The sequence below is a fragment of the Zingiber officinale genome, chromosome 8B (genome assembly GCF_018446385.1).
Source record: "Zingiber officinale cultivar Zhangliang chromosome 8B, Zo_v1.1, whole genome shotgun sequence".
Taxonomy (NCBI): domain Eukaryota; kingdom Viridiplantae; phylum Streptophyta; class Magnoliopsida; order Zingiberales; family Zingiberaceae; genus Zingiber; species Zingiber officinale.
Genome location: NC_056001.1, coordinates 22,561,028 through 22,705,206, shown reverse-complemented (window position 1 = coordinate 22,705,206; position 144,179 = coordinate 22,561,028). Strand labels below are relative to the sequence as shown.

Below are 144,179 nucleotides of genomic sequence, written 5' to 3'. Positions count from 1 at the left end.
TTTTATATTATGCGTCCTGTAGTGCAATCCAAATCAAAAGTGAAAGTTATAACTTGTAGTTGTAACAACTACAATTTCGTAGCTGCTACAACGTATTGTTGATCTTCGAAAGACAAGCAACAATGTTATTGCTGACTTAATTTTTGATTGAGATTGAATTATGAGAAGTATAATATATCAAATTGAAGATCTCTAAACAAGATTCGATTTGATATATTGTCAGTCTCATGGTATAATCTCAATCAAAAGTTATGATCTTTTGAAGATCAACAGTAAAGACAACAATACAAAATCAGCAACACAATGTTGTGTTGTTGATTTCGAAAAATCAGCAACACAATGTATTGTGTTGCTGATTTTTCAGCAGCATAAAATCAGCAACACAAAACATTGTGTTGTTGATTTTAAAAAATTAGCAACACATACATTGCATTGCTGATTTGGAACACAATGTTGTGTTGCTGATTTGCAACACAATGTTGTGTTGCTGATTTTACTGCTAATCTTCATAATACTATAACTTTTGATTGAGATTAAATCACAGGATGCACCATATATCAAATCAAAGCTCATTTAGATGTTTTCAATTTGATATATTGTACTTCTTATGATTCAATTTCAATCAAAAGTTAAGTCAGAAACAACATTGTTGTTGGTCTTTCAAAAATCAGTAACATGTTGTAGCAGTTATAAAATTGTAGCTGCCACAACTACAAGTTATAACATTGAGATGCTATAACTTTTAATTTGGATTGAACTATAGGATGTATAATATATCAAATTGAAGCTCATTCAAAAATCTTCGATTTGATATATTGTGTATCTCATGTTTCAATATGGTTCATTAAAAAAAATCTTTGAACGAGTTCAATTTGATATATTATGCATCTCGTAGCTCAATTTGAATTAAATGTTATGGTCTCTCAAAATTATAACTTATGATTGTAGCAGCTATGATTTCATAGCTGTTACAACATATTGTTGATCTTCAGAACACTAGCAACAAGATGTTGTTGGTCTTCTGAAGACCAGTAACATAGTCTTCTATAGACCAGCAATTATCAGCCAGTTTCGTTTCAAAAGTGGTTGATAGATCTAGAGATGTCTAATTTATTCCAAACAATATCCTATATGCTCGGCTTAATCTCTTTCTTACACCTATGCCATCAAACATCATCGTGATACACTATATTGAGAGGAGCGAAATTTTCAACTTGATTCAAGTATGATAAATTTTTTTGACACGAAGACCAGCAACAACGTTGTTACTGATTTAAATTTTAAGAGATCGTAACTTTTTATTGAGTTTGAACCATGAGATGTACAATATATCAAATCGAAGCTCGTTCAAAGATCTTCGATTTGATATATTATTCGTCCTATGATTCAATCAGAGCCAAAAGTTATAACCTTTCAAATTTTATCCAACATACACATAACAATTACAAAATCGTAGATATTACAATTACAAGTTAAACTTTAAGTGATCAAAGCTTTTGACTCGAGTTGATCCATAAAACGAACAATATATCAAATCAAAGATTTCTAAACAAGCTTTGATTGATATATTATGTGTTTCATGATTCAAATGAATCAAAAGTTATGACCTTTCAAAATTTACAATGTGAGTATTGCTAATTTTAGAAGATCAACAACAACGTAGGCCTGATATGATTCCAATCAAGTCCAACGTGGTCATGATATGATTTCATATTAGGCCCAACATGAGCCTGATATAGAACGGGCCTAATATGATTCATATCAGGCTCATACTTAGATTTAATGTATATTCTTCCAATGACATTTTAACACCTCCAAAGAAACTGAAATAAACAATAAATAACATCGTTAAACTCCATGTAGCCTTAGAAATCTGCATCACCTAAAATGGTTCCAATCGGACATGTCTAGGTTCATCAGTGGATTTCGGTCAAAATCCACTAATGTACCTAGATATGTCCTATTGGACCCATTTTAGGTCTTATGGATTTTTGAGGATGCAAAGAGTCTAACAATACCTTCCATTGCTTATTTTGGCTTCTTCAGAGATGTTAAAATATTATTGGAATAATTAGCTAAAAAATCTCAATATGTGCTTGATATGAATCATACAACCCCAAGTTGGGCCTGATATGAATCATATTAGGTCCATATTAAGCCTGATATAATTCCATGTCAGGCCTATGTTGGGTCTGATATGGAATTATATCAAGCTCAAGGTTATTGATCTTCTAAAATCAGCAACACGCAAGCTGTAAACTTTGAAAGGTCATAACTTTGATTCAGGTTGAATCATGAAACATACAATATATCAAATTGAAGCTCGTTCAAACATCTTCAATTTTATATATTGTACATCTCATGAATCAATCCGAGTCAAAAGTTATATTCTCTCAAAATTTTCCAGCATATACGTAGCAGCTACAAAATCATAGCTGTTACAACTACAAGTTCAATTTTAAGAGACCATAACTTTTGACTCGGATAGATCAACAAGACGTACAATATATCAAATGGAAGATCTTTGAACGAGCTTCGATTTTATATATTGTGCATTTCATGATTCATATTGAATTAAAAGTTATGGCCTTTTAAAATTTACAATGTGCGTGTTGCTGATTGAAACTCACTAATTGACCTAGACAAGTTCAATTGAGTCCATTTTATGTCTTATGGATTTTTGAGATTGCAAGGAGGCTAATAATGCCCTTCATTACTTATTTTGGCTTCTTTGGAGGTGTTAATATGTTATTAGAACAATTGACTAAATGTGTTGCTGATCAAAACCGCTAATTTAATTAGACAAGTCGATTGGGTTCATTTTAGGTCTTGTAGATTTCTGAAGTTAACAAGGAGTCCGAATGCTTTCCATTACTTATTTTGGCTTCTCCGGAAAGTGTTAAAATGCTATTAGAACTACCGACTAAAATACTAATGTGAACCTGATATGAATTATATCAAGTCCACTTTAGACTTGATATGATTGCCCAACGTTGATGTTATTCTAAAATCAACAACTCGCACATTATAAAATTTAAACGGTCATAACTTTTGATTCAGGTTGAATCATGAAACACACAATATATCAAATCGAAGCTCATTTAGATTTCTTTGATTTGATATATTGTGTGTCTCATGGATCAACCCGAGTTAAAAGTTTTAGTCTTTCAAAATTTACCCAACATACACGTTGTAATAGCTATGAAACCGTCTACTATAACTATAAGCTCAACTTTAAGAGAATAAAACTTTTGACTCAAGTTAATAACAGGACCTCAAATGGGTATAATCAGCCTTGTCTAGGTACATCAGTAGGTTTTGATCAAAATCCACTTATAGATCTAAACAAGTACGATTTGACCCATTTAAGTCCTATAGATTTTTGAGGTTGCAAGTAGTTCAACGATGTCCTCCATTGCTTATTTCAACTTCTCTGGTGGTATTAAAATGTTATTGGAATAATCGGCTAAAAAATTTCAACTTGAGCCTGATATGAATCATATTAGGCCCATGTTGGACCTAATATAATTTATTACCAGACTCAACTTATAGTTGTAGCAGCTACGATTTCATAGCTGCTACAATGTGTTGATATTTGAAAGACCAACATAATATTGTTGCTGACTTAAATTTTGAGAGACCATAACTTTTAACTAAGATTGAATCACAAGACTTACAATATATCAAATTGAAGAACTCTGAATGAACTTCGATTTGATATATTTTGCGTCATGTGGTTTAATGTCAGTCAAAAGTTATGATCTTTTGAAAATCAATAGTAAAATTAGCAATACAACATTGTGCTACTTATTTTTCAGCGGCATAAAATCAACAACACAATACATTATGTTGCTTATATTTCAAAATTAACAACACAACATTATGTTGCTAAAAAATTAGCAGCACAATGTTGTGTTGTTGATTTCAGAAAATGAGCTATATTGTGTTGTTGATTTTTCAGTAGCGTAAAATCAACAACATAATATATTATGTTATTGATTTTTGAAAATCAGTAATACAGTAAAAAAGAAGTGGTTTAGAATTTTTTTTTCGAATGAAGAGTAAAAATGAAAAGAGATACGTAAAAAGGAAGAGAGATACTACATTGTTTGGACATTTCCAAAAATCGGAGAAAATACATAATCACCTACGTTGTTTGGTAAATTACCAACTATCATACCATAAAATTTCAACAACAAAAGCAACAATAGTTTTATTGAATTTTACAACAACACATATTACAATAATAGTATCATGTAGTATCATAATATGATAGCAATTGTAATTCGAGCATCCTTCAAAAGGCCAACCAAGACAATTAGTATTATATAGTACCAGAACTTGAGGCTGCAAATTGACAAAAAAAAAAAAATAGCAAGGCAATTGAGGGATATGTAGCAATGAATTCGCTTGATACCGAGTTGTAGTTTCAAATTGATCGATTCATCTTTCATTATATATGTTAATTACCAAAGCATTATGGAGGATCCAATGGAGAGCCACTTGAAGGAGCCCATCTCGATGAAGGCTAGCACTATAAAAAAAAATAGGACATTAGGATCGAAAAATTAGCAGCGGTTAATAAAACGGTTGTAAAAACATATCCAATAGAATCGGAGAAGTGTAACCATTCTTAAAACCACTCCAATTGATCTTTTTTGAAACAGTTGGTAAACCGTTGCTATTGAACAGATATAGAATTGATTGGTAAATCACTCCTGTAAGCGCTGCCCAACTGAAGTCGTTCCATGCGCTGGGGCAGTTCCCCATAGCAATGCACACGAATTGGCCTCCCACCGTGATCCACCAGGCCAAGTTGAGCGACACCACCGCACTAGGGAGGTTGAGATTAAAGTGGCCAACGAGGAGCTACGTGAGGGCGACGTGGAAGACTAGGACGACGACGACGGTGCCAGCCATGACCGAGACCTTGCTCTACGCCTGTAGGAATTTGGAGATGGGGAAGTTGAGGGCGTAGATGAATAACTGCATGATCAAATAGAGGATGAAAATGCCGGTGTGAATCATGATGTCATTATCCTGCTTGAACAACTGGAGGAGAGGAGTGGCGAAGATCAACCGCTATTGGTGCTTCGACGACAGAGTAAACATAGATAAAAAAAAAAAAAGAGGGTTGGGAGGTTAAGTTTTATTTTTTTGAAAAAAATAAAATAAAAAGAAAAAGGGGTATTATGGGAAAGAAAATAAGAAAAGCTACATGATTGGTTCCATTCTAAAATGGGTACGTTTTTAGATAATAAGTAAAACGTGTTTCGTAAATTGCTCGTAGATAAATTTACGGTAATCTTTTTTATATATTTTTTTAAATAGAATATTTTATTATTTTTTTATATTTAGCATTAACTTTTAAAAAATTCAGCATGAAAATAAAATTTTAATAGATTTTAAATTTCAATAGGATAGATTTAAAAAGGTTATATTATATTTTAAAAATATGGTTGATTATATTAATGTATATTTGGCTTTATAAAACTAGTGATATATATATATATATATATATATATATATATATATATATATATAATTTGTTATTTTATTAATCAGCGTCAAGTGTTAATTTTTTTTAAAATTTTACTTTTGTTAATCTAAATTAATACTCTAGCCTAAATTTTATGTCCTAAAAAAATTAAGAAGGTGCAAGGTAATACCGTGAGTTTTTTTAAAAAAAAAATTTAATCTAAATATTAAATCCTAAATTTTAAGTTTAAAAAAATAATTACATATGGATGGATCTACAACATATCACTCCTCATATAATGAAATATTATCTTGCACATCTATCCGTGAGCATTTAGTTTATTTTTTTCTAATTTAAAATTTAGAATTTAGGATTTCAGAGTTTATGTTCTCCATCTCAAGTATGCATCCCCTACATGCACACGGAGATAGTCCACGTGACAAGGTTGACTGCCACGTGAACTGCACACATGGGGTGGACAGTGTAATAAGCCTCTATATATTAAAGGTGGTGACCATGTCATCCGATCAAAAACTGCAACCTTCAATCGAGATGCCACAACTGAAATGAAACCTCCACGGAGGAAAGGTATTTGTTTGCTTGAGAAGTCTAAAAGAAGACAAATAGAAGAAAAAAAAAAGGGCGTAAACTAGTTATAGAGTCTTCACGAGGGAAAAATAACAATCAAAAAAGGTTTGGTATTTTACTTTATTGTTTTCCACAATTGTAAGTAATTATTCAAACGGTTCATTATTAAATGCATCTTGCCCTGGGATAGGATTGAATTGGATAGTACTTGACAGAGTTACCTCCTCACATACCATTATTAAATGCATTTTTTTTTTTCTTTTGAATTGTAAATGTGAAGTAACGATGTCTCCCTTACTAATCTTTTCTTCCCACAACCGCACAACGGATCTTCTGAACTGCTGCTTCAGCGATAGATCAAGGAGAGAACTCTACGATTAAGTCCATATGAATGGATTAGATCTAATTAAATTCATATAGATAAACTTAATCTTTATAAAGTTGGGCTCATACTTGATTAACACACACAACTAATTGTCATTAAAATGACTAAACATGATTAAGTGATCTAATGTTTCATTGCATATAAGGAGTGTTTGGATTAAATAGATATAGATTCAATGTGTAGATCCAAAACTCAGTTCAGTAATATTAATGGTCTGTTAATGATGTATTGTTTTAAGGAGGATAGTCTCTATAGGATGAGCTTGGTATATAAAGGATGACACTCATGAATTAGGACAGATTCTAGAGTCTCTTCAACCTCTTCTCTTCCTCATCAAGAGAAAACTAAGGATTGTCATCGCCCACTCCTGTAGAAGACTTTTCCGCAATAGCAGGAACTCCGGCGACAAGTAAGAAACATTAGCCTTTGCATTGGATTCAGGTTAGCCATTCATGTGATATTGTTTCGATTTGTATTGAGCTTTAGAGATTGATAGAAGTTAAATCATGTTATAAATATATCCTTTAGTTCATATATAATGTATTGTAAGGTTTGGCTTATTATCAATTTTTAAGGCGTAAGGATAATTTTTCAATGTTTTGGCACAAATATATCAATTTTTGCATTCGATTCTATATGGATGAGCGAAATTGATGTATATTCGTTGAATGTAATATGGATAGATTAGGATTTAACCTTCAAATTGAGTTTTTCGCATTATCTGCGAAGAACGAGATTGGCGACACCATTTTAGGGTAGAAAATCATATTTCAGAAATGAGCGTTTTCTGATATCAATTGATTGGGAAGGTTCCCAATCGATTGAGAGTCATGGATTCACGAACAGAATCATCTTAAATCGATCCGTTGATCGATTGGTGTTTACCAATCGATTGGCGTAAGGTTTGATTGATTGGGATGCTCAAGTTCGCGAACAGAAGAGGGTGGAATTGATCAGCTAATCGATTGGTGTTTACCAATCGATCGGCATGAGGAATTAATCGATTAAGACTGTCGATCGTAATAAGAATTCAAAGGAAAGCTTCTGGATTGATCGGATGATCGATTGGGGTCACCAATCGATCAGTCAATCGATTGAAGATTGTAAGATCAAACAGAAAGCTCCTGAATCGATCAACCGATCGATTGGGGTTACCAATCGATTGGTCAATTGATTGAAGTTCGTAAGAATCCAACAGAAAGCTGCTGGATCGATCGACTAATCGATTGGGATTCACTGATCATTCAGCCAATCGATCAGATTTCACTGGGTTGTCTACAGAAGGATTCCAGATCGATCGGCTGATTGATTGGGGTGGATGAACCAGCGAACAGAAACTTTCTAGATCGATCAGTGGATCGATTCATGTGTGTTCAATCGATCGATCAATCGATTGACACGCATGTGAATCGATTCACATTCTTTTTGATCGATTAAAAGGGGTGTCAATCGATTGATATCACATACCAATCGATTGATAACTAAATTTAGCTAAATTCTCAGCAATTTCTTCCTGGATTCTTTTTTGCTCTTGCTACCTAGTCAAACCTATATTATTGCCAAAGCGAGAACTATTGAGGAGGCTAGGAGTACTAGTGTAGAGGGATGTATATCCATGCTAAGGATGATTGGCCTAAAGGAAAATTATTTTTTATGTCGGATATATGTTTAAGGAAGCTCCCAAATTAAGCTAAACTTCTTAATCATGCACATAGTATGTCGGCCCAAAGGAAGGGGCACTATGTGGCCAGTTAGAGGCATTGTGAGTGATGCTAGAAAATATAAGCTAACTAAAGAAGCTCATGAATAAAGTATCATGCACATAATGCGTCGGTCCAAAGGAAGACGAGTTATGTGGCAGATGAAGGTGATCATGAGTTACTTGGAGAGTACCAATAGCAAGTTACAATTTAGTCCAAAGACTTAATGTAATGTTGCACTAGATATCTCTATGTATGCCCATAAAGTTGCATGTTTTTTATTTGTTGCATTTTGTTATTGCACAAGATACATGTTGTGGCCGTTGGTGGCCAGCTGTCGGAGGGGTTGAATAGCCCTACATAAATAAAAATAATATCCTTCTCAGACTTTTAAAATAACACTTGCATAAATAATTAAAGACTGAACTTAAAAGAAAAGAGACACCAGAGTTTACTTGGTTACAACTATGTAGGTTGTTAATCTAAGAAAGATGATCGTACTAAATTCTCTTTCAGGCGGAGAAGCCTCTTTTACAGCAGTGTAAGCACAGAAAGAAGGAAGCTAAACAAAACAGGAAAGCGCACAAGTGTTGTTACAAGTGCTTGTTGAATTGAAAAGCTTCTGGACCAAGGCCGAATTTATAGCCTTGGTCGGGGCGTCTGGAGGGTTCCAGGCACCTGGAAGGGGATTAAACTTTATCTCCTTCGTAACGGATCACAGTCAAACATGATCTGGTCAAAAGTCAGGTTCCGGGCGCCCGGACTGGTCCAAGCGCCCGGATTGGGTCCGAGCACCCAGACCACTAAAGTCAACACAATTGACTTTTTCCGGTCCAGGCCCTCTGCTCCGGTGCTACTCACCTCGGTCCGGGTCTTCCACTCTAGCTCCGCTCGCTTGGGTGATTTCGGCCAACCGACACTACAACAAAAATATTAAAAGACAACGGTTAAAAACCGTTGTCGTAGGCTCTTTAAACCGTTGTAATTGGCAGTGTTGTTAAATGTGCAGTAAAAGACAACGGTTTAAAATCGTTATCTTTAACCACATTAGACAACAGTCATGCAACGGATTTAAAGAGTTGTCCTTTTAATACCAAAGACAACAGTTCTGCAACATATAAAATCGTTGTAATTGCCAGTTTTGCAATAATTTGGATCGCATGCAGATATGCTTTTGGCAACAAATACAGTACTGTTGTCTTTCTTCCAAATTAAGTTTAAAAACCATTGATCCTTTGCATACTTTTCACAACGGTTAAAAAATTGTTGTCTATATACATTCACAAAACCGTATATACATTCACAAAAAATGTTGCCAACATAATATTTTTACACACAAACCTGTACAACATATATATATACATTAGCAAAAACCGTTGTCAACATATATACATTAAGTTGTCTTTTATACATCTTGTCTCAACCAAAAACTGGTACAACATATATGTACATTCACTTAAGTTTATAAACTTCTACAATTACTACAAGTTATCCCAACATTACCACAAGTTCATGACCATCACAAAAGATGAGACCACAAAATTAAGTTTATCAGACAACAACCATGCAAATTAACTTGTCCTTTTCTGAATAGATCAAGTGATCAGGATGTGCAACAATCTTCACGTACTGGTCCTTTTTCTGCATACAGAATTTTATAGACTTAGCTTGCAAACCTAGCTTTATCCCTTTTCTGAAAATAAAATATAGTTAAAGCCATAGAAAAAAGTAGAAACATGCATGTATAAACTGATAAACATTGCAAACTGATAATTGAAATAGATAATCTAATAAACCACTACAAACTAAAGTGATAATTGAAACAAACAAGCCCCAAAAGTAGAAAACTTATCAACATGTATAAACAATTATAAACTTGCAATTTTGCATCTTGAACCATGTACAGTCAAGCAAGTGAGCATGGAAAAAGTTGATGAATATTATATAAACTTGACATTATATCTTGAACCATGTATTATGTGAAAGCAGCTAGAATAGCTAACAGCAGCAACAGAAAGATGAAATCATAGAGGATCGAAGTCATGTACCTTATGTCTCAACTTTACAGCAGCAACACTCTAGTAAGATCTCAAAGCTTGAGGATGTGCAGTTTGCATAAAAACCACAAAAAATCTCAAAGCAGTATACGAAACTAGTTTCAACATTATTTCTATAAAAAAAACCAGAACAAACTAATCCATTAAACCATCTAAACTGTTAATCACTTTATGCAATCCAGAATATGATTTTCTAAACTGATAATCACTACCACCTAAACTGAAACTCTTCACTGAGACAAGACTTGAAATGAGGGTGCAATTATACAAGTAGAATTTCATCCTTAAGAAATCAACTTGACTATATCTGCAGTTGGAGAAGGGAAGAGATGAAATCAGATTTGAAGATTGGTAATGGTACATAGCTTCACCAATGCAATAAGTGGCATATCTTGAGTTAGATCTCATCATCATGTTAATTCTAGACAGAATGGATCTTATTCCTCCATCAAACTCGATGCAAATCTATATCTTTGATAATATTAACAATGAACACCAATAAGGAGAATCAAACAGTTTGGGTTGGATCAAGCTAAGCTTAGACACACTATTCAGAGAACAGAAGCTTGACATAAATTGAACAAACTGTTAAAAGGTAGGCATAAAGATTGTATGCTAAGCTAATGTAAAAATTAGTAGATTACAGGTATTCTTTCAGCGTACATGTTCATAGATCAATTTAAAGATATACCTATGAGGCTCTAAATTATCTTTACTTGTAGATAGTCAGACACTAGCTTAATGTTTTAATTTGCTTTTATGCTAGAATAGACCAAATCAGTAGCAAACGACCCAACTGATTTACTAGTAAAATGATACAAATCAACTTAGTAATTAAGAAATCATGAAGCAAAAGATGAATAACTACAACAGCAAAAAAAACCATATGTTTTAACTATTTGGTGTCAATTACTTGGAATATATCTGCTATAGAGAAAAGGTGAAGAACTACTCTCACAATATATCAACCATAAGACAAATTTTGTTTAAGGTATTCAAAGGCGGTTCCATGTGCTAGGCAATCACACATACCAAAAAAACATATCATTTTTTTTATAATAGGCGTGCAGATCAGTAAAATATCAGAAAATTTAAAATATAATGGTTAAAAATATATTGTTTTATTATATTAAGCTAATTTTGTTTCTCCTCTACTTAAGGTCTGATTGTCCAATCGCAAGTTATTCTGACTTTAAATAAATCCAAGAGAAATGATATTTAACATGTTCATTAAAAAAAATAATAAGATATAAAAAAAATCAAAAATCTGTTATATTTTTATTTCTTTATATCAGAATGATTTGTTTCTGAAAAAATTATTAAGCAAGAACAAGATTTGAGCTTATTAATCTTCTGAAACTCTTTACTGAGGAGTTCATATAGAGCAAAAGAAACTGTATATTTTGTAGATTGTTTGGGATTTCATGGACTCTAAAAACATTGTGATTTTTTTCCAGTTTGAAAAGAAGAAATATATAAAGAGAGAGAGAGAAGAAATACTGAAATGAGAATGAGTTTGCCTTGTATGCATTATAACTTTACATACCTAGTCATAAATATAGTCTTGTATGCATTCTGCCCACTCGGAATGCACTTCATCAATTTCTTTTCTAGAGTACTGCGTTTTGATGAACTGTGAACAAAGACATAGATTAGATTAATAAAAAATAATCAAAAGATGATAAGTGCAAAATGATAAACACACAAATATTTGAGAAGATCTAGAATTGAATGCCAAATATTACTATTGATCGAAGTCAATCCCTCTCGATAGTTTCCACTTCTTCAATAATATCTCTCATATATCTCATCACATAAAAGCCACACTGTTTCGAATCTGGTTGGCGAGGACCCTATGTTAAAAACAAATTGTAAATGTCTAATACATGTTTAATTGTTTATAATTTAATCATAAGTAGACATGCATACCTTTATTATTTCCCATGTAACTTGTTTTTTCCCTTTTTTTTCCTTGGTTGAATTAAACAATCTTATGCTCCTTTATACATCAATAAGAATGGGCATATCAGAGTTTTACTGAATAAAAAATGCTTAATAAAATTAAAATATGTACTCACATATCCACTACGTATTTCCAGTCCTTGTCACGAATGCGATGACTATAAGCGAATCCAACAAATAAACTATCTCCTTATATGAATCAATGACAGTGAGAATCCAATGATAACTATGCACAAATCACATAATTATTGCATGCATATTTCTCGAAAGAATAAATTAAAACTGATATTATAAGTCTGACTTACCCAACATTATGTGGCACCAAAACTAGTTGATTTCTTGATGCTTGACTCAGCTTATCTGGCAAAACACTAGCTCTTTCATTCAAGTGCTCGATTTTGCTGTTTTTGTCCAGTCGAGTGACACATGCCACATATGGGATAATGTGTGGATTCACAAATCTGATTTTATGGACATTGTTATATATTTTCAGCTTTTTATAAAGATGTCTACCATTTCAAAATGAAGAATGTTACAATGCTAAATTAATAAAGTTTATACAATTTATATGGTAAACAAATAGAATAAGAAGACTTACCACATGTAAATTACTATACAATTTGCAGTTATGGGATCCAAATGATAAAAAGGAATGATATCTTCAAGGTGCACAAGGATTTCATAATCATCGTCAAATAAACCATGCTCGCAAATCATTGATATATTTGTTTCATCATTTAGAGCATGCTTACAATACCAATACAGTAGATGCAATGACCTTGGCACACTTGATGAAATAATTGGGTTATTTCTTTGGGCAACACTTCTTTTCCTTTGAGGATTCTAAAAAAAATTTACAAATGCACACATGTTAGGGGCAACACTAATCTTTGTTGGACAATTTAACTATAAATATAATATGACATTTACCTCAACTTGCATAACTACCAAGTTAGCCGGCCATCCCACATGTGTTCGTATAGCATCACCAATTGTATCACATTGATTTGGAATTGGCAATGGCAAATGTGCTAATTCATCCACAGCTTTATCAATGGAGACACGCATACAATTAATGGGTAATGGAACACCATGAAGTAATTTACCAACCGCATTGACATGAACAATTGTACCATAGGCAACAATATTGCTCTTAAAACCCAATGTCAATGCAACCGGTTTACCCTAGAAGATAAGTAATCATGTTATAAATTGATGCAATTCATAGTTTCAATAATACTAAGTAATATAACGACAACTAAATATATACCTGGAAGAAATCATCATTGTTCAAAATTTGCATATCATCATCATCCAAAGTTTCAATATTTGGGGCACACTTTTCAATTTTAATATTTTCGTCACTCATGGGATGCAACTTTACTGAGCAACTACCTTTTTCATCAGTATCTAAGTCGCATGCACCCTTTCTGAACATTGCTTCAAGTTTCTGTATGGGTTCATCTTGATTTGATATGCGTGAATTTTGTTCCAAGATGCGTGCATTTTGTTCTGAGATTAATATCTTTGCCTCCATCAACTCCTTTTGCTGAACGATAAACTGCTCATCGACAAGATGTTTCTTCACTATGCTGCCAACATTAAAATAGAATGTTTGAGTGACATGGCCTCCAACACCCCTCACACGCCCAGAATGCTCCTCAGATGAAAGTGCTTCTGAAAGGATATCTGTGTTTGCCTCTGCTAATTGCAACTTACCCTCTCGTTTTTGTTGCACATAATCATCCTGCCATGCAAAAGAAAACAAAATAATTACTGGTACAGAATAAATTACTGGTACATAACATCATTTTTGATGAAGAAACGAATTTGATGCAGATGCATATTTTGATGCAGAAGCAGATGCAGATTTTGATGAAACGATTTTGATGTAGATGCAGATGCAGATTTTGATGAAACGATTTTGATGTAGATGCAGATTTTGATGCAGAAGCAGATGCAGATTATGATGCTATTCTGGGTGTGAAACGATTCTGTAATAAAAAGAATATTGTATCCAAACTATTGCTGAAAATAAGCAGATGCAGATTCATGTTTAAAGATCCCAATTTTATTATACAACAATTGTTTTTTTTCTGCAATGATGTAGCGTAAATAAATGTAACAATAAATTATTGTTGCGACAAGAAAGCACAGAGGCATAATAAAAACCATAAAGGCATAATAGATTTAGTAGGAAAGACGCATAATGAGCTTGCTTACAATCTTTTCTATTGCCATTTTCAAATCATCGCCTTCAAATTGACCCTTCTTATTCATTCGTCCTTTCTTCCAAATAATCGCTCGATTAATCTCTTCATCATCACATAATTCATCTCCCTACAATCAAAATGTATAATATAAACAACTTTATAAATCACATTAATAGATTTAGTAGAAATAAAATATAGGCAGATTATAGATCATATTTACCGAATTAAGTAGAAATACTTACTATTTCTGTAGCAAAACGTGCATAACCTTTACGGGCAAGCCGATGTGGGTATACATTCTGCTTTCTTCTCTTCTTTTGCTCATCACTTACTTTCTAGTTAATTGAACATTCCTCATATACCAGCTTTAAAACTAAAACAGTGGCTTGTGATCAACTTAATTGAAAATAGGAAATTAAAATTCTTACCTTGAAGTCGTCAGACATGCGACTGATTACAAATGCACTCCAATCATCTCGTGTAATACCATAACCACTTGGTGGTTCTTTCAACTCCTTCGGTTTAGCAAGCTTGCTAACAATAAAATTATGAGTGAGGAGAGCTTTATATTGCCGCCACTTATTATTTACCGAATTCAAACACCCCTTTTTCCAGCTAGGGTCAACATTGTAACTCAACTATAAAAAATATTAACCCCTCACATTAAATAGATCATAAACATACAAAAGGTAATTAAAATTATCAAAACAAATTTAACTTACATTAACTGATTCCCATATTAAATCCTTAACACCACTTGGAACTTGCTTCCATGATTTGTAACTTATCCTAACCTTTTCCCGAGCGAGAATGTCAATATAACTTTGCATTTCACTAGCAAAGTCTCCTATTGGTTGTCCAAATTTATTGAATTTTATATCCTTTCTAATTCCGTGGACCCTTTGCCTAACCAGCTTATCCAAACGAGTGCGACCTCTTGAAGTTCTTGTTGTTTCGGTCTCTTGAGATTCCATTACTGTACCAGAATTTCTAAAATTTGTAGAATTGGCCATATTAACTTCTTTGGTCCTTATAGTATTTCCTTGTACCTGAATTCCATTTCTTGTACTCTTTTTTCCACGAGATGCCATAGTTTCTACAAAGTAATGAGATGATACAATTCCAGAATCTTGTAAAGTTCTCCAATGATGCAGTTCCTGCATTATGCATTGACAACTTGTTAGCCATTCATAAAATTACACTATGCAATGCATTGGTAAATAAAGTACAGTAGTCTTCCATTTGCATCATACATCAATGTCATTCAAAATGCTACTTATACAAGAATCATAATACAAATAAACAAATGAACTTCATTTACAACTAATGAACAATAGTCAAAAGACTGAAAACCTGCTAGTTGATGTCATGTAGGATTGCACTTATTTATTATCAACCCAAGTCCCATCACAATCTTCACGACTACATGGTGGTTCTTTCTCATCTATTTCATCAACATCCATTGATAGAAACCCTCTTGTAAAACATTGGTAGTGGATTACATCATTTTCCAACTCATCATCATTTATATATTCAATGTTCTCCCTGTTAGGTGTTGCAAGTACAACATGCCATGTAGGATCTTGAGGATCTTCAATGTAAAATACTTGCTTTGCTTGACTGGCCAATATAAAAGGGTCAGATTTGAATCCAATTCTCTTGAGATTTATCAGCGTGAAATCAAGATCATCAAATTTAATACCATTATTATTCTCAACCCAGTTACATTTAAACATTGGGACTTGAAACTTTTGGTAATCAAGTTCCCATATTTCTTGAATGACTCCATAAAAAATCATGTCTGACACAATCGGATTTTTGTCCTTTGAACTAGCAACTTGCATTGTCTTTGCGACTAAGCTTACTCCGGAGTTTTGAACAACATCGTATATCATCACGCTCTTTTGTATGATAAGTAACCCCATCAATCAAATAACTAGAGTACTTTAACACTTGATTGCTAGGTCCGCGCGCTATCCACTTCAATCTTTCTGATATTTGACTAGTGGAATGACCAACTGCACTTGCAACCTATATTTCACAATATCATAAAATATGAACTTAGCTTTGAAAAAACCTATATTTCAAACCTTATGAAACTTACACGATCACGTAACCAGTTAATAAATGTTCGGTTATGCTCATCTTGTAGCCACCTTTTAGACTTAGCCTTATGAGAAAATTTTGCGTTCAAAAATGTCATGTGCTCCCTGATGAAATGATTAGGGATAAGTTAACCAATTGAATATAAGAAAAGTGCAAGAAAGTATTAATAAGTTAGAGAAATTACTCGATATAAGGATCAACATCATCATCATTTTCTAATACATAATGATGTGCTTGATGCAACTCATCATGACTAGTGGAGTGAATTACTGAACCAGATAGAGGCTTTATGAGTTGTACTCTTCGATGCCTTGATGGGATCCCAATTGTATGCACACTAGACAAGTAGTCTGAGCAAAATTCCACAGCCTCTTCCGCAATATAACTTTCGGCTATACACCCTTCAGGTCGATTACGATTTCGCACATAGCCTTTCAAGATCTTCATGAATCTTTCAAATGGGTACATATGCCTATACCATACCGGTCCACACAATTTCACCTCCCGCACAAGATGAACAGTTAAATGAATCATTATATCAAAAAAAGATGGGGAAAAATATTTTTCAAGTAAACACAATAGCATCACAATCTCTCTTTGCAAATCATCCAACTTTGAGACATCTATCACTTTATTATATAGTACATTGAAAAAGCCACACAACCGAATGATAGTATCTCTAACATGTTTAGGCAAGACACCACGGATAGCCACTGGAAGCAATTGTTGCATCAAAGTGTGATAGTCATGTGACTTAAGGCCAACAAGTTTCAAGTCCTTCATCGACGTACATAAGGTTTTTAACATTGGATGAGTAACCTGTTGGGACCTTTATTCCTAACAAAGAATTGCAAAATTTTCTTTTCTCAGCCTTACTTAGTGTAAAACACGCTGCTGGCAAATATGTTTTATTCTCCCCCATCTTTGGTGTCAAATCAGTTCTCACATTCATCTCCATAAGGTCTAGTCTTGCTGCTACTCCATCCTTTGTTTTTCCTGGAATGTCAAGTAACGTACCAATGAGACTTTCACAAATATTTTTTTCAATGTGCATCACATCAAGAACATGTCGAACATGTAGATGTTTCAAATACTCAAGTTCAAAAAATATAGATTTCTTTTTCCAACATGATTTTTCATCAACATCCTTTAACTGAAGCTTCCCACTCAATTTTCCCAAACGATAATTAATACTTTCAACTCTTTTTAATACTTCATGGCCAGTTAATGGTTTTGGTGCGAGGTTAAACTCTTGATTCCCATTAAATGCTTTCTTTTGCCTTCGATAAGGATGACTTCTAGGAAGAAACCTTCTATGGCCAGTATATGACATTTTTCTACTATGCTTTAACCTTGTTGAATATGTTTCTTCACCGCATATTGGACATGCATGATATCCTTTCACAACACAACCTGACATGTTCCCATATGCAGGAAAATCATTGATTGTTCATAGTAAAACAGCTCTAAGCAAGAAATTTTCCTCTCGATATGCATCATATGTATCAACACCTATATCCCATAAGCATTTTAGGTCATCAATTAGAGGTGCTAAATAGACATCAATATCATTCCCCGGTTGTTTGGGACCAGAAATCATCAAAGTGAGCATCATAAATTTTCTCTTCATACATAACCTTGGAGGAAGGTTGTAAGTGATCATAACAATTGGCCAACAACTATATGTAGAGCTCATTGAACTATGGGGATTAATCCCGTCTGCTGATATGGCCAATCTTAGATTTCTTGGCTTAGAAGCATAATCAGGCCAGTTGTGATCCACCAATTTCCAAGAGGGTGAATCAGCCGGATGACGCAAGTATCCATCACGAATTCTTTTATCAGCATGCCAAGTTAACTCCTTAGATATCTCCTTGTTCTTAAACCATCTTTGAAATCTTGGAATAGGTGGGAAGTACCAAAGGACTTTTGCTGGAACTCCTTCATTTATTGTATTTTTTTTACCCAACTTCCACCTTGACATCCCGCAAATAGGGCAATTGGAAAAATCCTCATACTCCTTCCGGTATAAGATACAATCATTAGGGCAAACATGAATTTTCACATAATTCATCCCTAATACAGATAAGCTTTTCTTTGCATCATACAAAGATAAAGGTAATTCATTGTTATCTGGAAGCATTTCCCCGATCAAACTAAGTATGTCAGTGAAACTTTTATTACTTCAACTATATTTTGCCTTCAAGTTATATAATTTGACAAGTGAAGATAACTTTGTAAATTTAGTACATCCTGGATATAAAGGTTTCTCAGCATCTTCAATTAGCTTATGGAATTGGTTTGGATTCTCAGCATAACTATCATATGCAGCATGTGCCATATCAATTGGTTTGTGTTCATCTTGGCCTACTTGATCATTCATTGAGTTCCTGATCTTAGATCTTTCGCCATGCCAAATCCATGTATGATATGTTAAATCCATACCATTACAACACAAATGTGCTCATATAGTGTCAACATCTTTCGTCTTTAGATTACCACATCTTGCACATGGGCAAGATATTGCATTCGGATCTATAGCGTTTTGCGTTGCAAAGTGCAAGAAAGACTCTACCCCAACCTCATAATCATGTGATAACCTATTCTTTGACATCCAATCTTTGTCCATTACTCGTACAACTAAGCAGCTAATAATGAGTCAAATCCTTCAAAACAATTGTAAGAATAACATTAAATTAGTAATGCTACGAACAACACAAAATTAATATAGTGAATTATGCTGGATTATATCTATTAAATTTCATTTAATTATTAAGGTAAATACAGCTAAATTAATAATAATTGTGACAACTATGAATCAGTTATTTTAAACATTAAGCATGTAGTAGAGATAAGAGAAGTATACTTTGAAGAGAGACAAGCTAGATGAATTGTAAAAGAAGAGACCAGGATAACATTAATTAGCAAAAAAAACTTCCAGTTGCAGATCATGCTTGTATGGATTGACAAGTTAATAAAAAAATACAATGAAAGCAAACTTTTGGTAGAGTACATTTGTTGTTTATACCTGTATAAAAATGTTAACACTTCTTAGCACACAAACACAAACAATATAAACCCTTATAAGAAGATGAAAAAAATACTATAAACCCTTCTAAGAAGATGAAAGAGTTTTTCCAGTCATACCTGAGTTATATAAGTGTAACTGTGGATTCACCCCTTTGAAAAGGGAACGAAGGCGGCTTGTTCAGATGTTCAGCGGGAGAGGATTAGTCTGAGAGGATTTCGAAGGAGAGGTTCAAGGAGAGGGGTTCGCCGGAGATGTTCAGCGAGAAAGGTTTAGGCAGAGAGGAGTTTTGAGGAGAGGGGTTCGTGCAAAGGGGTGGAAGGCAAAAACGTGTGAGGAGTGGAGGAGATTGTGTGAGGAGATCGGGAAGAGGAGATTTTGTGAGGAGAGGGAACGTGAAGAGATCGCGTGATGAGGAGAGGAGAAAGACACCGTAGGCTAGGGTTCCCGAAGACTAAGGGGAGGGAAAACACGCGCCAAGAAATTTCACCGTGTCTGGTATCCTCTAAAAAATGCGCTAAACAACAACGGTTTTAAAAAACCGTTGTAAAATGCGTTGTTGATTAGAAAATAATTCGCTCAACGACAACGATTTTTACAAAACTGTTGTCTTTTGTTTTTTTTTTAAAGCTCAAAGACAACGATTTTTGACAAAACCGTTGTCTTTTATCAAATTAACAACAGTTCCTTCGAAAACCGTTGTCTTTATAGTGTTGTCTTTTAACATATTTGTTGTAGTGCGAAATAAGGCTCACCCGAACCCAATTTCGACCTTCTCGAGCAACCTTCCACTCCGACTTCTCGTCCCTCGAAAACGCCGCGCGCTTTCTTCTTGTTCGCCTGCGCACTCTTCCGCAGCACCTCGTCCCTCGGACGCACTGAGCCCGTCGACTCTCTCCTGTGCCGTCCTTCTCGCTAGCTACATTTTTTGCTCGACTTCTTGTGTTCCTAAGCTCCTGCACGCTTAAACACAAGATTAAAACACCACAGAACCTAACTTAACTTGGTTGATCACATCAAAACAACCTTGGGGTTCCAACAATACATGTCTTATTTGCTAAATTGAGCTATATTCTTTGCTTTTGTTTATGTAGTACTCTTAATGTCTGCTAATTTGAACAACATCCTCGTGATTAGTTGGCACAAATTTTGGACAATGGAAAGAGTATATTACAATACTATTGGGATGCATGGATCTGAACTATGCCTTTAGGCATGATCACCCTGCACTTTTAACTGATGATTCGACTGCAGATCAAAAGGTGAACTTTGACAAGTGGGAGCGATCTAATTGCATGAGTCTGATGATCATGAGAATGTCAATACCAGAATCATTAAGGGGTTCGATAACTAAGAAGGAGGATGCTAAAACCTTCCTTAAGGAATTAGAGGACTGATTTGCCTCAAACGAAAAGGTCGAGATTACTACACTTCTCACGAAGTTAGTGTCCATGCAGTACACAGGGAAGGGGGTAACATTAGGGAGTACATCATGGAGATGTCTAACCTAGTTACAAGGCTTAAGACATTAAAGTTAGACATGTCTGAAAATGTCCTTGTGAGCCTCATCTTGATTTCTCTAGCTACACAGTTCACTCCTTTTAAGATTAGTTATAATACTCAAAATAAGAAATGAACACTAATGAGCTTATAGCTCAGTGTGTATAGGAAGAAGAGAGATTAAGAGGTGACACATCTCAAAGTGCTCACTATACATCCTCATCTCAATATTCGAATAAGAAAAAGAAGGATAATGGTAAAAGTAAGGGTAAATAACTTACAGTGACTGGGGCTTCAAGGCATAAAGTGCAAAAGCAACAAGATTCAGACACAACTTGTTTCTTTTGTAAAAAGAAAGACCATCTGAAGAAGGATTGCCTTAGATACGTCAACTGGCGTGCTAAGAAAGGTATACTTCACAATTTTGTTAGTTTAGAAGTCAACCTAGCTACTGTACCTAATAACACTTGATGGATAGATACTAGTGCAACTACTCACATAAGTGTAAATATGCAGGGTTGCCTCACCAGCCAAATGCTAATTGATGCTGAAAGATTCATCTATACCAGAATGGATAAGAAGGCAAAAGTAAAGGCAATAGGTATCTTTAGAGTTTGTTTGGGGAACAATGTACTTTTGAATTTGGAAAATACTTTTGTAGTGTCATTTTTTAAATGGAACTTAATTTCTATTTCATGTTTGGACAAATCCGGATACACTTGTTCATTTGGAAATGAAAATTTTAGTATTTTTCAAAATTCTATCTTGTTCGGTACTAGCTCCTTGATTGACAAGCTATATAGATTAGACACTGAAACTCATATGGATAATTTTGTAATGCATAGTATAGGTGTGAAGCATGGTATGACAAATGAGAATTCATCCATGTTGTGACATAGGCGTTTAGGGTATATCTCTAAACAACACCTAGAAAGGTTAATGTCACTAGGAATTCTCAATTCTCTTGATATGTCATATTTTGGAATCTGCATTGAGTGTATCAAGGGAAAAACAACTAACAAAAGTAATAAGGGTTCAAAGCGGAGTAATGGAGTCTTAGAGCTTATACATACGGATATATGTGGATCATTCCCTAAGGCTTCTTGGAATGGTCAATCATACTTTATAAGCTTTATAGATGATTATTCCCGATATGAATAATTGTACCTTATTTATGAGAAATCGCAATCCCTAGACATGTTCAAAACCTTCAAAGCCAAAGTTGAAAATTAACTTGGTAAGAAGATTAAGGTTGTAAGATTAGACCGTGATGGTGAATACTATGGTAGATCTGACAGATCGGGCGAACAACGTTCTGGGCTATTTACAGATTACCTTACTGAGGGCGGTATCATGGTGTAATACACCATGCCTAGGACACCTCAGTAAAATAGTATAACAGAGTGACAAAACTGAACCCTCAAGGACATGGTGAGAAGTATGATTATATTTTCTTCCCTACCAGAGTCTTTGTGGGGTGAAGCACTTAAGACTGCAGTTTACCTACTCAACAGAGTTCCTAGTAAGGCAGTAACAAAAACCTTATACAAGTTGTGGACAGGTAGAATGTCTAGTCTTAGGCATCTACATGTCTGGGATTGTCCAACTGAAGCTAGGCCCTATAGGCCTAACGAAAGGAAATTGGAGTCAAGAACCGTTAGTTATCATTTTGTAGGATACTCTGAAAACTCAAAAGGTTTTAAGTTCTATAACCCCTTGAGTATATCCTTTTTCGAGACAGGTAATGTCAAATTTATTGAGAACGGTGGGAATGATAAAGCTAGGGAAATATCATTTGAGGAGAATATTAATGATCCTAATATGGTAACTATTGATGCAGCTAATAATGAAATGGTTGTCGTTCCATATATAGTTGAAGATGCGCAGTCAGAAGGGGTAGTTGACCATGATATTTTCATGTAAGTGCCACTAAGAAGATCTATTACAGAGAGGAGATCCACGATGTCTCGTGATTATGTTTATCTCCAAGAGCATGAGTTTGACATTGGGTTGGAAGATGATCTCACATCTTTCCAAGAAGTCAAACAATGTCCTCATCCAGAAAAATGGATCAATGCCATGAAGGAGGAGATGAAGTCTATGGCAGACAACGACATTTGGGAACTTGTAGAATTGCCTGAAGGTGTGAAATCCGTTAGTTGTAAATGAATATTTAAAATCAAACTGGATTCACATGGAAATGTCGAAAAGTATAAGGCATGCCTAGTCGCCAAGGGATTCACTCAAAAGGAGGACATTGATTACAAGGAGACTTTTCGCCAGTTTTGACGAAAGACTCCTTTAGGGTAATTATGACATTTGTAGCTCATTATGACCTAGAGCTATACCAAATGGATGTTAAGATTGTGTTTCTTAATGAAAACATTCAAGAAACTATATATATGGTGTAACCGAAGAACTTTGAGTCAGATGACTCAAAGCACCTAATATGTAAATTAAGAAAGCCCATTTATAGTTTAAAGCAGACGTCTCGTCAATGGTACCGGAAGTTTGATCATGTGGTTTCTTCATATGGTTTCAAGGAGAATTCAGTTAATCAATATTTGTACATTAAGTTCAGTGGGAGCAAATTCATTATATTTTTTCTTTATGTGGATAATATATTGCTTGCAAGCAATGATATGAGTCTGCTGCTAGAAACAAAGTCATTTCTATCCGATGAATTTGAAATGAAGGATCTTGGTAAAGCATCTTTTGTCTTAGGCATACAGATTGTTCATGATTGTTTGAGGTACACTCTTGGACTATCACAAAAGGCTTATATAGAAAAGGTGTTCATTCGGTATGGCATGTAGAATTGTGCTCCCGGCGACACTCCAGTGGCAAAGGGTGATAAACTTAGCTTGCAACAATATCCATATCATGAGCTTGAGATCAAGGAAATGCAACAATTCCCCTATACATCAGCAGTAGAGAGTTTGATGTATGCTCAGGTATGTACACGTCCGGATCTTGCGTACATTGTGGGGATGTTGGGCAGATATTTGAGTAATCATATACCAGCGCATTAGAAAGTCGTAAAGAGGGTTATGTTGTATTTGTAAAGAACGAAGGATTACATGCTCACTTATCGGAGATCGAGTCATTTGGAGATCATTGGATATTCAGATTCTGATTTTGTTGGATGTTTGGATAGCAGGAGGTCCACCTCAAGTTATATCTTCATGTTGGCGGAAGGAGCAATATCATGGAAAAGCCTTAAACGGATGCTAATAGTCACTTCTACTATGGAGGCAAAGTTCATAGCCTGCTATGTGTTGGGGTTGCAAGGTTGCAAACATAGTCCCATATTGGAAACACATGGGAAAGATCATGAGTTTATAAGTGAAAAGATATCTCCATTGGCAATGAGGCCTTTTGGGGAGAGCCCAAGAGCAAAGTCATGAGGGCCTAGGCCCAAAGTGGACAATATCATGCTATTGTGGAGATATCTAAATTCTTTTCGATCCTACAATTGGTATCAGAGCCCGGACTGCTAGAAGGTTTAATCGCCGACTGTGCACAAGAGCTATGGTCTGATTGAGTCATGTGGGTACAATATTGACCTCGAACAAAGAAAGTGGGGGCTCCTATGTTCGGATCAAGAGGACCAGACACCAGGCAGGAAGTCCTAGTTGCGACTAGGCAAGGAAGTCCTAGTAGGTCGGGTGGACCGAGGGGCAGGAAGACCTGGTGGGTTGAGGATCGGACGTGGGAAGCCTATGGTCCTTTGTTTGAGGGGGGGATTGTTGGGGTTGCAAGGTTGCAAACATAGTCTCATATTGGAAACACATGGGAAAGATCATGGGTTTATAAGAGAAAAGATATCTCCATTGGCAATGAGGCCTTTTGGGGAGAGCCCAAGAGCAAAGTCATGAGGGCCTAGGCCCAAAGTGGACAATATCATGCTATTGTGGAGATATCTAAATTCTTTTCGATCCTACACTATGAAGCTTCCAACCATGGAATATGGATGCAGAATCTTATCACAGGGTTACAAATGATTGAGGCATTAACAGGTCATTGAGGATCAACTATGATAACAAAGTTGCAGAATTATATTCCAAGAACAATCATAGTTCATCGAAATCTAAACACATCGACATAAAGTTTTTGGTGGTTAAAGAAAGAGTTCAGAATGGTCAAATAATGATAGAGCATATAAAGATAGATTCCATGTTAGTGGATCCACTTACCAAGGGTTTGTCACCCAAGGTATTTCATCAGCATGTGCTAAATATGGGGGTTCTTCTTTTTGATGAAGTACCCATTATGTAGGAATCTATATTTTGTGTGATGCTCTATGTTCATGAACATATATTCTTTAGCTCATTGTATATACTGCAGTTTTTCTATATGTGTGCATGTTTTTTTTACTTTTCTTTGATATATGGATATCATATTTACTATTACGATTTTACATTTGGTTGTTGTGAATATGATATAAACTCTATTTGGAGTCATAAAGTCAAGTCATAATTTACCACTGCAGTTTAGCATAAAGTTTTGGTAAATATGATTTGGACCCTGGTTTGGCCATAAAGAGGACTTATGGAGAATGAGCACTTATAGATCACATTTCGTGTCATTCTTATACTACACATCCACATTTGATCTATGTCGTTAATGATATTAGTACTGTGATTACTGTTGAGCCTTGTTACATTTATAGTAGTTATGACTTCTTTAGTCTTGTACTAATTAATTTAATAGATGAGATTGTTTAAAGGGGTATTTAACCCATAAAGTTTTGCATGTTGAGCTCAACTTAGGAGTTATGTGATGTATCAAGAATCAAGTATAGCCCAAATGGGAAATTGTAGGATTAAGTCCACATGGGTGGACCGTGGACTAGATCCAATTGAGTCCACATGGGTGAACTTAATCTCCATAAGGTTGAGCTTAATCTCCATAAGGTTGAGCTCACATTTGAGTAACACACACAACTAATTGCCATTAAAATGACTAAATCCAATTAAGTGATATAATGCTTTATTGCATATAAGGAGGGCTTGGATTAAATGGATGTGGATTCAATGTGTAGATCCAAAACTCGATTCATTAATATTGATGGGTTGTTAATGATGGATGAGCTTTAAGAAGGATAGTCCCTATAGGATGGATTTAGTATATAAAAGATGAGACTCATGAATTAGGACAGGTTCTAGAGTTTCTTCAATATCTTCTCTTACTCATTAAGAGAAAGCAAAGGATTGTCATCGCCCAGCCCAGATCTTCTGGACCGCAAAAAGCGGTCCAGGGGATGGTCCCTTGATCTGGATTGGTGGGGATGAATGGTCCCCATCTATTTTGCAATAGTAGAAACTCCAACGATAAGTAAGAAATATTGACCTTTGCAATGGATTTAGGACATTCATTCATATACTTTTGTTTGAATTTGTATTGAGCTTTAGAGATGGGTAGAAATTAAATCTTGTTATAAATACATCTTTTAGTTGCCACCATACCGGCCGGCCTTACCGGCCTCTGCCACCATCAACCTCAGCAGAGAGTACATGCACGCCGTTGGCACCGACTCCTACAAGGAGATATGGTACGTGATCCGACGCCGCCATTCGAGGGAGGAGGGAGGCGATTCGGAGGAGGCGGATGCGAATCAGTCCGCGGGAACGCCGTCGTCGGACGGCTTGATTGCGCGCGTCCTTCAGCCGAACCGGACATCCATCGAGGAAGCCTTTCGCGGCGCGCCACCCAATCGCCTCTCCCGCTTCGTTTCGGATTACTTCGACAGCAGCGAGAACACCTCCTTCTTCTGCCTGTCGCTCTGCTGCCTTCTCGATCGCGCTCGCTCCATTTATGCGCCAATTGGAGAGCTGATCGATATCCTCCCCTCCGCCGATGGCCATCGCGCCTGCCTGAGTGACGCCCAGTGCGATTGGGCCTTTGGTAAACTCTTTAGTTTCGTCCAGCATGATAATCCCTTCCCGATCCTTTTTTCTGGCGATGCTCAAAGAGCAGCTGGACCGCTGCCATTACAAGGCCCGTCGGAAGCGCCGGCTGGCGCACCGCCTCACCCGAGGAATTGGCGCGTGCTTGATCTTCTCTACGGTTGGCCTCGCCATCTCTGAGTTGGTTTTATCCACTACGGCGATAGCCGTGATCATGGCTGGTCCGTTCGTCCTTATCAACGGCTGCCTTCCTACGAGGGATCTGCAGGGAGGATCGAGGCGGCAGCTACGGGATTACATGGCCCAGCTCGACGCTGCCTCTCGTGGGACGTACGTGCTCAACAATGATCTAGAGACGATCGAACGCCTAGTTGCGAGATTGCACGCGAACGTGGAGAGTGATCGGGTGCTGGTGCGGCTGGGTTTGGATATCGGAGAGGACCAGCAGTATTCAGCCGAAGAGGTTGTGCGCCAGTTTCGAAGAAATCATCCCAGTTTCCACCACCAGCTCGAGGACATGGACATCCGTGATTTACCTCCTTCATATTTGACCTAGAAGAATTGATGGGGGAGCTGGGGCTAGCGAATCACCTGTTTTTTGCCACATAGAAGGAACATATTTGCTGCTTCTTAGCCTCTGCTAACAGTACCAGGTTACTTCTTCTCAGGCAAATTGAACGACAGGCACTAACCTCTTAAAATACACTTCTGGAATTCTTCATTCTTAAATTATGCGCAACATTCTTTTGCTCTGTCAGCTTGCCGGACGTCAGGTGAGGTCATTATTGCTTCCTTTCTATCAATCTTCTATTATAGTTCTGTTCAACCCTCTTCGGAATGGAGGCTTATGTACAATTGGGGAGGGTATTAAATTGCATCGTCCTGAAATATTAGTGTTATAACTAATGTTATATTTTTACTAATAGGTGAATGAATTTGCCTGCTGGTTGTATTCATTCTTTGTTGCTTCTTTCCAATCATCTCGAGTTTATTGCAGTAAGTTCAATTAGAAAACATTCTTGCTGCTGATTCAGTCATACCATCTTCACTGAGAGGGCTTGAAAAACAATTTTATATTTACTTTACTTATTTGGAAATGTTTCTAATGTCCACTTCTATTTACCAAGAGGCTTCTGAGTCGAGATTTATTGGGGAATTAGGATGGAGGAAATGTCGGTTGTTTTCTTGTTCGGAGATGAAATGTTTATGTTGTAGGAGTTTCCCTCTTGTTTTCCTTTTCTTTTAACAAAAGGAAAAGGTTTTTCCAATTAAACTTTTCTACACTTTCTCATATGCATTGATATGAGGATTGGTGAAGGTTTAATTCCACAAACTATAATTCTTTCAATTTGAACCCACCCTATTTGAATTATTCATGATACTCATCTATAAACTATGTTAACTGCACTCAAAAAGACAACCTTTCTTGAGATGAAATGTACCTCATACCCAAATTAACATCTGCAGTATCTTATTGCCATCCCTAGGCTTGCTATCGGTGCAGAAGTAGCTAAGCTTGCAAAGAGGCAAGATATTGGTGCTTGTTCAAGCCCCTGTTTAGGTGATAGTTGCAAAGGGGGGAGGTACCCTTTTTGGCTGTGGACACGTGTGTTATGAACATTGATTTTTCTTTTATTCACTTATAAGACTGTGTATAATAATAGATCAGTCTTTAAAATTCCGTATTAACGGGAGTACTGGACGAATTTGAATAAGTGCACCTTGATTTATAGACTACTGCAATGTTATTGGAAGATTTTAAGTCAAAATGCCAAATTTCATGTGCCGTTTGTCTTGGATAATGAATCCATGTTATGAGCTGAGTCTGAGTTTGTTCACTAAACTATCAATGAGCTCTAATGGCTTTCCTAATCAAAGTGACATGTAAACTAGGGTTAAAGTTTGTTTACTAGAAGGGAAGGACTCTTTTTAAGTTTTATGAGTCAATAAATCCATGATTTAAATTTTGAACAGTTTGACTAATGTTACAGTGGAAACTTGGATATCACTATAATTATTGTATATGAAATATGAATATAACTCATGTATTTACACTCCAAAACAAATAATTAATTAATTTTGGAAATTAGAGGCTTCGAATAAGTGTTAGTCAATGTTTAACATATTGATAAACTATTAAATTGTTTGTACCGCTAACCACTGCATTCCCATTCATCCTTAAAAGGGCAAAGAATTAAAAGGACAACCTAGATTTATCAATTCTGAGAATACCCTTATTTTCAGTGTTGTTATATGAGCTACGACTAATAGCTGTTAAATGTAAAAAATTAATTGTTTTATTTTAGTCAAAATTACTATACACAATGAACTATTATATCAAAAATGTTCTTTCAAAATTATTTAAATTTTATCAAAATCGTTTTAAATAATTATAAAAGCTATTAAATTACTAAAGTCATACGTCGAGAGACAAGAACAAGATTCATCGAGCACATGGCTGAAGCACAAACAAACCTGCAATTTATGGGCTATAAAAGTGCAAAATACAGAAGGTAATCCCTCTGAGGGTTTAACATACGAGTACACAAGTTTCTTTGGGATAGCTACAAATGATGATGAAGGTGTAATTAAATAAAATACATACTATAAATCTTTTCTCTTTATATCGTTCTGTATCTCCATAAATAAATAATTCCCCCAAAAAAGAGGTAATAAAATCAACCAACAGAATGTTTGATGAACCTCCACCACGACGGAATCAGGGAAGGCATGCCTTATTGTGAAGAATTGATGTACAGATTAACTGAAATGAAGCTTGAAGAAGATGGCCCTTCTCTTGCCATTCGTCAGAGCTGAACTTGCAATTGCATGCTGTTCTTACACAAACAAACAGCTTCACCGATTCTGTGATACGAGTTTGTAGCTAGAGTAGAGAACAAAACGAGGAAAAAAGGAGCACACTGTCTTCCTATCGATGAACGACTGAAGAAACTGTTGTGTATCAGTGTGGATGTCCTGTAATATGATGCCAACGAGTGAACCGTAATCTAGGAACATTCTGATAGGGGGTCTCTCATGCTCAGTTGCAGTCTAGTCCACACTCCTCCAGAAGAGGGCCATCTGATTTTGGCAAGAATGGATCAATTCGTACCCAGAGCAACGAGAAAATTGATGCAAGGAGGATGGACCAGACGATGACGATTGTTGGTGTCCGGTTCTGGCGCCCAACGAGACCTTTGAGGAAAGGATATAGATGGACGATCACCCAGAAGGAGAAGAAGAGCTTCCCAAATAATGGCCCCCATGATTCATACCCATTGTTTATTGCATTAGAGACACCCGCTACGACGCCAATGAAGTTCACAATAAGCAAAGTTGTGGGAGGGATGAGCAGTGTGGTCCACTTGAACGTGTACAACTCGGAGAACTCTTCGTCATCACCGGCCTTTGATGTCACAGTGAAATTGGTGTCTATACCGGCAAGAACCTTTAGAAGCCCCTGAAACACAGCAAAGAGATGCGAGGAAACACCTCCAATAACCCAAAACTGTTCATTTCTCCACCAGTCATCAATGCCAACACCACTCCATCTCATTTCAAGGATACCCGTCGCGAAGATACAAATGAAAAGTGACAAGAACCAAAGACTCGCTACATTAGAGAGCTGCAATTTAGAACATACATTTGTAAGCCTCGGTAAAAAATTCAAATGTAAACAACAAAAAAAAGGGAAACAATAAGGGCAAACCTACTTCTGGAGTGATAAATTTTCCGGTGAGCAAGCAAACAGCAGGCAAGGTACAGTATGCCAACAGAGGAATCGAGGTCCAGGGATAGATAGTAGCATTGATATACGACATCCTTTCCAGCCATTTGAGCCCGCTTCCATATCCATACCATAGAGGGCAGTGCTTGCTCAAGAAAATTTCAACAGAACCAAGAGCCCACCTAAGAACCTGGTGAAGACGATCTGAAAGATTAAGAGGAGCAGAACCTTTGAATGCGGGTCTTGACGGTACACAATAGATAGACCTCCAACCATGGCAATGCATCTTGAAACCAGTCAATATATCTTCTGTCACTGAACCATAGATCCATCCAATCTGCAGCAAGGAAAAAAAAAAGTAGAGAAAACTAAGAAAGATGTCTTGACTTTAAACTATAAAAATATTCAAGACGAGATGAAGCACCTCTTTTCCCCAATCTGTCTTGTCTTCGTAACCACAGCCAATAACATGGATAGCTTCCTTCAACAAAGAAGCTGGAGTAGCACCTTTCGGTGTTCCACCGTTCTCTAGGAGAGTGGATGCAACAAACACAGGAGACTGCCCAAATTTCTTTTCTAACTTCTGCTCAGCTGTCATATTGTGTTTTTCAATCCCATTGCCTGTTAATAGATGAAATATTAGCATATGGATGTTCATAAAAAGAATATAGATATAACAACAACAATCAAGCTTTTAGTCCAAGAAGTGGCTATATGATTTCTCCTACAAGATTAGGCTCGATATAACAATAACAATCAAGCTTTTCGCCCACATTTACATGAATTTTGTCCTATTTTATTGTTATTAACCAAATCTTCTTTGGTCTCCTTCCTCTACTAATGTGGGTATTTGTCATGTTCTCACATTGCCTAAGTGCCAATACGCTGGGAATCACTCTTGAAAAGATGCAATTGAAGAAATGTCTGAGTTCTTTAAGAACTACATTCTCTCCTATTGCATGCCTCTCAATCATGTCTATGACCACTTGGTTACCAGAACTAGGAGATACTATAATATGTACCCGAAGATTGCTAAATGTAAAATTATGATATAATGTACTTAAAGGTCACGGGTTCGAATCTTGGAAACAGACTCTTGCAAAAAGCAGGGTAAAGCTGTGTATAATGGATCCTTCTTCAGGACCCCGCATAACGGGAGCTTCGTGCACTGGGATGTCCTTTTGTATTTAAAGAAATCGATTGCATAGACATCATACCTTTAGCACCTTCTTCGACACCTTCAAGAGCATATGCTGGTCCTCCAGCAATCTCAGCACTTTTCGAACCAGACCTTTTCTTTTCCTGCTTACTTTTTGCGGCCTTCTTCTTCCTGCTGCCAGTGCAACAGCAGCACCATTTAGGCAAACAGTTGCAAGTCCTATTTGGAGGCTTCTTTTTCTTTGGAGCATCAGTTCCATATAGTGATTGTCTTCTAAAAGCGCATCCTGTGCCAACATAAATAGGTCCTTGAATCCCATCCAAACCTTTCATATTGATCTGCAGCATCATGTCTTTGTTTTAGTTCTCAAAGCATGTGAATACATAAACTTTTAGTTACAGATGTATGATGAATACTCAAAGGGAACTGCAGATGCCAACACTTACATCAAAAAACACAATGTTCCGATTAGCATATCGATCGTGTCGATCAATGCCATCGAACCTCTGGGGGAACTGCACATAGCACACTCTTTTTCCCACAAGTGGATCCATCATAAAACACATTGCTTCTCGTACTGCCTTGCAATTGTTGAAGTAATGATCACAATCGACATTCAGCAGATAAGGTGCATTTGTAAGTACAGCAGAGACTCGGACCTGCCAAATGCATTACAGGAAATGAGCAAACCTGCAGCGATTTCGATATTCAAGTAGGCACTCGAAAGAACAACTGGTTGCTTACCAAAGCATTCATGGCTCCAGCCTTTTTATGGTGATTGAAACCAGGTCTTTTTTCTCTTGAGACATAAACCAAGCGTGGAAGTTCATTCCCATCGACATCATGCCCACCACTTTGACCCAAGAAGACCTTAAAGATATACGATTGTCAGCAAAAAATGGAATTTGAATTTGCAAAACAGAGAAGCCTATTACCAACAACAACAAAAAGAAATAAGAAATGATAGAAGAAAGCACAAGATTTACCTGAATCATGCCTGGATGGTCACGGACATTGTTTCCAGGCCATGGTGTTCCATCCTGCATTGTCCACCCTTCTTCAGGTGCCTTTTGTGCTTTTGCAACCAGGGCATTTATTCGTACCTTAAATTCCTCATATTCTCTCTGAAAACAGAAGTAATTTCAGTAACACAAATTTTATACACACATTGCCAGTGATATTCATAGCTATTTTTGTACCTTCATTGCTCTTCTCTCCTTTACGAATGAAGGATGGACCTTATCCTTCAGATAATCGATCTTTTGTTGAAAATACCACTCAGGTGCACGAGGCTCTATATTGAATTTCTTACAAAATGGAACCCATTTCTTTGCAAACTCAGATGTTTCTGACAATGCTTCAAATGTCAGCATAGCGGCACCATCATCTGAGACATAGCAGGATACTTTTTCCACTGGGTAGTCCACAGCGAGGATCGAGAGAACAGTGTTTGCAGTGATTAAAGGGGGTTCCTTCATAGGATCGACTGTACTCACAAATACATCGATTGGAGCTAATTGAGAAGGTTGCCCTTCTTTTTCATACCTAAAAATATGAATGAACAATTAGGCACAAATTGACTATGCTAACAATGAGATTTCATGGTGACAGCATGAATCACCTTAACGATAATCTATCAAGATAAGTTTCCCTTTCTATTGGAAGCCACTTGGGAAACTGATCGAGAATCCAAGAAAGGGCAAACCAGATTTCACAGATGACTGATATGAGCCACAATGGATATGCATCTTTTGCAGGGTTTGTAACCCGGTAATGGAAGAAAAACCCAGCAACTACAAGTCGAATTAAGATGATCATTCTGTATGGATTTATTTTACTAGAAGGGATCGGTAGCTTTCGTGACAATGGTTGCCTAGCTTCATCCATTCTACAAAGATAAAATGAAGCAAACAATTTTAGGAAGTTTTTAGAATGTGATTCTCAAAGATTTTAGGAGTTTAGCAGGCATTGGAGCTTACAATGGTAAATCAGACTCATCATCATGATTATCCCATCCTTTATTGCCGCCATTGCTCCTCGTCATATGCAATTTCTCTTGCTTTTGCTTCCAACTCTCCATCCGCTCCTTCCATGCCACACTCCCATATCCATAAGCCGCAAGATCCTTCGAAGGGTCCATCGATCTAGGGTGCACTGTGATGAAATTGCTTTGTTAACAATTTAATTTGTACAAGAAGATCCGATGAGCTAGATATCATGCTAGAATATCCTAGAGGTAGTGCAAATACCTGGAAGATTGTGATCTGGAAAGGGCAGAGGATGAATCCTTTTCCCTCCACCACCCATGAAAGAAGGAACAAGGGCATGCTGCTCAGGAGGAATGTCATCGACCTGTATAACAAATATTGGAATTCATTCAACAGAACTGAAGTGTATAACCAGAGCAATGTCTGATTCGATGATACCATCTCTCCATTGGTGAGAAGTGGGACTTGGGGCATAGGATGAACCATATAAGGGTTGTTTATGTCACCATGTCGACCATAGCTCATGTGGCCATGCAACATGGCCTCCGCCATGTACTGTGAGTCATGGTCATCACCCCATTCAAATTCATGTTCAAGATCATCGACATCATCCTCTTCTTCATCTCCAGGCACACGAGGGCACCCTGAAAGTACAAGCGCACTGAATACAACAATCTGATGCAAGTAGGATTCAGATGGAGAGATATACGACTACAAGGGAATTAAAGGATGAAACCATAGTGGAATTCAATACAACAATGATCATCAACACTAGGGCTTAGTATTAGGACTTGGGGCCAGAGGCAGATATCTAGTGACAGGGAACTTTTCATGCGTTTGATATAATGTCAAATTAAAAGAGAAAAGTTCAGGTAGATCTGGAAAAAAAAAAGTAGCAGGGAGGAGAATTAGGGTTTTCTTTCTTTATTTACCTTTGAGCCGCTTGAACCTTGTTTTGCATTGAGGGCAGACTTGGTTTCCCTCCCGGCGTTCGTACTCATAGCAAATCCTGCAAATGGGGAACGCGCACTCATTGCAAGCGACGAAGAGATCGCCGTCGACGGTGAGGCCGACGTCGTCGCCACAGATCTGGCAGACCTGCCCGCTCAACTGTTGCAGCGGCCTCGGCTGCAAGCCAAAAATAAAAATAAATCGAACAAAAGTCAGATCTTTATGAAAGAAACCGATAAGTCAATTAAAAAGCAGCAGAAGCAGAAATTACCCCCGATTCCCCATCACGGCGGATGACAACGAGCTCGTTCCGGTTGTGCGACCCGGCGACCAGCCCGGCGCTCGCCTCCATGCGCCGGCAAGAGATATTACTTCAAATCACGGGATAGAAGCAAAAAAAAAGACGGCAACTTTATTCAAATCAAGGCTACTGCGGCGTCATTAGAGCACCATGGTCGCATCCCTATGCTTTTTTTCTCCAGGAAGACTCGGCACTCTCAGAGCCCGCAGCAGAGGAGGCGAAGCTGCTCTTTATCTCCTCTCTCTCCTTCTCGGATTCACACACTCAATCTCTGTCTTTCGCTAAAGCAATGTGATGCCAGCGAGACGCCTTCCAACCCAACCCTCTCCCCTTCTCTCAATCCCACCACTACTTATTATTCTTTGCTTCTTACTTGCACTGCACCAACCGGATCAGTAAAAACCATAAAGGAACAGGCGAACGGGGGGCAAAAAAGAAGATGACTTTGAAGTTGAAGAGGAAGAAACAAAGTAAAATAAAATAAAAAAACGGATCGATCAACGGCAATAAATAAATGGCGAGCGGAAGAACGACCGACACGGTGGCGAAGGCGACATCTGAGCTGTCTTGTGATCCAACACTGGAAGCCAACCAGGAAAGGCAGCTCGATCAATCGGCGACACCCAACACTGCAAACCAATGGATCGCTCCGATGTGGCAGCTTCCCTGATCGCCCGCCGAGTGCCCGATGTCGGTGTGGCCCGTGTATAACGCCGCCGTTCTTGCCAGGAAGCATCTGTTAACAGTGAAATGCAACGTTTAATAAATGCATAAAAATAACTTTTTTACGAAATAAAAAGGGGAAATTGGCGCGGACATTAAACGAATAATTGTAATGAAGCTGTTTCGAGGTGTCCGCCGACACAGCTGAGCTGGAAGCACGGAGCAAAGAACATGGCGCTGTCTTACAGGCGTTACAGCTAATGCATCGAAGTGTTGGTGGACTCAGGAAAGAGAGAAGAATGCGCCAGGGGACAAATAACTCTGGAAGGCATTTATCTTCAGGCTTGAATTTACTTTTTTTTTAAAAAAAAAATCCTTTTTTATCAATGTTTTATCGATATTTATGAAGATGAATAGCATCTTGATCTAATTCACAGGTGTAAATAATTGTTTTAAAAAAAATAGTATTTTTTTGTTAAACAAAAATACACTAGTTTGGTTCTATTGTACATTTTTCTAGTGCATGAACGTCAATTGTCATTCTCGGTCTTTACCAATTAATAATTAATTTTATTAAAAAAAAATACACTAATACAGTACGTTGTAAGTAGATTTATAGGTGGCGTGACGGTTAAAATCAAAATGAGATAATAAGTCAAACTTAAGATGAAGTGGTAGTCAGAATCAGAGAAACATGTCATTCTTACTAAGGCTTAGCCCTTCACTCACAGCACTAAAGTCTTCAATATGAATTCGGTCGACCAAAGAATTGATCGGATCCGAAGGACCTAGTGCTCTACTTATAGTGAGACATAACAGGTCAGCCCAAAGGCCAACTGGGCTTATCTAAATTTAGAGGACAACTCGGTATTTGTTAAGTCACACACCATATAATCAGTCGGCCCCTAACCTAGTCAGACTTAAAAAAACTTATCGCTACGCTCAATGTCAAGGCACAAGTTAAACCCGAACAATCGTAACGTCGATCAAGCATATGAGGTATGGGCATATAAGGTAATGTTCCCCACTGCTATAGTATAACTCAATATATAATTGTTCGACCCAATAGTCGGTCGGACCTATGGATCTTAGTTCATTTCTTATGTGTCAGTCTGCCTATATATAGATTTCCACTACTAATGAACTCAAAAATTCATCAGCTACCAATGAATCCTACTCAAGTTAATATAACCTAGCCTTAGATGCCAAAGATATTAATGGTTCATTTCCGAAGGTTGCTTTCTCTTAAAATTAGAAGATGTGTTACTAATTTTCATTTGTTGTATCGTGAGAGTTATTGGATTTATAAATTGTCAACCAACGTACCAGAACAGATAACTTCCCTCTTTTTCTTAATAACAACTTTGTTATTAAAAGAGGCAGAATATCAAGTTCTTTGAATAGTTTAGAAACTGGAAACTAGTTCTTTCTAAACTTGGTGCGTAAAGACAATTACTCAAAAATCCATGTTTTATTCTTATCAAAAGATAAACATCTCCCACTGCAACAACTACCATTTTTACAGTAGTGCCCATGTGGACGGTGTTTTAATTTCATTTAGTTGCCGGGTTTCCTGGAACCCTGCAATGAATTGCGGACATGATTGATGGCATCTGTATCTACACTCCAGGTTCTGGTAGATAACACCACTAAACATGTTTCAACTAATGAATTAAATATACCTATATTGTTCTTAGTTCTAAGAAGACAGTCTACCTTAATGTCCAAGTACTATTTCCAATCATTACAATTGGGACTACTAAGTCTTTTCTATAGTATGACTATTAGGGATTGACAAACATTTTAAATCCTAAGAATTACAAAAATATTTGGTCAAGATCAACTCCTTAAAATTTCCATGAATTTTGTGTATACAAAATCGAAGAGGAGATTTTATTCATTAATTTTATTATCTCGTCAACTTTACTTTATGACGAATAAAATTAATAGTTGATCTGTCTTTGATCAAATATTTGGTCAAAAACTTTTGAATTTAAAAAATATTGATTCCTCAAACAATATTATTTAAATTCACCAACACCTCAAACACCGTGAATTTTGCATGTCACGTTAGTGTGGACGTATACAAATTCAACATTTGTAAAAGGAGGGTTTTAACCCATTAATTTTATTATCTTGTCAACCTAACTTTTTGACAAATAAAATTAATAGTTGGTATCATTTGGTCACACAAATAATAGCAGTGACTCCGATGGGGAGGATACTATTAGATGTGTCTAAGTGTATACCATTACTTGACACTAAGTCCATTAATAAGATTATGCGCCTTCCGTTGGGGAAGATCACACGCTCTTAATTAACTTCCTATAGTCATCCAAAAATGGAAGTCTTTCTAGTGATCCACAAACAAGCTCATCCGATATGGAGGAAGGCACTCGAGCCAGCAAGCTTGTTTGCATCACTTACAAACCAGTAATGGAGACCATGGGATTTACTTAAAAATCCCTCTCCCACTTAGTTATTTATAAATGAGGAATTTTAACTATGCTAGCCTACTAAATATGTAAACTAACATGCACACACAACACAATATAAAAGCAATAAATAGAAAATCTAATTTTCAACTATTATGGCTTTTATCTCTTGTTGTCCTCCGTGTGTTGTCATCCCAAGCTGCTGCCATATTTGGCCACTGCCACCGGGTCTAGCTGTCGCATCCATCTTGCTCCTAGTTCCGCTGCGCCTCTGGTCCTTAGAAGGTTCCACGCTTTGCAAGATTCGATCCGCGACATAAATAAAATTTTACATTTTGATCCTATATTCCTCGAAGGAATGTACATGTAAACTAGATCGAACATAAAATAAAATTTACATCCATCGATCCTATATTCCATAAAAGGAATGTACATGTAACTAGATCAAAAAATAAAATCCTAATAAAACTAAATACAGCTCCTGCTGTATTTTATAATACAATCATGCACACACAATAAAATGCCCTTGACATGTCCAAGGGTCCAATCACACATAATAACTATAAGCCATAATAGTTGGATCCTCGTCCACAAAGTTAGCACATCCTACTATTAACCCGCCTAAATTATGTATGACATGCATAATTAAACTAATACCAAATACACGAGGCAAAACCCTAGCTCTGATACCAATTGTTGGTTGCTACTCGGAAAACCTAGAGGTTCCACTGTGCAAAAATTTTGTACAAAGGTCTGAACCTTTTCCTAGCTACCATGTGTTCTTTTAAATTAAATTTTGGATCGCCTGCGGAACTTAACACGTTTGATCCAAAACTTAATCTATTCGTTCTTTTAGGTTTTGGCTTGGGTCTCCTGCGGAACTTAACACGTTCGACCCAAATCACCTTAAGTTATTAATTCCATTAAATATTAATTTCCATAATTGGTTCCCAGTACTGACGTGGCGAGGCACATGGCCTTCTTGGATATGGGAGCAACCACCACCGACTAGACAAAACCTTTTATGGAAAGCTAATATTTAATTTCCTAAAATAACTTTAGGTTAACCGAAAAGAACAATCAAATCACAAGGGAAAGAAAAACAAAAGAACACTATATCGAAAACAAATTCGAAACTCTAGAATCGTATGCCTCTTGTATTTAGTATTATTTCCAAAAATAACTAGTATGATGCGGAAACAAAAATTACTAGTTATACCTTTTAGAAAGACCTCTTGATCTTCTACCGTATTCCTCTTCTAACCTCGGACATTGTGTGAGCAACGATCTTCCGAGATGAGAACCACCAAGCACCTTCTTCTTCCTTACAAGTTTCGGCCATCAAAACTTCTCCTAGGATCAAGAGGTTCGGCCACCACCACCATGCTCCAAGGGATGCTAGAAAAGAGGCTTCTCCTTCTTCTCCTTCTTAGATCCGGCCACCAAAGCTATCTCCACCATGAGAAGGTTTCGGCCACACAAAGGAGAGGAGAGGAAAGAAAGGGCCGGCCACACCCAAGGAGAAAAGAGAGGAAAAATAGAATAGAGTCGTTAGCCTTGAAGCCTCCTCTACCCCCTCTTTTATAATCCTTGGTCTTGGCAAATAAGGAAAATTTAATAAAAACTTCCTTAATTCTTTTTCCATTGAAAAGGAAAATTTATTTAATTAAAATAATTTTCTCTTTTCAAATTATAATGGCCATGTTAGAGTGTATACTAAAAGCCTAGCTTTTGGTATAAACATTTATCTAGAAATAAGAATCACATTGGTCAAATATCTACATTTATGATAAATGTAGTTGTTCAATTAATTTATATTGTAGATAACATGGTGTGTGGTGTCACACATAGAGGATCATGTTATCAGTACCTTATAAATTATAAACAGTAGCTCACGACCATAAATGGAAAGGAACAAACCATTGGAAGGTCGTAGTGTAATTAGGTATTAGTTTATCTTAACTATATAATTACACTAATACACTTAGAGTGTATTGAGTAGGACCATTAGAGGTCGTTTCTTTTATACTGACTTTATAAAGAAACAAAGACCTCAGTTATTATGGAAGTGTGTGCTCTTAATCCTAATATAATAACGAGCACATATATTTGATATTTATTTCTTTAATTTATCAATGGGTGAGATTTAGTTCGATGAATCAATAAGCCCGATAAGTTGGGAAATGATATCACTTATAGTGTGTGTTGTTGATTATAGAAAGAAACTGTGTCCTAGTGATCTAGGTTGAGAATGTCCCCAAGAGGAGCTCATAAGGATTGTCATGTTAAACCCTGCAGGTGGACTTAGTCCGACATGACGATGAAGTTGAGTGGTACTACTCTTGGAGCTAGATATTAATTAAGTGAGTTGTCAATAACTTACTTAATTAGTGGACATTTGTTATCTTAAACACAGGGAGACTAACACACTCATAATAAGAAGGAGCCCAAAATGTAATTTGGGATTGGTGCGGTAGTTCAATAATAGTTCTTTAGTGGAATGAATTATTATTGATGAAATTAAGTTGTGTGTTCGGGGCGAACACGGGATGCTTAATTTCATCGGGAGACCAAAACTAATTCCTCCTCTCGGTCCCTATCGTAGCCTCTAGTATATAGAGATTTATACCCACCGCATACCCACCTTCTTACCCATCCAATGGGGCCGGCCAAGCTAGCTTGGAACCCAAGCTAGGGCCGGCCAAGATCAAGTGGATGAGTCATGTAGGTGGCCGGCCAAAGCTTGGGTCCCAAGCTTAGGTGGCCGGCCACTAGAATATTAAAAAGGATTTTTATTAAAATTATTTCTTATGTGGATATCATGATTTTAAAAGAGAGTTTAAAAATTAAAAATTTCCTTTTATAGTTTTCTACAAAAGATTAAGAGAAGAGATTAATCTCTTTCCTTATTTGTAGTTTAAAAGGATGGTTTTAATTTTTGGTAAAAACTTTCCTTATTTGTAAATCATCTACATGTTTAAAAGAGAGTTTAAAATTTGAAATCTTTCCTTATTTGTTGATTAAAGGAGGATTTTAAATTTTAAGAAAACTTTCCCTTTTAACCATGTTCATGATTTAAAAGAAAAGTTTAAAAATTAATAATTCTCTTTTATTAGTTTCTACAAAAGATTGAGAAAAGATTTGATATCTTTCCTTATTTGTAGATTAAAAGAGATTTTAATTTTTAGAGATAACTTTCTTTTTATCCACATGTTTAAAAGAAAGATTTTAATTTATTAAATTTCCTTTTTATAAACCAATCATGAAGGGATTAAATTATTGGAGAAATTTTATAAATTTCTGGAGACAAATTAGGAAGTTTTAATTAATTAAAACTCTCCTTGTTTGTAGCTTTGGTGTGGCCGGCCATGTAAATTGAGAAAAGGAAAATTGTTTTTAATTAAATAAAATTTTCCTTTTCATGACAAAAGAATTAAGGAAGTTTTTAATTAAATTTCCTTATTTGCCAAGACCAAGGATTATAAAAGAGGGGGTAGAGAAGGCTTCATGGTGAACAACCTCTATTATTTTCTCCCTCTTTTCTTCCTTGGTGTGGCCGGCCTCCTTCCTTTCTCTTCTCTCCATCTTGTGGCCGGACCTCTCTTCCTCATTGAAGATCAAGTGGTGGCCGGATTTTAGCTTGGAGAAGAAGGAGAGAAAGCTTACATCCCTTGGAGCTTGATTGGTGGAAAAAGATCTTCATCTCTTGGAAGCATAGTGCTTGGCCGAAACTTGAAGAAAGGAGAAGAAGGTGCTTTGGTGGTTTCTCATTTCGGAAGATCGTTGCCCACACAACGTCCGAGGTTAGAAGAGGAATACGGTAGAAGATCAAGAGGTCTTTCTAAAAGGTATAACTAGTAATTTTTCTTTCCGCATCATACTAGTTATTTTTGGAAATAATACCAAATACAAGAGGCATGCGATTCTAGTATTTCGAATATGTTTTTCGATGTTGTGTTCTTTTGTTTTCTTTTTCCTTGTGATTTGATTGTTCTTTTCGGTTAACCTAAAGTTATTTTAGGAAATTAAATATTAGCTTTCCATAAGAGGTTTTGTCTAGTCGGTGGTGGTTGCTCCCATATCCAAGAAGGTCATGTGCCTCGCCACGTCAATACTGGGAACCAATTATGGAAATTAATATTTAATGGAATTAATAACTTAAGGTGATTTGGGTTGAACGTGTTAAGTTCCGCAGGAGACCCAAGTCAAAACCTAAAAGAACGAATAGATTAAGTTTTGGATCAAACGTGTTAAGTTCATAGCGCAATTGAATTTAATATCACAAGGTAGCTCGAGGAAGGTTCAGACCTTTGTACAAAATTTTTGTACAGTGGAACCTCTAGGTTTTCCGAGTAGCAACCAACAATTGGTATCAGAGCTAGGGTTTTGCCTCTGTGTATTTGGTATTAGTTTAATTATGCACATGTCATACATAATTTAGGCAGGTTAATAGTAGGATGTGCTAACTTTGTGGATGCAGGATCCAACTATTATGGCTTATAGTTATTATGTGTGTGATTGGACCCTTGGACATGTCAAGGGCATTTTATTGTGTGTGCATGATTGTATTATAAAATACAGCAGGAGCTGTATTTAGTTTTATTAGGATTTTATTTTTGATCTAGATACATGTACATTCCTTTTATGGAATATAGGATCAAAATGTAAAATTCTATTTATGTCACGGATCTAATCTTGCAAAGCGTGGAACCTTCTAAGGACCAGAGGCGCAATGGATGCGACAGCTAGACCCGGTAGCGGTGGCCAAATATGGCAGCAGCTTGGGATGACAACACACGGAGGACAACTAGAGATAAAAGTCATAATAGTTGAAAATTAGATTTTCTATTTATTGCTTTTATATTGTGCTGTGTGTGCATGTTGGTTTACATATTTAGTAGGCTAGCATAGTTAAAATTCCTCATTTATAAATAACTAAGTGGGAGAGAGATTTTTAAGTAAATCCCATGGTCTCCATTACTGGTTTGTAAGTGATGCAAACAAGCTTGCGCGTTGGCTCTGAGTGCCTTCCTCCATAATGGATGAGCTTGTTTGTGGATCACTAGAACAGACTTCCATTTTTGGATGACTATAGGAAGTTAATTAAGAGCGTGTGATCTTCCCCAACGGAAGGGGCATAATCTTATTAATGGACTTAGTGTCAAGTAATGGTATACACTTAGACACATCTAATAGTATCCTCCCCATCGGAGTCACTGTTATTATTTGTGTGACCAAATGAAACCAACTATTAATTTGTCATAAAACTAGGTTGACAAGATAATAAAATTAAAGGGTTAAAACCCCTCTTACAAATGATTGATTTTGTATACGTCCACACTAACGTGGCATACAAAATTAACGGTGTTTGAGATAATTTTATTTGTCATAAAGATACGTTGACAAGATAGTTAATGGGTAAAACCCTCCTTTTACAAATGTTGAATTTGTATCGTCCACACTAACGTGGCATGCAAAATTCACGGTGTTTGAGGTGTTGGTAAATTTAAATAATATTGTTTGAGGAATCAATGTTATTTTAAATTCAAAGAGTTTTGACCAAATATTTGATCAAAGACAGATCAACTATTAATTTTATTTGTCATAAAGTAAAGTTGACGAGATAATAAAATTAATGAATAAAATCTCCTCTTCGATTTTGTATACAAAATTCATGGAGATTTTAAGGAGTTGATCTTGACCAAATGTTTTTGTGATTCTTAGGATGTTTGTCAATCCCTAGTAGTCATACTATAGAAAAAGACTTAGTAGTCCCAATTGTAATGATTGGAAATAGGACTTGGACATTAAGGTAGACTGTCTTCTTAGAACTAAGAACAATTTAGGTGTATTTAATTCATTAGTTGAAACATGTCTAGTGGTGTTATCTACCAGAACCTGGAGTGTAGATACAAGATACCATTAATCATGTCTGCAATTCATTGCAGGGTTCCAGGAAACCCGACAACTAAATGAAAGGTAAATCACCGTCCACATGGGCACTACTGTAATAGTGGTAACTGTTGCAGTGGAAGATGTTTATCCTTTGATAAGAATAAAATATGGATTTTTAGTAATTGTCTTTACGTACCAAGTTTAGAAAGAACCTGATTTCAGTTTCTAAACTATTATAGATATTACGTCTATTTTGATAACAAAGGAGCCTTTGTCCCTCTTAGGTTCTTACTTTAACGTTCCCTTTGTCCTATCTTTGGTGTGTAGAGAAGAAGGAGCCTTTTTTTCTCCAGTTCGAAGTCTTCTCCCAGTCAACAGCAAAGTCACCTACCCAACGTGTCATCTTCATCACTTTCAAACAGGATCAAATTTGGCACCGTCTGTGAGAACTTTCGCATAAATCTGAAACGAAGAGATGGAAAAAAGCTAGACGACTCGTAACTGTCAATCTATCACAAGAAGATCTGGAGTTACTCATAGCTACATGAGTCCAGAAATGGCGCAACAACAACAAGTAGCAATGGAGCATCCTTTGCCTAGCGATCCGGCCCTATCGGTGATATGGCCACATGTTGAGCAAAGGACACAGGTGGAGGGGCCAACTAGGTTTCATCGAGCTCCTACTCCCCTAATTGGTTTCATACAAGCACCCACGCGGCCAGTTAACTTGTCGCCTGTGCTACCTTTATCAATTGCTTATCACTGGGCATTATTCTGCACACCATTTAACGAGGCGGGCTCACCAGAGAGGCCCTAAGTTTCATCCTTTAGAGATGCACCCACGCAGAATTTGCGTAAGGGGAAGCCCTAATGGCCAACGGCTCCCCTAAGCAGGTAAGCATGTCATTCTCTCATAAAATATTAGAGGACAAGTTGTCAAACCATTTATAACCCTGGACGGTCAGAGAATATGGAGGGGCAACAAACCTAGAAGATCACCTCTTCAAGTTCGAAAATGTCGCCACCCTCTATTAGTATACGGATGACGTAAAATACCAAATGTTCCTCACTACACTCTCAAGCTCAGCACAAAGATAGTTCAATTGACTCCCATGTTGGTGCAACATCCCTCAGGTCAAGGTTGACCTGGTTGACCAAGCTGAGTCTTGGTTTGAGTTTAGATGTTTGACAATAAGAAATTGATTGAAGAAAAGTCAAGTAGGTCAAGGTTGACCGGATACTTGACTGGGAAGTCCTAACTGGGATGTTAGGTAGAATGGAAGTCCTAGTGAGTGAAGCCAGGCAGAAGGAAAGTCCTAGTGAGTGAAGCTAGGCAGATTGAAAACCCTAGTGAGTGAAGCTAGGTGAAAGTCCTGGTGAGTGAAGTCAGGCAAGGGAAAATCCAGATGGATCAAGGATGATCGGACATCTGGTGTTGGGAAGTCCAAGTAGGTCAAAGGATTGACTGGATACTTGGCACGAGGAAATACAGATAGGTCAAAGGGATTGACCAGACATCTGATGGAAGTCCAAGTAGGTCAAGGGAGTGACCAGATACTTGGCATGAATAGAAAAGTCCAAGTGGGTCAAAGGGATTGACCAGACACTTGGTGGGAAGTCCTAGCAGGTCAAAGGAGTGACCAGATGCTAGGCATGATGTACCAATAGGTCAAGGTTGACCGGATGTTGGTTTGAGAGGCTTGAGACTTGGTTTTGGGCAAAACCAAGTGTTGGATCGATCAGTGGATCAATCCAGGAGCTGGATCGATCAGTGGATCGATCCAGGCCTTTTCTAGCGAACAGAGAGCCTCTGGATCGATCCGTGGATCGATCCAGATGTCCCAATCGATCAGTGGATCGATTGGGACGCTGCTGCTTCGCGCGATAAGCGCTGGATCGATCCGTGGATCGATCCAAGCATTTTTCCAGAGCACAGAGGCGCTCTGGATCGATCCGTGGATCGATCCAAAGCCTCCCCGATCGATTGGGAACATTCGAATCGATCGGGATCCGACCGTTGGCGTCGATAAAGGCCGCAGGCGCACGATTCCTTCGGCATCTCTTCATCGATTCACTCCAGATCTCTCGCCAGCTCCTCCACAGCACTCACAAAGCTCAGATCGCCAGTTCTTGAAGGATCTTGGAAGTTCTCCAAGTCAAGAGGCAGATCAAAGCCAAGAAGAGAAGCTAGGGTTAGGGTTTATACTCATTGTAAGCTTGTAAGCTTGTATTTTTTGTATCCTTTCCCTCTCTTCTTGTATTGAGTCTTGTAGGGCTTCTCCGCCCTTGGTAGTTACCATAAAGGAGAGTTTTATTAGTGGAGGGTGTGTGTGTTGGTGTGGATCCTTGGATTAGTCACCTCTTGTGAGGTGGATACCAAGTAAACCAATCGTGTTAGCGTTGTGTGATTGTTTGTGTATTTTCCGCTGCCATATCTTTGAAGAAACAAGCAACGCCGAGCACCGAGCGAACGCGACGAGTTATTCACCCCCCCCCCCCTCTAGCTACTTTTGGTCCTAACAAGTGGTATCAGAGCAAGGCCGCTCTTCACCGGAATCATCGCCGGAAGGGTCAAGCATAACAAGAAAAGCTAGAGGGTGAAGAAGTTGAAGCAAATTCAATAAAAGTCAAAGATTTCAAGAAGCTCAACTTCAAGATGCAATTCCAAGATGGACTTGGATTTGACACAAGGGTGGCTCCACCGTACACTTCCACGAGCTTCAAACTTTCTTATGATGGAAATAGAGCAATGGTTTGCTCTAATGGAAGGATTTGAAGCTCCAACAAACTCCAAGGGCAAGCTTCTCAAGAAAAGTAAATGGAGCTCAGAGCAAATTCAAAGGTGCAAGGCAAATGACAAAGTGACCAAGCTTTTGGTCAATTTATTGCCAAGCACCATCCTTTGCAAAATTGGAGAATTTGAAGATGCAAAGGAATTATGGAGCAAATTGGCCAAGCTTCATGAAGAGATCCCCTCCACTGTACAAGAGCAAGAAGTATCCAGAGAGGGTGACTCTTTGGAGCAAGACCAAGAGGAGGACTCCGAGGTTGAGAGATGCTCAACCTCCAAAGAAGAGGAAATCCAAGAAGCTTCATCCTCAAGGGAATGCAACGAAGGGAACAAGGAGGGAGCATACTCCTTGTTTCATATTCAAGATGATGAAGCCTCCACCTCTAGGATTGAGGGGGAGCAATCCTTGGTGACGCCGGATCAAGAAGAAGGAGAAGCTTCTACATCCGGGTCAAGAGACGAAGAGGAGGAAGAAGATTCTACCTCCACAAGTCAAGAAAAATCAAATGGAGGAGAATCAAGGTCCGATCAAGAGGAAGCTTCTACCTCCGGATCCAAAGGAAAAGATGTCACCCCTACAAGCAAAGGTATAAATATTTCAATTAATAATAAAAATCATATTATATGCTTTGAGTGTAGGGAACATGGGCACTACAAGAGCAAGTGCCCTAAATTGGCCAAGAAGAAGGTCCAAGTGGCACAAAAGGGCAAGGTGAAGCCCAAGGAGACCACCCCCGGGACAAAGAAGAGCAAAGAGCACATTGTGTGCTTCTTGTGTCAACAAAAAGGGCATTATCGAAGTCAATGCCTCACGGGGAAGAAGATGGTCAAGGCTCAAGGAGGCATTAGTAAAGGGGGAGCCTCCAAGGTAAAGAAGAAGGTAACATTCATTGAGTCTACTCCTTTACATTATGGTAAAAAGCATGATAGTTTTAATTTTTATCATTTTAATGCGATTTACCATAAGAATAGGAAGCATGAGGGCTTTAAGGAAAAGCATGTGGCCCTACATGCCAAAACTACCCAACCTAAGGTTAGGAAGGTAGATGGACACTTGGGAAAGAACACTAAGGATAATAGATACAAGCCCAAAAACAAAAATGCTCATGGGTGTAATGAAAAATCAAAATCTAAGGATTTAATGATAGAAAATCAAGTCTTGAGATCAAGACTTGATAAAATGGAAAAGACCCTAAAAAGGATGGAAAATATCCTAAAAGGTCAAAATGAGCATAACCTAGGTTTAGGGGTACAAAAGCCATCAAATGGCCATAGAGGTTTGGGATACAAACCCAAAGCAAAAAAGGATGTGCCTAGTTATCATAGGGTTCCATATAGCTATGGAACAAACCCTAAGTCTAGAGGTCAAGTCAAAGATACAAGGGAAGATATCCCTAGAAGTATCTTTGCAACCAAAGTGACTAAGACTTCTAAGAAGTCTAAGAAAGTCACTAACAAAGTCACAAGGGAGGCTATCCCTAGAGTTGACCTAGAAAATGTGACCAAGGCTTCTAAGAAGCCCAACAAGGTCACTAGGAAGGTATCTAGGGAAGTTATTCCTAGTGAGTACCTAGAGCATCCAAGGAGCACCAATAGGTGTTGGGTTCCTAGGAGCATTTTCTCTACCTCATAAATGGGTTAGAGAGTGTCAACTCTGATTAGAAGGGTAGTTAACCCAACTTTGAGGAAATTGACACTCAAGGAGCATTTTCAAGGTTTTGTTAACCTTTGAAAATGAAATGGAATTATTATTTACTCCTTGAAAGAGTAAAATGTGCCTAATGGTGGAAGAATTGATTTTAATCTTAAATGGCACATATTGGGAAATTCATAAGAACTACCAAGTTGGGATTTTGGTATGTTCTTAGGAAATTTAAGGCGATCCGGGCCTTAATTTAAAGGTGCTACTCTTGTGGAAAAATGTAATATGCCAACATTTGAGGAATGCTTATTTTCAATTGGCATGCATTAATTAAGGGAATTAGAAATGCCAATTTAGGCTTTGGCATTTTCATGAAGCACTTTAGGGCAATCTAGGTTTAAGTTGTAAGTTTAGCTAAGATTTTAAGGATACTTAGATAGTTAATCTAGGTATATTTTATTTATGCTAAATCTTGCCATGATTGTTTGCCCATCATATGCCATGACATCATGTCTATTTTTGCATTCATGTTTTATTATGCAAAATCCAAAAATACCATGTCATGACATTCATACATCATGTAGTTATAGGAATCTTTCTTTTGAAAGTTATTTTATTTTGATGTATGCCATAACATTATCATGCATTAGTTTAATTCCTTGTAATTAAGGACAAATGACATTTAACAACACTTATTAACAAGTGACATCCTATGTGGATGTCTAATATCTTTAAAATGCCTAGATAGATATGCATAATCCCTAGATTAGGGCAAAAACCAAAATCTACATCTCACAAAGACTATAAGGTGACTTGTATGTGCTTTAGTGCACATTAGATACAAGTGAGATGTTAGGATGATGAACAAAGCTCAAGATGTTGATTGAGTGCATTCTTTTGAGTTTTAGGTTCATCAAAACACATAGTTATGTGTTTTCCCATCATTGGGAAAGCTAATGTACAAGTCATGTGCATTATGCCCAAGGAACATGATGGGATATTAGTTTTGAAAATGTTTTTAAAATGCTTTTGGAAAACCATGGCGAAGGCTATCTTTTGATAGTAATCACCATTGAATAGTTAGACACAAACTTGAAGAAAACGCTAAAGTTTTAGCAAGTTTTCAAGCTTGTGTCAATCTTTGAAAATATGATGTATTTTCATAGAAAATTATTTTTCCATGATTAAGTATGCCCTAAATAATGTCTACACGAAATTTTATGATTTTTGGATTTTTGTAGAATTTTCTAGGGGTTTCTGAAGTTGACTGAAATGGAATTTCAGCAACTATCAGAGCTTCGATCGATCCATGGATCGATTGGAGTGCCTGAATCGATCCGTGGATCGATTCAGAAGGCAAGTCTCCCGCGAGCAGAAGCTCGCTGGATCGATCAGCCGATCGATCCAGATAGTCTGAATCGATCAGTTGATCGATTCAGAAAGGTTCAATCGATTGGAACCCAACTCCAATCGATCCAAGTTGCTGATTTTGGCTGGGAAGGCATGATTTCAGCATCTTTGAACCTCTTTGAGTCTAGGTAACCATTCCAAACCCCTAAAATACATTTGTATACATACAAAGGGTGTTTTCATGTGAAAACAAGGATGGATTGGTTAAGGAAGGCTTCATTGAAGTTTAGGTTGAGGTTTGTTTCAAATTTTGAGTATTTGAACCTCAAAACTTCTAAATTTGGGTTTCCTAAAGATTTAGGGATTCCAAGTCATTGTTGGTGCAATGACAGAAGTTACCACCATGTCTTTAAGGGGAGAGACTCTTTAAAGACATGAAAAATTTATTTTTCATGAACCTTGGAAGGTGGTTAACTTTCTTTAAAAAAAATGCTCATGTATGAGTTTTTGAACTTGAAATGGGGAGTGGATATCCTCATTATTTCAAGTGAGAACTCAAGTGGTTAGAAAATACTCAAGGTTGGGTATTTGTCTACATTGAGGGAGAAGTTAAGGATAAATGAAGGGTATAGGACCTTCATTATCGTGTTGATCACAACGAGTGATGTTGTGAACAACGAGGAGCAACTCTTCAGGGGGAGAGTCGTCAACAAATGGATTTGTTGATGTGTACCCAAAATTGGGGCAAGGGTTGATGTGTGCCCAAAGATGGGTTGATGTGTGCCAATAGGGGGAGAATGAAAGGACCTGTGAATGGGTGTAAGTTAGGCTTTCATTACCTAGAGGGAGTGTGCCCTCTTAGGGGGAGAATGAAGAGCTTAATTTATGTGTTCATTACCTAGTGGCATGAAGATTGAGGCTATAGGATTAGCCTAACTTACATGTGGTATTGTAAGTGTTATCGTGGTATTGTCAAACATCAAAAAGGGGGAGATTGTTGGTGCAACATCCCTCAGGTCAAGGTTGACCTGGTTGACCAAGCTGAGTCTTGGTTTGAGTTTAGATGTTTGACAATAAGAAATTGATTGAAGAAGAGTCAAGTAGGTCAAGGTTGACCGGATACTTGACTGGGAAGTCCTAACTGGGATGTTAGGTAGAATGGAAGTCCTGGTGAGTGAAGCCAGGCAGAAGGAAAGTCCTAGTGAGTGAAGCTAGGCAGATTGAAAACCCTAGTGAGTGAAGCTAGGTGAAAGTCCTGGTGAGTGAAGCCAGGCAAGGAAAAATCCAGATGGATCAAGGATGATCGGACATCTGGTGTTGGGAAGTCCAAGTAGGTCAAAGGATTGACTGGATACTTGGCACGAGGAAATACAGATAGGTCAAAGGGATTGACCAGACATCTGATGGAAGTCCAAGTAGGTCAAGGGAGTGACCAGATACTTGGCATGAATAGAAAAGTCCAAGTGGGTCAAAGGGATTGACCAGACACTTGGTGGGAAGTCCTAGCAGGTCAAAGGAGTGACCAGATGCTAGGCATGATGTACCAATAGGTCAAGGTTGACCGGATGTTGGTTTGAGAGGCTTGGGACTTGGTTTTGGGCAAAAACTAAGTGTTGGATCGATCAGTGGATCAATCCAGGAGCTGGATCGATCAGTGGATCGATCCAGGCCTTTTCTAGCGAACAGAGAGCCTCTGGATCGATCCGTGGATCGATCCAGATGTCCCAATCGATCAGTGGATCGATTGGACATCACTGCGATAAGCGCCGGATCGATCCGTGGATCGATCCGCATTTTTCAGACAGAAACTCGGATCGATCCGTGGATCGATCCAAAGCCTCCCCGATCGATTGGGAACATTCGAATCGATCGGGATCCGACCGTTGGCGTGGATAAAGGCCGCAGGCGCACGATTCCTTCGGCATCTCTTCATCGATTCACTCCAGATCTCTCGCCAGCTCCTCCACAGCACTCACAAATCTCAGATCGCCAGTTCTTGAAGGATCTTGGAAGTTCTCCAAGTCAAGAGGCGGATCAAAGCCAAGAAGAGAAGCTAGGGTTAGGGTTTATACTCATTGTAAGCTTGTAAGCTTGTATTTCTTGTATCCTTTCCCTCTCTTCTTGTATTGAGTCTTGTAGGGCTTCTCCGCCCTTGGTAGTTACCATAAAGGAGAGTTTTATTAGTGGAGGGTGTGTGTGTTGGTGTGGATTCTTGGATTAGTCACCTCTTGTGAGGTGGATACCAAGTAAACCAATCGTGTTAGCGTTGTGTGATTGTTTGTGTATTTTCCGCTGCCATATCTTTGAAGAAACAAGCAACGCCGAGCATCGAGCGAACGCGACGAGCTATTCACCCCCCCTCTAGCTACTTTTGGTCCTAACATCCCAGTCAAATCCATATACTGCTTCAAGGATTTCTGCAAGATTTTCCTTCATCACTTTGCCAATAGTTGCTAGTACCATAAAACTATGTTGAGCTTATTCTCGCTCAAATAGGAGCCCAGGAGACAATGAGGGTCTATATCAAAAAATTTAACCAGGTGGCTATAGATGTTCCCTCGGCCGCCCCAGAGATTCTGGTAAGCACTTTTTCTCAAGGATTCGCAGATAGTGAGTTCTTTTGCTCATTCATAATGAAGCCCCCAAGGGACTAAAACCATTTACTTGGACGGGCTACTAAGTATGTTAATGTTGAAGAAGCTCAATCCGCGCGGAAGAATGAGATCACCACACCCACACCAACAGTCGCTCCTGAGCGCTGGGCTCCTCCTCCTCTCTTGCCACAGAAAGGGCCTCGGGTGGGTCCTCCATCGCCTGTCCATGAGCCACGACCTCACACTGTACAACACATAGGGGCTAGCCGAACGCAATTTCCCAAGCCCCTAGGTGGGCTCCAAAGTTCTTCACTTATCATCGGTCAGAGATCCACAATACTCAAGATTGTTATCATTACAATTAAGAGAAGCGTCAGATGGCCAATCAAGGATCCGTCGACGCTCACTGTCTCCCAACCGTCAGCATTATCAGCAGTCAAATGAACCGCCCTAAAGGAACTACCAAGGCACCATGTAGAGTTAAAGAACTTCCCAGCAGCAAGATAAACGGGCTCATCCCCCCACCTAGGTCTTACAAGAGCATCCCCCAACGCGACAAGAAGAAAACCATCACAATTTCACTCAGGGGGATATTGGCATGATCCCAAGAGACCCGACCAATGGAGATTCCAATCGGACGAGAAAGAAGCATGCCCGCCGATTGGAGATCCACGTAGTCGACTGTAGCCAGGAACTAACACAAGGGCCTGGGATTAATTCGGATCCAAGGATTTAAAGGGGTTGGAAGTACCCCACAATAATGCTTTGATTATTAAGACTGTTATAGTCAATTATAACATACATCATACTTTGGTTGACATAGGCAGCTCGATCAACATTATCTTCAAGAATGCATTTGATTAGCTGTAGATTGATAATAGCGAGCCCCAACCCATGATAACGCCCTTGTATAGATTCACGGGCAATGAGGTTTAGCAGCTCAGTTAGATTAAGTTGATCATATTCTTAGGGGAGGAGCTCCTAATGAGGATGCGTCGGTCGACCTTCATAGTGGTGGATGTGACCTCAGCATATAACATGATATTGGGTCGACCGACCTTAAATGAGTTATGGATGGTTGTCTCAACTTTCTGTCAGAAGATTAAGTTCCCCGTGGAGGATCAGGTTGGGGAAGTTAGAGAAAATCAACTTGTAGCGAGTAAATGTTACGTTGATATCATCAAGATTGAGGCTAGTGCTGCTTTAAAGAGCTAAAGAATGGAGGTTAACACCATCCGGGAAGCACCCCCCCACTAGTTTATGAGGAAAATGAGGAGGTGTAAATTCGGCCAACCAGCCAGAGGCTACTACCTAGATAGTTGCTGACCTAGATCTAGAGCTTAAAGTCGAGCTTGTCGCGTGCTTAATGCGTAATAATGATATCTTCACTTGGAAGCCCAAAGAGATCACCGAGATATCTCTCGCGGTCATAGAACATGTGCTTCACATCCGCCTGGACGCCCGACCTATCAAACAGTGGAAGCATAATTTTGGACCAAACAAAATACAATCATCTGGATGGAGGTGGATAAATTGTTGGAGGTCGACTTTACTGACATGTCCCTTCATAGAAAGTTTGGGATAGCGTGCCTGCTTTGAGAAGCGTGCGTATATGCTACAGGAGCTCTATATAAAGGGGGGTCCAGGCATCGGCGGAAGTATGCTTTTCTCGCAATCTCTATGGTTACGTTACAGTTCCCTTTACTTCTTGCTTCGCCGGAGACTAACTTGAGCGCCGGAGGGCCATAGCCAAGGACCTCTTCCCTAGCTCGGCACTGACGCTGCTTGTGTTGCAGGCAGGAGCGAAGTCCCTTGGAGGTCAACAAGAGTGTCACGTCTACAGCATCCACCTCCTCGACTTTCGGATAGGATCAATAATAATAATATTGAAATAAGAAAATTTTGTTTTTCTCCAAACTCATGTGTTTTGATTAAAGTTTCCCAAATTCAGATTAAACCCATTGTTGCCGACCCATGAATACTCATCAATCCATCCTAAATTAATACAGTTGGTATCTAGGTATTTGATACAATAAGGAATGTGAAAATACCTCACTAAAGGTGTGATCTCTCTTATGTATAGGGCCATTACACTAAAATAAATATCATTGATGATTTACTCTTGTATGAGGCCAGTAAGTGATGATCTCACTTTTTGATCTCCATCCATCCAATCAATGTGAGTACTCTATTGTTAGTCTAATCATGTTGGTAAAAAGTGACTCTACTCATCCTCAGTATCCCTGTTAATTCGTCTTAGAGTTAACACGAAAAAGATAAATTATGGGTGACTACTAACTCCTTAGTACCATCGTCAATCCGTCACAAGGTCAACACAAAAGACATAAATCACAGGTGACTACTAATAGCCTCGGTCCTAACATTCAGGAGGTCCGGGGCAAAACCATAAAAATAGGCCCCTAAATTTTTTTTTTAATAAAGTAAAAATCACAAAGACGTCTTCTAACTTTTCTAGATGCAAAATCATCTATAATATTATTAATTTCAAGATTTTCTAAAATCTTTTTTCAATAGATAAAATTGTTAATCCATTCAATTTCTCTTGTGACATCGTTGATCTCATGTATATTTTCAACAATTTTAATTTTGAGAAACTTCTTTCAGCCGATCCTACGGTAACAGGCATAGTCAACAATATTCTATAAGCAATTACAATATTTGGATAACAATCTATATTTTTTACAAAATTAAAAATATCAACTGCCGACATTATCTCATTTGGTAAAGTCAATTGTAATATTTTTAATTCTGTAAACAAATCATCTAACTCAACATCTAATGAATTATCATACGTAAAAGTAGATGTTAGATTTACACAATATTTTCTCAACTCATCATTATCCAATGATTTTAATGTTTTTGAATCAAACAAAAAATCAAATATATTTTCAAATGTTTTCATTTCATCAAATCTACATTTAAAAGAAGAAATTGTCATGTCTACAACAATCACAAAATAATCAATTCTAAAAGATTCTCCAGGTGATACTAAAATTTCATCATTTTCTTTCTCATCAAATTATTTTTTTCTAAAAATACAACGTTTCATTGAAAATGTTGGCTCTATATTCATATCAGATGCAAGACTTTTAGCAATAGACAAACTTGTTGCAAAACCATCGTTCCTATACTTTTCAAAATATGATATTACATCATCTAATTGTTTCATAGCAGAATCAATGCACATAGATTTTGATTGTAACTTCTTACTTATCATGTTTATAGTAAATAAAATTTCATACCAAATAACCATACCAAGTAAAAATTCATAACTATCAATTGAGTTAACTATATTTTCAGCTTCACTCTTAGACTTTGCATCATCACAAATGTTATATTGTTAGGACTCTTGGCAGTCGGCTAGAGGGGGGGTGAATAGCCCCTACACAAATTAAGCAAACAAACCTTTCTCGACTTATAACTTAATTAAAATAACACTTACATAAGAATAATAAAAGAGACTAAAAAGGAAAGAGACACAGCAGGTTTACTTGGTTACAACAAGGGAGGTTGTTAATCCAAGGCAGATGAAGTCGCACTAATTTCTCCTTCAGGCGGAGAAGGCTCTTTATAGCAATGAACGCATAAAAACAGAAGCTAAATGGAAAACTAAACAAGTACAAGTGTTGTTTATCTTTTTCTTATTGTTTTTAGATTTTGGGAGCAGGGTTGCTTATATAGCCCTGCTCGAGACACTTGGAAGGGTTCCAGACACTTGGAATGAGATAATATTTTATCTTCGACGCAATGGTACATGTCACATTGAATGTTACTAAGTTTCAAGTTACGGGCGCTCGGAGTTCGGCCGCCCGAAGTTCGGGTGCCCCGAGCCCCAGAAGTCAGCCTTTTGTTGACTTTTGGTCTCGACCTCCTACTTTGGTTCCACTCGTAATGGTCCGGGTCTTCCGCTCCAGCTCCTCTCGCTTGGGTGACTTCGGCCATCTAGAATAGGGCTCACCCGAACCTAACTTCCGGCCTTCTCGAGCAAGCTTCCGCTCCGGCTTCTTGTCCCTCGAAAACACTGTGCACCTCCTTCTTGTCGACCCGCGTACTCTTCCACAGCACCTCGTCCCTCAGACACACCAAGCCCATTGGCTCTCTCCCGTGTCGTCCTTCTCGTTAGCTGCGTCTTTTGCTCGACGCCCTGTGCTCCTAAATTCATGTACACTTAGACACAGGGTTAAACACAATAGGACCTAACTTAACTTGTTTGATCACATCAAAACTATCTTGGGGTACCAAAATATATAACTCTAATAAAGCCTTCGCACTTCACGAGCCTGAAATCTAATAGCTTGAACACTTTTAATATGGCTTCCCCAATGTGTGTTTGAAAAAGATTTAACAGCTAATCCTTTCACATTATCAAGTAAAACTTTCCATCTTTTAGAAGAACTTGAAAACAATGTATATATGCGTTGAACTACTCCAAAAAAAAAAGAAACGACTTTAACACAAGAATATATCATATCACTAAGAGTCAAATTAAAAATATGATAAGCACATGGCATGTATAACGCTCTTGGGTTTATTTCAAGCAACCTCTTTTGAACTCCTTAGTGTTTTCCTTTTATATTAGAACCATTATTATAACCTTGACCTCTCAAAAAAATTTTATACTAAGATCAAGTGATTTTAATACATTTTTTAATTCATTCAAAAGTTCAAAACCAGATGTATCATTAACTTTTAGAAACTCTAAAAAATACTCTTCTATTTTCACATTGCTAGATGTCATATTTGTTGGGACTGAAATGTAGCTAGAGGGGGAAGGGGGGTGAATAGCTCGTCGCGTGCTCGTGGTCGGCGTTGCTTGTTTCTTCAAAGATGTGCAGCGGAAATATACAAGAAACAACACACACAACGCTAACAAGTAGATTTACTTGGTATCCACCTCCAAAGGAGGTGATTAGTCCAAGGATCCACACACTCACACACACCTCCACTAATAAACACTCCTTTACGGTAACTACAGAGAAGCCCTACAAGACTCTCAATACAAGAAGAAAGAAAAGGGCAATAAAGAACAAGCAAAATCTTACAAGAAGTGCAATAAAAGTCTTAACCCTAACTTCTCTTCTTCGCCTCTTGACTTGGACAAAACTTCCAAGAATCTTCAAGATCTGGCGTGGAGAGCTCTGTGGAGAAACTGTGGAGTCGCCTGTGAAGATCGGAGATGAATCGTGTTGGTTCTACCGAAGGAATCGAACGCTTGCAGCTAAATACGACGCCAACGGTCGGATCCCGAACGATTGGATTGCTCCCAATCAATTGGATTGCTCCCAATCGATCAGGAAGGCTTTGGATCGATCGGCTGATCGATCCAAAGTGCCTCTGTGCTATCTGGAATAGCCTAGATCGATCAGCTGATCGATCCAGAGGCGTTCTGTGTGCTCTGCGACTTGCCCACTCGAGGCTTGTCGCGAGGGCCTTCCCAATCGATTGGCTGATCGACCCAGACATTGGTTTTTGTCCAAAACCAAGTCCCAAGCCCCCAAACCAACATCCGGTCAATCCATGACCTGTTGGTTCATCATGCCTAGCATCTGGTCACCCTTAACCTGCTAGCACTCGCTCACCAAGTGTCCGGTCAATCCCTTTGACCCACTTGGACTTTTCTCCTCGTGCCAAGTATCCGGTCAATCCCTTTGACCTACTTGGACTTTCCTCCTCGTGCCAAGTATCCGATCAATCCCTTTGACCTACTTGGACTTTCCAACACCAGATGTCCGATCAGCCTTGATCCATCTAGATTTCCTTGTGCCTGGCTTCACTCACCAGGACTTCCTTCTGCCTAGCTTTACTCACTAGGACTTTCATCTACCTGGCTTCACTCACCAGGACTTTCTTCTGCCTAGTTTCACTCACTAGGACTTTCATCTGCCTAGCTTCACTCACCAGAACTTTCTTCTGCCTAGCTTCACTCACTAAGACTTTCATCTGCCTGGCTTCACTCACCAGGACTTTCCATCTACCTAGCTTCACTCACTAGGTCTTTCCATCTGCCTGGCTTCACTCACCAGGATTTTTACCTAGCTTCACTCACTAGGACTTCCTCACTGCCTAGCTTCACTTACTAGGTCTTTCACCTGGCTTCACTCACCAGGATTTTCCTTCTGCCTGGCTTCACTCATCAAGACTTCCCTTGCCTAACCTCCAAGTTAGGACTTTCACCTGACTTCACTCACCAGGACTTCCAGTCAAGTATCCGGTCAACCTTGACCTACTTGACTCTCCATCACAATCTTCACACATGAACAATTGCACCTGCAATCTCCATGTGTTGTCTACATGTATTGTCAAACATGTATTGTCAATCTGTATTGTCAAACCATCAAAACATAAACATTGAGACTCGAGCTTGACCCACTTCAAGCTCAGTCAAACTAGGTCAATCTTGACCTGGGGAATGTTGCACCAACAATCTCCCAACAATATTAACACATCGTACTATGAAAGTCATTTGTTCTTGATGACTTATATTTGGAGTACAATTAAGAATTACTGAAAAATATTTTGCCTCCTTAATTTTCTTAATGATAATACTTCTAACATTATCAACTAAAAGAGAAATCAACTCATTCTGAATTTTATGACCAAGATAATGATGATGAATTTCATGATTTTGGATGTGTCTAATATGATCTTGCATCACAACATCAAATTCAACAATCATTTCAATCAACCCTAAAAAGTTTCCATTACTTTCTTGATATAGTTTCTCATTAGATCCTCGAAAAGCCAAACAACGTTTAGAAAGGAATTTTACAATTGCTAATATTCTTGTAAGAACTTGTCTCTAACGCTCTCTTTTTTCAGAGATTTCTCGTCGTAGATCTTTATCAATTGCTTCATTTTTATCTAATCTCATTTTTAATTCCTTCCAAGAGTTCATATTAGTTATATGTTCAATAGATTTTTTTATGTTCTTTAAGTCGTTCACTGATATATTTCCAATCTCTAAACCCATCATTTGCTAAAGAACTTCTATTTTTTTCAGATTTAAATAACTTACAACAAAAGCAATAAACTTTATCTACATGTTTACTGTATATCAACCACTTTCGATCTCTTACCTCTCTATTACTTAACTTTTTAAGATAATGAGTACTTGAAAAATATCTAGAGTAGTGATCAAAAGGAAATGTGAGATTCATTTCTCTTATAAGCCCCTTTTCAACTAAAATATCACGTGCATTGTTATCAAGATTATCTTAATTCCTTGGATCATATATATCAAGTGGAGGAATAAATTGTTTATCAATATTAATAATCTCATTATCTACTACATTTGTAACATTTTCATGCTCTCTTAAATTATCTCTATACTCATTAACATCATGAATTTCATTAGACTCATGAATTTCATTAGACTCATCATTAACATCATAAATTTCATTAGACTCCTCGTTAACATCATGTATTTATTTAGAATCATCTATATTATCCCTGTGTAAAATTTCTATATTTTCATTAGAACTTTACTTTTAACAAAGAATTTATTAAGAGCATCTTTTTGTGATTCAGTTAATTGTTCTAGTCTTTTTTTTTTTCCACATCCAGAAATATATTTTTTAGGCAACATATTATAATTCACAAAATCACAATAATTGCAAAACTATAATTTAAATCAACTCAGTCTTAGTATAAAAGGAAATAAGGAATAATAACACTTGGACTGAAATTATTAGGAGGCTTAGCAGCTTAAGCACCTCGGGTTTAGTAGACTATAGTACAGTAGTTGGTAGTCACTGAGTCACTGACTCAAGACACAACTAACGACTCAAAAGACTTAACACCTGTTTGTTAATTTAACAATTAAGTCAACATTAAATTCCAAATTTACAATTAACTAATTAACAAAAAATCATATTCTATAAATAGATGTGAACAGATGAACAATCAAGTTAATAACCTTGTCGAGTTGTCCTTGAATTATTAAGAGATGAACAAAGCCAGCCAAAGCCTCAGCCACTAATGATAGAGAATGAAGGTGTAGACCGTGCAGAGTAGTTGATTCGTTGTTACTCGCAAGTTGCAACACAAGCCGCAAAGGTTCAAAACCTTCAGGTGCGGCGTGCAGGAGGAGCAACCGTGTAGAGCAGAGGCAAAGGACCAAAGGAGCACTGGCAAAAAACGCGGCAACCTCGCGGAGCGGCGGAGACACGGAGTTACAGGCAGAGCAGACAATTGAAAAAATGATTAATTAAACTTGTTGGGATTCTTGGGAAAGAGAAGACTCAGGAGAAAGAACAGAGAAGCCAAGAGAGAATCAGAGAAGAGAATAAAGGAGACGAGGGCAAAAATTGACAGAGGAGCGATAGCCGACAGATGAAATTTGATAGAGAAATTACAAGTTTTAAAATGGTAAAACTTAACCTAATATATATATATATATAATTTTACCTTTAACATTAAGGAGTTAAGTCATAATATTAAGAATAAAAAAAATTCAAATCAAAATATTTTTTGGATGTACACATGGTATACGATATAAGATCCTTATGATAACAATATATATATATATATATATCAAAATATTAAAAAAATGAACCGTAATCGTGGATGAGTCCTAACATTTTTACTATATATACATTTACCTATATAAAAAATTTGGACCCCTAAAACTTTGGGCCCTGGGCAGTCGCCCAGGACCGCCCAACCTCTAGGTCGGGTCTGCTTAACAACTGTTTGTTAATTTAACAATTAAGTCAACATTAAATTCTAAATTTACAATTAACTAATTAACAAAAAAAACTCCTATTCTATGAACAGATGTGAACAGATGAACAATCAAGTTAATAACCTTGTCCAATTGTCCTTGAATTGATTAAGAGATGAACAAAGCCAGCCAAAGACTCAGCCACTAATGATAGAGAAGTAAGGTGCAGACCGTGCAAAGTCATTGACTCGCTGTTACTCGCAAGTCGCAACGCAAGCCGCAAAGGTTCAAAACCTTCAAGTGCAGCGTGTAGGAGGAGCAGCCATGTAGAGCAGAGGCAAAGGACTGAAGGAGCACTAGCACAGCCGTCGCGTAACGCTGCAACCTCACGAAGCGACGGAGACATGGAGTCATCGGCAGAGCATACAATTGAAAAAATAATTAATTAAATTTGTTGGGATTCTTGCAAAAGAGAAGACTCAGAAGAAAGAACAGAGAAGCCAGGAGAGAATCAGAGAAGAAAATGAAGGAGACGAGAGCGAAAATCGACAGAGGAGCGGTAGCCGACCGATGAAAATTCAATGGAGAAATTACAAGTTGTAAAATGATAAAACTTAACTTAATTCATATATATATATATATATATATATATATATATATATATATATATATATATATATATATATATATATATATATATATATATACACACACACACATTAGTCGCGGATTACAGACTCGCCCGCATGCTAACATTCATTTTCTTTTTGTATTTTTTGATATTTTTTGGTTTTTTTTTTTTTGAACAATCGATTATGCCAATGAAATTTTACCTTTAACATTTAGGGGTTAAGTTATAGTATTAAGAATAAAAAAATTCAAATCAAAATTTTTTTTTTAGGTGTACACGTGGTATACGGTATAAGACCCTTTTGATAACAAATATATATAACAAAAAAAATAAAAAATGAACCTTAATCGTGGACGAGTCCTACCCGTTTTTATTATATATACATTTACCTATATAAAAAATTTGGGCCCCTAAAACTTTGGGCCCTGGGCAGTCGCCCAGGACCGCTCAGCCTCTGGGTCGGGCCTGCTTAGCACCTGTTTGTTAATTTAACAATTAAGTCAACATTAAATTCCAAATTTACAATTAACTAATTAACAAAAAAATCCTATTTTATGAACAAATGAACAATCAAGTTAATAACCTTGTTCAGTTGTCCTTGAATAGATTAAGAGATGAACAAAGCTAGCCAAAGCCTCAACCACTAATGATAGAGAAGTAAGGTGTAGACCATGCAGAGTCGTTGACTCGCTGTTACTCGCAAGTCGTAACGCAAGCCGCAAAAGTTCAAAACCTTCAGGTGCAGCGTGCAGGAGGAGGAGCTAGCCGTGTAGAGCAGAGGCAAAGGACTGAAGGAGCACTGGCACAGCCGCGACGCAACACCACAACGTCACGGAGCGACGAAGACACGAAGTCACAAGTAGAGCAGACAATTGAAAAAATGATTAATTAAATTTGTTGGGATTCTTGGGAAAGAGAAGACTCAGAAGAAAGAACATAGAAGCCAGGAGAGAATCAGAGAAGAGAATGAAGGAGACGAGGGCGAAAATCAACAGAGGAGCGACAGCTGACAGATGAAAATTTAATGGAGAAATTACAAACTATAAAATGGTAAAACTTACCCTAATCCCTAAATATATATATGCCAAGGTTCATAACCTTCAGGTGCGACGTGCAAGAGGAGCAGCCGTGTAGAGCAGAGGCAAAGGACTGAAGGAGCACTAGCACAGCCACGGCGCAAAGCCGTAACCTCACGAAGCAACGAAGACGCGGAGTCACAGGCAGAGTAGACAATTGAAAAAATGATTAATTAAATTTGTTGGGATTCTTGGGAAAGAGAAGACTCAGAAGAAAGAACAGAGAAGCCAAGAGAGAATCAGAGAAGAGAATGAAGGAGACGAGAGCGAAAATCGATAGAGGAGCGGCAACCGGAGATGAAAATTTGATGGAGAAATTACAAGCTGTAAAATGATAAAACTTAACATAATCCCTTTATATATATATATATATATATAAACGTTAGTCGAGGATTACGGACTCGTCTGGAGGCTAACGTTCATTTTCTTTTTATATTTTTTTAAACAATCGATTATACCAGTTAGATTTTACCTTTAACATTTAGAGCACAGATCTCCTGGACCACTTTTTTGTGGTCCAGGGGATGTACCACTCGTATTTACGGTCGGATCGTGGTCGCGATCCGGCCGTAAATTGTTGTGATCCCTTCCTGGGTTCACCGTCCCCACCAAGTTATAGTTTTTGTTCGAAGCGGGAGGGCAGAAGCCGCCCAGAGGCCTCCGGTGGTGGATAAGTGGTAAAGTTACTGGGCGCCGAGCGAGGGTATCCTCCGGGCAAGCTCCGACCGCCCACTCGTAAACAAAAACTATAACTTGATGGGGACGGTGAACCTAGGAAGGAATCGCAACCATTTGTGGTCAGATCGCGGCCACGATCCGACCGCAAATACGAGTGGCACATCCCCTGGACCACAAAAAGTGGTCCAGGAGATCCTGCCTGTAACATTTAGGGGTTAAGTTATAGTTTTAAGAATAAAAAAATTCAAATCAAAATTTTTTTTCGGTGTACACGTGGTATACGGTATAAGATCCTTATGATAAATAAGACAAAAAATAAAAAAAATGAATACATTTACTTATATAAAAAATTTGGGCCCCTAAAACTTTGGGCTCTGGGCAGTGCCCAGGACCGCCAAGCCTCTGGGCCGAGCCTACTTAGCACTTGCTTGTTAATTTAATAATTAAGTCAACATTAAATTTCAAATTTACAGTTAACTAATTAACAAAAAAAATCTATTCTATGAACAGATGTGAACAGATGAACAATCAAGTTAATAACCTTGTCCAGTTGCCCTTGAATTGATTAAGAGATGAACAAAGCCAGCCAAAGCCTCAGCCACTAATGATAGAGAATGAAGGTGCAGACCGTGTAGAGTCGTTGACTCGCTGTTACTCGCAAGTCACAACACAAGCTGTAAGGAAATAGGTTGCTAAACACGCAAACACGCAGCGGAAAAACATATTTCCTCCAGAAGATCCATGCGAAGGGAGAAGAAAAATATACTAAGTTTACATAGGAACATGATAGAGTATTATACCTTTGTAGCGTGCTCACGAACTCCCGACAACTCGGATCACAACACGATCTCACGTTCACGCCTCTACGGTATTCACACGAATAAGCGTTCGTATGTCTCACAAACTCACAAGATATGGAGAAAAGGTTGTGCTAGCAACCTATGGAGTGGATTTCGGCCAAGAGGAGAGGAGCAATGAGAATGAAGAGAATTAAGCCAAAATGAAGAGAAAAACACTTAAGTATTTTCATCCCATGGAAACACTTAATTAGCATTAATAGCCTTAATGAGCATTTACACCCCATTAAGGACCACACACTTGTAACTCCTCATTTCAAATAACTCCTCATTTCAATTTTGAAGATTGCATCAAATGTATCATTGAATTTCGAAATTCAATGAATGTCTCATTAATCCTCACTTGAGTCTAACTCAAGTCTCCTCACTTGAGTCTAACTCAAGTCTAATTCACTTAAGTCTAACTCAAGTCTAATTCAATCGAGTCTTACTCAATTAATCTCATACAATTCAAATTCAATGAATCACATTTCATTCATTTGAATTGACTCCTTGAGTCTAGTTTGAATTGGACTTAATCTAACAATTAGATCCAATTGAGTCTAACTCAATAAGTCTAATTCGGATAAGACTTAATGAAATGATTCATCATATGAACTCATCTCTAAATTTACTTGTTCTTTGTGTGTGACCCAATAGGTTCTCGTAACGTTGGCAATGTATCTAAATCAACATTTAGATACATAAACAATGAGTGACATTTAGCAAGGCATCATTGCTACCCAAGTGACGAGAATGTTAAGATCCGACCTAACCTGTCCGTGGCTATTATCTTGTATGACTTGGTCCCTCTATCCTTGATATCTAGATTGATCAATGAGGCATAGACCGTGTCATCCTCTTATCAACCTTTGTGTTTCTTGATCTCTAAGTAGACACACTCAATCAAATAAGCTCAATATCTCATATTGACTCATTTGAGCATGGACATGCTTTCTTTGTGTCCTACTAATCAAGGGGCCCACAGATATCGCTTCCGTCATATGAAAGGGATAGATCCCATCTACATCACTCACATCCCTCCGCATAATTCATTGTATACCCAGTGATCGACTTTATTGTCTGCCTTGTTACAGGTGACATTTGCCGATACCAAAGTACACAACTTCTTATATAGGGAACTGTAGTGACTTCAAGTTTAAGGACTATTCATACCAATAGTCACATGAGAATGTTTATGACACTCATATAACGATCCATGAAACATTCTCATGGCAGGTCATTCAGTATATATTCTCTAATATATACCCATGTGTCAACCTGATATCTCATATCCATGGCTTGTGAGATCAAGTCATCCGTTGGCCTACATGTTAGTCTCAACGCATTAATATTGCCCTTGTATATTAATGCTCGACTAGGAATAGTTAAGAGTAGTGTTCTCTACAATATCTCACTATCAATTCAACCAATTGATATACTATCAATAAAAACCTACTACCTAAGGACATTATTATACTTATTTAATTGACACTGAACTGAAATAAATATAATAACCAACTTTGCCTTTTATGATATATGATACAAAATGAGCCCTTTACAATAATCTCATAATTAATACTAGGACTAATACTAATACAAGCCGCAAAGGTTCAAAGCTTTTAAGTGCGGCGTGCAGGAGGAGCAGCCGTGTAGAGCAAAGGCAAAGGACCAAAGGAGCACTGGCAAAATAGTGGTGCAACACCGCAACCTTGTGGAGCAACGGAGACACGGAGTCACCGACAGAGCAGACAATTGAAAAAACAATTAATTAAATTTGTTTGGATTCTTGGGACAAAGAAGACTCAAAAGAAAGAAGAGAAGTCATGACAGAATCAGAGAAGAGAATGAAGGAGACGAGGTGAAAATCGACATAGGAGTGGCAGCCAAAAATCGACATAGGAGCGGCAGCCAACAGATGAAAATTTGATGGAGAAATTATAAGCGGTAAAATGGTAAAACTTAATCAAATCCCTAAATATATATTATATACTTACGAACTCGTCGGTCGGCTAGCGTTCATTTTCTTTTTTTCTTTTTTTTTATTTATTTTTAAACAATTGTTTATGTCAATAAGATTTTACTTTTAATATTTAACGGTTAAATTATAATATTAAGAATAAAAAAAATTATATATATATATATAACCTTATACATTAATCACTAGACCGTTCAATAACACTAATCACCTTATGCGAGTGACTCTATTGCTAGTCGTTAGTAAATAATAAATATACTCGTAACCCCACGTGAATTGCTATATATTTCATATTCGCCACCATACGACGAACATTTCGTTTCCATATAAAATGTAAATTTCAGCTGATGTCTTATCGTGGAAGACAAAATAACGATGATAAAATTATATTCCAAATTAGAGACCTCAAATGGTTAACGAAATTTAAATATTCCAACACTAAGAGAAATCCAATTTTTTATATAAAAAATAAATTAATTAATAAACCATTTGGTGTCACTGTAATTAGTTGCTTAGTCATGTCAGATTAGGTTCAACAATAGAAGATTAATAATTGCTTAACTTGGTTGATTAAGACTATCCAACGCATCAGTAATTGTTTGGAAGATATTACACATACATCAAAGGGAATCGTTGATGGCAGCTGTTGTATTAGTTAAATCACACTTAATATAATTATTTCTATTTAAAATTGGAAGCCGCCTCTTATTACTTTTTATTGAAAGCACATTTTTTTAAAAAAATATTAATAAATTAGCCTTCAATATATTTTTTTATTTTGAAAATGTCTTTAGTTAAATATTATTATAACGGTAAAGACGACTACGCTCGCCACAGCACCTCTGTCAATCCGTCTCAAGATCAACACGAAATAGATAAATACGAGTGACTAATAATCTTTGAAATAATGATTGACGTATGAGGAAGTAACATGATGTGCGCACCAAATAGAGCTATTAGTTATAATAAAGACAATTGATGCTAGAGTTTTTAGTAAGTCAAGATCTATCCATATCATATACTTATAGTCATTAAAAAAAATATAGATCAATCCCAATAGGATTTTAAGAGTGCAATAGATGCAATTTAATTCGGTCGCTCTATATATTTTGTATGATATCACCGTGATGTAGTGCGATTTCAATGATGTTTATGTGCTTTGAATTTGTTATCTTACAGGTAATTGAACTTGAGAGGATGCTGATGCTATGAAGGGTCCTATTAAACTATGGTTTTAAGGCTAGGCCTCGTATTGAGTCGAGATTTGTATACTGTTATTGAAACCATGTCCAATTCTTTTTTATATGGTGTTCTTGAATGAAGGATCTACGCCCCTGGTTTGGTATAACAGCAAAGCGTTCAACCTACTATTTGAGTATTTATGATTTGAATCTAAGTTATGATGTAGTATTTTATTTTAGTGGAATGAAAAATCTAAAACATTGATGGCTAGATAAGAAGTTGTTTGTATTTTTGAATTTATCCTATTGATGAACTAAGAGAAAAATCGTCCGCCTTCAAGATTAGTTGTGTCAAAGCTGAGATACCCGGATAATAAAAAAATTAACTCAAGTATCTATTAAAAAACTTATTTTAGTAAGAGATTTTTGATATATTACTCACCTTATGCGTCTCATACTGATCATATGTGCAGTATATCATTCCTAAGATAAGGTGAAATTTATATTTATATTTATATAGGATTTTTTTTTTAAAAATTAGTATTATAAATTTATAATTTCAATTTTTTTTTCTTTTTCAGACATCTCTTTTAATTCTTTTAGATGCATTGATGACTCAGAATACAGAGTTAGAGCTAAGAGCATCCTTCGAGCTCCCACTGTGACGTGGACTTGGCGAAAAACCTCCCTCCCATAGTGGAGGGAGGTTTTTTGATTAAAACGAAGAAGCAGCTTCGTCGCTGCGGAGCCGCTTCTTCGTCTTTTCATTTTTTTTAATAATTAAAAAAAATGTGAAGGAGAAATTTAAATTTTATTTTTTTTAATAATTTCGTCTTTTCATTTTTTTCATGTTAGCAAGTGTAAATTTAAATTTTATAAAAATTTAATAGTGTATAATATAAAATATGAAGAAGAAATGAGAATTATATATAATGAAAAGTGTGGGACCCATGAAAGAGTTGTTAAGAGGTTTTTTTGATAGTGGAAAGAGGTGTGAGGTTTTTAACTTTTGATGTGGCACAGACGTGACAATGAAGGAACTCACAGTGGGTTTTAACCACTATGGATGCTCTAATATTCGGGATCTCAAGTCAAGTTGAGTTACACCCATTGGAGGAGCCGGTTTGGGTCGTCATTTACTCGGGCTACGAGCCATGTGTGTGGACATCAGCCGGTGTTGGCGTCGGCGTCAGCGTCACCTGAGCTAGCTTCCTATTTTTCCCTTTTCTCCTCAAGAAAATCATCTTTCTATCATCGTTGGACCTCAATCTATAGCCCAGGTAGTTATCAACATGGCTCCGCCCTTGTTTGCACCAAGTATTCAAGAGCTCAAATCAAGTTTGAAATTAAATTAGAATGTATTATGTATCGTTATTCCAATATCATAAATTGAAATTTAAAAAATAATTTTTTAATGTATAGACACTTGATTGCATATGTGTTAAACAATATCAAATAGTATAGTGCAAATCAAAAGACAGTCAATTCAAGCCTCCGAAATTTGGAAGAAACTACATTATGCTGCACCAAGATTCAAAACTCAAACCGAAATTAAAAAATAATAATTATTATTAATATGTATTGTTTCTGTCCGAAAATGTAAAGTTAGAAAACTGAGTATGTGATGACTATTTTAAACCTTGCTCTTCTCTATAAAATAAAATCAAATGGGAAATAAAATCAAATGTGTCTGAAGTTGATTCTCTGACGTTCAAATTAGAAACAAAAAAATAAATAAAGAGAAAGTAAAAATACTAGGAACATATTAATCTTATCTTTCTTTATACATATCATATTCTTTTATACTTGTCTTAGTAACCCTTCATCTTTCTCTATTTAACTATATTAATTGTAAACAGAAGACATTTTTATCTTCATTTCTCCACATTCAATGATAGATGGAGTATTCTCTTTTGTTTTCTCTTCCCCTCATTAAATATCCGTTTTTTCTTCTTTTATTATATCAGTTCATTATTCACTATCAATGACGTACCTTGAGTCGGACGGACGGTCCGCTCGGTCCACTCTACTACCGATCGTGCTAATCAGACGTTGTTTCCTCCAGACGGTCGACCGGACAACGATTCCTCCAATCGGTCTATGTATCCCCTTATCGCTCAGGCGACGCGATTGAGCCACGTTGATCGTCTTAACTTTAACTTACACCGTGATTGTTGACCCGTACCAAATGGGTTTCTTTTTTCTACCGCATCATGTCTATGTAGGGACAGAGTTAAAAATTTCATACCTAAGGAATGAAATATATATTTATATTAAAAGAAGTTATCGTTCCTCCCAATTTTTTTCTTTCATTCCTTATTTTTATATCTTCTATCCTTCTTATATCTAAAAATTAAAAGGAGAGGGAGCGGCTGTCGCTATTGCCCGGCCCCCGATAGTTCCGTCCCTGTGTATAAACACTTACTTGCATATATGATATATCTTGAGCAATGTCAAATAGTAGTACAAATCAAAAGACAGCCAATTACAAGCCTCCGAAATTTCGAAGAAGTTTCATTTAAGCTTAAAATTAAATAAAAAATTTATTAGTTTCGTGTCCATTAGCTAACTTAATTACAGAGGATCAAGAAATCCAAACGATAATAATCAGATTTAATTAAACAAATAGAATATCTTCAACAGCTTTTATTAATAGAGATTTTCCTTTTGGACGTTTTCCCGTCAGGTCTTTGGCACCTTGCGTCATTCTGTACGCCAAAAATAGATTACCCAGCCCCACCGACTGCTGTGATTGCGTTTTTTAAATTTTACACTTTATCCCGTTTATACCGATAAATGAAAACAAATTATTCGGCTTACAATGAAAGGAAAAAAGTGAAATCAGTCCTCCAACATTTCGACACTAATCTATGATTGTGCAATTATCTATCAGAAAATAAATCAAAAAAATATAATTAGTCCGTATGAAGAGAATTTTTTTCTGGACTTTATTAAAATTCGAATTCTTATCCTAGATAACAATTCTAGCACCAACACAAATACACAACCATTATCAGGAAGTAATTAATCAGTCTACAACGGATTAATTACTGATTAATCTAAAAAAACTGCGAAAAATCATCTTCCCGCCATTAACAAACGGTACAACACTTTCGTATCAAAACAACTCCTGTTTTTGGCTGGACGATTACATTTGGACAGCTAATAAATACTGATGCCGTGATAAAAAATGTCCACTAAGTATGGATGAGGAAGATAATAGATCATATGAAGATTAAAGTTAAGGAGGTCAATGTCAGCCATGGATCCAAAAGGAGTCCTACATCATAGGTCGACCAGGCATAAGTTGCTCGACTGACCAAGGGGTGGGCCAAGCAAAGCATTCGTGTAGTTAAGATCACAAGAAGTTCATCATGAAGCAAAGGAGTCTAGAGATGACCGAAGCGTTATTCCGATCAGGCAAGAACATACTATCGAAACTCATCGCTATACGAAAGAACAACTAAGTCCTTCCGAGCGAAGAAGTACTTAGCCTAGCGGATATCCCGCTCGGTCGATCGACGGACACATTGATATATCTTTGGATATATTTTTGGGAGATGATGTCACAATACAGGACACAATCAACAGATGAATCGTACGACAGATAAATCAGAGCAAGCTCCTACAACTAATTAGAGAACGTGACCATAATCAATTTGAAAACGTGTCCACGATTAATAGAAAAACATGCTCACATTTTAAAAAGCACACACATCGTGTGACAGAATATTATGTAAAAGGAAGTCCGTAGACAAAAATACTTATTTTTTATGTTTTACACCTGCACTATTATTTCTTCCTATTCTTTTTCTTATCGGTAATTGTCTTGACGTTTCTTGTGACTATAGATCGACGTGATTTTCAGAAAGGATAAATATAAAATAATTTTTTATACAAAATGGTATTAAAAATTAAAAAATAAGAATAAAAAGGAATAATGATGAATCCCTTTGTACGAAAAATAAATAATAAAACAAATAAGAGAATCGGCATGAAGCCCCAACCATCGACCATCGACCAGATGGCCACGTGGCTATGGTCCCCACCAACTTGTCGTGCTGTGTTCACGTTTCCTCCTCCCGCCCCTCTCACTATTTACACTCCGAAGAGACGGCCGATTACGCTGGACGGGAGGGCGTCATTTGGTTCCCACGTGTCACACTCGGTCGAAGGGCCGTAGGGTCGACTCCATGGATGATGCTTCGCGCGACGACGTACCGACGGACATGGTGGTCGACCGGCTCGAACTTTCCACCACGGCAGGGGCGGCTGGCCACATGAAGGCCGGCTTGAAGTGCGGGACCACCGGCGGAGCCATTGCGCGGGAAATTATCTGCACGGATAGCTCCATCTTCGGCCGCTCCGACGGAATGGGGTGGCTGCAGGCCAGGGCGAGGAGGAGCAGCCGGCGAGCGTCCTCGGGGTCGTAGTCCTCCTCCAGGCGAGGGTCGACGGCCTCCAGGATGCGTCCTTCCCGGTAGAGCTTCCACACCCAGTCGCATAGGAAATGGAATCCGTCGATGTCGCTCCGGGGTCGGCGGCCGCAGACGACCTCCAGCACCACGGCACCGAAGCCGAAAACGTCCGACTCCCGTGTGGCCTTGCCGGTGTGGAAGCACTCCGGCGCGACGTAGCCCATGGTGCCGGGGACACCGGGCATCTCCTGCTCGGCGTAGGAGGTCTTGTCGGTTTCGAGCGCGCGGGCCAGGCCGAAGTCCCCGAGGCGAGCGTTGAAGTTAGCGTCGAGCATGATGTTGGAGGCCTTGAGGTCGCGGTGCACCACCGTCTGCTCGTACTCGTTGTGCAGGTAGTGGAGGGCGGAGGCGACGCCGGCGATCACGTTGTATCGACGCTCCCAGCTCAGAGTCGTCGTCGGCTTGCCGCTGGGGCCCTCGAACAGGTGGTGGTCCAGGCTGCCGTTCGGCATGTACTCGTACACCAGCAACAGCACATTGTTTGTGTGGCACCATCCTGCGATCAATCAAACGATAACGTCTATCAGCACCAAGTCTAAGGATCTTTATTGCAAGATCATCATTTTGTAACTCGATACAAAATCGCCATTCTCTCAACATAAGAAGGCAGTTCTCCAGTACCACTAAAATGATTAAATGATCATCGTTATCAAAATTAGGGAAGAGTTGATGTAGCTTGCATACGAAGGCACCTTTTCTTCTACCGTTCAACGTCAGGAACCATCCCATCTTGACAGGCTCAATGTCGACCAAGTAATTCATTTGCGATCGAGCTCAAAAGTCAACTAAAGACAATACCAACAACTCATGGAGAAGGAATTGGTTAATACGCAAGGAATTGGTTCAAATTTGGCGTCTTGAACCTTTCTCACTTTCTCAAAAACCCATTGGCAAAGTGATATAAATCGCAATGGAATTGACGAAAGAGCTAACAAAATCAGAGGTCTTTTAATCAAAACGGGACAAGGTTAACAAAAACTCGAGATAATTGACAATCGAATCGTGTTAGAAATGTAGTGAAAACTCGAGAAATCGATCTGGACGATGCATTCCATTTCAAAAACAGAGTAAATCGGTCAATTCTTCGTCTAATGGTTAAGAAAATGTAGAAAGAGGAAGGCGAGATGTACTGACCGACGAGGGGGACGAGATGCCTGTGGCGAAGGCGGTTGATGATGATGAGTTCCTTGAGGAAGTCGTGGGGAGCGCTGGTGGCGCCTCGGGAGAATCGCTTCACGGCCACCTGTTTGTTCTCCCCAGGCAGCACTCCCCGGTACACCTCGCCGAAGCCCCCTTTTCCCAGCTTCAACTTCTCGTCGAAACTGTTGGTCGCCTTGTAGAGGTCCTTGAACTCGAACTCCCTCGGCGTCCCCGGTAGGCTCTTCAGCGTCTCTAGTAACAGCGCGCTGCTGCTATTGGCGGATGCATCCCTCTCCATCTTCCTCCTGGCCAGCAGCCACGCCCACAGACCGGCCCCGAGCGCCAACACCACGGCCACAAACACCCCACCTGCGATCGCGCCAATCTTCCACGCCGACATGCGTTTTTTGCCCTCGGGGAAAGTCGCCACGGTCAGATTCCATGCCAGCAAGCGATTGACCTGGTAGGTTATCCCCGTGGAGGCGGCAAACCCGAAGTAGAACGTCTGCTCCAAATAAATGCTCAGATCGATCGCCGTTTCCAGGACCGTGTAGTTCGGCTTCGGATCGTCGCCGACCACCATGTAAACCCTCAAATAGCGCGCCGCACCATCGTAATCGATCCAGACGGTGTGGTTGACAGCGGTAGTGGACGCGATCGAAAAATTCAGAGAGGACGTGTTCCTGGAGATAACACCGTTGATGTCGAGGCCAACGTGGTTGTCGTCGGGGTCACCCAAATAGGCCTGCCTGACGGTGTCGAACTCGATGGCGACGAAGTGGTTGTCAGGGTTCCCGTTGAGGGTGTCATTGGTGAGGCCGAGGAAGCCACCGTAGCTCCCCGGCGGCGCCGATTCGAGGTGGGAGGAGAGAAGGAAGGACAAGCCCTCGCCAGGAATGGTGTCGTTCCCGTGCAAGACTTGTATTTTGAATGTGGTGTTGAAGGAGGCGATGCGCTTGGCTGTGTCGTTGGAGGTGGAAGAGGAGTTCAGCTGCCAAAGTGTGAAGGGCCTGTTGAGGAAGGCTCGACCGGATTTGTTTATCATAAAATTTTGGGGAACGTTTCTGGAATTAGGGGTGAGCTGGATGACCCTTCCGTTGATGTCGGCATCCAATAGCCGGAGATCGGTACCGTCGTCGTTGATGTCGAAGTAGGGGAAGGAGGCGGAGTAGATTCCATCAGCGCCAGTAACAATCTGAGTTCGGACGGAGTGGAGAAAGAAGAGGAGTAAGAAGGAGGCGGCAGGGAGGCGGAGGAGAGGCGGAAGAGGGTAGCAGTTCATGTTCTTGGGAAAGGAATAACGAGAGAGAGAAATGGGCGGTTGGCTTGGAGACGACGCGGACATTTTTATAAGTACACGAGATGGTCCCACCGGCGGTTCCTCCGACTCTCTTTTATTATTAAAATATTGGCGGACTCGAAAGCAACCAGGAAACTACAGCTCAGCAAGGCAAAGCCGATTTAATAATATAATATAGAGAAATTTTCATTCTACTCCTTTTCATTCCTCTCATTTCTAAAAGTACCCTCTATTGCAGAATCTTTTCATGTTTTTAAAATTTCAAAAGATATTTTTAACAAAATAAAATTTAGCGGGTGATATGGGAAAAAAATAAATGGGATAAAGTTTCTGAAAAGGTCCTTACATCCTAAAGGCCTACATAAATTTATTTTATTTTATTAAATGTGCTTCGGAATTCAACTAAAATTTTGAGTATTTGAAACGTGGTCATCGAATAACACATCACTGTCAAAATTCAACGGGTTGACTGTTGACCAACTCCGAACCACGAATAATTCAAATTTTCTATTTAGTTTTAATTTAATTTAATTTTTTAATCACAAGATTATTAACGAGATATATATTAATCAAAGATTGAATGTTTCGGGAAGTAGGATAATTTTGTAGCCAAATCAAAGCTTGAAAATTGTTATTGTAAAATTCAGATGTTTAATCTCGAGCATGGATCCGGAATTTTAAGTTTGAAGGGCCTTCTACTGAATGACTAGGTGAGAGGATGATCCTTTCCTTGAAAAGTTGTATAAGAACTTTATTTAAAAATATAACTACAACTAATAAATCAACTTAAATCTAGGTACGTAGTTAAAGAAATTTTTTTGAGTCTGATACATAAAAAGATTACTGTATCTCCAAAAATTATCTAGAACTATAGGGATAATCTACATGTTTTTCCTTAGAATATGTGATCTTCAAGTACGAGAGATTCAATTCATAATTAGAAATTTCATGGAAGGAACAAATCAAAACATCTTTAAAAATAAGGTGATAACATTGTAAGTGTTGAGGATCTTTGGTCGGTTAGAAAGAGTAGAATAATTCGTTACCTCGAATTATTTACTTTTCTACAAATCATTAGGCTGCGTTTGGTAGCCCGTAATCTATCTTGTAATGTAATCCAGATTACATTACAAAGTCAATTATTTTATTTGGTTTAATTTAAAACTTGTAATGTAATGTAATCTGGATTACAAAAGGTAGTGAAAATTTATAATCTAGATTACAAAGCAAATGCTTTGTAATCCGATTACATTACGAGGTCATTGTTTCACCAAAGTTTAAATGTCGAATATACCCCTAGTCTGTTGTCGACTGCCGCCCGCCACCGGTCGCCGACCTTCGTCGCCCGCCTGCTGTCGTCGGTCGTCGCCCGCCTGCTGTCGCCCATCGCAGCCGATTGGCGAAGACGGTGGCGTGCTGCGGCGACCGACGGTAGCTGGTTGTCGATGGCTGCCGCAAACTCCGACAGAGGTGTGGCGACCGCCGATAGAGGTCACAGGATATTTTTGTCATTTTATAATAATATGAATTACATTCCTTATAAAAAATAATGGATATCAAACAAAAGAATGTAATCACCTTTGTAATCAAAGATTACATACATTACATTACCAAACGTAGTAATGTAATCAAGATTACATTACATTACATTACAAATTTGATTACATTACAAGCTATATTACATTACACCCAACCAAACGTAGCCTTAGTTGCATAGCGAAATAAATCTAAAATAATGAAAGTAATAAGAATGAAAACAACTAAACTCTAACATGTTTCTTTTTATGTGGTTTGGAGACTGCTTGTTTCTACTTCATGCCTTGTCCTTGAGGTGGATGAACTCTTATAATCCATCGGTGGATTAGTCCTTGGCAATATCTGACTAGGGCTTGCTCCTTCTCGGTGGAGTGAAACCTCTCACAAGGCACTCTTATTCTTTACAAGATGGAGAATTAGAGTAAGAAGAAGAGTGTAGGCTTTGAGAGCTTGATGTAATTACTCATGAGTTATTCAACATGTATGAGTAACTTCCTTTATCCCTCAAAACTTCTTTAAATAGAGAGCAAAGAGTTGATCCCTGATCAACTCATTTTCTGTACCAGTTGACTGGTCCATACACCAGTCAACTATTGTAACCATTGGGCACAACCAACGGTACTCTACAAAATCTGGGATTCTGTTAACGGCTGCCAACGACTTTCTACCAGTTAACTGGTGTTATTACTAGTCGACTGATTTTCATAACCGTCGGCAGCAGAACCATTCTGTGCTCTCATGAATTTGGACCAATCAATTAGCCTCAGTACCAATTGACTGATCCCTTACATTTATTCACACTCGTCCTCTCCAGAGTCGGTTGGTACAGGTTGCACTAATAGTCAAACTCGAGTTTTGATGAATCACAAAGTAAGATAAGTTAGGTTTGTTATAATCTAACAATGTAACTAAGTGTGCAGGAGAAGTCCAGATAGGTCAACGGGCTGACCGGATATCTAGTAAGAAATTCAGCTAGGTCAACGGACTGATCGGATAGCTAGTACGAAGTCCAGATAGGTCGAAGGGCTGACCGGATATCTGGCACAAAGTCCAACTAGGTCAACGGGCCGACCGGATAGCTGACACGAAGTCTAGGCAAGTCGACGGGCTAACCAGATGTCTGACAAAATGATAAGTTAAGGTAAGTCACTGGAGGGGAGTGACATGGTGAGGACACATTTCCCGTTTGAGGGAACAGTAGGCGTCGATCCAACTTAGATCCATTTCGAAAACCTAAATTGAAATCTTGACTAGATTCTGATCTCGAGGAGACAGAATCTAATTAATACTCTACTTGTTATATATTGTGCTAACTTTATTTTGCAGGGTAGTATAATTTTTATTTACCTCGGACTAACTTTTTCTTGTAGAAAAATAGTTTGCTGAAAAAAGGAGGTCCAGGCGCCCGGAATGCCCAAAGCTTATCTGTTCGCCGGCTTAGAGCACATTGATTGGTTGGTCGATGTCACGGTCCAGGCGCCCGAAACTGCTTATATAAGCAGTCTTCCACCAAGAGTAGAGTACACAAGTTTCTTTTGTGATTACTCTCTTGCGCGCTGCTCCAAAGACGCTCCTGCGACTCCACGACGTGACTCCAACAGTCGAGTGATGCTGCTCCAACGACCGAGCAACACAACTCCGACGACAGAGTGACGCGACTCCAACAACTGAAAGCACAATCTTCCAGATTTTTGAGAAGTTATTGGTATATTTTGTTTATTTCTGCACTTAAATTATAGATATCTTGAATTTCTCTTGTAAAGATTTGCGAATTGTTAGTGGATTACTTAACGAAAGTACTCAACGAGTGCGGGCCTTGAAGTAGGAGTCGATGAAAGCTCTGAACCAAGTAAAAATTGGTTTGTTAGCATTGTTTTATTTTTTCTCTTCCGTTGCACACTTTAATTTTGTATTGATTTTCGACGATCGCTATTCACCCCCCCTGTAGCGTTCTTCACGATCCAACAGCCCTTAAAGCCCTCTTCCACGACCTTCATCTGTCAGATGCACTTGAGCCCGCGGCTCCTCTCAGTGTTATCCTTCACATTGCCTTGAAGTTCGCTTCTCTCTTGGCCCACTCCTTCGCTTCTCATCTGGTGGTCCCTCGGATGCACCATCATTCATGGATCTCAAGGACCCGAGCCATACGATGCACTTACCAAACTTGGAGCACCAAGTTTCTCATGTGTGGTTCACCAAGTCCTGCACAACTCAAACACACATATCAAATTCATATGAAAACCTAAGTTAAATTCTTTAATATACACATCAAAATCATGATCATACTCGATTACACTTAGGTTGGTGCAATATCCCTTAGGTTAAGGTTGACTGGTTTGACCAAGCTTGAGTCTTGGTCATAGTTTCGATGTTTGACAATACATGTAGACACATGGACAATGCAGATGCAGTTGTTCATATGGGTAGATTCTGATCAGGGACTGATCAGTGTGAATGAAGAAGAGTCAAGTAGGTATACCTGACTGGAAGGAAACCCTGGTAAGTGAAGCCAGGTGAAAGTCCTAGTGAGTGAAGCAAGGCAGATGGAAATCCTGGTGAGTGAAGCTAGGCAGGTGAAAGTCCTAGTGAGTGAAGCTAGGCAGGTGAAAGTCCTAGTGAGCGAAGCTAGGCAGATGGAAATCCTGGTGAGTGAAGCTAGGTGAAAGTCCTAGTGAGTGAAGCTAGGCAGATGGAAATCCTGGTGAGTGAAGCCAGGTGAAAGTCCTAGTGAGTGAAGCTAGGCAGATGGAAAACCCTAGTGAGTGAAGCTAGGTGAAAGCCCTGCTGAGTGAAGCCAGGCAAGGGAAAATCCAGATGAATCAAGGATGATCGGATATCTGGTGTTGGGAAGTTCTGACAGGTCAAGGGAGTGACCAGATGCTAGGTATGATGGACCAACAGGTCAAGGTTGACCGGATGTTGGTTTGAGAGGCTTGGGACTTAATTTTGGGCAAAAACCAAGAGCTGGATCGATCAGTGGATCGATCCAGGAGCTGGATCGATCACTGGATCGATCCAGGCCTTTCCTAGCGAACAGAGAGCCTCTGAATCGATCAGTGGATCGATCCAGAGGTCCCAATCGATCAGTCGATCGATTGGGACGCTGCTACTTCGCACGATAAGCGCTGGATCGATCCGTGGATCGATCCAGGCATTTTTCCAGAGCACAGAGGCACTCTGAATCGATCAGTGAATCGATCCAAAGCCTCCCCGATCGATTAGGAGTTTTCGAATCGATCGGGATCCGACCGTTGCGTCGTATTTGAGCTGCAGGCGGGCGTCTCCTTCAGCACTTCTTCACCGATTCATTTCAGATCTTCACCAGCTCCTCCACAGCTCTTCTCAAGCTCGAGATCGCCAATTCTTGAAGGTTCTTGGAGGTTCTTCCAAGTCAAGAGGCGGATCAAAGCAAGGAGAAGACACTAGGGTTAGGGCTTTTGCACTCATTGTAAGCTTGTGAGCTTGTATTTCATTACCTTTCCCTTTTTTCTTGTATTGAGTCTTGTAGGGCTTTTCCGCCCTTGGTAGTTACCATAAAGGAGAGTTTTATTAGTGGAGGGTGTGTGTGTAGGTGTGGATCCTTGGACTAGTCACCTCTTGTGAGGTGGATACCAAGTAAACCAACCATGTTAGCTTTGTGTGATTTGTTTCTGTATTTTTCGCTGCACATCTTCGAAGAAACAAGCAACGACGAGCACCTAGCGAGCGACGAGCTATTCACCCCCCCTCCCTCTAGATACTTTTGGTCCTAACAGAGAGGGCAAGGGATTCAGAGATGGAAGAGTTGATGAGGAAGATGTGGGTGAGACTCCAGTATTCAGTGAGAGGTGGGTAGTTGAGGGCCCAATAGGAGAGAGGTACCACTTGGCGATCGATGTGTGGAGAGTGGTCTCCATCCAGTGCCTCTGGGCCTTGTAATCCCTGTACATGGGTAGCGTTCCTTGGCCAATTCAAAACTTTATGGGCGGAACAAATTGAACTTCAGGTTCTTTGCTTGCTGTGAAGTGAGGAGGGAGGAGGCCATCGGGTGTAGTTGGGGAAGGAGACAAACGTTTACCGTTTTTTCATGAAAGCTCCACCATTAGGTAAGGTTAAGGGGATTTACACATGAGACCGGAGGGGGTCACACTCCCTCCCTCCCCCCATGTAAATCCGCCCCTGCTAGAGTGCTTCTCACCGCTAGGTCCAACGAATAAGTTTTTGGCTAAGATTAACACTTAAGTAGAGGGCTTAAATCTTATCCTACCATGATTCTTTCATGTGATAAAAAGATGATAACGTTCATCCTAGATATCCATTCACTGTCTACTCCAAGGTCTCATGGAAGATAGGTAAATTATGATACTGAACGACCTCTCGGATGGAAAAAACTTATTTTCTAAATAAATGAATCCAAGGGATTCAAATATTGTTCCTATGATACAAATTTACACTCCACTGTCTGCTTCAGGGTCATGTGCAAGAGAGGTAAATTACGATATTGAGCGGCCTCTTAGATGAAAAAAAAACTTATTTCCTAAGAGAATAAATTTAAGGGATTCAAATATTATTCCTATGATATAAATTTATCATCCGAATACAAACTCAGTTACATCGTTAGGGCTACCATGGGTCCATTCTTAAACGAGACTATGTTTTTGAATGAGATATTATTAGAGAGAAAATCATATTCCATCCTTATTTTACCAATCTCCTTTTATCACATTGACCAAGTAAATGACTTTTATTATGATACCCCTTTTATAAAAGTTGGCAACCTTCAATAATAATCACCTTCTCATAACGGCTTCAACGTTCGATTAAGCTAATGTTACTGGTCGATCACCCCTTTTTAAAATGTTTCATCATCAAATTAAACCCTCGCCCAAAAATATTTTTAAACTTCCCTAAGCTCGAACCTTTAGTGCCAATCATCAAAGGGAGCAGATTCTCTGATCCACCAAAAAGTAGATCAGAAGATGAACCACTTACAAGTATGATGATATCTCTTAGTCTATTTTTTTTATGGATCAAGAAATCTAGACTCATCCCCAATTGATTCAAGCTATGACATGCCTGAGTCCACAGCGTCGAGTAACATACAATCACAAACACTCGTGTAAATCTGAGCGTCAAAATACCATATCCTCCTCCTTTTATGCCCGACCTAGCCGGAACCATTCTTCGGTCCGACCCATATTTTCTAACTACAGGTGTCAAAAATAATTATTTTTTTTTAGGGTGGTGCTCAAAAGAAAGACAGAGGGCAGTAAATTCAATCAAATTAAATCCGTTATTTAAATACTTCAACAATGTCTCAGCAGAGTCCCTGTGCAATCGATTAGGAGCCTGTCAATTGATACACTACACTAAAAGGTTTGACATATGAAAATGAAATTGACTCGAAAGACTGAAACAAAGTGCAAATGCAGAAAAACATGTCGAAAATGGGAATCAGAATGATTTCCACAAGAATTTCGATGAAATTGGAGATGATGTTCTTGATTCCATTGGCGGCGATTAGAAAGGCGGCGGCGGCGGTTTCATCCTTCCGAAAGCGCTACTTGCAGCAGGGTTAGTGGGGTTGCGGTCTCCGGCGGAGGTATCCTCGTTGGTTTCCACCGGGAGCCGCTCGTACACCGCATTCGAGAAGGTGGCCGCCGTGAGCACCACCCGGCCAGCGGCCATCAGGGGCCCCGCCATGCAGCCGCCCACCACCTGGCCCTGACCTCCCGCCAGGAACACGCTCAGTCCTCCCGCGCCCGGCGGCGCAGGGGGAGGCAGCACCGTCCCCGTCAGCGACAGGATCTCGAACCGCCCCCTGAGCACGGTCGCGGACGCCGCCTGAGGCTGGCGCAGTGCGACGTCAGAGACAGCTCCGTAGCCACTGAGCACGCTCACCCCGCGCCCCCTCCGGCGCGCGTACTCGGTGACGCTCCCGACCACGTCGGCGCCGGCAGCGACCTCGATCACGTGGGAGCGGAGCAAGTTGGGCGTGTCCTGCGCGACCACCACCGAGGCCTTGGGCTTGTTCTTGGAGCCTGGGGGGCGGCCGCGTGGACGTCGTAAGGCGGAATTCGAGGCCGGCCGGTCGCCTCCGGTAGGAACTTGGTCGGAGGAACATTGCTCCGGCGACGGCTTTGAATCCTCAGGCGGATGCACGTCCGCGGAAGGAGACAGCGTTTGTCCGCCGAGGAGGTAATGGAGGTAGCGCGACGACTCGATGCCGCCGCCGGCATTTCCTCGGCCTGATTCAGATCTGGCCATGGGCGGCGCATCGACTCTCTCCCACCACTTGTTCGCCAGTTGTTCTCCCTCTCTTGTCACCGTCGCACTCTGCTTCACCACTCCCGCCTCAATCCGACGACAAAAACAGCAACAGAGTCGCAGAGATAACGCCCTCCGCCATGATCTACAACCTCGAGAAGGCATTGATTGCAGCAGGTGGATAAGCGAAGAAAAAGAAGCTCCAAACTTTGAGCGGTGTCGGCGTGGAGGCTGACGTGGGCGGGGAAGATTGGAGGAGACGATTGAGGCCACGCGGGGGCACCTGGGAGGCCAATGGGCGGGCTGGCCCACTCCATGTGGGACCAAGCGGCACGTGAGGCTGCCCAGTCGGCACATTCCACGTGGCCATCGCCATGTACGCTACAGTGTCAATTGAAAGGGCGACGAAAATTGGCAAATTTTTGTAAAAGAAACTCGAATTCACAAACTCTTATGAATCATTGACCATTCACAAACTTTGTTTTATGAAACTTATTGATAAACAATTCATAATCTTTATTCATGATTAACGTGATAAACAAACTTATTTATTCAATTTAATGAATTGTTCAAATTTATTATTTAATCGACTTGTATAATGTAACAAATTCTTATGAAGCCCTCGTCTCTCAAAAATGATACCAAAACCAAAAATGAACTTTCAAGCCTGGTGGAAATGTCAATACGTGCGGCGGGTAGGCGATCTTCGAGCTCACATCACATGTCGATTGTCGTGATCATCAACATGGATCTTATCGATCATCCCTCTAGTTTTCTCTTATTCATTCAACATTGTACATCTCCCTTTGTCAATACAAGTGCCGAGTCATCTCACAGCCTACCCACCCACCCTAGATCCAGTCAACCTAACAATTCAATCTTTTACATGGCGCGCTGTCCTCTTGAGAAAAACAGAGGGGTGGCCCGTCTAAAATTAATGAAGCTAGACCTGGCTGGAATGTTGACAGGAAGAAAAGACCTCGCTAAGGTGGATAGTAGAGAACACAAAAGGGGAGGAAGAAAAAACGTTATCATGCAGACCAAGAGATCTTGGTATAGCTATTTCGATATTTAAGTGAGTGAAGTGGAGGAAATACGTAAGAAAAATCGTGGAAGTTAATAGATTTTTTAGAGTAGAATCCTTTTATAACATTTTATAATCCCCGTATTAAATAAATGCCACGATTCAATGTCGTATCAAAATAAGAAAATTATCTTATCAGTATTTTTTTATAATATTGAGCAATCACATTACCCATATATTACGAGTATTATATATTTGCACCAATATACTATCTCATGCGCTTTCGACAACACTACATGGAGTATATAGATCCGAGTAGGCCGGCTAGAGAGAGGGTGAATAGTCTGCAAGGTAAATTCAAATCTCTTGCTACCAACGATATCTTTCCAACGGATCTTTGTTTCCCGAGCGTCTAGACTCGATCCAAGTGCCTGGAGTCAATTGACGTGGACTCCGTGTTACCTTGTTAAGATGGGGTACAATCTGAGCGCCTTTATTTGGTACGGGTGTATGGAGTCTGGGCGTCTAGACACGATCAACTCAAAGTTGACCATTTTCTCATCTAATCATTTAGATGATAATCTAGCCGTCCAAAGTTGAGCTCACCCAAATCCAACTCCGACCTTTTCCACAAACAATCTTCCTCCACAATTTCTCACCCCTCAAAAATGTCATGCATATCCTTCTCGTCTGCTAGTGTATTCTTCCGCAGCTCCTCATCCCTATTCCTTGTTGGACTAAAATCTGCTACACATAAAATCATCTTTATTTCCATTCATTTTCCAACAAATGGTTTGATGAACTGAGAAGTTGTCAATTTCATATTTTGCTAGTTGATCTTGATGTTCCAGTGTATCAGTAATATTCATGTTAATATTTTTTTTTCCTTCAAAACACGGAACTTTTAATAAGTTGAAATGAAATCAGAATGATTGGTTCTCTTCGAATTTTGATTTTCATATCGCATAAATATAGAAAATTTGAAATAATATTCCATTCCATTTCAGTTAATCTATAATTCAAGAATCATCACTTAAATGTAAAATGGATATTGATAAAATACATGGATTATGAATTAACATCTAGGGAACTATTGAGCGAAGCTAGTGGGTTCAAATGGTTCAAACAAGCCAAATGAATTCTAAGCAATACAGCACAGAAGAGAACCATGAAAATATGAATAAGATGTAACAGGCTACAAGGTTCGATAGCATATCACAAAAGCACATAAAGATGAAATTGTTGATGTTCAAGAAGTTCAATGAAGTGGCTGGATAACTTCTAATCTATAAGAAGAAGAAGAAAAACCCCCAACAAAAACCTCAACCAGCCATCATTTAAGCATTCGAGTAGCAATAAGCAAAGTCCACATTGTCTCACCCTTGTTTCTCCTCCCTTTCCCGGTTCCATCGCTCAATCTTAGCTCTTCGTTCCTCGCTTCCTTCCCTTACTGGACTCTTTATGCGTCTTGGACTTCCATGTCTCCGCCTTCCTCCGTCTCTTTCAAAGCTTCCATGTCTGTCCCCCCTCCTCTGCCCACCGTCCCGATAATCTCCTCGATCACGAAAATCACCACGATCAAAGTCACGTGAATTCTTCTTATAGTATGGGCTTGGACTATGACTGCGGCTTCTACTTCTTCGCATGCCTGTTCTTCGATACCGACTAAATAATTTCCTGCGCAGTTCCCTACCAATTTGCTTCACATGCATAAAATTGCAATATCCACCACGGTTGCAACTATTTTCTTCAAACTGTCGGCAAGTGGCTTCCCTAAAGTCTGTGACGGGAGAGAAATCGACGATTATAGGGCGTCCTGAGTAGAATCGTCCCTGTAAGGCCCTCATAGCAGCAGCTGCTTGATCCTCTTCCCTATATTGAACATAGACATTTCCAATCATATGGTCAGCAAGGTTGTCACATACATTAAGACTCTCAACCTCACCAAACTTGTAAAGCTCCTCAAAAATGTCCTCATAAAAGTCCTCAAAGTGCTCTTGGATCTTTTGTGGATCAATTGGCTGGCCCTGAGCATCAACGCCTGGAGTAATCATGTCAGGTCGATGATACATATTGGACAGAAGTAGGGTTGGTGATATAGTGGGGCGGTTGTGGAGCCGTGAGCACCTATCCCCATGCCTGCAAGCTCCAATTTTGAAATAAAACGGGCAGTTCACCCTGTCCTTTTCTGTGCCAAAGATTGAAGCCAAGTGTTCCGCCATCAAAACCAAGCTCCAGAACAGACTCTACAGCTTCAAGAATACCTGCCACAACAAGATCAAAACTCTTCCTTATTAGCACTCCCTGAAAAAAAAGGATTAAATAGGACACAAAAGTTAATCAATATCAGAGAAGATTAAAATTTCCGTCACATTTACATACCTCAGTTACTATCATCATCTAATAGAAGAACTGATTATTATCTCATGGTATATGTCCTAAATGCCAAAACAAAAGCCCTACACAGCTGAAACAGACATTTAAAAGAGTTAACAACCCTAGTGTGAACATTTGCATCCACAAAAGCCTAAAATTCGACGAAGGCCAACTAAGAAGGCATGTTTATCCGCCCTAGGACAACGATCTCGACTGATACCTTTCGACGGCAACAGACATCGAAACCCTAGCCATACCAAAGGCATCAAGCGTTTAAACGATCAAGACGTACAAGCCCAGAAATTGGTGGGAAATTAAGGATTCGAAGGAAGCGACGACGTACACGACGGAAAAAACTAGGCAGGTGAGCGAAGAGCAGAACGGGGCGGCGGATCCGTCACGCGAACAAGCGCAAAGGGTTTCGCAGCGTCGAGGTTTCCAGAAGCGGGGTGATCTAGTCGCACCGGTTCATAAATAGTCACCGTGGTCCAACATGACCGAACCGGGTCCGGAGCTCCGTCGTTTATTCGCAGTCTTGGGCCGTTATTAGGGCTCGTTAATAGTCGGGCTTCCGTGTTAATCCGCAATATTAACGGACTAATAAAACCGGTTTACCACTTCATTCTTTTTCACTTTTAAATATTGAGACCAGATCTTGGTCCAAGATCAAGGGATCCAGGTGAACTGAATCCCACTAAATTATAATTCAACCCATCAATAAATGGACAGGGCCTAGGACAGGAATAAATCTTTTGGTAAATTTTTTTTTTTAAAAAAAATCATGAGATGGACTCCTCCTAATTATAGTCAGATCGTAATTATCCAACCGTAATTAGTTGTGATCCTTCCTTAAATTCACCGTCCCTATCAAATTATAATTTAGGTCGTTGCAGATGATCGGGAGTCTTCTGAAAGCCACCCGCTGCTCAACCGCCGACAACTTAGATACTTGCTCACTTCCGACTGCCTTCAAGTGGCCTTCGATCGCTCGCTTCGACCTAAACTATAATTTGATAAGGACAATAAATTAAAAAAAAGATCACAATCAATTACAACTAAATTAAGATCATGATGTGACCGTAATTAGAAATGAACCATCTTCTTATTAAAAAAAAAAAAATGGACCGGCAGATCTGACTGGTCCTGCATTCAGATTTTTCAATTTTCATTTTTTTAAAAATAGAAAACAAATCTCAGTAATCCTAATTAACCCCGTAACGGGCTTCGCGAGAAACCAAATCGAGACATCTTTGAGAGTTCAAGGGCCAATTGAAAATCTCCTCTAGGATGAAGAGAGGAAGCAAAGAATAATTTAGGTAAACTAGAAGGGCCACAATGAAAAATAGTAAAATTTGAAATAATTCAAAAGTACTTTCAGGAAGTTCACATTTATTTTGAGAATAATAAATTTTACAAGAAATTCCTGGAATGGGGAAACCATTTGATCTTAAAATAAAAATATAGCTTTCGATAATTCAAAACTCTTATCGCTAATTTTACATATTTGCTTAGGAAGGTACTCCGGCCGGAGACTGCAGTGGCTCCTCCACCTGTGGCAGTGACTCCCAATCCACCTCCTTGAGCATCTTGAACCTCTCGTCTAGGGTTATGAAACCAGCTTGGGGACTGATTGCTCCACAGGTACCTGCTTTATGTATCAGAATTATGCTTCCTCCCATGTCGGGGCCGTGTAGTTTACCGGTGAGCAATACCCGAATAGGCATAAATAGAGATTTCCCCTGTTGGAAGATCCCGCGAAAGGATCAAACAAATGCACAAAAATTATCAGACCATATTACATGACAATGCTAGCAACTAGACAGCAATGGCATTAACAAGTTACAAAATCCTCTCTATTTAGGATCATGCACTGAATTCTGGCGTAGTTCTTAACATTGATGTTGGTGAATAAAAATATAATCGACGTGAAAATGAAACAAGACTGTTTATTTTTTGAAAAGCCATTGCATGATTGACCAGGAAAAACATGGGGGCAGAATAGCATTGGTTGGAAACTTAATAGCAAAATCCATCTAAGTTGGACCTGACCTTGCGTTTCAAAGACTTGCCAAAGCTTTTCACCCATTTTTGCCAACCAGCATGGCCTTCCTCCAGCGCTTGACGGAGCTCTCCACTTTCATAAGCAGATATCAAACTAGCAGCCACCTCCGAGAGCTTATCTTGAACAACAGGTTTGCATTCATCACTGTAAATTCCATAATGCATGCTTTGAGAATAAGATATTCAGAAAAATAAACCCTAAAATTGAAACAGCGAGGGCAAGATACTTTAATGAGGATGGAAATCCGTGTGATAAACCAACTTATATCTGAGTCGGAGGAAAGGTACGGGAGGGATATTACTGCTAGCTAACTATATGAGGCTGATGCATGTTTCTACTAATCTAGAGAAATAAACAATACTGGAAGATAACACATTACCTGACTAAAGTCGAGTGCAGTGGATACGACAACAAGTTTTGTAGAGCCTTTTCTGCATCAGACACTAACTCAATGGCATCCTTTAACAGCTCTGTTGCACCCTGTAGAGTGAAATTTGCTGCTAGTGTCATGCTCTCAGTTAAAATCATTCTTTCTTTATAAGGAAAGTGCTCAACAAAAATAATCATAATAATAATAATAATAAACATATGATCAAAATTAAACCTTTAGTCTTTACCTGATATTTTGCAGATAAGATAACATATCATTTCAATTGATCATAGAAATAAATTTAATTTAGTTTGACATTGCCAAATTGCCTACCTACAGCGAGACTAATTAATGTGGGTAGATACTTTATGGATCACCTCCACCTCAATAAATTAAGGCATCGAGTCTAAGTCACATGCTCTTAGTCCTGCCACTTACAATATACTCGTGTATGAAACTATTGGGTCTTGCTACAATGGGGTAAAGGATTAATTCCCAGAGGACGCATGCCCTCAGGGAAAAAAAACCTCCCACCCCTAGCCAACTTGGCGGTTGGATATAAGTTGACCCCGTGATTCGTAATCACCTTTTGCTACAGTATATGAAACTATTGGGGGAAAAAAACATTGAAATAATTTAATATCCTAGACCAAATATAATGGTCCAACCTATGTTGAACTCCCAACTTCCAGTCCATCAGTTACCACAAACACAGTATAATTTCGAGAATGGAAGTATATATATGGTCACAAGCAAAACCCAAGTCCGCAGCAAGCAATGATTTACCAAAATAGTACTTAACCAGCACCATGAATCATACACGTCTAGATATTCTAATAGTATGAGAAATGCAGACAACTAGCATCTGTAAATAAATGCTGAATGTGTAAAATAGCAAAACATATGATCTATATTTTAACTCGAAACTCATATCTTTGCACTAAATGACAAAATGCAACAACCTTAACAAATGCACCATCATATTCTAGGAGAATTCCTGTGGACTTCCACCGGTCTCTGAAAATTGAGATCAACTCTTCTGGAGGAAGAGATCTTAAATGCTGCCCATTCATCCACCTAATTGAGTATGAACCATTTTAGATAAGTAACAAAAAAACTGAAATAATATTTGTTGTTACATGCATAAAACTATACCATCATCAAATCTAAACCATATCAGTCTCACAAGAAAGCAATTATAAACACAAAAGCATCAAATATTCAGAGGTTTAACACAATAAATACAAACAAGAAAGAATAGCTATATCCTATGCAGAAATATAGCTTCAGCAAGCTCTGTGTACACCAAAAACAAGTTCAAATTAATACAAACCTGAGAAAGATCTGACATTTTGCATATAATTGTCATTCAAAAGGAAGACAAAACCATGAGAATGCTTTAACTTTTATTACCTTAACTTTGTTCCATCAAAGATTGCTCCACTTTTATTAACGCGGCTAATGGAGAATTTCTCAACTGCAAAATTACAGGAATTCATAAATTAACAAGCCGCCACAGACCAATTCTTAATCCAAGCATGACAACAAAATGTGTCAACAAAGAGAAAGGAATAAGCTACCAAGTTGATTGATGGTGAAGAATTCATTTTCTGTCCCATCACCCCAACCTAATAGTGCCAAGTAATTCACCATTGCCTGGGGCAAGTAACCCATGTCTCTAAACTGTAAAAGGAAAACATCAGATATAAATTGACATCATGTAAGCTTCTATATACTGAAATTAACAGGTAAGAGCTTGATACCTGCCCTACAGATGTTGCTCCATGACGTTTTGATAGTTTACTTCTATCTGGGGCTAGAATTAAAGAGACATGTGCAAAAGAAGGCATTGGAAATCCAAGTGCCTGCGATAGATAATGATGCCTAACTGAATATTTAATCAATTGTTGAGAGATTGTCAAAAGGGAAACATAAGGAGCATAAAACTTACTTTGTATATAAGTGCTTGTCGCAAGGTGTTTGGTAAATGTTCCTCAGCTCTGGTGTATAATAAAATAAGGGGAGAGGTTTCATAGGGAAAATTCTTTACACAGTTGAAATTTTGAGGTGTTTAGGAATCACCTTATGACATGTGAGATACGCATAGTAGCATCATCGACAGTGACACAGAAATTGTATACAGGCTGTCCATTACTCCTCATAATCACAAAGTCACCAAGTGTATCCAGGTTCCAACTGACCTTCATAATACTATCAAATCAATTAACAGTCACCATACAAACAGAAATAAAGAAAATTGAAGGTATATATGATGCTTCAGACGAAGAGTAATCTGAAAAAAATCATCACTGCAATGCGCAAGTCAATATAGAGCTTACTTCACCACGGATAAGATCTGTGATCTTCAAGATTCCTTCTTTTGGTACACGGAAGCGGTATGTGTATGGTGTACCTTTTGCCAGCTCCTCCTGAATTTCCTTGTCTGGAGCTGTGCCCCACTTTCCTGTGTATACTGGTGGCAGTTGCAACCTTTTTGCTGTTTCCTTCATTTGTTCAAGTTCCTGCAACAATGCCATTCCTAATCAGGTCAAAACTCAAAAGTGACTTTTCAAACAGAATTTGGGAGAATTTTTAAGAGTGACACTCCTCAGGACCTCATATTCTAATTTCCACGTGTAGCTTCTATTTCAGCAAAATAACCATGATGCATCAACCAATTATTCAGATAAAGCTCCAAATTACCGTATAGATGACAATGTAGACATAGAAGAATTTAATTTCCAAATTATAGAATATGATTCCTTTACAACTACCACATTATTTATGTCAAGAAATTTCTCCACTTGCCATTTTATTAGTTCATCATTTCTTTATACAAATTCCAATCAAATTAAATGTAAACAAGATCAACCTTGTAAGTTCTGAAAGATTTTGATTCAAACTAATCAACTAGCTTAGTATAGATAAGCCAGCTGGAAATTAAGGAAATATGAGTATACAAATGCATGCCATGTGTATAGTATCTTTATATGAAGATGAAATAACAAATGTCTAGTTTTCTGACATATCATATTACATTTTGTAAGCCTACTTTTGAACTGAAATTTCTGGTAAATTAAACATGATATAAATTTCAAAACAGCTGGGTTGTTTTCTAAGAATTATGCCATGTCTAGCATCTGCTGTGTTTACTCAGACAAAAGTAGGAAAGGAAAAATAAAATAAAATCATCAATTAATCCTATATATTGGAAGAATTAGAGAGGAGAGGAAAATTTTACTTCCATCAAATTTCTCTACTTTATATTGACCCAAATTGGTTGGAAATAGAGGGAAATGAAGTCTAAGCATCTAATAAGCACATAAGTAATTAATATTATTTCTTTTCTAGTAAACAAGAAGAATAGAATAGAGTAAAAAAAAAAGGACAGCCCGGTGCACGAAGCTCCCGCCATGCGGGGTTCCAAGGAAGGATCCATTGTACGCAGCCTTACCCTGCTTTTTGCAAGAGGCTGTTTCCAGGATTCGAACTCGTGACCTTTTGGTCACATGGCAACAACTTTACCGTTGCGCCAAGGCTCCCCTTCAAGTAATGCAATTCATTTCCTTTATTTTCCTTTCAATTAAACTATTTTATTCTTCTCCTCCAAGTAACCACAACATTAATTTTTCATAGTTACACTAAAGTTATTTTCTGAGATTATAGTAGACTAAAGACGTCTAAAAGAGGAACAATTGCTTCTAGTGGTAAGCGAGCCAGATATGGACTTTCTGCCAAAGGTCAGGATTCATATAATGGTACTACTAGAATGATTTAAACCTGTTGCTCCCACCCCTAAATGGGAATCATCTCACATCCAATGTGGTGTAGGGACACCTGTTGGTCAAAGACAAAAATGTTTTTTTAAAAAAGCATTAAAGATAATTAGTTCCAACTACATACTGGTTGGAACTACACATTTTTGTAGAAGGTATTAACACATCACACCTATTAAAAGAAGCATCACAACATATAATTGGTGATGCAGCCACTGATAATAATACCCAGGATTGGTGCCGATCGTAGCTTCTAATGACCTCATAATTTCAACCTTAATATTTACAAGTGTTGACATTGTGAACAAACATCATGAAGCTGTCAGATATCAGATAAATCATAAAGATGATAAATCACATGATTCACATCGGGCCTAACTACCACTCTAGCCCAATGTCATTATGCTACTGGTCTAAAAGGTTATGTGCACCCAAGACTCCAGCCAATGAAAACATAGGGTGAAACTTGTAATTAAGTGGGCTCCCTGCAAATCAATCAGACTCCACGTAGAAATACTAACACATTAGCCCAAGTAAGGTAAGGAAAAATCTCTCCTTTGTCTCTTTGTGTCTCGAATTTTGTATTGTGGGTACATTCCACTCTCCTCTTTCTTCCTAGACTCCAAGGATCCTCTCAGCTATCCTTCTTCCTTCTAAATGCTTTGAAGAACCTTCCCAAAACATTTGACGCTCTTTATGAAATCAGTCAGATTGCCATGAGTGAGACTAGTATTGGCAAAGGACAATCCAACTTTTACCAAGAAATTGATCACCTCATAAACATTGATGAAGAAATTTAAAGAGCTAGAGATCTGAAAGATTTTCTTAGAAATGGAATATGCTCCACTATAAAATAGATATAATTGATTGGGTTTTAATCAAATTGACAGTGTCAAATAATGAAATCAGTTGAAATTTAGTTAGATTAGGTTAAGTTTGGAAAGAAGGGGAGCCTTGGCGCAACGATAAAGTTGTTGCTATGTGACCAAAAGGTCACGGGTTCGAATCCTGGAAACAGCCTCTTGCAAAAAAACAGGGTAAGGCTGTGTACAATGGATCATTTCCCGAGACCCCGCATGGCGGGAGCTTCGTACGCCGGGCTGCCCTTTTTAGGTTAAGTTTGGAAAACTCAAGCAATCTAGCCTACTTTCTGCCTATCTCAATTTGAATCGTAGCTGATGTGCATGGGAAGGTGTGTGAATCCTAGCCACATCACCACTTAAGATTTGTCTCACAATCTACTAGCTAAAGGATTCAACACCTCTTCCATCTCTTTCTCAAACCTAATGCCAATTGAGAGGGAATACAATATCCCCTTGCTAACAATGGCCTCATAACATTATATATATACAAACTCGATTAAATGTGATTAAGATCCCAGCGAAACTATATGTTGCAGAATTCTGATATATAGTTATTATTTATCATTTCTATGTCAACAAATAGTATTTAATATTTTTAAAATGTGATATTAATAATTTGTACTATTAATACTAATTTGATACTATTTATATGAATTTTATTAATATTATTGATTATTTGTATTCTATAATTAGGTTATTAACAATTCAACATTTAGCAAATATAATCTATAATAAATTTATTATGACTGATCGTTGAAGATGACTTCTTCCAAGCTGAAAAAGACTTGGAAGTTGCTGCTAAGGTCCTAGTCCTACATTCCAAATCTGTCTTTACCTAAAGATGGCATGCTCCCATATACACATATTTATATATTAAATAACAGGGGTCATGACATGTGACCTTCCCCTATCCTAAAAAAATTACAATGAAATATCATTTGTTATCTCCTATCCCCGCAAATGAAATTATTTGACTATTCACTTTTCTAAAACTTTCATGATGATTCAAATTTCACCAATCCTATGGTTTTGATATAGATAATACTTGGATTTTTTTACCATTCAATCCGGACACCAATACCGATTTTAACAATCATGTATGAAACCATTAAGTAGGACACCAAATCTTTCTAGAAAAATTACCTTGTCAACACAACTATAATCTAATCAAGAAATTAACTCCCAATCAAATATTTGGAACCTAATGGTCATGATGCTTTAGATACTTATTTTAATCTAGAAACAAAATCATCAATAAAATTGCAACTGCCTATCAGATGTAGCTTTCTTCATGCTGAGAGGGTTTTCCATTCTGAAGGTAATTATATTTTTCCCAAATCTTTTATTAGGTCATCTTATATCATATCACATATAGAAGTATACATATATATAGTTAGTTAGAGAAATAAAGAAACTAGTAAAATACTATGACAAAGAAAAAAAACACAAAACAACATATGAGCAGTTTTCATGATATATCACTGTGACGAATAAACACTATAGAACAAATAAAAAATAGAAAAACAAAGGGAACAAAAAAAATACAAATTCAAGTTGTTCCACATGATTTCTGTTCTCTTAGAAAGCAGAGAAGCAAATGGCTTTCTAGTTTTAATGCACAAGAAACAAGCAAATGGAAGAGATAAAGAACGTGCAGCATTTGTCAAACAAAGAGTTTTATTTAAGAGATTATCCACTGGCAGTTTATTCATATATGGTGTCTGAGTCAACGTAGTTATTTTGGTTCTTTCAAAGTAACTATGTCAATTTTACAAGCATTCTGTAAACCCCATACATATGCCGTTATTTAACCAACAAATACTGCATGCAGAATAGAGTTCCATTTGTTACCATTTGGTAACTACCTCATTAGAACAGAAACACTTATAAACAGTGCCAGATTCCAACAACTTCTCAGCATATTCTTTGTACATGGAGTTCCGTTCTGATTGTCGATAAGGACCATATTCTCCACCCACACCAGGACCTGGAAGATTATGAAATGTTAAGTGACATCTAATGCAACAGAAAGAAACTTATGAATGTGTGGCATCCCACACAATAACACAGAGATTAAGGTCTAGGAGATGCAATATATTGAAGTTTTACTAAAAATTTTATTTAGTGTTGGTTACTGCAAAGAACCATCTTTTAATTGCAACGATAAAGTTGTTGTCATGTGACCAAAAGGTCACGGGTTCGAATCCTGGAAGCAGCCTCTTGCAAAAAGCAAGGTAAGGCTACGTCCAATGGATCTTTCCCCGAGACCCCGCATGGCGGGAGCTTCCTGCACCGGGCTGCCCTTTTTTTTTTTACTGCAAAGAACCATCTTTTAATTCCAAAAGATTGAATAATAGGTAATGACAAATGAAATTCTGAGGCTATTTATTTGCATATCACATGAAAGGAACGATTTGAACCAATCACATTAGCACACAAATATGAAAATACTTAAGAGAATTTGTTTCGTCATTAACATAACCAAGATAGTTCCCATGTGTGCTCATGCCCAGATGCACACCACTCTGTTCCATTACCATTACAAATGAAACCTCTAATTAAAAATTTTAACAGATAACACTGAATCTGAGGATCTAACCTAGGAATTAGTTTGCAAGTGCTGATGAAGGATATGCTTTGCAGCGTGTATTGGTGAATTTAGTCACTAAGCAATCATGAGTTGACTCAATTAGGTTGATGAAAAGATTAAAAATAAATCTGTGTCATCCAGACATTTTAGCAAATAGCACTAACATGGGCTAGGCAGATGAGTGACATGGTTTGCACTGCATTAACATGAATAGCTTCCTTTTTTTACCATGCTCTGATGATTTAAAAATTAAGGAGAAAAGGTGAATCTGAAAATAAGGTGAAATATAATGAACAGAAAGTCACTTCAGTCAATAAAAGGGTACAGAAACTATGAGTATGCCCACCTTCATCCCAATCAAGACCAAGCCAAGATAAATCATTCAGCATCGCTTCTTCTGATTTCCTGGTAGATCTTTCTAAATCAGTGTCCTCAATTCGCAGAACAAACTTCCCACCTTGAGACCTGCAAAGGATTTGATCAAGCAATGTTGTCGGGAACAAAAATATGCTAAATTCTAAATACTTTGATAATTAACAGAGTGCAGCTACAATAGAAACCACTTTTGCATTGCTCTAAAAACGGACATGGTATTATAATCAAACAAAAACTCAATATTGACACAGCCTACGCATCCATTTCACCAGATAAAATTTTATCCGACTTCTTTCTGACACCTTCTTAGATTTTTTACATAGCTCGTGAACAGTTCACCACTGAACTCGAATAGCTCAACAAACTTCGAGCAGCTCATGGCCAAAAGCACAGCGAAGTAGCGGCTGCATGCATATTAAAAATCCCATCTTTGAAATGATAATGTAACTTGTATTTACCATCATGGCCAAAGGAAACAAAAAGATTCCAAATTTCATATTATAGTAAGCATATGGAGCATCCGAACCCTAAATTCGTACTTTACAAGAAATCATATCATTTTAAGCATTTCATATCTTTTAACCATTTTGATGAATAATTTTAACACTGAACAATGCATTGAAAACACAAGTATAACCCAAAATAGAAATTAGCGAGAACAACTTGGAGAGAAAGGGGGGCAGGGAAGTCACCTGGCAAACAAGTAGTTAAAGAGCGCCGTCCTTGCTCCTCCGACGTGCAAGTTCCCTGTAGGAGAAGGAGCGAAACGGACGCGCACCTCGCCCCCGGAGGGGTCGGTAACGGCGGAAGCTGAGACGGAGAGATTCCTCCGCCGTATTGAAAGGCAGGTCTTCAAGGCTAGTCCCGGCAGGCAGAAGGGAGGACGGAGTTCCTGAAGAACCATAATCCGAACCCACGGCGATCCCATGGCCAGACTCGACATTTTTCGCGATCGCCGTCACCGTGACACCGATGCTTCTCTGGGAGTGAATTCGCTGCTGCAGAGGAGGACGCTATCCGTTCCTCCTCGTCCATCTGCAAGTCATGGCCAGGCCCGGCTAAATCTACCGATGGATTGAGAATGGACGGTGAAGATTACTTGTTTGGAATAACATGAGAGCATCAAGTCAATTTCTCTATTACTATATCTAAAATTTAGAATAAATGATCTACTTTATTAAATTTAGATAATCACTTTTCACTGCACACTACATCAAATACCTTAAAATTTCTATCATCCTTAATTTTTTATTATTTTCTTCTCGTTCTTCTATTTTTTATTATTATATTTATGAAATAAGTGGAAGGAAAGAGATTAAAAAAATATTATTTTATTTTTAGGTAAATATTTCATTATCTAAATTTAGAGAATCACTATTTATCAAATCTAAGGGGTGTTTGGTTCTTTCCTAGGAATAGAAATCGAAATAAAAATCATTGTATTGTGGAATAGGAATGGGTATCAGCATGGATATCGCTCTTAAAAGTAATATTTGATTAGTTGCATATTTTCTATCGGAATAAATCAAAATTTCCTTTTTTTACCCTTAATGGAAAATAAGAGAAAAAAATAAATGTGTGAGAAAGATGAATGTGAGAGAAAAATATGATGAGAGAGAAAGTATGATGAAAAAAAATAAAAAGAGAGAAAGTGTTATGAGAGAAAATGATATACTTTCTCTTGCATCATGTTCTCTCTCATCTTCTCTCATCATGCTCTATACTCTCTTTTATCATTTTCTCTCATAACACTTTCTCTCTCTTTATTTTTTTCATCATGCTTTCTCTCTCATCATATTTTTCTCTCACATTCATCTTTCTCACACATCTATTTTTTTCTCTTATTTTCCATTAAGGGTAAAAAAAAAAAACAGTGAACATGATGAGAGAAGATGAGAGAGAAGATATAATGCAAGAGCAAGTATGATAGGAGATGATGAAGAGAGAGAAAATATAATGAGGGAAAACGAGGAAAGAGAGTGTGGTGAGAGAGAATGAGGAGAGAGAAAGTATGGTGAGAGAGAATTTGTGATGAGAGAGAAAGTATGATGAGAAAAAAAAAGAACAGTGAGTGTGATAGGAGAGATTATGGAGAGAGAAAGTATGATAAAAGAGAATGTGTGATAAGAGCGAAAGAGAAAAGAGAATGTGATGGGAGAGATTGAGGAGAGAGAAAGTGTAATGAGAGCGAAAGAGAATGTGATGAGAGATATTGAGGAGATAGAAATTATGATGAGAGAGGAAGTATGATGAGAAAAAAAAAGGAAGAGAGTGCGATGGAAGAGATTAGGGAGAGAGAAAGTATGATGAGAACAAAAGAAGGAAGAGAGTGCAATGGAATAGATTGAAGAGAACGAAACTATGATGAGAGATAAAGTGTAGTGAGAAAAAAAAAGGAAAGAGAGTGTGATAAGAGAGATTAAGGAGAGAGAAAGTGTGATAAAATGATGAGAAAGAAAATATGATGAGAGAGAACAAGGAGAGAGAAGTGATATGAAATAAAAAATAAATAAATATATTTTTATATTTGATATTAAGGGAGAAAATTTTAGATTTAGATCAAAGGTATTTTTGGAATAAGGAAATATTTTGATTAATGAAAATAAGGTAATGACTCATTGAATGGGAGGTACATGGGAATAAGTTATTACCCAATTTCAAGGATTCATTTCGCTTATTTGTATTCCTATTCTTATAATCCAAACATTAACAATGACAATCAATTATTATCATTCTCATTCCTATTCCTCACTTCTATTCCCCTAAACCAAACGCTCCCTAAATTTAGGGAATGGATATGGTAACCGATGAAGAGGATTTTTAGTTAACTTATCTAAAATTTAGAGTAAAATCTTTAAATAGAATAATTGATGTGGATGCTTATATATTTTTTTTAACATACTTAATTTTTTGTTAATGTAATTTTGGTCATTATTAATTTATATAAATTAATTAACATAAACTTTCAAAAAAGTATTACTTACTTTTATCGCCGTGAAAAAAAAACAAAATTATTACAACACTCTGCGTGCAATTAAATAAAAAAGATATTTTAAACAAATAAGGGAAAAGGCTCAAAACCCCTCATAATAAACTACTATTCCTCCTAGGTTCCATATTAGAAAAAAATTTGTTGTACTCTCTGTATATAAACTTTTATTTACTTAACTTTCTAACGCATATTAATTTACCTAACTGTATTTTATTTTTATAGATATAAAAAAAATTTAAAAGATATAATTCATTCTAAATTCAAAATATTTAAATTAAAATTTAATATATATTTTTTTTATCAAAATTAACATGATTCTTTTTCTATCTCATCAATATATTGAGTTAATCGATTCAACCTAAATCAATCGATTTATATGACTCTTAATTTATTGGTAAAATGGAAAAAAAATCATATTCATTTTAATAAAAAAATATATTAAATTTTAATTCAAATATATTGAATTTAGGAAGAATTATATTTCGTTTTAATTTTTTTTACCTATAAAAAATAAGATAATTAAATAAATTAGTATCTATTAATTAAATAAATATTTTGACATGAAGACTGAAGGTATAATTATGATTAGAGATTTTTCACAATTTACCGAACAAATAATAGAGAATATTCCTTTTTTATTTGAAAGTACCACTACAATCCTTATCCAAAATATAACGAGATAAAGAAAATTACCCACATAATTGAGACTTAAGAGAGGATAATTGAGACTTAAGAGAGGACCCGATTTTGCATGCTTAGCTCGAGCAAAAAGATGGCACATAAACCAATCGATGAGACTTGAGAGAGAGGATCCAAAATTAGGGGAGTAAAATATGTAGAAAAATTTAAGATTCTAATTCAGCTTGAATTAGATATATTCGTGTTTGAGTTCGATTTAAAGTTCAAAAATTTTAAAATTTTTGTTCGAGTTCGATTTGAATTAGAGCTCGGGTTCGAGTACGATTTGAAAGATTCGAATATGTTCGTAAACTATTCAAATTATTACTCGAAAATAGGTATTTGAAAGACTCTAAATTTATTTATTTAATATAAATTTAATTTATATTAATAAAATATTAATTAAGGCTCACAAGCAGCTCGTGAACTATTGAACAATATAATTTGGGCTCGAATTCGGCTCGAAAAAAAGATGTTCGAGTTTGACTCAAATTCAATAAATTCGAATACAAATCAAATATTTTTTTGAACCGGTTAGAAAAGCTTACCAGCCAGCTCGATTCGTTTGCACTTCTATCCGAGACACACTTAACACGAGCAAAGAGATTACACAAAAATCTACAACAATGATTAGAAGAAATCGATGTTGGAAGAAATAATATGTTGCCAGAAATTTATGGGGTATTAACTGAATTTAAATTATACTGAATTAAATTCAACTTACAGTCGAGATGACCAAAACGGATAATTTCAGGCTACCAACAGAGGCTGGTTTCTGCTAATTGCTTCGAGTCCAAGCAGCAAAGTCCGAGCGGACTTAATGGCGGGGCGGGCAAGCAGTAAATTGGTCGACCGAGCAGTGAGCCCGAGCAAGTTCAGCCAGACAGAGAGCAGACTGGGTGAGAGGTCGGTCGGGCAAGAAGACAGGCTGAGTAGACAGGCCGAGTGAGAGACCGGTCGGGCGAAGCAAACAGGCCGAGCGAAGTAGATAGGTCGAGCGAGCTGATGTCGGTCGGGCGAAGCAGAAATACAACCCGAGCGAGGAGTGTCAGTCGGTCAAGCTAAGTCGGCCGAGCAAAGTTACCGAGCGGGCGAGCGAAGAGGCTGATCGGGCAAGTGGTCGATCGAGAGGAGCAGATAGGCCGAGCGATTGAAGGAGCAGAGGAGCCTGAGCAGGCGAACAACCTCCCGAGCGAGAAAAATGATCGAGGCCTGCGAGAGTCGCAGTTTCCTTGAAACCGATTCTCCCACCTCTAGCTGTGTTTCGAGGCTCAGTAGGGTCGTCTGTTTGCTAGAATACAACGGTTGACCGTGATTTCCACCAAGCACTGATGATCACGACGAACTGAGTGACACCCGATTGCTATCATGAGCACTCTTAGGATTGTAAATGAACCAAGCGTTCGTGAACAAGCTTGGTGTTCGGCTTGATAGAGATTGTTTATGTTCGTTTAATATACATAAAATTAATTAAACAAACAAGTTTGAACAGCTCGTTAAGCTAAACAAACAAGCTTGAACACATATGTGTTCAGCTCGTTAACGTTCGTGAACAATGTTCACGAACCATATTTATTAATAAAAATCTGTTCAATATGCTAAATAAACAATAAAATAAAATAAATAAATAAATTTAAATTATCAATCTTAATAATCTATTAAACAATTAAAAGTTTCAAACAATCAAACAAGCTTGAATTGAGAGCTTGATAACATCTAAACGAACCAAGCTCAAACCAAGCTCAAGCCAAGCTTGAATTGAGAGCTTGATAACATCTAAATGAACCAAGCTCAAGCCAAGCTTTAAAGCTCATAAAAAATAAACCAAGCCAAGCTTGAACACTCATTTCAAAAGCTTGGTTCATTTTAAACTCGGCTCGGCTCGGTTATCTTATTAAACAAGTTTGAACACCCCAAAACTCGGCTCGACTCGGCTCGTTTATAGCCCTAAGCACTCTGCCGATATGAGACTAAAGTCTTATTTAAAACTTTTATATATATATATATATATATATTTATTTATTTATTTTGAAAATCTGAGATACTTCCGTCGTAACATTGGCATAGAGAATATTGTTTTTATTTTTTAACACAGCTTTTTTATGATGATGAGAAAGATAAAAGTATTATTCTAATTTTTATCATTTTTTCTGTATACCTTAAATTCAAATTTTAAAATGTGATTTTTTTTAAAAGGCCCACTTGAATTTAGAGTTCTCGCATCTCGTATATACAAAATATCTAGAATCGAAGATGAGATACTTCCGTCGTAACATTGGCATAGAGAATATTCTTTTTATTTTTTAACACAGTTTGTTTATGATGATGATAAAGATAAAGTATTATTCTAATTTTTATCATTTTTTCTGTATACCTTAAATTCAAATTTTAAAAGGTGAATTTTTTTAAAAGACCCACTTGAATTTAGAGTTCTCGCATCTCGTATATACAAAATATCTAGTGGCTATCTAAATAAATCCTTCTTTTTGTTTAAATCGTTTTTAACGATCAAATTATATTTAAAAAACATAATTATGAACCACTATACTGATTGATTATGGAGAGCAAATTTTTTGGATCGCCAAATGAACTATTATACTGATTGATTTATATAAATTGCATCTATTAAATAGATAGGGTTCATTTAAATCAACCAATAAAATTGATTGATTTATATAGATTCCCTCTACTAAATAGATAAGGCTCATTTAAATCAATCAATAAATTTTTATAATCCAGAGGGTATGTAGGTACCTGAAAATTATGAATCATTTCTCCAAAGAAAAGAATAATAACTATTTCTTATATCACTATAATTTTTTCGTCTGAACAAAAAAAAAACAGATGCTTCTTTTTTAACTCTAATCAATATATTCTAAGAATAACAGAAAAACACATATCTTTAAAATAATGTTAAATTATTTGCTAAAGGCACAAAGGCCTTACCTGAGAAACTGATTTCAGCAAAAAATGATTGCACCAAACCAAAAGTTCCTTGGCCAAATTTTTGAATCTTAACTTAATGATTGATTGACAATATTCAGATACTTCCTTGAAGTAACTCAAATTGATAATTTCAAGGAGATCAAGATTGTGATGTTTCTCATTTTTAAGCGCTGTAACAACGAAAGCAATGAAAACTTACAAACACACTTACTGATAGGGCATGGAGAAAAATCATGCTGCCATTGCTTTGTCAGCAGATATTCGCATTTCATACGTTCTACAATCAATAAAAATTCACAGTGTGTTAAAGAACTATTGCACAGGCATTTACAGCATAAGTTGCGAAGAACATGAATATTTTCAAGTAACATGCATACAAGTTTCGAAGAGGGAAGGGATATAATATTAAATGCGTGAAAAAGCAATCAGGTTGGGGTGGGATTGTTGGCGTGGCAGTTGATAGCCGGCGTATAAGAATCCCATTACTCATATGAATCTGAACGATGATACGGTCTGAGAATAGGAAGTGTTCTTGTAAGAGCGATTGAAGAATGGCAATCAAAGACTGACTATAATATGACTTACCTTTGCAATAGAAGGCTGGTACTTTTCAGCTTCATCCTCCATGTACTGCAAAAGAATAGATATCTAATTCTTGGAATCTCAAACAAATAAACCAAACAGGATCATGGACGTAAGGTGATAGAAATAAAGCAAACCTGTCCTGTGACTGTGTAGAGCCTGTTATACCAACCATTTGATGCTACACCGAGGGCAGTTAGTATGTGTCTGCGTTTTTCGCCGGGAATTTGCAATGTATATTCGATATAATACAATCCTGTTCATTAGAAGTACTCTAGTGAAGTATAAGTCCATGATTGCTCATTTCAATATAGCCTACAAGTGCGTACCATTTGCAGCTTTAGAATCGATCAGCTTTGCTGCGACACCTGGAGGATTTCTCCAGCTTCTATCTAAACCGCTAACCTGGACAAGAAGGCATGATACACAATGAATTAAAAAAGGAACTGGTATTCCATAACACTAGAAATTTAAAACAGATTAATCACCCTAAAATATCACCCAGATTTCAAATAGGTCTGTGCATTCTTTTAGTTTAGTCACAAAACTTGCATCTGTCCACTCTGATCATATATTGTTAGACTGACTCTTGACTTAGCCACCGAATATTGAACACTTTCATTATGCTGACTAGGATGCAACAAGGATGCTTAGTAAAAAAAAGCCATGTCAAAGATCCAGTAGTTGCAGTCAAGCAAATCTAAGGGAAAGACGATTTAAAATATACACAAGTTATAGACCTACTCGAGGGACCTAACTAAAATTCAAGTCACAGTTTAAGGATCATTTTTTTTTTAATTAGATAGATCAAAGCTTACCAACGTTTCTGCAAAAGCATCCACATTTCCAAAAGATTGCAATCTTGTAAAGTCAGGACCAAGCCCTGTGATTACAACACTGACTGAAGAAATCCATCAGCTACATTTGTTGAATAATTTGCATGTTTAATCAGTGAAGATTTCACACATTCAAGCAAGGATATATACCATTAGAACCAGATGCTTCATTAGGATAAAACGCTGTAACTGACTTGAGGCTATTACCGTCACTGTCACCGGTGCCTATTAACCAATCTGTGATCAGGTAAAGCAGGACTATTAGAATCTACATTGGTTGGTCATAAATCATAATGAAGAAAATGGAAAATTGTACTCTCCCAATTGGCATGTTAGAGCATTAGACTGGACTTGGTTTGCTATGCAGAAAGATAAAAGGGCAAAGAAAGAAAAATATCCCAAAGTTACAAATATTTCATGGATAGGTCATATGCATCTTTCATCTTCATATTGCATTTCCTTCCCCCATAGTAATCTAGTCGTATAAACCAATTGTTAATGTGGCCTACGAACTAGATCAAGCAATGACCAACATCTTTTCAAAACCAAGAAAGCGAGAAGGGTCAGGTGAATATCTGATGGTCCAGACTTCAATTGAAAAATCAACCCAAATTCAGTAAATATAAATATTAATATAACAAAATACTTAATAAAATTATCAACTTAATTTATCAATTTCATAAAATAAATAATTAACATTTTAATTTTAAAATATTGATAAAATTATGTTTCATGATTTGGAAATGGTTTTCTCCTCGCAAAAGGGAAAGTTAGCTTCCCAAGTCAATATTATATTTTTCCATTTTGACTGAATGTTTTTATTGACTAAAGTCTTTTCCTTGTTAACCAGACACCAAAAATTATGGAAAAATATGTTTCTAAAAGCAATTTTTCTTGAAACAAACAAAGACTAAATGTCAATATGAAGTTTTCTATTTTTCTTTGAAAACTGGAAATCTAAAAGTCTGAGATATTATTATGATAATAATGCCACTGTCAATCAGACTTTGATTTATTTACTTATTTCTGTTGGTCCTGGAAAGAAAAAAAGGCAATTTACCAAATGGCACATGCAAATTTCTGAATTGACCAAAAGACGCATACTACTTTGGTATTTACCAATAGACGCATTCAATTATTTGCTCTTCCCGTTTTACCCCTCCTGATAAATCTAATTTTTTTCTCTCTTCTCTTTACTCTCTCCTATGCACAACCTCTCTTATCTTTCCTCCCTTCTCTTCTCTTTCCTATCTCTTTTGCATGCATAAAGACCCACTGATATGCAAATCATATCAGGTCCACAACATTTAGGGTTTAGTTAATTTTTTCGATAATATTTTAACACCTTCGAAGAAGTCGAAATAATCAATGAATGACACCGTTGAACTCCTTGCAGCCTCAGAAATCCACAAACCTGAAATAGTTGCAATCTAATGTCTCTAGATCGATCAGTAGGGTTTGATCGAAACCCACTGATGAACCTAGACAGGTCCGATTGGACTCATTTTAGGTCTTGTAGATTTTTGAGGTTGCAAGGAGTCCAACATTGCCCTCCATTGCTTATTTTGACTTCTTCAGAAGTGTTAAAATATTATCAAAAAAATCAATCCAACGTGGGTCTGATATGAACTGTGGGTTTGATATGGTTCATATCAGGCCCACGTTGGACCTGATATAGAACCATATTAGGCCTTATTAGGTAAAAGACACAGGTTAGGTCTGGGGTCCTTCAATCGATAAACACGTTTATTCCATCTCCAATTGAAAACCAACCAATCACTCGACCAATCTCATCTATCCACATTAGAAAGCCATTGGAGATCATTTAAGAGAAAATGATTTTGCTTTTCGTGCAATATTAGCTTACACTTGACCACCATATCTTCCCTTTCCTTTATTTGTTTTCGAATTTCGTGTAGAAACAAACTCTCCAAATTTATACCAACCTTTTCTTAAGTAATCTTACAACGAACAAGAGTTTTTCCATTGTAAATGAGTACGAAGCAATCAATGAATTCCGTTAGGCCTAATATGGTTTCATATCAGGCCCACATTCAGCTGATTTTTACGATAATATTTTAACACCTCTAGAGAATCCGAAATAAGCAATGGAGGACACTGTTGGATTCCTTGCAACCTCAAAAATCCATAGGACCTGAAATGAGTCCAATCAGACCTATCTAGGTTCATTAGTTGATTTCGATCAAAACTCATTAATCGATATAGAGATATCAGATTACAATCATTTCATGTTCTGTGGATTTCTGAGACTGCAAGGAGTCCAACGGTGCCCTCCATTAATTATTTCGGCTTCTCCGAAGGTGTTAAAATATTATCGAAAAAATCAACTAGAACTTAAATGTTGTGTGCCTGATATAATTTGCATATCAGGTTCAGGTTATGCATGCATGCATACAAAAGAGAAAGGAAAGAGAAGAGAGGGGAGGAAAGATAAGAGAGGTTGCAGGCATAGAAAAGAGCAAAAAATGGAAGAGAAAAGAGAAAAAATTAGATATGTCAGAAGGGATAAAATGGGAAAAACACATAATGGAATGCAACCTTTGGTAAATACCAAAGTAGTGTGCACCTTTTGGTCAATTCGGAAACCTATGTGCACCCTTTGGTAAATTGCCAAAAAAAAAGAAAAAAATGTGATATTGCAGAATTATCATGGCATCTTAAAATTTTTAAGAATTTTCAGTTTATTGGTTTCTCTGCAAGCATCCATTTGATTCTTTTCCATCAATAAGCACAAAATATCTATTTGACACCTTATTTATAGTCTAGAAATACAAAGGGAACAAAAATGATGGTTCATAAGAAAGACTTTTTACCTTTTTCGTTTTGCAAAGAAATAGTTGAATGCTAGGGATGCAGACCCAATGCCAAATGTAACATATTTCTGACATAGTGTACCAAATTAAAAATATAATTCAGTTTCAATTTTAATGCTTTTTTGAATTTCGATTTTTATTATTTAAAGATAATTCAATAGATGTCTTAAAAAACGCATTTGCTCACTGTAAAGAAAAGAGTCATTCCAAAGGTTTTATCCGTCCAAATTCCAAATTTCTAATCAAGATGGGCATTTCAATAGTGTTCTTCCCTAATTCTATTACTTCAACTTTTCTAAGTTTATATATATCCTTATGTGGCTCAACAATAGGAGGGATTACAGGACATCCCCACAATGTCACTATTGATTGTATAGGTAACGCCAACTGTATTCTTGCAGTGGAAAACACAAATCAATCCGCATGATGATGATTTATGATAACCTCTCATATTCCTTTCTCGAAATGATAACTTCAGATCGACATCTTTCAGTTCCAAATTGGTAAGATGATATCTAACATGATCTAGCTTGCGCAACAGAGTTATAGAAGACTATTCTAGGTAACTTCCAGGTTATGCTCAAGTATTATGCAAATAAACAGGAGGAGAAATTCAAATTCTTCACGGGTACTAGACCACCATGGAAGTTACAACAGCATGTTAGATGATATCTAACATGATCTAGCTTGCGCAAGAGAGTTATAGAAGACTATTCTAGGTAACTTCCAGGTTATGCTCGAGTATTATGCAAATAAACAGGAGGAGAAATTCAAATTCTTCACGGGTACTAGACCACCATGGAGTTATTACAACAGCATGTCTTATCTGATTGTAGAGTGCAAATGCCAACCTTTTGGAATCGACATGCGAAACTTATTCACTTCGTCTTTGTACGTCTGAAAACTCTCCTCAAGCTCTGGAAAGCAGCAGTCAAACACCATTTTTAAGTGAAGAACAAACAGCACAGCAACAATTCTGACTCCGAAAGAAGTAGGAAATAAAAAAATATAATACCAGTATCAGCTGAAGCATCCGTAGCCACCAAGGGCAGAGAGACTGAAGCAAGAAACATCGTGAGCAACAGATTCCTCCTCTTAGTTGCGAATTGTTGGATGCTACACCTGGAATAATGTTTTCTTTGGATGATTGGATCCAGCAGAGCATTGAAAGGGCAAAATGCGGGGACAACCTTACATGATTCCCTCAGAAGCACTGCATACGGCAGGAGGAATCAGCCGACTGCGCGATCGGAACGATCGTGGAAACGAGGAAAGAAGCGGGATGGGAACCAGGTGTTGGGAGGGAGTCGGAGCGGGGCGGTGGTGGCCTTTCGAACGGCCGATGGGAGCACCAGAATATCGAGGAGGAGAAGGAGGCGGAGCGAGGGAAGCGAAGGAAGCCATGGAAGTGAGGAGGAAAGAGAATGGTAGGGCAAACGAAGGTAACGCTTCCAGTGTTTTGTGGATTTGGGCGGTTCAAACGAAGAAGAAGATATTAGAATTAAACTGAAAAACGATTCCATCCACCGATTTAACTATTTCCCTTGTTTTTCCCTAAAAAAAATGTTGCAAATGGGACCATCTAGACTAGCTAATTTAACTCATCTAGATGATTTAGCCTAATTGTAATTTAACTTACTCCTGACTATGGTAGTAATTTATTCATAGTAAAAAAAATGAATACACTCATTTTCAACATCTTCATCAATTCATCTCAAGATCAACACAAATTTATTCCTAATTATAATATCATGAAAATATATCAAATTGTCATTCAGATAAAATATTTATATTTTTATAAAAAAAAATTATCATGAGTATTTTTTAATTTACCTTTAAGATTGATAAAAAATTTTATAGGACTGATCAATCATCTAAGATTTATTATTATTATTATTATTATTATCCATCCAACTATCATAATCAGTCAAACTGGGTCTAACTAGATGGACTGATATAACTAGTAATCTTAGACTACCTAGCCGGATTAGCTAGCCTTGTTCTAAATCAAATTGGGCTGACCAACATATTTCATCAACTTAACTTTATTTGATTAACCTATTTGACCGACAAATATAGTTTTTTAAAAAATATATCCTTATTTTTTTATAATGTTATAATCGCTAGACAGTTGTACACTTACAATCACATAGCAAGTTATAAAAGTTATGATCTGCTGCTAGGATTATATAATTGTTTTAACATAATAATAATCAATATTTATCAGAAAGAATTATATACGTAATTATGATATATATTTGTTATAATAACAGCTATAGTTCCTACCGTAGTATTATTAGAGCTCCAATGTCTAGGACCTCTTATCTTAATATTTTCTTGATCTCTTCTCTGGTTTTTGTTACGGAAAAAATAATTAATCAAGTTGGATAACATCGAGTTTAGGATGATTTATTTGACCCCATAAAAATTTTCCATCGACTATCAGGATAAATCGAGAAGTGCTCACAACGGACAGTCCAGGAATCCAACTTCCTTTAGTTGCGTGTCCTATTTGGAGAAAAAATTTCTGTAAATTCGTCATAACCACGGGTACTTGAGTGACAACCTGAATACTCTACCACTGCACCATTAAATCTGAGAATTAAATTGTGATTGAGCACGAGCTCCCTTGAATTTATTTTTCATCTAAATTATAGTTTAACTTGAACAGATGGTAAAAAATTACTAACGATGAACGAACTAAGGGATACCCTCATATAGTTGAGCCGATCACTAATTTGTAAAAATAGATCAGAATTAATTCCCGATAAAATCGGGAAAAATATCTTTCTATACATATGACTTTTGTATAAATACTTTAATATTATTAATATGGATCAAAATTAAATATTTATATTATAATAATTATAATAAATAATTACTACCACAATACTTAAAATAAAAATTATTTCGATAAAATATTATTTCGATAAAATATTATTTTAATAATAAATTAAAAAGGGCGCTGGTTTATTATTTTTTTTTTCAAATTTAATCACTCCAAAACTTGGTTAAATTTAACAGCTCAATATTTTAGTTTCATTTGATTATCACTCCCCTTCCCCCAAATATATTACTTGTCGAAATTATAACAAATGTTTTTTTTTTAGAAAAAAATGTTTATGACTCTCTATAGTAAACAAGGAAACAAAGTAGGTGCCAAGAGGTTGGAGTTTGTGTTTGTTTTGAGCAACGAGGCATCAGTCACATGCCTCCTTCCATCCCTTGTCTTTTTTATCGTTTCCTCCCCATTATTTTAAATTTAACCAAACCACCCATAGCCACACGCTGCATTCCCACCTAATTCAAACTTCTCGGGAATCCAAACCCGAATAGTAAATTGTCCTAATTACACGGGCATAATTCATAAAGTAGTCAGATATATTTAAATTTACCCCCCGACATTTCATTTTCAAAGTCGGTCTCCCCTCTATACCAGCCCTTGTCTCTTTCCTTCTAACTCTGTTTACTTCGGTCAGAGTGTGAAGTTTTTTAAAATTTTTGTTTTTTCTGAATTCAATCTATGGAAAATTTTGGTAAACAGCAGGAATACTTTTAAGAGAACGTAATTGAAATTAACATAAAAATAATAATATTATTCCTGTGGAGAAGCAAAAGCGTGGCTATATTTTGCATGTGATCTTTTTTCAGTCTTATCTCCTTTTTTTTTTTTTTTCTCATTATTATATCGTCACGCCGAAAAAGACTGAGACTATTCATTTAATTTATCGTCTGCATGTGGCAGTCAATTCGTAAGCCGCCTTAATTCATCCCGCCCTTTGTGAAAATGGGGGTCGATATATCACGCGATGCTTTTGTCACTTTTCCTTTAAAAAAAAATAAATAACGTAAACGGAAATTTCCATTAATATAATATTTGCAAAGATTTTAGTAAATATTAATTACAAGACCCATTTATTAAATTAAATGTAGCATCAGAGCGGCGAGGGGGACATTTATTTAGGAAACTGCACCGGTCGTACGACAACGCCAACGTCGAGATTCGTGCGCGCGCATCTCCACGCGAAGTCAGTGATGCCGGAGCGGGCTTTGTGTGTGTGTTTTATGGTCCACACAAGGTCATTAAATAATATTTAAAAAATATTGCGTCAGAGCAAATGGCTTGTTTATCCGACTTATCTTTTAAGTATTTTTTTGTTTTTTTTTATAGGGAGTTGATCAATTTTGACGGTCGATTGAGAATAAAAATTGTTTTTTTTCCCGATAAGATGGTAGCTGTTATTGTAAATTTATTATTAAAAAATGGTATAAATTTTCTACTTTCCGTTTTCCAGTGAGCTTCCTTTTTGGAAATTGTTAAAAGAAATGATTATGAGAAAGGAGTGGGAGAAATATTAGGGAAGGATTTTCACCCTTTTGCAAGTTTGGCGTGAGTGAGCTGTCCTGGCGAGGCTTTGGAGCACGTCCACGAATTAGGTTTTTTTTTTTAATTTACTTCTGTTTATTTCTTTTTTTCTCTGCGGAGTAGTAGTTTTTTCATCATAGTTTCGCTATTTTTCGGTATTTTCTCGGCATTTTCCGCTCGAAATTCGTTTTTTTTTTTGTTTTTGCGGGAAAGCAAGGTGAAAAAAAGGAACTTTGGGGATTAACTTCGTTTGTGTGGTTGAGGAATTTCTGCGGTTTAGATAAACTTTAGATTTGTTTTTCTTCTTCTTTTTTTCTTTTTTCTTTTTCTTTTTACTGTTTTGCATTAGGTCTAGGCTTAGAGGCTTAGTTTAGCTTTGTTAGTCCATTTTCCACTTTTTTTTTTGCACTGTCTTGTGGCTTGATCATTCTGTTGCTGCCAGCTACGCCGCTTTTATGGTTCTTGTTTGTTATCGAAGTGAAGATTGGACTTCGTCGATGATTAGGGTTTTGAGGGTGCTCGAGTTACTACTTGCATCTGTGACTTTGAGCTTGTCCGAGTTGTTTCTTGTGGTAAAAATTCAAACTTTCTACTGATCTGTCTCCTTTTTTTGCTCCATGTTCTCTCAGTAGCGAACTTTCAGGAGCATGCGGAAACGTCTTCAGAATTAGATCATTGACTACACGCGCGAGTCTGGGCGTGATCTTACGTAGTTCTGTGCTTCCTCGGGAGTCTTTGGGTTTGTAGGATTTAGTTTGGCCTGCTAATATACTTCGAGCTTCATCATTTTTCCCATGGAAGTGAGATCAGAGCCAGGAATTGTGCCGTTCAGTTCCGGCGTCCAGAAAAGCCCAGTGCAAACCCAGTCGCCGATGCAGAGTATGCGATTGGTTTATTCGCAGGATGGAACGGCGTTATACAAGCCGATTACCACTACCACGAACACTTCTCCCGCTCCTGCTTCTTCTCCTGTTCCTGCTCCTCCTTTTGTTCCTGCTGCCTCTGCTTACGAAGGAGGAGGCGGAGGGGGAGGGGGCAGTGGGAGTATTGAACTTCCCTCTTTAGGTTTGCCTGCACAAGGCTTGAATATCAACACCGGGGATTCACTGAAGCGGAAACGAGGGCGACCGAGAAAGTACGCCCCTGATGGCACAATGGCTCTTGCTTTAACCCCTTCACCAACTGGAGCAACGGTGAAGCGCCGGCCTTATAACTCCAAGAAGAAGCAGCAGCTGGCTGCTTTAGGTAATCTTCTGTGTACATTGTTTATATCTTCTATCCATGGTTCTGATCAAATGTTTCATTCACTAGGGTTCCAATGCTGCACAATAGGAACTGATTTGAGCAGTAGTTCTAATGCTGAATGAGCTTCATGAAAAAAAAAAATCATTTTTCTAAACCAAAACAGAATCTCAAATGGGAAAAAAAAAACTTGAAAAAATATATTTAACAAGCAAAAACAATTATTTTTTATTTTAATTGCTCCTTTTTCGTGGAACATTCTGCCAAATTTTCTTAATATATATATATTTTGTGTTTACATAGATGGAAATAGCCAAATAGGAGGAAGAGTAGGAAATAAATGAACTTTCTTATTTCTCTTGTTTGCTTGGAAGGGAGAGGAGAGGGGAAGGTTTTTAACTTCGTTTACTTCCTCTGCTTTTCCACCCAATTTGACAAAAATGGAGGCAAAAGTTTGTCTCTAACAATGTCATAAGAATTCTTTTCAGTTTGTGCGAGTAAACAAGATTGGTCAAATTGAGAGGAAGATAAATTTTACTACTTGCCTTCTCTCCGACTCCTGCTTCCTCTTTAAGCACACAATAAAAAAGAGATTGGAGACTAAAAGGTATTCCACAACAACACAAAACCTAGATATTGGTATATTTTTTTGGTGCCTAACTGATTGGAGAATATTTTCTAAATATGGTTGGGATGGAACAGTCTCCTCAAAGGAATAAACAAGGCCGACTTGATTTGGTGGTGACCCAAGATTCTGGTAGATTTGATAGTCTTATTGACATCCATCAAAATACCATTAGACACTTGTATATTTTTTAAGTGTTTGCTTTGTTGATATAATGCAATATTTGCTTTTAATATCTAAAAGTTTATAGTAAATAATTTCGAAGTTAGATTGTGCATCAGTTATAGAAGTTTTATCACCTTAATTCCTGTGGTCATTAATTTATTGTTTTAATTTGGAGCACTTCTTAAAAATGCAAACACTTGACAAACTGTAACTTGTTGAGTGCCCTTCTTTGTAAGGGTTCAATTTATTTAGTCTTTTAAATAGTTTTCTTCTTTGTATGCCTGTGATCATTTAAATGTGTGCACCTTAAATTTCTTAAAGATTTTTAATTTTTTATTAGCCACATATCCACTTCTCCTTTTACGTAACTCAAAAATAATGAAGGTTATTTTATTTCACTTGTAGGATCAGCTGGGATTGGTTTTACACCTCATGTTATTACTGTGAAGGCAGGAGAGGTACCTCGATTACATAATGTCTAGGATGAGTAATTTCTTCCCGTATTTATAATGTTTGATGGCCATCTGCTCTCTTTAATATTTTTCTTCGGTATTTTCCATATCAATGATGATCATTCATAAAAAAGGTGGATTATGTGCCCATCATAAGGTGAATTGCTTCAAAAATTCCACTTTCTTTTAATGATTTATTGTTTGCTTGCAACATCTCTGATAATAATAGGTTCAAACGCCTCCAGTCTAGTTTCTTGTTTATCTCAACAGTAGATGCTGATAGATGAATATAACTATAAAACTGCTATTAGTTAGTAGGTTTATCTGCTTGTCTCCAGATGCAACTTTTATGGTTCAATGTTAACGTACTTGCAAAAATATAATTTGTCTTAAACTTCTCGAGATTGTCTATTGTTCATTCTTTTTAATTTCTACTTGTGTTTCCCATTAGAAAAGTCGATAAGCTTATTCTGTTAAGACTTTAATATCAGATTCACTACATATTCATATGAACATCATGCCCAAAGTTTCTTTGATAATATTTTGTGTGCTTCGAAGATACACATGCATTTTGATGCTGTATAATATTTCGCTGGTATGCATTATTGATTGTTAATAAGATGTTTTTTTTTCTAATTGGGCATTAAAATTTCAGTTGACAAGTATCCTTGTGCCACAAACCAAGGATTATAGTCTCTTTGACTAGACCTGAGTTTGCATACATGGGCACACCACACATGGACTTGTTAGGAGGTTGTGCGGGTTGCATGGTTAAGGGATTCCAGTAGTTATGATGGGTGGTTATGCGACTTTCAAACCTGACCACATTGGTCCCCTATTCTCTTTAATTCTATAGAAAGGCTGCTTATCCTCTGTGATAAGTGTGTGTATAATCTATTTGCAAGCAATACAAGTTTCATATTGCATTGTGTGTTTGGTCAGGTGGGCGGCTATGACTGAAATTTAGGACTGCATTGATGGATTAAACAAGTATACTAAACAATCTAGCATGATAGGTGGTATTAGAGCCATGACCCATGAGTGACCAAGCGTGTGTAGGTGGTGATCCTGCTCTTCCCAGCCGAAGTTGGAAGGTGGCATTCACTAACTTGGGAGATCGATTATCTTGCATGGAGATGATCCTTGTCATGGTTCAAGTTAATGGATGCTCTGACGGAGACATCAAATCATGCTTATGAAGCGTTGTGTGAGATCCAAGGAACCTTCATTAAGGAGTTGCAGGAGCAGATTTAGGGGTTGCAGTAGTCCCACATTGCTGACTATGTCAAAGGGATGACAGGCCCGAGATTAAATGTTACTTAGTCTAAAGAGTACAAAATCTTGTGAGTGGCTAAGGACCTCGAAACTTGGTTGTAGTATAACTATTTTTCTGGGAATGGTTGTGCATGATCCAATGCATGTAAGGGCCATGCCCATGAATTGACCGAAGTTTACCTGGCTTGTGGTGGCATTGACAATTGGACAAATGCAACGGAGAGCCATCTACACATGGGCTTAGTTGTAGTTCTATCCTGGCTTACTGATTGGAGTAGACTTGTGCTTGTAGTGGATCTTTTATATAGAACAATTTGTATCTGATGTGTTATGATACTCAATATACACGATCTTGCTAATTGAGGTATCTGTTCAAATCCCTATAGCTGATGTGTTATGAGACTCAATATGGACTCTCTTGCTGATTGAGGTTTCAGTTTAAATCCCTATAACTAGTTTAAGTTCTTTCTCAAGACATTAGTCTTCTAATATTTATATGATGTTTGCTTTCAGGATGTATCGTCAAAAATAATGTCCTTTTCTCAGCATGGTCCTCGTGCTGTTTGCATTCTTTCAGCAAATGGTGCGATATCTAATGTAACATTACGTCAAGCGGCAACTTCAGGTGGCACTGTAACTTATGAGGTCGGTGATTAAACTGCCAAATGATAGTTTTCACATTTTACTTTATTTTTTCTCATTTCCTGCTTGAAAGTGCATGAAGTTTTTTTTCCAACTGACTACTAATCCGAATCATCTATAATAGAATGACATAAAACATCCTAAATTAACTATGCTAGTTATGCTAGAATAGTCATGCAAGTCTATGAGTATTCATAGTAAGTTATGCTTTGTAGGATCATGGTCAAACGTTCAAAAAAATGGAGTTCTATTTATTTATTTATTCTTTTACACATTAACAAACATGTTTACTGCTGTTGTTGCTCTGCAATAATTTTAGATCTATATCTTCCCTGCAGGGACGATTTGAGATATTGTCACTGTCAGGCTCATTTCTACTTACAGAGAATGGAGGACAACGAAGTCGTACAGGTGGATTGAGTGTTTCACTTTCTGGTCCTGATGGCCGTGTGTTGGGTGGCGGAGTGGCTGGAATGTTGACTGCAGCTTCTCCGGTTCAGGTCATCTACTTTCTGTTCACTGGGTCCTTTGCTAGACTATTATCATGTCATGCATGCAGGAGCTCATAATCTTCTCCATGGTTCATGTTATCAAAAAAGAATTTTATGTGCAAGAGATTTCTTTTGTTTTTTGTGTCTTCAAATCCTGATTCAACACAAACCTCATACTCATCCAAGTCAATTTATAGTAAAATGCACGTGGTTCCTCGTGATAATAATTGATAACTTTGCGCGCTCCTAGTCTCTTACTGAGTTCATCTACATGATTTGCTTAATTCGTACATGTTTCTGTAGTTTGTAATGTACAACCCCATGCTTCTTTCTTCCCATCTACGTGCATCTTCAACAGATAGCCTATTTAACTCTGTTCATACATCCTTTCAAGGATCAACATTCAAATGTTCTTCTGTCTAATTTCCTAAACTAGAAATTTTTTTTATCCCAATTTGTGTTGAACTGGAGGAAGCAGAGTTGTGAATAATGTATTATAAATAATCCTTTATACTATATTACTACTCTTAGGTCGACATGAATTTCAACTTAGTTCTGTGTTCTTTTCTTAAACTAGCTTGTTTCTCTCCTGATTCAACCATTGATAAATTTTGCCGTTAATAAATTCAAACTGTGTGTTTCACTGCAGGTTGTCGTGGGGAGCTTCATTGCTGACGGGAAGAAAGAACAGAAGCAGAGTGTTCCTGGAGAACCGATGTCTGCTCCTGAAAAACTTGCACCAGTAGGGGGGATGATGGCCCACAGCCCACCATCACGCGGCACCCTGAGCGAATCCTCAGGCGGACCTGGGAGCCCATTCAATCACAGTACTGGGACATGCAACAATGGCAACCAGCAGGGATTGCCTAACATCCCATGGAAATGAGTTGCTGATTATGCCCCCCTTTAGGCCTAGTCTTTAGTGACTCGAAACGAATTACTGCTGTTTCATCTGGTTGGTTCTTCTGCTCCTCCCATTGTTGTGCTAGTTGATCGAAGTTTGTTTTTTTTAGTAAACTATTAGGGATTCGGTTGTAGTTTGTGTTAGATTTCATTAGGTCATGTTTCACTGCTAATCTAATGTACTGTTTGTTCTACTAATGCCTGAGAAGCAGCCAAACTTCTGTATAAAAGGTATTGCTATTGCATGTGTATTAACACTCGACTCGATCTAAACGTGTGCCTTTGTTAGCGTAGTCTTCAGTAAGATTTGTAGTTAAAATCTTGTATAAATGTGACTGCTGGTGCATGTGTTCATTATCTTCTTTGGCTGTTAATCCGTTTTGGTTCTTCTGCATTGCACTTCCATTCTCTATGAACTGTGAGAAACGGATAACTGGAAAAAAGATATGATCATGATCCTTCAAAAATCTCATCCTAAAAATAACAAAATAAAAAAGGGAAAAAAATACACTTCCAACTCATTATTTCATGGCGGTATGATCAAGAGCTTACAACGTTGTCAGTTGGGAAAAGATCCTTGAGAGGTACCAAGTTGAATAAGTTGACAGCGGTCTTGACGGAGTTATCTGCGCAGCTGATGGCAGAAGCACTGCCGCCGCCGTGCTTGTCGTCGTCGATCTCATCGCCACCGTATTGGCTGATGGTGATCCTCGTGATGTGATCGATGGTTCCATCGCGGAACACGAGGATGCCTTCGTCCTCCAAGTCGCAGTCCTTCATGGGGCGGTAGCATTTCTCGAACACACGGTCCTGCGTTCTCGTCAGCGACATGGTCCTGGAACAGAACGACGACAAATCACTTGACAAATTCAACGTTGAGAAGAGATGAGTGGTTGAGCAACTCGATCAAATTCGTTGATTTGATTGCTTTTCAATAAAAAGTCGCGATCTTGATAGCGGAGGAACCGTTCTCTCTCATCTCAGGTCTCACCTGACGTGGAAGAGGTTGGGGACGAGGGTGGGGCCGAGGTAGAACTCGAGGGCCAAAAAGAAGGCCTTGTAGGTCGTCAGGTGCAGGCCGTCGATGCGGGGATAGGGCAGGCGCGGCCGGGGACCCACCCCGGCCCCGGCGCCGCGCCTCCTCCCCTTCCCCCTCCCGCCGCGCGCCGCCGCCTCCGACCGCGACGCATACTCCCGCCAGGTGACCACCGACGGCTGCTGCTGTAGCTGTTCTTCCGGCAGCGGCGGCGGACAGATGGGGAGGGGGACGAAGCCGGCGGCGGCCATGAGGGGCTCCAACTCGTCGTGGGTCATGATGGGGCGGAACGTGCGGGTGTGCCACAGCGCCAGCTTCTTCGCGACCATCTCCTCTAACTTGACCGGCTTCCCCGCCATGGCCGTCGCCACCGTCTATCTACCGATTCAAAGCGAGGTTTTGCGAAGGGGGAGAGAGAGAGAGGAAAGGAAGCAGAAAGGGTTTCGTTTGGTTTTGGAAGGTGGGTCAAGAAGGAAAGAAAGGAAAAGCGGAGAGACAGCGAGCGAGAGGGTGGACGAAAACAATTTCTACTTTTGCAGGGACTAAATCCATTTTTTTTAACGTAAAATTTTAATCTCCGACGGACACCAAAAATTAAGGCAGACATTTACATAGAGATTGAGGCCGATCGATCCGTTATTTTCATAAGATATCTAAAATGGTCAACAGGAAGATTCCGATTCGATCCATCGCTTCGTAATTTCTCAGCGCGCATGTGCCCTGCGTTAAACGTGTCAGGATTTATTTATCGCACCTCGACCAGTGGTCACAGCAGCTATTACAGAAGAGCTCTTTTGCTGCTCTATCGATGGAAATGCCATCACCAATAATCTCCACATGAACAAACTCCATCCTTGAAGTGGTGAAACCGAACATGATCCCTGATTATGATGGTCACCCTCTCCGACTTGGCAACGAGCTTTGCGAAAGTGTGGCAATCGCCGCAAATCCTCAAGTTCTTCATTATCCTGATCGGCTTAACTCCGCTCGAGTTCATCACTCCGAATGCAATTGCTAACTTCTCGCTGTGATACCGGAGCGAATCTTCCTTTTGCTCTTCTCCTACATCATGCAGCACAAAATCTGTATCCGGAATGTATCCCAATGTGGTTGTTCTTCTAAGCAGTTTGCTTAGCTCCTTTGCAATGCCGTCTGCTTGTGGGTGCGACATGTCTCCCGCAACAAACACATGGATTATCTTGCCTAATTCAATCCAGCTGCGGCCTGGTTCTTTCTTCACTCGACGGTCTCTCATGGACATTCGCACTTGCTCCGCTTCAGTCCATTGGTGAGAGTCCGCGTAGATGTTCGACAGAAGTATGTGCGAGCCTTCGTCCTCAGGTTCCAATCTCAGAACCTGGTTAGCTGCATATGCTGCTAAATTTGCATTCTTGTGCACTCTGCAAGCTCCGAGGAGTGTTCTCCAGATGACTATATCGGGTTCGAAATTCATATCCGCAATGAACTTCACAGCCTCATCCAGCTTCCCAGCTCTTCCTAGTAGATCGACCATGCAACCATAATGCTCCCTTCCCGGCTCTATACCCCAAAGCTGCCTCATTGATCTAAAATAGAGCCAACCATCTTCCAGAAGACCAGCATGGCTACAGGCAAAGAGAACGCCGAGAATGGTGATATGGTTGGGTTTGGGGCCAAAGACCTTCATGGACTCGAAAAGCGTCAAGGCATCGCTGCTTCTTCCATGTTGTGCCAAGCCTGAGATCATGGTGCTCCACGAGATCACATCCTTCTCTGGCATTCGACAGAACACCTCGTGTGCTTCCTCTAAATCCCCACACTTGCAGTACATATCTAGTAGCGCATTGCTAAGAATCAAATCACGGTTATACTTGAGTACATGGACGTGGACTTGCCTCCCCATCTCAAGCAGAACCATCCCTGTGCAAGCTCTCAAAACGCTAGTTAGCGTGCTTTGGTCCGCAAAGAACCCAGCTTTCTTCATCTGGGTGAAGAGGTTGATGGCCATGTATCCATCTCCACCCTGCGCGAAGCACCCAATGAGGGAATTCCAAACCACCAAATCGGGAGTGGCCGTCTCGTTAAAAATCCTGTATCCATAGTCCAAGTCACCAAATTTGGAGTAGACGTCGATCAGGGAGCTTCTCACGAAGGCGTCCGACTCCAAGCCATGCTTCAGGATACAACCATGAATCGACCGGAGAGACGCTGAAGTGGGACAAGCTCTGAGAACCGATGAGAAAGTATACATATTAGGCGCAATTCCTTCTCTTTGCATCGAATTCAGAAGCCTTAGAGCCTCTTCATCCAGCTTGAGATTGGTCAGCGCCGAGATCATAGTAGTCCAAGACACCACATTTCTCACAGGCATAGCGTCGAACACCTGCCGCGCCTCGTCCATGAGGCCGAACCGGACGTACATGCCCATCAGGGAATTGCAGAGGAACAACTCCGGAGCACGGCAGCCTGACGTCAGGTGAAGATGCACGAGCCGACCTTGCTCGACGGCGCGGTGCCGGACGCAGAGTTTGATGAGGTTGGAGTAGGAGATGGAGTCGGCGGAGAGGCCGAGGGCGTCGAGCGAGGCCATGGCGGCGATGGCGTCGGAGAACGCGCCGCGCTGGCATAATCCGGCGAAGGTTGTGAGCAAGGGGTGGGGTGGGGAGGGGCTCGAGGGCGGAACCGCGAGGTGCATAATTTGAGGCACCCGCCTGGCGAAGGCTCTCATCTATGTGACATTGGCACATTCCGACCTCCGTAGCCAACGTGGGTTATCCCCTAAACGATCTAATGGGCTTTTAAATGGGCCCAAAACTTTCGGTCCAAATTCGATTAGGTTATCCGACGACTCTATAAATATTGAACTTTCTCTAACGTCCGCCTCCAACTTCGTCTTCCTCTCTCGTATGGCGGCGACCTCTCCGTCAATCTGTTTTGCCTTGTTCGTCCAATCTGTTTCATATGTCCACGCAGTGGCGTCGGCGATTCGGTCTTCTCATCGGTTACTCCATCGACGATCGAGTCCTGTGATCAGGCGAAGCTAATCTCGCGGATCGCATGGCCGATCCGAGCGGGTGATATATCTTCTCTGATCTCGCTACTGTGGCTGATCCGATGTTTTTAGTCTCTGCGTCTGTTCGATCTGAGTTTTGTTTCCTCTTGTTGCTTCTTTCCATCCATCTAACATTTTCTTCCTGGTCGATCTGAGTTTTTGTTTATCTTTAAACGCTAGTTCGTTTTTGGCAAATTCATCCGTGCATTAGTCAGGTAACAGCGGGAGAAATCCAATTGCTGTTACAGTTACATGCTCGGGAAATCGACGCAGCTCTTCGTTACACGCTTAGTTTTAATCCTCTTGGACTCGCGTGTTCCATTGGGGCTCTACATCGAACTGATATAATTTTCTAACTTTGTTTACCATTTTCCATGAATTATTCTCGGAACTTATAGATTTTGTTATGCCATTAAAACCTGATTCTGTATATCAATTCTATAGTACCATCTAAAAGAAAATATGGATTTCAGATTCAGTTTTTCAATAAAATTTGAAAGCTATACTGCGTGAAATACGCTTGAATTCTACTCTGATTTCGTTTTGTTTCACATTTTTTTGTTAAAATATGATGAAATACGACTTGTTAATAAATTTTTTTGTATACTCTGATTTCATTATAGTTTAAAAAATATTATTCTGTATCAAAGTAGCGCCAAAAATGATATGAAATAGAAGAAATGATATTATTCAAACTTTTAGATATGGAAATATAAGTCAATGCAATAGAACAAAAATAAAAATATTATTTGGATGATTGAATTTTTGTCATCATTTGGTCTAAGGAAACTAAGATCATCTCCAACTCATAACATATCAGAACCATCAGAACCATAGAATGAGAGTGTCAAACCTGACCTAGTGTTTTCAAACAGAATCATTCTTTCCATACGTGCATTCCAAGAACATAATATAAAATAGATTTTATTTACATACTTTCTAATAAAAATACTTCAATAAATCCAAAAGATTTCAACTTCTTCCTTGAAATAAAATCACCAACAATGAATGCTCATCAAAAGCCTTCAAACCCACAAAATGAAATCCTAAACAGGTAGAATGTATCAAAATCTCCAAACTTTCAAAATATCATAACTTTCAGAACCATTATCACATTACCAATACATAACTATCATACTACCAATACCTAACATAGGAAATCCATTAACTCTCCCAAAAAATTAGCTTACACATTAAAGCTTCATTAACAAATTTAGCTATCAGATCAAAATCCAACATTATCATCAATTAATATCAATTTATGATCAAAATAAAACACAACCACAAGGTATGTTTTTGAACTCTCAATTGCCAAGAAAACCTTTAGAAATCCATCAAATAAAATTTTGTTCAATGAATCAGTCATATATACAACCCTTCAAAAAATATGCATGGCTCCATCTTTTTTGAAATCATAACATGAGACTCCAATTGGAATAGTATTTCATAATCAAAATATATCAAATATTAATCCATATCAGAACAAAACCAACCAAATACATAAACCCCTACACTATTAGAACATTACATTTTCTGATAAGAGGGAAGTGCTAGACATGAAAAACCAACCTTTACAAATTTCTAATAACCAATATAAAAAACCACTATAAACATAGCACATCATACCAACATTCATGCACAAGATATCATAAACCATCAACATCACAGCTTCAATCCAATCTCTTTTAGGCACATTTTATAAATAAGCTTCTTATCCCTGTAAGATACCCATTGCAACATTCATACTCCAGTCGGCCAACCACCAAAAGAAGAGCTACCCAATTTGATATGAATAAAATCTCTTTGTATCAAAGCATATCAAGAATACTTCAATAAAAACAAGATGCTCCTTGAAATAAAATTTCCATCACAGAAAGTGCTCCACCATTTTCCTTCGAAAGCCACATTAAACAAAAAAGTATTAATTCATCAAACTATCAATTGGAGTTGTTATGACTTATGTACACTTTAAGAGCATAGATATAATGCCATGTGTACTCATAAATAACAAAATGTTTATCTACAAGTGTGAATGAGAGTGAATGCAAAGGATATAATTAAATTATCGGTTGTAATACATCTGCAAAAAAATACAAAGGTAACTCATTTAAAGGCAAAATCATCAAAATAACATCATATTACATTCCAATTCCTTCCCGATACATCCCAAGGAAAATCCTGAATTGGATTCAAAATATTTTTTTCAATGCATAAAATTGTTAATCCATTTAGTCATTGTGGTCTGTAAATAAGATCTTATTAATTTTAATTTTAAAAAATTTCTTTTGGTAGATGCCATTATCATGGGTATTGTTAATAATATCATATAAGTAATCATCACATTTGGAAACATATCCATTATTTTTAAAAAAAATCTAATATTTGAATGAAAGACTTGTAGTTAAGAAAATATATATTTTGTATCAATATCATAAGTGTATCATTTTTTAAAGTATTTTAAAGATTAACACAAGAATTTATTAATTCATCATTATCTAATGAAATTAATTTTGCAACATCATACAAGAACTCAAATATATATTCAAATCTACTCTTCAATTGCTCAAGAATAATATTTGCTACTAAGATAAAATAATCTATTCGAAAAGATTTTTCTGACGATTGATTTTCTTTTTCAATGTTAGCAATTTCATCAAAATGTTTCATTTTACAAATTTTATGGTTTATAGGAAATAGAGATTCAATTTTCATATCTGATGTTATTTTTTTTTACAAAAACCATAACAAAAGAAAAATCATTTTCTTTATACTTTAAAAAAAAAAAAATAAGATCAGACAATTGTTTTACAATAACATTAAGACACATATCCTCTAATTGTATTTTTTTTGCTAAGTTAATTTTATTCAAAATATCATGCCGAATAACAAAGTTTAATATAAATTCAAAAAGTTCACTAGATGTTAAAGTTTTAGTATCTTTACTTTATCATCTTCACTTATTTCTACTAATTTGAACAAAACTTTTCTGATTTGGGAAGCTTAATATAGTATTGCTTTGACTGTTTCAATATGATTTTCCCATCTTGTAATTGACAATGATTTTAAAGTTAATAAATCAATATATTCATGTAAAATATTTCATCTTTTTGTTGAATTAGATAACATGGTGTATATATATTGACATGCTACAAAAAATGATTTTGTTTTAGCACAAGAATTTGCCATGTCACAAACAACTAAATTAGTAGAATGAGAATCACATGACATGTAAAATGCTCTAGGATTAATGTCAAACAATCTTATTTGCACACCTTGATTTTTGCCTTTCATGTTAGATCTATTATTATAGGCTTGCCCTCTCACATTATCAATATCAAGTTCTAAAAATTTAAAAACAACTTGCAATTGATTGAAAAAATATAAACCAGTTGTATTTTCTACATTTATAAATTCTAAAAAGTACTCTTCTATTTTAATTGGAGTTTCTGAAATATCTACACATCTTAATATGAGAGTCATTTGTTTTTTGTGACTTGCATCTAAATCCAATCCCGGGCCGGGTTTGGCCTGGGTCGGACCCGGCCCGGGTTCGTAATCGGGTCAACGGGCCGGTTGCCCGTTGACCCGGTTCGCCGGGTTGAACCAGAACCCGCCCGGCAAGTTGTCGGGCCGGTTCCGGTTCATTGGCTGTAAAACTAGCGAATCGCCGGTTAACCGGCGGTTCAGCCGCAATTTTTTTTTTTAAACGGCTTGAACCGTCGGTGGCGGTTAACCAACGGGTCATAGCTGTTGGAACCGCCGGTTGACCGGCGGTTCGTAGTCGTTGGGAGGGTTTTTTGGGTATTTTTTTCAACGGTTAGGATCATTTGACCGTTTTTTGATTAATGACTATGATTTAGTATCCGTTATTATCAAAACTCTATAAATAGAGAGTTCATTTTATCATTTTTCACACACATTTTCTCTACTCTTAATCTCATTTTTGTATTCTCTAATCTCTACACGCTTTCGTTTCTAATTTTCAATTACAATGGAAGGATGCCGCGGAGGTGCATCATCTCGAGCTCGGAAGGGAAAGCAAATAATGAATCCGCGGGAGGAGGACCCCAACATTCAATCCACCGATGATGAGATCGAGTATCTTCCAAATCCGACACCCGAAACACAAGGAAGTACCGATGCAATTACTTCTAAGGTTCGGGAACTTCCTCCTCTAAAGTCTTCTATTTTCACTAAACATTTTGAGAAGGTCACTCTTCCGTCGGGAGAAATGCGTGTAAAATGTAAGTATTACAATGCTTCCTACAAATTTCAAGCAAGCGACGGCTATGGGTTGTTGAAACGACATGTAGAAACGAAACACCGACGGAATATGGACTCGATCGTTCTCAAACACAATTATTAAGATTTTCTTCAACTAGCGGTAGTACCGATTTCAGTTTATTTTTATATTCGAATAATAAATTAAGATAATCATTAGCTAAATTTGTTTCTGTAGAACATCTTTTTTTTAATTTTGGATCTAAATTCATATTTGAAGATTTTTGTAAAGTATCTCTTAATATATGTGCTAAACGTGTTCCTAGAATTACACGTACTCGTACAATTAAAAAGTTAATAAATAAGGAAAAAATAATTTAATTGATGAATTTAGTAAATTATATAATAAAGTTTCTTTATGTTCCGATATTTGGAGTGATCATTGGCAAACACATTCGTATATGGGTGTGACTTGTCATTGGATCGATAACTCTTGAAATCTCCAAAAAAGATTATTAACTTATAGAGTTTTTGATGATCATATAATGCTCATAATATCGCACAATTATTATGTTAATTTTAGAAGAATATGGTTTAACTTATAAAATATTTTCAATATCATTAGATAATGCTAGTTCCAATACCGTTTGTATAGATGATTTAAAATTTGTTTGTCAACCTATTATTGAAGGTTTATTTTTTCATATTCGTTATGTATGACATGTTTTAAATTTATATGCTCAAGATGGTTTAAAAATTTTAGAAAGTTATATTAAAATAATTAGAATTGTAATTTCTTATTTATGGTCTCATCCATCTATAATGAAACAATGGGGTAGGTTTTATAAAATTAATGGAATGAGACCTAAAAAATTTCCACGTGATGTACCAACACATTGGAATTCAACATACCAATTATTACAAGATTCATTTCAATATAAAGAATTATTATGTTCATTTTTTGCACAAAACACTAATACTAATATATATTTATTTTCACAACAATGAAATATTTGTAGTAATATTTGTAAAATTTTAAAAGTATTTAATGATGTAATCGAACAACTTTCCGGTGTTTATTATCTCACTACTAAATTAGTTTTAGAAAATTTTTCTAATATAGTATTAGTTTTAAATGAACATATTAATAATAAATCTTTATCTCCTTGTATCTTAGCTATGAAAACTAAATGGGAAAAATATTTTTATTTAATTTTTAAAATTTATTTAATTGCATTTGCATTAGATCCTAGATTTAAATTAGAAATTTTACAAGAAATGTTAACTTTATATTATTACGTTTTAATTCCATTTAAAGATTTTTCTTTTCCTGATCTAGTTAATATTATATGTAATGTTAGAATTTATTTATATGATATTTATAATCAATATTATGTAAAATATGGAATACAAATTAATATTTCTGAAACACAATAAATTACTAGTAGTAATTTAAAACTTATAAAAGCACAACTCTTATTAAAAGAACGGGCAAAACGTCCATGATGATCCTCAAGTTCCATATAGGAACTTAGGAATTATTTTACAATTTCTTTTGATTTTAATGAAGCAGATAGCTTAATGATCCTCAACTTCGATATCTTAAAGTCGTGGTCACAGAAGGCTCAAAGTTTTCCTGTTCTCTCCGTGATCGCAAAAGAAATTTTAGCTTGTCCAGTGTCAACTGTTGCTGTGGAGCAGACGTTCAATCCCGACGATAACATATTAGATGAACGATGATCAACTTTGTCTCCCGACTCATTGGAAGCCCAAGCATTACTGGACGATTGGACCAGAGCGGAGAAAAGAATTCAAGGAATACAACTTTTAGATGACGAAGTTGAAGATTTTGATACAAAATGAACAAATACGACAAGAACAGGAAATGGAAGTGAATGAAAATGTAAAAGGATAAAAATGTAAAAAACTACATGGGCTTTGATTCCTCTAAAGGGATACGTAGGCAATCTATATAATTGCAAGCTCTTTTTTCAATAAATTTTAATTTTTAATTTTTTAATGTTTAATTTTTAATTTTTATTTTTTTTAACATATTAATCTTGAACCGTGACGAATCGTGAACCGAACCGTGAATCGGCGGTTCTGAACTGTGAACCATAATCGTCTTGGGCAGTTAAGGTTAAGGATCGACCTGCCTGGAATCGTCGAACTGTCGAACCGGCGGTTCCGAACCGTCGGTTCCGAACCGTCGATTCCGAACCGTCGATTCCGAACCGTCGGTTCCGAACCGTAGTCAGGTCTACTTGCATTCGATGTACAATTAAGAATTACTTAAAAATATTTTGTCTCTTTTACTTTTTTAATTATTACATTCTTCACTTTAGAAGTTAGAAGAGATATTAACTCATTTTGAATTTTATGACTAATATAATGATAATGAATTTTTTTATCTTGAATGAGTCAATAATGCTTTTGTATTATTGGATCACAATCTGCAATCATTTCAAGTAGACATAAAAAATTATCATTACCATCTTCATAAATTTTGTCATATGTACAACAAAATGCCAAATTATGTAAAGCAAGTCATTTGCCAACATCAACTATTCTTAGCATAACATGTTTTCAATATTTTGTGTCTTTTTTTAACTTGTTCTTGTATTTTCTTATCAATTGTCAATGTTTTCTTTAATCTCATTTGTAGTTCAACAAAGGCTCTCAGATTAGTGAGGTGTTCAACACTATTTTCATGTTGTTTAAGTTTGTCACATAAATATTTTCAGTCATTAACTCCTTTTGCTAAATTACTTTTGGTGTGTATTACTTTAAACAACTTACAACAAATACAAAATACTTTGTTCAACTCCATTCGAATATACAAATCATTTTTATCACGAGTTTACCATTTGATAACATTTGAACATAGTAAGTATGAGAAAAATGTCAAGATTTTTTATCTAAAGGAATCTTAAGAATATCTTCTTTTTTAGGACTTCTTTCTACAAGAAAATCTTTCATTTTTGTATCAAGGTTATTCCAAACTCTCGGATCAAATATGTTTATATTATATCTAAGCGTCGAACATTGATATTCATTTGTACGCTCGTCATCACAACAATTGTTAATATCTTTAGTTTTATCAATTTCAGTATCATTCAAATCATTAAGATCTGTATTCTCTTCGTTCTCATTTTCTATAAATTTCTCATATCATCACATTCGTTTCTCATAAATTCTTCATATTCATTATTATTATTTTTAACAAATTCTTCATTTGCATTTGATTTATTACTTAGAATCTGAACTAACCTTTCTGATGTGTTATGTAATTTTTTTAAAAGATATTTATTCAATGAATCTTTTAAGCTTTGGGCTATCTCCTCTTTTTTTTTTTGTCTTTTTTTATATCCAGAGAGTTGTTTCATGATGATAGATAATTATGAACAATAAGCAATAAACATAGAATAATAAAACCTGATGCGGAGAATTTTTCTTTGATTCGAAATCTACTTATATAAGACCTAATACAGATATCCTGCAAGTTTATCAAAAAAAATATAACAATTTAATTGTTTAAAAGTTGAGATCTTATTCATGCAATTAATGACACGAGCACATTAATCTAACTAGCTAAATGATATGAAAACTTAGTTAATCTACTTATCATTTACTAGTTAAAATAATCCATCCGAAGAGAATAAATAATTAGAAGGTTTTTTAGAGTAAACCAATAAGAAAATTCTTGCATCTCACACACACTCACAAAAAAATCATTTGTTAATATCTACTTGTTTTTCTTAATCAGGAGCCTACTAAGTGTAACTAACTACAATATTTTAATTTGTAACATGGAATAAGAAGAAAAAAGTCATCTTCATAATAAGAACCTTTCTGTTCGACTTGAAAAAAGTAAAAAACTTGAGAAAATATAAGTATTAGAGACGAAGAAGAAGTAGAAATCATCTACATAATTAATGAGAACAATTTCGATGCAAATTGAAAAGTAAAAGTTGAAATTTTGATAAAATTCAGTTATATAAACCCTAATCGATTGCTTAATCAAACAACAAACCCCTAATTAACTAGGCGAAGAATCGAGATCTGGTCGCGGATCGCAGTTGCCCAAATTGATAAAAATGATTACTGATCGGAGGACTGGAGGAGCAACCATTGAGGTTATCGACGCTGGCGATATCCTCTCGATGGTAAGGTTAAAGGCACTAGAGATGTCGGAGTTGGTGAGGACTGCAGTCAAGGAGAATCGCCCTGAAGGTGAGAGTCGAGAGAGCTAGGGCTTCATCGCTTTGGAGATGACTTCGGCGACGAGCGACGAGAAATACGAGGGTGAGAAGAATAAAATTTTTATTAATATATATATATATATATATATATATATATATATATATATAATTTTAACATCAAATAATATTTCAATTCCAATCCATCCACATTGTTGGAAATGGGGATAGTGGGGAACGTGGCCCATGTTCCCCACTACACATAATGGAAATGTCCATTATGCCCCTAGGGTATTTCCCTATATAAAGGGGGTCCGTCCAAGGCTCAGGGGGGGTGAAATCGCAAGCGTGCGACGAGAGTAAGAGGAGAACATCCAAAGCGGCGGGATTTGGTTTGTGAAATTGCGGAGGGCTTTCCGATCTTGTGATCGCTCTTCCGATAGCGAGTTTCGCCATTGCCGATTGCGGATCTGCGGGAGATCGCTGTAAGTTTTTACCGCATTTATTAATTAATTCGTCTATCATGCATTTAGATTATAAAATCTACATTGGTATCAGAGCGCGTAGTTGTTTCTAAATGCATAAGACGAATTATAAAATCATTGTTCGGATGTTTTCTCGCTTTGCCATTTCGCTTCACTGTTTTTGCACGACTAATGTGTCGTAGCATACAACGTCGCTTACCGGCGACAAGGTCGCTGGTAACAATCATAGCGATTTCCATCGGAGCAGGGCTCGGGCCGCAAGAATATGCCGGTAAAGGCATTCTGAGGTCTATGATGGCGTCTTGGTTAGCTGGCAGAGTGCTCGAGGCGGCCTCGGCCTCTTGCAGTTTCTGCAGTGTTCGTCGCTGTGAGGCTGGGTGCAGCGACCGAGTCCATCGCAGTTGCAACTGAGTCCGTCGTGGTTGCGTGGTGTGCGGCATGCGGCGTGTGGTGTGCGGCTTGCGGCATGTGAAGTGTGCGGCGTGCACAATGTGCACGATGTGCACAACATGGGACGTGGGTGTTGCAGAGAAAACAAAGGCACAAAGTTCGTTTTTTTTTTTAAGGATAAGTTCTATTAAAAAAAAAAATGAAAACGAAATTTTTTGATTTCGATCCGAACAAGGAACATGCATAGATTTTAAAGATTATTTTTTTTAAGCTTACGTGTTTAAAAAAAAGGATTATTTATATTAATATATATAAATAATGCATGTTAAAATTAATTAGAATTATGATTGTTGGTCTAATTTTAATTAATTAGGTGGGTTTAAATTGGTTAGTTTATTTAAACCCGTTTCAAGTATAAATCATTAGTTGATTTAATCGAACCAATTTGATCTAAACCCGAAATCAATTTGGGTTGATTAATTGGACTTGAACCAAATATGATCAAATGACCAGATTTGTTCTATTGGATCAGATTTTATCAAAACAATTAGATTTGTTCTAATTGGTCGGACTTAAATCAATGGGCATTGGTTTGATCAAACGGATCTGAGTTTGATCAATAAGTATGAAATTGGTAGAAATGGACTTAGAGAAAAAGTAACAGAACATAGGCACAAAATCCTTGTCCAATTAGATTAGTTCTAATTAAGGACATTGGACCAAGCTTAGGATCTGGATCCCTAATCCGATGGGTCTGGCCAATTAGATTAGTTCTAATTGTTGACTTAAACTCCTGAAAATCGAGAAGATTTGTTTTTCTTGATTTATTATGTTGGTACTATGCCTGTATAAATTGAAATAAGCCGGTTTTGTACTGGTTAGTCGGTTTTGTACTGACTTATTTATTTTCAATTTTTCAGATGGCTAGTCGTGATTTACGACAACATGAGCTTTGGGAGGAGATTAAGGAGCTTGATTTCGACCCTGTTCTAGGACTCGAATGGCTTATTGGTCGGCTCGATCGGTTATTCTGGAAACTCGAGCGAGAAGAATTTCCAGTAGAAGACACACACAGAAGATTTGCTCTAGTCTATTCACTGCCAGAAAACCTTAGGCAGGTAGCATTCCAACTTTGGGATGATTATGATGGACACATCTCGTACTCAGAGATGTGCAGACAGTTGCTTCATCTCTATTGGGGTCCTGAAGACCCAGAGGAGGATCCAGATGAATCTGAAGAGGATTCAGAAGATCCTGAAGATCCTCTAGAGGAGGATCCAGAAGAATCTGAAGAGCATTCAGAAGAGCCTGAAGATCCAGAGGAGGATCCAGGAGAATGTGAAGATCATTAGAAGAGCCTGAAGATTACCCCAAATGAGTCCAGGCTGAGAGGAATTATATTAGCCACTGCACTAGTGTCTGTCCTAGTGGGAGTGGTAGTTGCCTATCTAGTTTATTAAAGTTCTGTTATTTTTATTGTCGTTTTGTATGAACAATAGTTAGTCCATTTCATTCATGTCAGTTGGTTATATGTTAACAATTTGCAGCATAATTTTATATTAATGATATGTTCATTTATTTATGCTGTTTGCTTGACATGATGCATGATTAGTTCATGATATATTAAATGATTAGTTCATTTAATTAAAAAAAATATGATATATTAAATGATTAGTTCATTTAATTAATGAATTCATAATATTATAAATGATTAGTTCATTTGTTGGGATGTATGTAATAGAATTGATTAATATTAATTTGATTGGTCATACGAATGATGAGTGAAAACATAGTTGTCACTTGATTTTGTAAACCAACTCAAAGTAATATTAAGTCAATCATAAATTGCATACATATGATATACACTGAATACTAAATAATTTGTTTATTTATGATAGATTATGGCAACCAAAAACATAATAGCTGAACTCAACAAAGGTGAAAAACTTAATGGGGATAACTACAAGATCTGGCACCTCAAGATACAATATGTACTTGAGGAACAAGAAGTTCTAGAGGCTGTAAATCAGGTTATGGAAGTACCTGTAGATGGTCCCACTGCACAACACAGACGAGATCTTGATGCCTATAAGGCATGGAAGAAAAAGGACTCCACTGCAAAGGGTATATTGATTAGTTCAATGATAGACGACCTAGCTTTTGAATATGAGTCATATCTTACGGCTCATGAAGTCTGGGTTGCCCTTAAAGAAAAATACAGTGGAGTAAGTCTGAGCAAGCTTCGACAGCTGACAATTAAATTTGATAGCTACAAAAAGCGTCCGAATGTATAAATGGTTCAACACCTCAGGGAGATGTCGAACATGATTCGGGAGCTTAAAACTGCTGGTCATGAGTTAACTGATGAACAATAGGTTCAAGCAGTTATTCGTTCACTTCTAGATTCTTGGGAAACCATGAAGCAGACCTTAACTCATAGTGAGAGTATCAAGACTTTCACTGATGTCTCACGCCATGTAGAATTGGAGGCGGAGAGAGTTGAATCCGCAAGGATTTCTGGACAAGCCTATGTGGCTGTAGGTTCTGCAGGATCATATGGATCCAAGAAGAAATGGTTCAAGAAAGGGAAGGGAAAGAAGAGGGAAGCTGCTGTTGTGGGACAAGGCCCAATCAAGAAGATAGTCAAGAAGACTGGAAAGAAACCTAAAAACAAGTTGACTTGTTTTAACTGTGGCAAAAATGCCCACTTTGCACTGAGCAGAAAAAGGTAAATCCAAGTGTGTCTTCTTTTCAAGAGCATTTTGTTGCTAGTTCAGTGTTGTTAGCTGATTCTTATCCTTTGTGGATTATAGATTCGGGATCAACCAACCATGTAGCTCGGGAACGAGTTACATTTGTTGAGTACCGTCGGGTACCAGCTGGCAACAAGTGGATCTATGTGGGAAATAATGCAAGAGTTGAAGTCAAAGGAGTCGGCACTTGCAAACTCAACCTACGTGGTGGTAGAGTTTTATTTCTACATGATGTCCCTGTATGCTCCTGAAATTCGACGGAATCTTGTTTCCGTTACGTGTCTTCTTGATTTAGGGTATTGTATTAATTTTTACAATCGGTCTGTTGAACTTAAGATTGACTCAGTGTCAATCGGATATGATTTTTTAACAAATGGTTTTATGGTTCTTAATGTAGAACCAGATGTCAATTATGCTATTGATGGTTGTTTTTCAAACATTGCTTTAACTAGTGATGCAGATATAACTGATGAGGTTTGGCATGCTAGATTAGGACACATAGGACAAGAACGAATGAATCGGTTAGCTAGAGAGGGTCTATTGGGCACTCGAACTAAAATTCAATTGTCTATATGTGAGCATTGTTTTGCTGGAAAAGCAACTAGGAAACCATTTGGTAAGGCTATTAGATCTGAATCAACATTGCAGTTAATTCATTCGGACATTTGTGGTTCAATGAATGTGAAGGCTAGACATGGAGCTTCCTATTTCATTACATTTTTTGATGATTTCTCTAGGTTCGGTCATGTGTATTTGATTTCTCACAAATCCGAAGCATTAGATTGCTTCATTCGTTATATGAACGAAGTTGAGAATCAAACGGAACGTAAAGTTAAGACTTTACGCACTGACCGTGGTGGGGAGTATTTGTCTGATATGTTCAAGACAATATGTAATGATAGATGGATTATTAGACAGATGGCATCCCTGGAACTCCACAGCAAAATGGGGTAGCTGAAAGAAGAAATATGACTCTTCTTGAAATGGTTAGGTCTATGATGGCGCAAGCTAATTTGCCAATCTCCTATTGGGGAGATGCATTATTAACTGCAGCCTATATACTTAACAAAGTGCCTTCAAAGTCAGTTCCATCTACCCCATATGAACGTTGGACAGGCAGAAAACTAGATTTGAGTAATCTGAGACCCTGGGGGTCAGCTGCTTATGTTCATGATAGTTCTCACAAGTATGGAAAACTAGGGCCTAGAGGTAAGAAATGTATCTTTATAAGATATCATGAGACCTCCAAAGGTTATGTTTTCATAGGTGAGCAACTAGATGGAACCATCTCCGAAATAGACTGGAGAGATGCGACTTTTCTCGAAACAGAGTTCCCAATCAGAGGTGATGTTGATAAAAATGTTCCTCTATTTGAGGAGGATGAAATATTATCAACAAGAGAGGTGTCAAAAGGGATACCTGAGTCTAGTCAACCGAGTGGGAGTGATATGCCGAGTCATGAGTTGACTTCTCAACAGCCCAACTTACGGAGAAGTGTTCGTAAGATCAAACCTAAGAAGAGGTTTGATATTGAGAATGAGGCATTGGTTACACTTCCAATTGACGACGACGAGCCTCAATCCATTGAGGATGCATTGGGATGTAGAGTTAGAGAAAAATGGAAAGCTGCAATGGTTGAAGAGATGGAGCCCATGGTTCAAAATCATGTTTGGGACTTAGTTGATCTTCCTCCGGGCCGAAGGGCTATTGGGAATAAATGGATTCTCAAAATAAAGAGAAAAGCAGATGGATCGATTAACAGATACAAAGCTCGTTTAGTTGCAAAAGGATATACCCAAATGGAGGGTATTGACTTTGAAGAGACATTTTCTCCCGTAGTGAAATTTATATCAATAAGAGTTATTTTGGCCTTTGTGGCACATTATGACTTAGAATTACATCAAATGGATGTAAAAACCGCTTTCCTTAACGGTGATCTTGACGAAGAAATCTATATGGTTCAACCAGAAGGTTTCATTGCTGAAGGCCAAGAGCAAAAAGTATGTAGACTTAGAAAGTCTATATATGGGCTAAAGCAAGCGTCAAGACAATGGAACATAAGATTTAACGAAGTCGTTTTATCTTATGATTTTAAGATGATCAATAAGGATCATTGTGTTTTCCTAAAAAGGGAAAAAGGAAAGTATGTCATTTTATCATTATATGTTGATGATATGCTGATAGCTGGAAATGACATAGGATATGTGAATGAAGTCAAGAAGTGGCTGTCATCACAATTTGATACAACAGATATGGGAGAAGCTGAATATATCTTAGGGGTGAAGATCATAAGAGATCGTCCTAAAAGACTTTTGGGTTTGTCACAAGAGTCTTATATAAATAAGATGTTACATCATTTCAGTATGTCTAATTGCAACATAGAACATACACCTATTGTGAAAGGTACTGTGTTGAGCAAGAGTATGTGTCCTAAAACTCCAGAGGAATTAGCTGAGATGAATAAAAAAATCATATGCCGGTGCTATTGGTAGTTTGATGTACACTATGTTGTGTACACGTCCCGATATCAGCTATGTTGTGGGCTTGGTCAGTCGCTTCCAGTCAAACCCAGGACTGAGACACTGGAAGGCAGTAAAAAGGATATTCAGATATCTTAAGAGGATAACAAATTATTGTCTCTATTTTCAAGGATCTGATATGAGTCTGAAAGGTTTCACAGATGCAAATAGGGCTGGGAGTTTTGACGATAAAAAATCCACATCTAGTTATGACTTCTTATTGAATGATGGAGCCTCTCATGGAATAGTAAGAAACAAGCTTGTGCAAGAAGTCATCTGGTTAAAAAGATTCTTAAAAAAACTAAAGATTGCTCGGGATAGTAGGAGTCTTGTTATAGTTTACTGTGACAATCAATCTGCTATAACTTTTTATAAGGATCCTAAATATTAAAGCAAAGACAAAGTACATATTTATTAAGTATAATTTTGTAAGAGATATAATTGATAAGAAAAAGATAGTTCTTGAGTATATCCCTACATGTGTTATGCTTGTCGATCATTTTACTAAGCCAATGACTAAAGAGTCATTTAAAGAACATGTAAAGTCTTTGGGACTTCGTAGAATGTAACAATATTGAAATAACAATCAAACTTTGTGTTATGATTGTGTAATTTGTCATAATTTATTCAGTGTATATGTTGTATTTGTTACATTCATATAAGATCTCGGTGAGCATGTTGGCAGGTGAAGATTGGTCCACTCACATGAACAATCATCTCTGTTTGTTAAGTACAAATAGGGGTAAGACCGTTACTTATGAAACAGCTTACGTAGCTGAAATTATGAAATTAGAGACAGATTCATAAGTTGATGTCGCCTTGATAATTGTGTCAAGATGAGATCATTTATGTGTAAATAATGATCGAAGTAAATGAACCCACCATTTACTAAACCTGTTGAAAGCCAGATTAGAATTCATATGTTGAATTCAGGATTAGACGTTAGGTATGTCTAGATCGAAATCTGTACGATGTTAAATTTGAAGACAACATACACTCTTTTTAGTAAAGAGAATAACATCGTAGCATGTGATTCATACCACATGTGCTATTGCGACAATAAAGGTAGTAGGAGAATAAATCCCTGTTTCTCTACTATGTGAGACCTTTGAGATTATATGTTAATCTTAATTTTTTGCCTTAGTGACTATTTAGCTGTCTACTTGAAGTTTTAATCAGTGTCTGCTACTTTAGCGTGTATCCTATGGCTATGGATGATTCGGTCTATGGAGCATAACTAGGAAAGCGACTGATTAAAATGAATTGATTCTAGCTAAAAAGGAAGATTAAATATATTTACATCTTTTGTTGTTATTCACTGGTCGACCCATTTCTGTTATGTACGGAAATGAATGTGAATATAGGATATGGAACATGCTCATGACATAGTGGTCATTATAAGGGATTAGAGATGTTCATATCGATGTAAATGAAAATTATTTAATCTGGGTAAATAGCAAGACATGGATATCTTCAAGATAATGGCTGTGTGTCATTTGAAGATTGGATGGATCCTGAATAAAGGCTATGTGCCACCAGGAAAGTGGCTAAGTGTCATAAAGAGTGTGTCTCTAATTTATTTGAGTAGCTAAATAAAGTGTAACAACTTTATTAGCATTGATTGCTCAAAGAGCGGCTAAGTCAAGGTGTAACAATCTTCTTAGCAACTATCGCTCAGTGTGCTTGCTGTCGCACGAACCATTTTCTCTAAGTATGAATTGGATGTTCTCATATGGTCTATGTGACCAAACTCTCTAATAGTCTATGTGACTTATTAAGTCTTTATGACTTACCTGAATGAACTAGTCTTAGTTGTTAGGATCCTTCGTACTCGGCTAGAGAGGGGGGTGTGAATAGCCGCCCCAAATCGATCGCGTTTCTTCCTACAATTCGTTAGCGCAGCGGAAAAATAAACAAGGAAACGAAAATAAGAAGATCAAACCTCAACGCGTCGATGTAACGAGGTTCGGAGATGATACTCCTACTCCTCGGCGTGTCCGTAAGGTGGACGAAGCCTCTCAATCCGTCGGTGGATGAGTCCCCGGAGAACCGGCTAATACAAACTCCTTATGGGTGGAGAAACCTCGCCACAACACACTCTTGCAACAGCAAGTAAGGAGAGTACAGAAATACAAAGAAAGACAGCAAGAAATACAACAGTAAGAAAACTCTTGCTTGCCTTCTCTTCGACTGGAAGAAGCAGCAGCTTCAAGCGCCTACTACAGCAGGTGACCCAGTCGTGGAATGAAGCTCACGCGAAGCTTCGGAGGAGCTCAACAAAGCTCAAGCACAGCAGCACTTAGCAACCGGAAGAAGGACGAAGAAGAAGAAGAAGAAGAAGTAGGCTCGCAGCAGCAGCCCTCCTTTTATAACCTGCGAAGAAAGCGAAGAAAACACAGAAGAAATCTAGCCGTTGTGTCGCAACGGCTAGTGCCTGGATCGGTCTGTGGACCGATCAGGCTCCATGTGGATCGGTCCACAGACCGATCCATTCCCTAACTTCGCTTCTGTTCCGTCTCTGATCGGTCCACGGACCGATCAGGGACTGTCCGTAGACCGATCAGCCTGCCTTTCTTTTCGCCTCTGTTCGCTTGCTGATCGGTCACCAGACCGATCAGTAACCGAACAGAGAGTTTCTGTTCGGTATCTGATCGGTCACCAGACCGATCAGAGCAAACAAGGTATCACTGGATCGGTCTGGTGACCGATCCAGAGCTTGGTTTTTGCCCAAACCAAGTTCCAAGACTTCCAAACCAATATCCGGTCAACCTTGACCTATTGGTACTTCATCCCAAGCATCTGGTCACTCCCTTGACCTGCTAGAACTCCCTGCCAAGTGTCCGGTCAATCCCTTTGACCTACTTGGACTTTCCAACACCAGAAGTCCGATCATCCCTGATTTCTTGGCTTCACTCACGGGACTTTCACCGCTTCACTCACCAGATTTCCACATCGCCTAACATCCCAGTCAGGATTTCTCCTCGGCTTCACTCATCGGACTTTCCACACCGCCTAACATCCAGTTAGGACTTTCCCATTGCCCGGCTTCACTCACAGGTTTTCCAATGCCTAACATCCATTAGGACTTTCCCTGCCTGCTCACTCACCAGGACTTTCCACACCGCCTAACATCCAGTTAGGACTTTCCACGTCTTCATCACTGGACTTTTCCGTGCCAAGTCTCCATACTTGGACTTTTCCAGTGCCAAGTCTCCATACTTGGACTTTTCCCGTGCCAAGTCTCCATACTTGGACTTTTCGCGTGCCAAGCTCCCTGCTTGGACTTTTCCAGTGCCAAGTCTCCATACTTGGACTCTTCCAGTGCCAAGCTCCCTGCTTGGACTTTTTCAGTGCCAAGTCTCCATACTTGGACTTTTCCAGTGCCAAGCTCCCTGCTTGGACTTTTTCAGTGCCAAGTCTCCATACTTGGACTTTTCCCGAATCAGGTCAATCAGGTCAACCTTGACCTACGGTTGCACCTACAATCCCCCAAACATCTATTCTTGTCTCACATCAAGAATAGAACTCTCTCACGAGTGTCAAACATCAACATGCAACTCAACTAGGTCAACCTTGACCTAAAGTTGCATCAACAATCTTCCCAAGTCAAACATCAAAATACAACTCGAGTCAAGTCAACTCGAGTTGGGTCAACCAGGTCAACCTTGACCTAAGGTTGCACCAACAATCTCCCCCTTTTTGATGTTTGACAAAACCATAATCAAGTTAGGTTAAACCGATAACCTTAACTCAGGTTTTCCAATGTTCTTCCTTGAACATTCTTTCCAAACTCCAATATTCTCCCTTGAACGTTTCTCCCCCAAACTTAGGTTAACCCGATAACCTAACTTGGGTTCCCCAATAATTCTCCCCCTTTTTGACACACATCAAAAAGAATTCCAATGTTCTTCCTTGAACATTCCTTGACATTCTTCCCCTAGCTTAGGTTAACCCGATAACCTAACCTGGGTTCTCCAATAATTCTCCAATGACTACTCTCCCCTTTTTGACACACATCAAAAAGAAAAAGGAGGGTATCAAGGTCAAGAGTTTCTTCCTAATGAAAGTCCCATACCTTTCATTTGAAACTCTTAATTTCCCCCTTGATACTAAACTCAACAATCAACTTAGTGATAATCCCATATCACTAATCCTTAAAAAGTCTTTTGGAGTAAAAACTCCCCCTAAAAGTCAACTCCCCCTTGACAATTAGGTAAAACTTCCCCTAGAGGTCAACTCCCCTTTGACCATTGCACCAACAATGTCTTTGTGAGTTCCAAACCTTTAGAAATCCACAAAACCCAACTTCTAGCTGAAATTTCAGACCAACAGCTGAAAATCAGAAACTGGCACGCTCTGATCGGTCCCCAGACCGATCAAGCCTGATCGGCATTTGGCACGCCCTGATCGGTCACCAGACCGATCAGGGCTTCTCTGGATCGGTCATGGTGACCGATCCAGGAACCCCTGGACCGATCAGGAACCTCCTGATCGGTCCACAATTCTGATACAGAATTTCGAATTTCCTTCCGAAATTCAGAAACTCCTAGAAAATTCCAGAAAATTCGAAAAATTATGAAATTTTGAGGATACATTCCTCATAACATACACTATCATGGAAAAATAGTTTTATATGAAAATAGTTTCCATTTTCAAATCTTGATACAAAATTCGAAAACTTTGAAATAGTTCAAAGTTAAGTCAATTTTGTATCACAATGTTCAATGATGAATGCTATCACTAGGAAAGCTTCATCAAGGTTTTTCAAATCAATTTTAAAATGCTTTTAAAACCATTTGAATTTAGGACCATAATCTTAGGGCTAGATGTACATGACTTGTACACAAGCTTTCCCTATGATCCCCATTTCTTGAATTAGGCTCATCTAGGTACAAGGACTATGCACCTTGATCCTAACTCATGATCCTAATATCCCACACACATCTAAGGTGTATCAAACCACATTCAAGTCAATTTGATGTGAGATATGGGTTAAGGTCAACTTAGGCTAAGTTCTCATGCATTTTCTAAACACCAATTTGATCTCAATATCAAATCATATGTTTGTCCTTAAATCAATTTCATTGATCATAATGCAAGAGATGATGACATGGCATAAATGATATCGTAAGTAAAAACATGTGCCAATGTCATGATGTCATGGCATAAAGTTTGAAACTTAAATAAACATGACATAAAAACTAGCCTAAGCATTATCATGACATTTCAAATGATAATAAAACTAAATATGATGTCATGACATGTGAGGGCAAACAATCATGGCAAGATTTAGCATAAATAAATATACCTAAATTCCCTATCTAAGTATCCTTAGCCTTAGCTAACTTAAAATCTAACCCTAGATTGCCCATATGTCCCTAAGAGAAAACCAAAATCCCAATTATGGTATTTCTCTAGGTTTTCTAAGATTGTGCCAAATAAGATTAAAATCGATATTTTTCAAATATGGCATAATTTACTCTTCAAGGAGTAAATAATAATTCTATTTCATTTTCAAAGGTTATCAAAACCTTGAAAATGCTCCTTGAGTGTCAATTTCCTCAAAGTTGGGTTAACTACCCTTCTTATTGGAGTTGACACTCTCTAACCCATCTATGGGGTAGAGAAAATGCTCCTAGGAACCCAATACCTATTAGAGCTCATTGGGTTCACTAAATATTCACTAGGGATGACTTCCCTAGCAACCCTCCTAATGACCCTCTTGGGCTTTGAAGCCTTGGTCATTTGGGTCTCATCAAGGTCAACTATAGGGGTGACTCCCCTTGTAACCTTGGTAATGGTCTTCCTAGCCCTAGGTTTTGTTCCATAATCGAATGGAACATTGTGATAAGTGGGCTTGACCATTTGGGACTTAGGTTTGTGACCCAAACCCTTTTTGTCCTTGGACATTGGTTTTTGACCCTTAAACCCTAGAGATGACTTCTCCATGTTTTTAAGAGCCTTTTCTAAATTATCAAGTCTTGACCTCAAGACTTGATTTTCCCTCTCTAATACCTCAAGTTTTAATTTATCATTTTCTCTTGAGATATTCCTAGGCATGTGTCTAGTCTTCTTGGGATTTCTACCTAGGTTTTCCTTAATTTTAGAAGCGTTAAACCTAGGGTTGGTATTTCTAGTGTTATCCTTACCTAGGCTAACATGTTTAGCACCTAAGCACATGTGTTGATTTCTAGTGTTAACATGCTCATCATTATTTGCAATAGCAATAAAACTACTAGCATGTTTCTTATTTGAATTGCAATAGTGTGCCTTAAAAGGTACCTTAGGGTTTGCCTTAGCTCCCCCTATCGATGTGCATCCCTTGTCCTTGTGAGGTTGCCTCCCCCTTGGACATTGACTCCGATAATGTCCCCTTCGCTTGCATTGGAAGCATACCACGTGCTCCTTGCCTTTGCGTGTCGGGACTCCGGCTCCCTTGACTTTTGGTGCCGGTGGAGTCTTCCTAACCCTCCTTGGACACTTACTCTTGTAGTGCCCATGTTTCCTACACTCAAAACACATTATGTGTAATTTGCTTGAAATCACAGTGTTTGAGTTACCTAGGGTTGTGGATGGAGATGAGCTTTCTTCTTCAACCCTTCCGGAGGTGGAAACTTCCTCTTCTTGCTCCGAACTTGAGCAAGAGGAACTCTCCTCCTCTTCTTCCTTGGATGTTGAGTAGCCCTCAACTCCCAATTCGCTCCCTCCATGATGTGAGTTACTTGGCTCACTAGGCTCCTCTTCATGGCTTGAAGTGGAGCTCTCCTCATGGTACTTGGCCAAGTTATCCCACAATTCCTTGGCATTGTTGTATTTACCTATCTTACACAAAATATTAGTAGGTAATGAAAATTCAATTGTTTTAGTTACCTCATTGTTGATCGTGGATTGGTGGACTTGTTCCTTCGTCCACTTGTTCTTCTCTAGAGGCTCTCCTTCTTTATCCATTGGAGGAGAAAACCCTTCTTGTACACAAAACCAGTTCAACATATTAGTCCTAAGAAAATACATCATCCTTACCTTCCAATATGTGAAGTTGTCGTTGTAGAAGGGTGGAATCGTGATGTCTTCTCCGAATTGATCCATCTCTAGCTTTGCTCCCACGGGTGTTGATCCGACGAAGAGCGAACCTTCGCTCTGATACCACTTGTTAGGATCGTTCGTACGGCTAGAGAGGGGGGTGTGAATAGCCGCCCCAAATCGATCGCGTTTCTTCCTACAATTCGTTAGCGCAGCGGAAAAATAAACAAGGAAACGAAAATAAGAAGATCAAACCTCAACGCGTCGATGTAACGAGGTTCGGAGATGATACTCCTACTCCTCGGCGTGTCCGTAAGGTGGACGAAGCCTCTCAATCCGTCGGTGGATGAGTCCCCGGAGAACCGGCTAATACAAACTCCTTATGGGTGGAGAAACCTCGCCACAACACACTCTTGCAACAGCAAGTAAGGAGAGTACAGAAATACAAAGAAAGACAGCAAGAAATACAACAGTAAGAAAACTCTTGCTTGCCTTCTCTTCGACTGGAAGAAGCAGCAGCTCCAAGCGCCTACTACAGCAGGTGACCCAGTCGTGGAATGAAGCTCACGCGAAGCTTCGGAGGAGCTCAACAAAGCTCAAGCACAGCAGCACTTAGAACAGGAAGAAGTAGAAGAAGAAGAAGAAGGAGGCTCGCAGCAGCAGCCCTCCTTTTATAACCTGCGAAGAAAGCGAAGAAACACAGAAGAAATCTAGCCGTTGCGTCGCAACGGCTAGTGCCTGGATCGGTCTGTGGACCGATCAGGCTCCATGTGGATCGGTCCACAGACCGATCCATTCCCTAACTTCGCTTCTGTTCCGTCCCTGATCGGTCCATGGACCGATCAGGGAAGCTCCTGATCGGTCCACAGACCGATCAGGGAACCTCCTGATCGGTCCGTAGACCGATCAGGCTTCCCTCCGGAACTTCACTGCCCCATGGCTTCGATCGATCGGCGGATCGATCGGCAGGTCTATCGTTCAGAAATCAGACAGAATTTAGCACGACCGATCGGTCACCGCACCGATCGAGCAAAGTATCTTTGGATCGGTCGGTGACCGATCCAGAGCTTGGTTTTTGCCCAAACCAAGTTCCAAGACTTCCAAACCAATATCCGGTCAACCTTGACCTATTGGTACTTCATCCCAAGCATCTGGTCACTCCCTTGACCTGCTAGAACTCCCTGCCAAGTGTCCGGTCAATCCCTTTGACCTACTTGGACTTTCCAACACCAGAAGTCCGATCATCCCTGATCCATCTGGATTTTCCCTTGCCTGGCTTCACTCACCAGGACTTTCACCTGGCTTCACTCACCAGGATTTCCACACTGCCTAACATCCCAGTCAGGACTTTCTCACTGCCTGGCTTCACTCATCAGGACTTTCCACACTGCCTAACATCCCAGTTAGGACTTTCCCATTGCCTGGCTTCACTCACCAGGACTTTCCAACTGCCTAACATCCCAGTTAGGACTTTCCACTGCCTGGCTTCACTCACCAGGACTTTCCACACTGCCTAACATCCCAGTTAGGACTTTCCACTGCCTGGCTTCACTCACCAGGACTTTTCCGTGCCAAGTCTCCATACTTGGACTTTTCCAGTGCCAAGTCTCCATACTTGGACTTTTCCCGTGCCAAGTCTCCATACTTGGACTTTTCGCGTGCCAAGCTCCCTGCTTGGACTTTTCCAGTGCCAAGTCTCCATACTTGGACTCTTCCAGTGCCAAGCTCCCTGCTTGGACTTTTTCAGTGCCAAGTCTCCATACTTGGACTTTTCCAGTGCCAAGCTCCCTGCTTGGACTTTTTCAGTGCCAAGTCTCCATACTTGGACTTTTCCCGAATCAGGTCAATCAGGTCAACCTTGACCTACGGTTGCA

The 144,179-nt window shown here is 38.0% G+C and overlaps 9 protein-coding genes across 14 annotated transcripts; 1 reads left to right on the top strand and 8 right to left on the bottom strand.

Moving 5' to 3' along the window:
- Window positions 1-29,386: 29,386 nt before the first annotated feature.
- On the bottom strand, window positions 29,387-35,731 carry LOC122016450 (probable cellulose synthase A catalytic subunit 5 [UDP-forming]). Its single transcript, XM_042573751.1, has 14 exons — window positions 35,024-35,731; window positions 34,734-34,929; window positions 34,240-34,445; window positions 34,063-34,165; window positions 33,793-33,967; window positions 33,435-33,701; window positions 33,013-33,358; window positions 32,800-32,937; window positions 32,558-32,683; window positions 32,260-32,472; window positions 31,872-32,151; window positions 31,079-31,275; window positions 30,641-30,991; window positions 29,387-30,552 (listed from the first exon to the last, which is right to left on the bottom strand). Exons 1-14 carry the CDS (start codon window positions 35,102-35,104, stop codon window positions 29,968-29,970), a joined length of 3,264 nt encoding a protein of 1,087 aa, XP_042429685.1. The 5' UTR covers window positions 35,105-35,731; the 3' UTR covers window positions 29,387-29,967.
- A 35,629-nt stretch (window positions 35,732-71,360) lies between these two features.
- On the bottom strand, window positions 71,361-74,430 carry LOC122015374 (probable L-type lectin-domain containing receptor kinase S.5). The gene is made up of 2 exons (XM_042572233.1): window positions 73,099-74,430; window positions 71,361-72,460 (listed from the first exon to the last, which is right to left on the bottom strand). Exons 1-2 carry the CDS (start codon window positions 74,384-74,386, stop codon window positions 71,646-71,648), a joined length of 2,103 nt encoding a protein of 700 aa, XP_042428167.1. The 5' UTR covers window positions 74,387-74,430; the 3' UTR covers window positions 71,361-71,645.
- A 6,806-nt stretch (window positions 74,431-81,236) lies between these two features.
- On the bottom strand, window positions 81,237-82,628 carry LOC122015993 (AT-hook motif nuclear-localized protein 29-like). Its single transcript, XM_042573118.1, has one exon. The coding sequence runs from the start codon at window positions 82,541-82,543 to the stop codon at window positions 81,440-81,442; it is 1,104 nt and encodes a 367-aa protein (XP_042429052.1). The 5' UTR covers window positions 82,544-82,628; the 3' UTR covers window positions 81,237-81,439.
- Window positions 82,629-84,368: 1,740 nt separating this feature from the next.
- LOC122016095 (splicing factor U2af small subunit B-like) lies at window positions 84,369-86,108 on the bottom strand. Of its 3 annotated transcripts, none has more exons than XM_042573283.1 (3): window positions 85,930-86,055; window positions 85,593-85,677; window positions 84,369-85,474 (listed from the first exon to the last, which is right to left on the bottom strand). In XM_042573283.1, the coding sequence occupies exon 3, from the start codon at window positions 85,430-85,432 to the stop codon at window positions 84,587-84,589; it is 846 nt and encodes a 281-aa protein (XP_042429217.1). In that variant the 5' UTR covers window positions 85,433-85,474; window positions 85,593-85,677; window positions 85,930-86,055; the 3' UTR covers window positions 84,369-84,586. The 3 variants fall into 3 exon arrangements, with proteins under 3 accessions (XP_042429217.1, XP_042429218.1, XP_042429216.1); XM_042573284.1 differs by lacking the exon at window positions 85,930-86,055 and adding an exon at window positions 85,807-85,824; XM_042573282.1 differs by lacking the exon at window positions 85,593-85,677 and having other exon boundaries at window positions 85,930-86,108.
- An 814-nt stretch (window positions 86,109-86,922) lies between these two features.
- On the bottom strand, window positions 86,923-96,669 carry LOC122015962 (glutamate--tRNA ligase, chloroplastic/mitochondrial-like). The gene is made up of 13 exons (XM_042573074.1): window positions 96,315-96,669; window positions 95,594-95,712; window positions 94,523-94,644; window positions 90,358-90,540; window positions 90,101-90,219; window positions 89,970-90,018; window positions 89,782-89,883; window positions 89,599-89,701; window positions 89,432-89,495; window positions 88,981-89,095; window positions 88,028-88,128; window positions 87,636-87,792; window positions 86,923-87,325 (listed from the first exon to the last, which is right to left on the bottom strand). The coding sequence occupies exons 1-13, from the start codon at window positions 96,563-96,565 to the stop codon at window positions 87,095-87,097; spliced, it is 1,716 nt and encodes a 571-aa protein (XP_042429008.1). The 5' UTR covers window positions 96,566-96,669; the 3' UTR covers window positions 86,923-87,094.
- A 5,614-nt stretch (window positions 96,670-102,283) lies between these two features.
- LOC122013435 (psbP domain-containing protein 3, chloroplastic-like) lies at window positions 102,284-107,984 on the bottom strand. Of its 3 annotated transcripts, XR_006120578.1 has the most exons (10): window positions 107,686-107,983; window positions 107,506-107,612; window positions 107,342-107,407; window positions 103,807-103,893; window positions 103,639-103,721; window positions 103,150-103,225; window positions 102,958-103,076; window positions 102,824-102,868; window positions 102,616-102,751; window positions 102,284-102,515 (listed from the first exon to the last, which is right to left on the bottom strand). XR_006120578.1 is itself a non-coding variant. In XM_042569723.1 (9 exons), the coding sequence occupies exons 1-9, from the start codon at window positions 107,892-107,894 to the stop codon at window positions 102,507-102,509; spliced, it is 801 nt and encodes a 266-aa protein (XP_042425657.1). In that variant the 5' UTR covers window positions 107,895-107,984; the 3' UTR covers window positions 102,284-102,506. The 3 variants fall into 3 exon arrangements, 2 of the variants coding, with proteins under 2 accessions (XP_042425657.1, XP_042425656.1); XM_042569723.1 differs by lacking the exon at window positions 102,616-102,751 and having other exon boundaries at window positions 107,686-107,984; XM_042569722.1 differs by having other exon boundaries at window positions 102,460-102,751.
- A 2,784-nt stretch (window positions 107,985-110,768) lies between these two features.
- Window positions 110,769-116,951, top strand: LOC122015070 (AT-hook motif nuclear-localized protein 10-like). Of its 2 annotated transcripts, none has more exons than XM_042571740.1 (6): window positions 110,769-110,927; window positions 111,486-112,101; window positions 113,294-113,346; window positions 115,129-115,260; window positions 115,596-115,757; window positions 116,398-116,951. In XM_042571740.1, the coding sequence occupies exons 2-6, from the start codon at window positions 111,651-111,653 to the stop codon at window positions 116,632-116,634; spliced, it is 1,035 nt and encodes a 344-aa protein (XP_042427674.1). In that variant the 5' UTR covers window positions 110,769-110,927; window positions 111,486-111,650; the 3' UTR covers window positions 116,635-116,951. The 2 variants fall into 2 exon arrangements, with proteins under 2 accessions (XP_042427674.1, XP_042427673.1); XM_042571739.1 differs by lacking the exon at window positions 110,769-110,927 and adding an exon at window positions 111,204-111,428 and having other exon boundaries at window positions 111,500-112,101.
- A 687-nt stretch (window positions 116,952-117,638) lies between these two features.
- Window positions 117,639-118,046, bottom strand: LOC122016841. The gene has a single exon (XM_042574265.1). It carries the CDS (start codon window positions 118,044-118,046, stop codon window positions 117,639-117,641), a length of 408 nt encoding a protein of 135 aa, XP_042430199.1.
- Window positions 118,047-118,507: 461 nt separating this feature from the next.
- Window positions 118,508-120,401, bottom strand: LOC122016840 (pentatricopeptide repeat-containing protein At2g03880, mitochondrial-like). Its single transcript, XM_042574264.1, has one exon. The coding sequence runs from the start codon at window positions 120,392-120,394 to the stop codon at window positions 118,508-118,510; it is 1,887 nt and encodes a 628-aa protein (XP_042430198.1). The 5' UTR covers window positions 120,395-120,401.
- Window positions 120,402-144,179: the final 23,778 nt, after the last annotated feature.

Excerpts from the sequence above, each read along its gene's own strand:
- LOC122015993 (XM_042573118.1), bottom strand. The coding sequence starts at position 82,543 with ATGTGCCGACTGGGCAGCCTCACGTGCCGCTTGGTCCCACATGGAGTG.
- LOC122013435 (XM_042569722.1), bottom strand. The coding sequence starts at position 107,894 with ATGGCTTCCTTCGCTTCCCTCGCTCCGCCTCCTTCTCCTCCTCGATAT. Across the intron at positions 103,722-103,806 it reads TGAAGCATCTGGTTCTAATG|TCAGTGTTGTAATCACAGGG; the intron begins GTATATATCCTT and ends GGATTTCTTCAG. Across the intron at positions 103,077-103,149 it reads CGATTCTAAAGCTGCAAATG|GATTGTATTATATCGAATAT; the intron begins GTACGCACTTGT and ends TCTAATGAACAG.
- LOC122015962 (XM_042573074.1), bottom strand. The coding sequence starts at position 96,565 with ATGTCGAGTCTGGCCATGGGATCGCCGTGGGTTCGGATTATGGTTCTT. Across the intron at positions 90,541-94,522 it reads AGTGTTTCTGTTCTAATGAG|GAACTTGAACAAATGAAGGA; the intron begins GTAGTTACCAAA and ends GCATTGTTGCAG. Across the intron at positions 88,129-88,980 it reads ATGATGGTGCATTTGTTAAG|GGTGCAACAGAGCTGTTAAA; the intron begins GTTGTTGCATTT and ends TTCACTCTACAG.
- LOC122016095 (XM_042573282.1), bottom strand. The coding sequence starts at position 85,432 with ATGGCGGAACACTTGGCTTCAATCTTTGGCACAGAAAAGGACAGGGTG.
- LOC122016840 (XM_042574264.1), bottom strand. The coding sequence starts at position 120,394 with ATGAGAGCCTTCGCCAGGCGGGTGCCTCAAATTATGCACCTCGCGGTT.
- LOC122016841 (XM_042574265.1), bottom strand. The coding sequence starts at position 118,046 with ATGGCGGGGAAGCCGGTCAAGTTAGAGGAGATGGTCGCGAAGAAGCTG.
- LOC122015070 (XM_042571740.1), top strand. The coding sequence starts at position 111,651 with ATGGAAGTGAGATCAGAGCCAGGAATTGTGCCGTTCAGTTCCGGCGTC. Across the intron at positions 112,102-113,293 it reads GCAGCAGCTGGCTGCTTTAG|GATCAGCTGGGATTGGTTTT; the intron begins GTAATCTTCTGT and ends TTTCACTTGTAG. Across the intron at positions 115,758-116,397 it reads CTGCAGCTTCTCCGGTTCAG|GTTGTCGTGGGGAGCTTCAT; the intron begins GTCATCTACTTT and ends GTTTCACTGCAG.
- LOC122015374 (XM_042572233.1), bottom strand. The coding sequence starts at position 74,386 with ATGAACTGCTACCCTCTTCCGCCTCTCCTCCGCCTCCCTGCCGCCTCC. Across the intron at positions 72,461-73,098 it reads GCATCTCGTCCCCCTCGTCG|GATGGTGCCACACAAACAAT; the intron begins GTCAGTACATCT and ends GATTGATCGCAG.
- LOC122016450 (XM_042573751.1), bottom strand. The coding sequence starts at position 35,104 with ATGGAGGCGAGCGCCGGGCTGGTCGCCGGGTCGCACAACCGGAACGAG. Across the intron at positions 33,968-34,062 it reads TCCAGATCACAATCTTCCAG|TGCACCCTAGATCGATGGAC; the intron begins GTATTTGCACTA and ends ATTTCATCACAG. Across the intron at positions 32,938-33,012 it reads AGGAGAGAAGAGCAATGAAG|AGAGAATATGAGGAATTTAA; the intron begins GTACAAAAATAG and ends TTCTGTTTTCAG.